This window comes from Pinus tabuliformis, chromosome 2_2 (assembly GCF_031772625.1).
Source record: "Pinus tabuliformis cultivar Carrire ecotype Pingquan chromosome 2_2, CPIR1, whole genome shotgun sequence".
Lineage (NCBI taxonomy): Eukaryota > Viridiplantae > Streptophyta > Pinopsida > Pinales > Pinaceae > Pinus > Pinus tabuliformis.
In genome coordinates, this window is record NC_142300.1 from 949,276,562 (window position 1) to 949,420,740 (window position 144,179).

At 37.0% G+C, this 144,179-nt stretch overlaps 1 protein-coding gene and 1 long non-coding RNA gene across 11 annotated transcripts; one reads left to right on the plus strand and one right to left on the minus strand.

The window, feature by feature from the left end:
* Positions 1 to 12,615: 12,615 nt before the first annotated feature.
* LOC149196335 (uncharacterized) lies at positions 12,616 to 15,177 on the plus strand. Its single transcript, XM_089405523.1, has 2 exons — positions 12,616 to 13,410; positions 13,480 to 15,177. The coding sequence occupies exons 1-2, from the start codon at positions 12,651 to 12,653 to the stop codon at positions 14,991 to 14,993; spliced, it is 2,274 nt and encodes a 757-aa protein (XP_089261649.1). The 5' UTR covers positions 12,616 to 12,650; the 3' UTR covers positions 14,994 to 15,177.
* Positions 15,178 to 15,291: 114 nt separating this feature from the next.
* Positions 15,292 to 104,083, minus strand: LOC149196336 (uncharacterized). Of its 10 annotated transcripts, none has more exons than XR_016254642.1 (4): positions 103,806 to 104,071; positions 103,601 to 103,682; positions 99,691 to 100,131; positions 99,457 to 99,595 (listed from the first exon to the last, which is right to left on the minus strand). It is a non-coding gene; the product is annotated as an uncharacterized LOC149196336 (long non-coding RNA). The 10 variants fall into 10 exon arrangements; XR_016254644.1 differs by having other exon boundaries at positions 99,457 to 99,580; positions 99,720 to 100,131; positions 103,806 to 104,068; XR_016254638.1 differs by having other exon boundaries at positions 99,720 to 100,131; positions 103,806 to 104,062.
* Between the last annotated feature and the right edge of the window lie 40,096 nt (positions 104,084 to 144,179).

The window sequence follows — 144,179 nt, forward strand, 5'->3', positions numbered from 1 at the left end:
TTTTTGCTTCACTGTTTCTTCTCTTCTTTTTCTTTTATATTTGGTTCTTTCTCTCCGTGTTCGATGTCTTCTGCCTTGTCTGTTCATGGATTTAAATCCATTCGGTCTCATGGATGTTCGATTCCCCTTCCACCTATGTCGGATCACCTACTGCAGCTTCACTTGGAGTTCCCTGTCTCGGTGCCAACATCAGGCTCACAGGAAGTGGCCACTTTTCCTCCTACAATTGCGCCAACTTGCTTCGTATCGAACTTCAGAATTCTTTATGCCATTGCTTAATCCCATGTTAAATCCGGTCTCCGCATCGAGCGCGTTCTCAGCAGTAAGATCTGGGGCCTCCAAATCCGATGCCATTCGCACATTTCGCGCGGTTGACTTGCTCGGCTGTTAGCGCATGATGGGAGGCAGTTTTCTCTCTCCTCCGCTTGCCACGCGTCGGGCACTGAGTGGAATCGCTCCGTTTTCACCAAATCTGCTTACCGCCCAAAGGTGCCCTTGATAAATACGGCTGGTTTTTGGAGCGCGGGTCCCACCATTGCCTTTAGCCTTTTTCCTCACAGTTTTTCGGGCTCTCATGCGACCGAGCGCTCGGGGCCTCTCCTTCTTGAGGGGTTTTGCCCAGTGATGCGCGATTAGCGCTAAGCACATCAAAAACTGCCTCCTTTTCCCCATCCAGGCTTCCCAGGGGCTAGTTTCGCCTCCTGCGCAGTCTCCATGGGCCTCAGTCAGCACGCTTTGACCGAGGTCCTCATTGTTCCACGTTGGCTGCTAACTGCCACAGTTTAGAGGTGTTTCTGATCGCTGCTCTTAATTCTTTGGAGTTTGTCCCAAACTGATACAGTCACAGTTCTCTGATAACTCTTCATGGATCTAATTCGGATCACGACCTTCCCACTAAAAAAGCTTTTGGACCACCAAAAGTTGGCTTTCAAGCATCGACTAAGTGAGGGTACTGTTGTCTCGCTTGTCCAATCTCAATCCACTTTGCACTGCTCGGCTTTGAACCTTTGAGCCCAATTCTGAGGTACTCAACATCTCCTTTGCGCGTTGTCCTCACCTTCTTCTCCAACACTGTGTCTTCCCGCAATTCATTAAGATATTCAGGTAGAAGGTCATCAATAGAAGGCAATTGACTCTGCTCTTTGGGATCCTCAATCATTGAAGGTTCAAACAATCTCAAGTAGTCTGCATTTATGATTGAATAGATGTGTATATAAGCTAGTAGATCGAGGCAAAAAGCATTTTCACCAATCTTCTCAAGTATTTTGAAGGGTCCATCCCTGATAGGCTTTAGCTTTTTACCTTCACCTTTCATTCTGTCATTGCTGATATACAGCCAGACTTGGCCACCAACTTGGAAACCATGCTCCATCCGATGCTTGTCATGCCTAGCCTTTTATTTGCCTTGCACTTTTCCAGTTGTTCCTATACTGCCTGGTGGATCTCTTGGATTTGTTCAATGAGCCTAGTTGCCTTGTTCACATCACTGTGTCCATCAACTGTGGTATCTTTACCAAAGACAAAATCCAAAGGAGACCTTGGTGTGAAACCAAAACAGGTCTCAAAAGGAGATCTCTGTGTGGAAGAATGTTTTGCTCTGTTGTAAGCATGCTGCACATAACACAAGTGTTTATCCCAAAGCTTAGGATGTTTGCTGCAATATCCTCTGAGTAACTAGATCACTGTCCTGTTAACTATTTCTGTCTGGCCATCGGTTTGTGGATGAAAAGCTGTGCTTTTATTTAGTTTGGTGTCCATCAGTTCCCACAGACTTGACCAAAACTTCCACACAAATCGGGTGTCTCGATCAGATATAATGGAAGTGGGTAATCCAAAATGAAACCATACATATTCAAAGAACAGTTTTGCAATTTGTTCAGCTTTAATCTATTTATTACAAGGTATCAAAATACACATCTCGCTAAACCTATCCACAATAACATATAGATAATCATGACCTTTCCTAGATTTAGGCAATCCTCCAACAAAATCCATGGAAACACTTTCCCAAGGGTGAGAAGGTACTGGTAATGGAGTGTACAAGGCTAGTTTTCTGTTGTTGGGCTTGCTTTTAGCACACATAGTACACCCTCTTACATATCAAAAAACTGTCTCATTCATTTTTGGCCAATAACAAAATCTTTGTAGTTGTGCAACTGTTTTACTTACCCCAAAATGCCCTGATATCAAAGAAGTGTGTGCTTCTCTAATTATCTTTACTCTCTCAGTTTGTGGAATGCATAGTTTCCCACAATGATATAAGAGTCGGTCCTTTACATGATCATCCAATTCTTCTACTCCTTTGCCTTGACTCAAAGTTGCATATACATCTTTAAAGTCTATATCTTGAGCATATTGTTTAATGTAGCTTTCATGTAGTATAGAATTATGCTCAAGTATAGTAGATGCATTTATAATAGGTCTAGATAACATGTCTACAACTTTGTTATGTATGCCCTTTTTATATCTGATGACTAAATAAAATTGTTGTAGAAAACCCATCCATTTGTAGTGTCTTGATTGCTACAACTTAGTTTGGGAGTGTAGATATTGAAGCGATTAATGATCATTATGTACTATTGTCTCTTTGCCCATTAAGTAGTGTTTCCACTTTTTCACACTCTGAACTAATGCATACAATTCTTTATCATATGTAGGATAGTTAACTATTGTAGGATTAAAAGTCTCAAAATGATAACATATGGGTTTACCGTGTTGTGTCAACACTGCTTCCATGGCATAGTCACTGGCATCTGTTTGGATCTCAAATGGTCTTTGCAGATCAGGCAGTGCTAGTACAAGTGTTGTACTAATCTTTTCTTTCAAGGTGTCGAAGGCTTTCTGATGTTTGCCTCCCCACTGAAACACCTTGTTCAATCTTGTCAAAGCATGTAAGGGAGCTGCAATTGAGGAAAAGTTAGAAATGAACTTCCTCCAATATTGTGCTTCTCCTAAGAAGCTTCTCACTTCTGTAGCAAACTTGGGTTTAGGCCAGTTTACAATGACTGCCACTTTAGAGGGATCTATTTTCAATTCACCACCCCCTACTATATGACCCAAATAATTTAGAGATGTTTTGCCAAATTCACATTTTGAGAGTTTAACATGAAGTTTTTCTCTTTTCAAAATATCTAATGTCTACTTAACATGCTTTCAGTGTTCTTCCCACATTTTACTAAAAATCAGAATGTCATCCAGATACACAATAACAAAATCATCAAGAAAGGGTTTGAGTACATCATTCATTAATCTCATGAAAGTAGCAGGAGCATTAGTTAAGCCAAAAGTCATAACCAGCCACTCATACAATCCCTGCTTTGTTTTAAAAACAGTCTTCCATGCATCTTGTTCTGCAACTCTGACCTGATGGTATCCCCTGTGCAAGTCCAGTTTGGTGGAATAAACAACATCTTTTAATTGATCTAAAAGATTATCTATGCGAGGAAAGGGATATCTATTTTTGATCTTTATCTTATTCAGTGCTCAGTAATCAAAGCACATTCTCCACGAGCCATCTTTCTTTCTCACCAAAACGATTGGTGTACCACATGGTGATGTGCTAGGCCTGATGAACCCCTTCTCGAGCAACCCCTACACCTACTTCTTGATTTCAGCATTCTCTAAAGCAGACAACCTGTACATTCCCATATTAGGCAATGGAGCATCTTGCTACAAAATAATATCATGTATTATTTCCTTTTTGTGTAGCAGACCTTTAGGTTCTTGAAACAATACATCATACTCTGAAAAAACATTTTCTATATCAGTTTGTTGTTTAGCATTACAGCCCTCAAATACATTGGTTTTATCAGGATTCTTTTCCTTTACAACCAGCAGTAAGAATTGTTTGCATTAATTTATCATTCTTTTCATCTGCCCTGAGTTTATGAGATTAGAATTATTCTTGAGCTTATGAGCTCTTACAAAGTATTCGATTCCATCTTTAACAAGTAGATACTTGTTCTCAACTCTATATAAAATAGCTTTTCTATCATACAAGTAAGGACTTCCTAAAACAATTCAACATATATCCAAAGGAATTATGTCTAAATCAACCTCATCTACAAATGCTGACCCAAAAGAAAACTTGAGTTTGCACTGTCTAATCACTTGTAGTTGTGCTTTATCATTCAACCATCCTAATGGGTATGGTTTCTTGTGAGGTGTAGTTGCTAATCCCAATTTCTTTACAATTGCTTCAGAAATTAGATTTACTTGTGAGCCACTATCAAACAAAGTATCAATCTTTTGATATTTGGAAACAACTCGAATATGGAAAATCTCATGTCTTTTTCTCTCATGTTCTTCATCAATAATAGATTGAGCAGAATTACTAGTAGATGCTTCAAAATTCTTACCTCTTATACCTGTGGCTGCAATGGTGGTTTCATCTCCCGATTCTGACCCCAAATCTTTATGAATAGCTGTAGTAGTCTTCTTCTTCTTGCATTCAAACTTCTTAAGTCTCAGCTCTGGATGCAAAATCCAACAATGCTCATCATCATGCCCATCCTTGATCTTGCTTGCAGTGGGTTGCGATGGTCCCCCAACTTTTGGATTTCCATTCTTTCATCTAGCTTCTAGATGAGTAGCTTTTACAGATGCCTCATCTATACTAGTGGGATTAAACATGAGGATGGTATGCCTCATGTAGCTGTGTAGACCACCAATGTACTTCAAAAGAGTCTCTAGTGGGTCTAATGAGATTCCTAGAATCAATGCTCTCTTTCTAAATTCTTGAGTGTACCCTTGCACACTCTGCCCTTTCAACTGCCGAAGAGTTTGCCAACTCATCATGGCTTGTTGCATGTAGGCCAATGGATAGAACTGCTTTTTGATTGCAAAAACAAATTCACTCCAGACAAAGATAGTCTTACCATGTCTTTTCATGTCAGCTTGGGTTCTGCCTTCCCACCAAACCAAGGCAGTGCCTCTTAGGCGTAGGCTTGCTAGTTGAATCTTACTCTTGTCTGAGTTGATGTTCTGTACTCTGCAATAAACATCAATTTGTCTAATCCAATTGTCCAACTTTTCAGCGTTTAACTCTCCATCATATATAGTCAAATCAAATTTAACATCTAGTTTGATCAAAGATGCTTTCTTGTTATGCATAGGGCTATTAGGAGGTGTGAGAAAGTTTTTCTCTTTCCCTTTTCCTTTTGAGCGGTCATGGAAGTGAGACTCATCTTCTTCTTTGTCTTTCTTAGAACCTGATGAATCTTCATCCTTATGCTTTCTAAAGTCCCTATACATTTCTTCTACCATGGACTTTATGGCTAGGAAACTTTCTATGAATTAAGGGTCTGCCCCACATAACCTTCCTCTGACATTGTCTTCAGAGGATAGACTCTCCCAATTTCAGGATTAGTTTCGACCAACTCTCCTTCTCCTAATTTGAGCTTTGATCTAGTAAGCATTCAACAGCTAAACCAACACAAGCTTGTGTAACCTTACAGCCTAAAGTTATGATACCACTTGATCTGAAAATCACCCTATGAGTGATCTCAGTTAAAGATTTATTTGAATGAAAGTATTACAAACTCATGCGCTGGTGTGTGTCTATGTTATTTAGGTAACGGATTGATTAGATTGCAAATACACAGAGACTTGAAATGGAAAACAACAGAGGAATACAGTAAGCAAATACAAGGACACAAGAAATTAATAAGGAGTTCACCCCATCCTCCAGAGCTACATCTCCGCTCCAACTCTCAGTGGTGGCCTGATTTTTGTCTTAAGCAGAGAATTACAATAAAGGAGCTCAATATGAATCTCCTGAAACAGAATTTTCTTGGCAAGGTGGTTCTTGGATTCCCCAAGCCACTAAAGTGCACAGACTCTTTTCCTTACCATCTCTTTGACCTCTTTGATCTTTAATGGAAGGAGCCCAATGTGGTGTTCAGTCATGACAGATCCTCTCGGGGATGGTTCGAATCTCTCAAACTCTCACGCTGCCTTTGGTCAGCTCGGCCCTCTGTCTTCTTGCTGCTTGTTGCTTCCTTGTTTCTTCTCTTCTTTGTCTTCTGTCTTCGGTTCTTCGTCTCCGTGTTCAGTGTCTTCTGCCTTGTCTGTTCATGGCTTTAAAGCCATTCGGTCTCATGGCTGTTCGATTCCCCTTCCACCTCCGTTGGATTGCCTACTAAAGCTTCGCTTGGAGTTCCGTGTCTCGACCCAACATCAGGCTCACAGGGAGTGGCCACTTGTCCTCCTGCAACTGCGTCAGCTTGCTTCGTCGGTTCGATTTTTCAGTTACGTCATGGAATGAGTCATCCGCCACCTTGGTGGTCAAATCGGACTTAAGAATTCTTTATGCCGCGACTTAATCCCCTGTTAAATCCGATCTCCCCATAGGGCGCATTCTCAGCTGTTAGATCTGGGGCCTCCAGATGCGACGCCATTTGCACATTTTGAGCGATTGACTTGCTTGACTGTTAACGCGCGATGGGTGGCGGTTTTCTCTCTCCTCCGCTTGCCACACGTTGGGCGCTGAGTGGAATTGCTCTGTTTTCGCCAAATCTGCTTACCGCCGAAGGGTTCCCCCGATAAATACTGTCGGTTTATGGAGCGCGGATCCCGCCTTTGCCTTTAGCCTCTTTCCTCACGGTTTTCCGGGCTCTCATGCGACCAAGGGCTCGGGGCCTCTCCTTCTTGAGGGGTTTTGCTAATCGCGCATCAAAAACTGCCTCCTTTTCCCGATCCGGGCTTCCCAAGTGCTAGTTTCGCATCCTGCGCAGTCTCCATGGGCCTCAGTTAGCGCGCTTTGACCAAAGTCCTCGTCGTTCCACGTTGGTTGCTAACTGCCATTGTTTAGAGGTGTTTCTGATCGCTGCTCTTAATTCTTTGAAGTCTGTCCCGATCTTATACAGTGATGGTTCTCTGATAACTCTTCATGGATCCAATTCAAATCAATTAAAATGACTTAAAAATAAATAAACTAAATCATATTGCTAAATAAAAATAAAACTTAATAAATTAATATATAATATTTCTAATAAATTAATCTATAATATTTATTAAATTAAGGTATAATATTTGTAATAAATTAATTTATAATATTTATTTTATATGGATTTAATTGTTTTTTAGTTATTATTTTAATTTTGTAAATATTATTGTAACATTTTAAATCTCCTCAAAATTATTATGAGATAATCAATTCATGATAATGATGTTAACATCCACTAAGATCGATGTGGTCTATTGGCCTTTAAGAAAATAAGAGATTAATTGAGACTCTTTGATATTTTATTTCTATGATTAAAAGAAAAGGGAAAGAAGCATTCCCGGGTCACTATAGTTTTGTTGACTTAACAAGTCAATAAAGTTGTAACGTGTGTTGGAAATGAGAAAAAAAATGTTTTTCATTTTGAACTCTCTTAGTATTGTAAAAGTGACAACCTCTTTCATCTGAAGGTGTTAAAAATAGAGCAACTCCGAGTTTCACTTGGGAGCTCATGAGAATTAGTTATTATTTTTACAATGTTCATTTTCTTATTAGCACTCGTCAAGACAAAAGGATACATTTAGTTAGAAAGAGTGAGGTTGATCACCTCCATATAATACCTTAGCTTCATTTTCCCCTCTAGCTCCTTATCATCCCACAACTTATCTTTAAATTTGGAAGAACAGTGTTTTTATATTATCTTTATTCTCCAAGAAGACTTCCTCCTTTAACCCCCAATGGTCAAGCCAAGACCACGCATCCTTATGCCATCCTGGCCTGACCAAGAGGTAGGGGTTCTAGCTAGAGCTAGAAGAAGTTTTGGGGAACCTCATGGCATCCATGTTGTAAAGCTTCTTCTTATACATTATATACCTAACCATGGCCATACTTTGAATCCACGCATCCTTATGCCATCCTGGCTTGACCAAGAGGTAGGGGTTCTAGCTAGAGTTAGAAGAAGTTTTGGGGAACCTTGTGGCATCCATGTTGTAAAGCTTCTTCTTATACATTAGATACCTGACCATGGCCATACTTTGAATGGGAGAAAAACTAGCTTGAATGAAGAGTTTAGGATGGGAAGTATTTCCTTTCATCTTGCGGTTGTAGGTTACAAATTATTTTTGGATCAACTCAAATTTCTTCCATGATTCTCTAGATATACTAGAACCCCAAACCTCACAAACATATAAAATAATAGGGGTGACGATAGTCTCAAAGAAAAACCATTTTTTGCTCCAAACCTCAATAACTTTTTCATCCTTCAATAATTTTTTGTCAATACCACAATTCTAGTTGAGCTAATAAATGTCAATATTTGAATATTTGTATAAAAAATCTTTCTCTAAATAATTATTATAATAGATGAAATTATCAAATTTTTAAAATCTAATATTCATATATATAAAAAGTATAATTTAATATAATAATAAATAATAGATAATAATATACCTATTTAAATTTAAATTGAAAAATGATTAATCATCGTTAGTATATTTTGAAAAATGATTAATCATCGTTAGTATATTTTGTTTGCTTTTTAAAACACACCCTTTTCTAGAAGGGCAAATTTTTTCAATTCTGTGGTGCCACGAAGACCAACGGCCAGCGTGGGCTGACGTTATACGAGTGAATTAATACCCCACACCAATACTTTTGAATCGAGTTATACATGAATTTGAATCGAGTTATACATGAATTTCTTGAATGGATTGAATTGATGGCATCGCAATTTCTTTCCATGCGATGCCCACTCCGTGACTTACACGGCTTCTTCATTACAGCCGCCGTGTACATCAACAAGAACACACAGCTCACGTGCTTTGGATGGATCTATCTTTAATTTGTTTTCCTTCTCTCGTGCGGCGAAGACCAACGGCCGCCGTGGGGGTAAGGCGATATAGGAGTGAATTGATACCACACAAATCATTTTCAGTGGAGTTGTTATTCAACCATTTCATACCACTCATTCTCCCTCCTCAACGTGACTTCTATCTATGCACACGGCTCTTCCTTTATCACAACCGCATTGTATATAAAGGTGCGTAAAAAGAATCAAAAATATATATATACTTGGCCAAAATAATATATGAAGACAACCAGTGGAGACAGTGGCAGTCCGAAACGGAGGATGGATCTTTAATTTGTTTTTCTTCTCTCGTCCGGCGAAGACCAACGGCCGCCGTGGGGGTAACGCGATATAGGAGTGAATTGATACCACACAAATCATTTTCAGTGGTGTTGTTATTCAACCATTTCATACCACTCATTCTCCCTCCTCAACGTGACTTCTACGCACACGGCTCTTCATTTATCACAACCGCATTGTATATATACAAAAGGTGTGTAAGAAGAATCATATATAGTTAGTTGGCTTGATCGTGGAGAAAATTCCAGAGTTAAACGTTGATTTTCTGGGAAGTGTAAACCACGGAAATGATGATTAACGCTATCTAAAATGATATTAATAATATATAAATTTCAATTTTAAATTGATATATACTTAATCAATCATCCCTCCGTGCTTGGTATATTTTGTTTACTTTTTAAAACTTATAAACTCGAAATATATCCTTTTCTAGAAGGCCAGATTTTTTCACTTCTCTCGGCCACGAAGACCAACACCATGGATTACAACCGGACAAGAACACACAGCTCACGTGCTTTGGAAGACTCTGTGGTCCGTTTTCCTTCTCTCGTGTCGCGAAGACCAACGGCTGCCGTGGGGATAACGCGACATAGGAGTGAATGGATACCACACAAATAATTTTCAGTGGAGTTGTCATTCAACCATTTCATACCACTCATTATCCATCCTCAACGTAACTTCTACGCACACGGCTCTTCCTTTATCACAACCGCATTGTATATAAAGGGGTGTAAGAAGAGTCAAAAATATATATATACTTGGCAAAAATAATATAATTAATTTTATACAGTGGCAGTCCGAAACGGAGGATGGATCTTTAATTTGTTTTTCTTCTCTCGTGCGGTGAAGGCCAACGGCCGCCGTGGGGGTAAGGCGATAGGAGTGAATTGATACCACACAAATCATTTTCAGTGGAGTTGGGCCAAGTAGATATTAGGAAAACAAAGGCATTTAATTCCATGTGAGTTGGAATAAGAGAGGTCAAATGAAAAAAATGGCAGAGTAAATTGGAAGGAAATTCGTATATTGACTTGGATAAATAGGACAGAGGGCCAAGTAGATATTAAGAAAACTAAGGTAATTTAGGTAATTTTTTTTAACAATTGACTTGACTTTATGATAAAAATAAAATATTAGTGATTTTTCAAATTCTAGTATGACAGAATTTGTAAAAGGACTGTTGGTGAGAGTTATAAAGTTGTGAAAAAGTTGACATAAATAAATAAAAAAGAAAATAATAAAAGTTAAAAAGTTGAGTTAATTTTAGAAAAAGGTAAAGGATATTATTCAATGTATTTATTTACCTACATCAGATTGATATATAAGACTAGAGAATTAATTTCTAAAATTTATATAAGTGTACGTATTCTAATCCTTTTAAATCTGAAATTCTAACTTCTTTTAAAAAAGATATATTTTTAATAATAAATCTATCTTAAATGTTATTTTTTTGATGTAAATAAAATATTAAAATTATTTTAAAATCTGATAATTCGGATTATAGTAAAAAGCATTTAAACAAATTAAAAAAACTATAAAATATTATATGCTTATCTTAAATATTTAACCATACATATTTAAACATGAACTAATTCATATTGTGAAATTACAAGTAAAATGTATAATTAAAACTATCGAATTTAAAAAATATAGAATTTTTTTAAAATATAGAATTTTCATGAACTAATTCACATTGTGAACTTGCAGAAAGATCTTATATATATAAATAATGTAAAATGTATGATTAAAACAATCCAATTTAAAAATATAATATTCTTAAAACATAGAATTTTTAATTTTTAGCTTAATACATGTGTTAAGTTGTATTGTACTGGTGAATTAACTTTGTGCACGTGAATTGATAATAACATACAAATAACTAGGTATGAAAATAGACTAGAAATATAAAATTTCATAAATACAGATAATTTGGAAAAAAATATCCAAATATCTAATATGATTTTTTTAAGTTAAAATTTAAAATTTAAAATAAAATTAAAAATATATAATTTTAAAATTTTAATAAATAATATATTATTATTTTAGTTTTTTTATGATAACTATTGTAGTTAAAAAGATCCGATAATATTTACAGTTTTAATTATTAATTTATTATTATTTTTATTAAAAAAATACTTAATATTTAACTTATTAAATTTTGCAAGTCTGATAAATTGAAAAATTTTAGTTACTTAAATAATTATCTTTAATTTTTTTTAAATATATAAATTAAATGATAATGATAAATAAAATTATTAAATAATAAATTTCCATATAGATTTAATTTTCATTTAATTTAACTTTAAAATTTTAAAACATCTGTATAACATTTTATTCTTTGATTTAATTTATATATTTATAAATTAAATCATAATGATTAATATAAATATTAAATGATAAATTAATTTTTATTATTTATTTAATATAGACTTAATTTTCATTTAGTTATTATTTTAAAATTAGGAAATATCTATATAACATTTTAGCCAAAGTTATTATGAAATAATTAATTAATAATATAATTAAATACATTAACATATAATAAATATTTTTAAATATAGATAATTTTCGCTTAAATTTTAAGTGAGATGTGATTAATAAACCATAGATATTTCATTTGCTTTTTAAAAGCTATGAACTCCACATAAATCCTTTTCTGGATAAGGATAAGGCTTCATTTCTTTTCAGTTCTCTTTGCGAGGAAGACCAATGGCCACCGTCACACATAATATATCCGTGACTTACACGGATTCTCCGCATCTTCACCGTGACTTAACAGGGATCCTCCATTATTATACTCAACCTCACTTTAAGTCCTTTTAAACTGCTTTGTAATCATCAATTATATATAAATACAATTATTTCATTTTATCTGGCTAAAAAGAAAAACACCAATGGCCACCGTGAGGCTAACGCTCACGCACTGCACGCACTCACCAATTATTTCATTTTAACTGCACGCACTCACCAATTTCTTTTCATTTCTGGCCCACACGAATCGTTCCGCATCTTCACCGTGACTTACACGGATTCTCCATTATCAGAACCGCCGTGTGTATATATAGAGATGCATGTACAACATACAACTCACGGATTGTGAGAGAGATTTTGGTGGTAGAGAGAGAAATGGATCTTCTGTTTGTGATATCGTTATTAGTGCTGCTTTGCATCATGGCTGCCCCTCTGCCTGCAGCAACGCATCTTCCCGATGCTGTTTCTTATAAGCACATGGCCGCTGGATTCCCGTGGCTTCCGGTGGGTCATTCTGATTCTGAACGCATGGTGGAGGAACGTGAATTCAATTTATCTTCAACGGACGCCCACGATAAAAGCGACCTCCATGCCCTCTTGTCGTTCAGAAATGCCGTGACAAAGGATCCATATGGCCTTCTGTCCAACTGGACGGCGGAAAACTCCGACAAGATGTGCTCCTGGTTCGGTATTCGCTGCAAACCAAGAACCAAAAGGGTGCTTGCCATTGACCTCTCTAGTGGAGCATTGCAAGGTACTAGTGGAGCATTGCAAGGTACAGTTTCATCCTTTGTTGGCAACCTCTCATTAATGCGCACATTCAATATTTTTCGTAATGCTTTCACTGGAGGAATTCCGGCCGAGTTTGGCAAGCTCCATAATCTGCGCACCGTGGATCTTTCTTTTAATGATTTCACTGGAGGAATTCCGGCCGAGTTTGGCAAGCTCCATAATCTGCGCGCCGTGTATCTTTCTCATAATGATTTCACTGGAGGAATTCCGGCCGAGTTTGGCCACCTTCAAGCACTACAAACACTGGATCTCAGCTACAATAAGCTCCGTGGTCATATTCCAATGGAATTGGGCTTGTTACAGCAACTGAAGTACCTGCTCCTCGGTGGCAATATGTTCAGTGGTCCTATTCCAGTCGAGTTGGGCATGCTACAGAAGCTACAGTCCCTGGATCTAGAAAGCAACTATTTCTCAGGCGGAATTCCAGTCGAGTTGGGCATGCTACAGAAGCTACAGTCCCTGGATCTAGAAAGCAACTATTTCTCAGGCGGAATTCCATGTGAATTGGGTAATTTGACACAACTTTCATATCTATCCATTTCTGGTCGTAGTATTTCCGGTTCTATTCCCTCTGAAATATTTAGACTTCCCCTCTCCACTTTGTCTCTTAGTTTTAACCTCACAGGGAGGATACCTAATTCCATTGCCAATTTGACCAAATTAACTTACCTAGAGCTTTATGAATGTGGGCTCGCTCACATATCTGAGGGCATTACCAATTTGACGAAGTTGACGTATTTACGTCTCTCTGGTAACCAACTCGCTACCATACCGGAAGGTATTGCCAATCTGGTTAACTTATCCGGCTTGGAGCTCTTTGGTAACCAACTCGTTACCATACCGGAAGGTATTGCCAATTTGGTTAACATGACGTCCTTGGATCTCTCTGGTAACCAACTCGCTACCATACCGGAAGGTATTGCCAATTTGGTTAACATAGAGTCATTAGATCTTTCTCAAAACAACCTCATTCATATAAATGAAGACATTGCCGACATTGCCAATTTATCTAAGTTGAAGACTTTAGATATTTCCGATAACCAACTTAGCCATAACATACCTAAAGGAATTTTCACTTTGAATAGTTTGACCGAACTAGACCTATCTCAAAATAAATTCACAGGTCCCATTCCTAAAACCATTGCCCGTTTAAAGAAGCTTGAATATTTAGATTTCTCAAACAACCTCCTCCAAGGGACAATTCCAAGAGCTATAGGAGAACTCCATTCCTTGTTTTTCTTAAATTTAAGTTCAAACAATTTTATTGGGAAGATTCCTAATAATATTAACAACTTAGTTTCACTTTGGCACTTAGATTTATCAGAAAACAATTTGGAGGGACCTATTCCTACTATGTGCACTTATAATTCAATTTCTTTAACTATTTTCTCGGCTCATTCTAACAATTTCTCTGAGACTCTAACCTCATCCTTTGCTAATTGCACCCAGCTTGTAATATTGAATTTAAGGAAGTGTGGATTTACAGGTGAGCTTCCTTCCACCCTTGCAAATCTGGGTAACTTGGGAGTTTTAAGCATGAGTTATAATAATCTTCATGGTAGTATTCCTCAATGGATCACAAACCTCACCAGCTTGTTTTTGTTGGATTTATCCAACAATAATTTTAATGGAACAATACCATATGATCTTGAAAGGCTCCAAGGATTCAGTGTAAATATTGGAAATGAATCTAATTGGGGAAAGTATTATTTTAATATGGAGGAATACATAAAAGGGATTGAGTATAATGTGTCACGTGTCTTGAGTACAGACATTATACTTGATTTGTCTAAGAATAATCTTACTGGAGAAATCCCTGTAAACATAGGCAACATGAAAAGTTTGAGGTTACTAAATTTCTCTGGGAACCAATTGGAAGGAAGCATACCTGCATCTTTTAGTGAGATAACTACTTTGGAGCAGTTGGACTTGTCCAAAAATAATTTGGGTGGAGCAATTCCTCAAGAACTCTCTCAGTTATCAATGCTGGCTTTTCTAGATGTTTCATCTAATAACCTTTGTGGGCCAATTCCAACAGGGACACAATTTTACACCTTTAATGAGCCTTCATTTCGAAAGAATAAGTGCTTATGTGGATATCCTCTACACATAAGATGCAATCAAAACTATACAAAAACCTCTGGTGGAGACAATGGCAGTCAAAGTAACATGAAAAGAGAATGGCTCAGCTATGTAAATGAAAAAATGTCTTTGATAGCATTAGCTATAGGAATGGGGATAGGATTTGCAGGAGTTATTGCTATGTTTATTGTTTGGGATAAAGCAAGGTATTGGGTTGTGGGTTTGCCTTCCACAAGCACAAGAAGACCCTCTTATGGCTTGTATCGATTCCCTACATAGCTCAATCAAACTTGTCCCTATACATCACTATCTTAATATATGTAATGCCACTTAATGATATGGTTTGAATGTTCTTTATCAATATACCTTGTTGTTTCAGTAAGTGTCCATGCATTATTACTTGACATAAAGTTGTTTGAATATGGATAAAATTTATTACTTGACATAAAGTTGTTTGAATATGGATAAAATTACCTACTTTTGTAGAAGAATGTAAGATACAGTTCACATAATTAAATTTCTTTCCTTTGTTGTTTATTGTTAATTATTAATATATATAAACAAAGTGAGATTGAAATAGACAATAATTTTAAGCTTACGATATATATTGTTTTAAAGTTTTTTCAGAAAGAAAGAGCTAAATTATATTATATTTAGTCGATATAATAGATACAAAATGGTACATATCATGCTGATCAGACTGCATAATCTGGGGACATGGAACACAAATACTTAAGCAGATCCGTGTAGATGAGACACATCGTGCAAGAACAGAGGGGAAGAGTCGGCAGAAAACATATATATGCAATACAAAAAGCTTGGAAAACAAAAAAGGATGAGAAAACCAGATCAGATAATCAAAAGCTTGGGAGAGAGAAGTCCTGTATGGAAAATGCTTCCCCTCCAGACTTTACCTCCAAGTACCAGCAGCCTGGATCAAGATAAAGTTATTGTTCATTATTGAAAAACTAAAGTAGATGGATCTACATTAATTTTTTATTAATAACTTACTATTTTTTTAAATGTCAAAGCCTTTTAATACAATCATTTTATAATAAAATAACAAAATTGATAATGAAAACTATGGATGATTAGTATATATAATAATTAATAAATCTCTAAATTTTAATAAATTCTCCATATTTATTAAGTGCGCTAAGAGATAAGATATGCTATATTTAATTGTTTGATATTGTTGAAAAATGTTGATTAAATTGCATCTAAATGATAAGAAAGAAAATTTCAAAACATACTAGTTTTATATGATTAAATTCAAAGATTAAATTCAAGTTATATGCTTAAATTTAGATTAATATTGATGATGTTATAAAATATGAATATTTTAATATTCAGTTAAATATTTAAAATAATTTTATTAATAAGATTTTATATATGACTTGAAAAAATTTCAATTTATTAATTTTGATTTCTTATATTTGTTAATACACACAAAATTGTTAAGTTAAAATTTTAATTAAATAAAGCTTTGATTAACAAAGGATATATGTCTATGTTTTAATTCGTTGAGTGCAACGCATATCGGATTTAATATTTGAATACATTATTATTTAATAAGTAACAGAGTATGACATTTTGATATAATATTTTTATTTAAATATAAATGTAAAAGGAAAATAAATATAAATTCTTAAAATTAATATTAATTTTGATTTCTTATATTTGTTAATCCACACAAAATTGTTAATTGGCCGTTGATTAATGATATTTAGACTAGTTGACAGTTTGAGCAAAGGGGCCCCTTGATATAGCAAAGGGGGCCTCCTTATATATTAAAGCTCCACAAAGTCCAATGAATCTTGAGACTCTTTGAGCTCTTCTGGGTTATGAAACTAGTTGAGAGTTTGAGCAAAGGGTGCCCTTTATATAGGAAACCCGCCCACGCTTGAAGGAAAACCAAACATAACTCATTCATGGAACCCGTAAAGCAACATAGAATCCAATTTTATGAGTTTAACCTAGATGTTAGAATGTTAAGGTTCAACCCAGCTTGACCCTTCCTAACGGAGGTAGCCACATTAATAGCATATGAAAAATAATGTGGTCCCGAGGGGAGCTGCCATTACACCCAACCACACGGCTGTCCAAATGAGTTAAAACTGTTATTCATATTATCCTTACTGTTTAAGCATTATGTTAGGATGTCAAGCAAATCTACAGCTTGACCCTTCTTAAGAGGTTGCCACAAAAAGACTCTCCAGAATTTATGTGGTCCTAGGGGAGCTGACATGACACCCAACCACACGGCTGTCCAAATGAGTTAAACAGTACCGGATGACATGGTGGTTTTCCATCAAGGTGTAGGAAGAGTCTAAAATGACCAAATTAGATCCTTTTTTGAGAAAAGGTATAATCTATCTACTCAAAATTGAAGGGTGCCTTAAACGATAGAATTTAGCCATTCTAGAGGTTTCCTAGACCTTGATGGAGAAAATAGCATATCAGTTTTAAAATGTTAGAATGTTAAGGATACATTACAGCTTTGACCCTTCCTAACGGAGGTTGCCACTATTACTTGAATCCGCTAAGAATGTAATGTGGTCCCGAGGGGAGCTGACATAACACCCAACCACACGGCTGTCCAAATACTTAACAAACTGAGATGGTGTTTTTCCATCAAGGTGTAGGAAGGGTCTAAAATGACCAAATTAGATCGTTTTTGTTTTAAAGGTAGAATCTATCTACTCGAAATTGAAGGGTGCATTAAACGATAGAATTTGGCCATTCTAGAAGGTCCAAATGATCTACTTCTTCAAAAAGATCATTTGATCATTCTAGAGTGGGAAGAGATGTTCTTCTAGATTTTCAATTGATTTTAGACCAGTCTAGGAGTTGGGGAAGAATATGAGCTTCAGACTTTTTGAGATCCCAAGCTTTTAAGGTTGTGACCTGAGTCGTCAACTTTTTGAGAGCCAAGGTATAATGTTATGTCCTGCCCATACCCTGCCCTTGGTCCTTCGTCCTTCTGTGGATTTAAGTTGACCTTCTGTTGCGTGGAAAGGGGTTGATCTTGAATACCCTAAAGGCTGGCGAAAAGGGTATATGCATTTTTAATAAATATAAATTCTTAAAATTAATATTAATTTTGATTTCTTATATTTGTTAATCCACACAAAATTGTTAATTCAAAATTTTAATTAAATAAAATTATTAAAATTAATGTTAATCCACACAAAATTGTTAATTTAAAATTTATTTAATTTAAAATTTTAATTAAATAAAGCTTTGATTAACAAAGGATATATGTCCATGTTTTAACTCGTTGAGTGCAATGCATATGGGATTTTATGCATGTTTTAGTTAACTTTAAATACATTGTTATTTAATAAGTAACACAGTATGACATTTTGATATAATATTTTTATTGTATTTAATCTAATCAATGAATTTACTTGCGAAATTCAACGTCAGAATATGTAATTTTATATTTTAATTTCTAAAATTTAAGAAATAAAGTTCTTATTTATTTTTAAATAAAGTTTTATAAAATCATAAAAAATAAGCATGTTCTACATACAAATACAAAATGTTCCGGGTATCATTCGACCCATTATTTTAAATTTTTCCGAACATTTTGTATTTTACTTATAAACAAAATATTAAAAGAGACATACTTTTATGGTTTAAAGAAATATGATACGAAAAGACATTGTCCTTTCAAATTTTTTATATGTTACTGTAAAGAAGCTGGAAAGTTACGAGACAATTTTTAAAAAATGTTTTATTTAATTTACTGAATGCTTATTTTTTATATATATAGTTTTCAAACAAATTGGTTTTAGGATTATTATGATTAGTTACATTTTAGTTATTTTCGGAAAAAATATTAGCCTTCAGCTTAAATCCAAGGCATGATAAAAAGGCTAAAGGGAAAGTTGGGTTTAAGAGATATCACTCCACTCAAATGCCTGAAATCCAATGCATGATAAAAAGGCTAAAGGGAAAGCTGGGTTTAAGAGATATCACTCCACTCAAATCCAGGCATGATAAAAAGGCTAAAGGGAAAGCTGGGTTTAAGAGATATCACTCCACTCTTGATCATCTGGTTACCTCTTAAGGGAATGCCAAATAATAAAATTGTAAAATTGGTCTCTTATGTTGCTTTGTTGACTTTAGAAATTTTTTTTAACATTCCTCCTAGGAAAACACTATGGAAGAGTATGGAAGAGGAGAGAAGAGATAATGGTTCCTATTGAGCTGAGGGTTGTGTCAAACCGCAGAATTGTTTTTACTTAATGCACCTTTTTTATTCATATGATGCCTTTGTTTTACCCGTTTATAAACTCTTTCTACATTCTTTAAATGCAATAACGAAGATTTGTGCTTGTGTTGTATTTTATATAAAAATACCTTCATTATATTCATTTCTAAGATGAATGCTCATTAAAATGTTGTTAATGTAGATCGTCTTGTTCTTGCATCGCATAGGGATCTTGCACCAAGTATATGTGGAGAACTTCATCACTCAAGCTTGCCACGAAAGAAATCGCTAGCTGGTAGTACAAACATGCATTTCGAATAATCTTGGATCCTTTTTGATAGTCAAAAGTAGACTTATATTTCATTGACATGTTCCTGCATTAAAGGGCAACATTCCTGCACTAGAGAGCAACATTAAAGGGCAACATTCCTGCACTAGAGAGCAACCAATTTGGAGCTTTCGTACATTGACACATTTTTGAAAATGTTGTTTGAACACCTCCACATCAGTGAAAATGCACCAAGGTCGTACATATGGATTTTTAAGTAATACTTAATGCTTCAAACCCCAAATTCGCAACAGCTTTCAAATGACCAACTTACTCCTATATTTGCGTGCAAATGAAGAAGACTATGAAAATTATGAAACATGGGTTTTTATCCCAATATAGAAAATTGAGTAACACATGGACAATTTTCCAAAATTCACCACCGTTTGTGAGATCTGAAGGGGTCTTTTGAGGCATATTTGTAGAAATTCATGTGCCGGGGATGATACATATTCTCCCCTTCACCAATTGCGATTGTGATTGCCTCATCACATCGCAACCTTGAACTTGCCGAGGGCCGATTTGAACCACCTTTTCCGCCTACCGCTGCAATATGAAATTTTGCAAGAGCCAATGTTGGGCTTCCACTTGGTGCCTCCTTATTCGCTAAAGACTTGACACATCATCCTAATCCTGCCATGTAAGCAACTCAAACCTGAACTTTGACTTTCTCTAACTTCTGCATACAAACTCAGTTTTGAGTGTCCTTCACACCGATGGATTCAAAATGACAAGCTCTTCAATATGAAGCTAAGTTTCACAAGATTCTGACAATTTGACTTTTGAACATAATTCTGAGCATCTGATCACTCCTCCCCACTGTAAGCCTTTTGGACCCCAAAAGAATCACTTTCAATTATTGAACAGATGAGGGTATTGTTCACTCACTTTCCCCACTTCAATCCATTTGGACTTTGATGGATGTGTACTTTGAAACCCACCCGAAGATAATCAATATTTCCTCTTTCAATTGTCCTTGTCCTTTTGTATCAAAGTATTCTAGAGAAAAGTCTTCAATAGATGGAATTTGAACATTCTTTCCTGAATCTTCAATCAGGAAGGGTTCATACAATCTTAATTTTTCAACTATAAAAACAGAATAGATCCTCATATATGAAGGGAAATCAAGCCTGAAAGCATTATTACCAATCTTTTCTTGAATTTTAAATGGACCATAAAGAATTGGTTTCAACTTTTTACCTTCACCTTCAAGCATTTCTTTGCTAATGTATAGCCAAAATTCATCACCTAATTGAAACTAATGATCCACACGATGCTTATGATGCCTTGCCTTATACTTGCCTTGACTGTTTTCTAGTTGTTCTTGAACTGTTTGGTGAATCAACTGAATTTCCTCAATGAGATTATTTTCCCTGTCTATCTCACTATGTCCATCTATAGCTACATCTTTCTCAAAGATGAAATCCAAAGGCGATTTAGGCAAATACCCAAGACATGCCTCAAAAGGTGGAGTTAGAGTAGAAAAGTGTTTTGCTTAGTTGTAAGCATGATGAATATAATGCAACTATTCATCCAACTTAGGATGTTTTCTGCAATATCCTCTTAGCAAATGAATGATTGTCCTGTTAACCACTTCAGTTTTCCCATCGATTTGGGGATGAAAGGATGTACTTTTCTTCAATTTGGTGTGCATGAATTTCCATAAACTTTACCAAAAAATTCCCAACAAATCAAGAATCACAATCACTTACAATAGAAGTAGGCAATCCAAAATGAACCCATACATTTTGAATAAAAAGTTGAATTGTTTATTCAACTGTAATTTGGTTTTTACAAGGCATTAACATGCACACCTTACTGAACATATCCACAACTACATACAAATAATCATGACCTTTCCTTGATAAAGGGAGACCTCCTACAAAATCCATAGAAACCCTTTCCCATGGTCTTGAAGGCACTGGAACTGGAGTGTACAATCCTAGTTTCCTATTACTAGGCTTATTGATTGCGCACAATGATAAACCTCTTATAAAAGGTGACACTTTCAAGTATATGAGGCCAATCAATATACCTCTGAAGATTTGCTATTGTTTTACTTGCACTGAAATGTCCAGCAATAAAAAAAGTGTGCGGTTCCCTTGTGACATTTACTCTCTCTACCAATGGAACACAAAGTTTTCCCAAATGATAAAACAAATTATCATGTACACGGTAGTCTAATTCCTAAACTTGGTGGCCTTGACTCAAGTTTATATATACCTCTTGAAAATAAGCATCTTGTACATATTGTTCAACATAACTTTTAGGCAAAACATAATTATTCTAGAGTAAAATGGTTATATTTGCAACCGGTCTAGAAAGCATATCTACAACTCTGTTTTATATACCTTTCTTGCACCTGATTACCAAGTGAAATTGTTGTAAGAATCCCATCCAATGAAAGTGCCTTGACTGCTGCAATTTGGTTTGAGATTGCAGATATTGCAGAAGTTGATGATCGATGTGAATAGTGGTTTCTTCTCCCATCAAATAATGCTTCCATTTATTCACGATTGAGATTTCAAATAATGCTTCCATTTCTTCACGATTAAAAATCTCAAAAGGAAATGAAATGGCCTTACCATGTTGTAAAAGCACTGCACCCATGGCATAGCCACTTGTATCTATCTGTATTTCAAAATGTTGTTTCAAATTCAACAATGCGAAAACTGGGGTTGAATTGATATTTTGTTTCAAAGCATCAAATGGTTTTTGCTGTTTGCCTCCCCACTGGAAGGCAACCTTGACGTTGGTCAATGCATGTAGTGGAGTTGTTATGGAGGAGAAATTGGCAATGAACTTCCTCCAGTACTGCGCTGCTCCTAAAAAACTCCTACTTCCGTGACTGATTTGGGTATTAGCCAATTCAAAATGACTAAAACTTTAGAGGGATCAATCTTCAGCTCACCTCCTCCAACTATGTGGGGCAAATATACTAAGGAAGTTTTCCCAAATCCACATTTATAAATATTTAGAAATAATGGTTCTTTTCTCATGATATCCAAAACTTTCCTAACATGCTTGACATGCTCTTCTCGTGATTCGCTGAATATCAAAATATCATCTAAATAGACAATTACAAACTCATCCAGAAATGATCTTAAAACATCATTCATAACTCTCATGAATGTAGTTAGAGCATTACAAAGACCGAAAGGCATAACCATCCACTCAAACAATCCTTGTTTGGTTTTAAAAGCAGTCTCCCATATGTCCTCCTCAGTGATTCTAACTTGATGATATCCACTTCTCAAGTCTAATTTAGCAAGATACTTTGAATTCCTCAACTGATCTAGCAAATCCTCTATTATGGGCAGTGGGTATTGATTCTTTATTGTGATCTTATTTAAAGCTCTATAGTCCGCACACACGCGCCAAGTTCCATATTTCTTGGGTACCAATACAATTAGTGAACCACATGGCAATGTAGAAGGACGAATTACTCCTTTATCTAACAATTCCTAGATTTTTTTTTTTTTAATTTCTGAACTTTCCTAAATTGACATTTGATACATACCAATGTTTCGGAGTGGACAATCCTGTTGTAGCTAAATTTCATTCTAGACTCTTCTCTTTGGTCGCAATGCCTTTGGTTCTTGAAACATTTCCCCAAATTGATTTACGACATCAACCAATTCAGCTTTCAACTTCACATCCAACTTGCAAAGGATTCCTTCTGCGTGTCATTCTTTTGCTTGATCATGAGGAGCTCGAGACCCTCGCTGGAATTTACCAGACATTTCATTTCACCTACACTTGCTAAAGACGGATTAAGTTTTTTGTGATGGGCTCTCACAATGTAATCCACTCCGTCTTTGAACAAATGATCTTTGTTCTCAAATCTATGGAAAACAACCTTCCTGTCATACAAATACGGACTTCCCAACACAATTCCTGAGATATCCAATGGCACAACTTCTAATTCAACTTCATCAATGACACTGGCGGTGATTGCAAATCTGAAAACACATTTCCATGTGACTTGCAAATTGGCATCCTTGGTTATCCAACCCAACAGATACGGTTTATGATGAGGCACAGTTTCGAGATTCAATTTCTTGACTAAATCAACATAAATTAAGTTGGCCTAAGATCCACTGTCAAACAACGTTTCGATTTTTGTATACTTGGAAATAACTCAGATATGGAACAACTAAATTCAGTTTTCTTCATTTGAAACGTTGCAAGAGTTATTTGCCGCGCTGGTACTTGCTACAGCTGCCTTTTTGCTTACCTCTATGCTTTCTTTTGCCACAACTTTTCCTTTGGTGACTGTGGCTGCTATTTTTGTTTCATCCCTCGAGTCTGAACCCATGTCTTATTGTGTAGCGACATTGGTCTTCTGTTTCCCTTTATTGTTGAATTTCTTCGATCGTAATTATGTATGAAACTTCCAGCGATGTGCTTCATCATGTCCTTCATTGGAACAATTCTTGCACACGGGTCTCTCCCCTTCTTTCTTAAGATAAGAATTTTTCTTCTGCTTTCCTTTAAACTTCTTCCCTTTTTCAACACTTTGAAATGGCTTCTTCTTACCTTCTTCCTATATATTTTTCCCTCTTTCTTCGAGGTGTGTATTTTTCCCTCTTTCTTCAAGGTGTGTAGCTTGAACACATACCTCATCAAGATTCCTAGGACGAAACATAAGAATGGTATGTCGAATGTAGCTATGCAACCCTCCTATGTATTTCAGCAAGGTATCTTGTGACTGTAAGTTACTCCTAACATAAGAGCTCTTTTGCTAAACTCTTGAGCATACACTTGCACATTTTGACCTTTCAATTGTTTGAAATTTTGCCAATTCATAATGGCTTTTTACATATGAGCTAAAGGTAGAACTGTGTTTTTATAACGGTAATGAAACTAGACCAAGTAATAGATCTCTTACCATGTTTCTTGATCTCATCTCAAGTCCTTGATTCCTACCATACATGTGTTTCACCCTCCATTCTCAATGAAGCGAACTAAATCTTGATTTCATCCTCTCGAAGGTTCTGAATTCTACATTACACCTCCAATTGACAAATCCAGTTATCCAGCTTCTTTGCATTAACTTCTCCATTGTACATAGGCAACTCAAATTTAAAATCAAGCTTCAAAAAAGGTGATTTAGAAACCCCTTTTGAAGAATGATGACAAGTATGAATAATGGTGGCATTTGTGGAAGAGTTTGAATATGCTTTCGAAGAAGAAGATGGTGGATATGGTGGAAGCTTGTCTCCATTCCCACAATTTCCTTTTCCTTTATCTTCTTTTCCATTACCTCCTCTTGAAGAGCCTTCTCCATTGGGAGGCTTGAAACTTTCTCCATGTAGTCTATTGTTCCTCTCTTCATAAAGGACCTTAACAATCTATGTCATATCAAACTTCATAAAGGACCTTAACAATCTATGTCATATCAAATAAATCCTTTCTGAAGGTCTTCTCGATGAACAACAAACTACATAGAGAAAGTTCCAAGCCTCCCAATGGAGAAGGCTCTTCAGGACCTTAACCATCTCTGTGATATCAAAGAAAGCCTTTCTGGAGGTCTTCTAATCTTTTGTCATGATAGGTTCTCCTCCTTGAGACATGGTCTCTGAAGGCTCAACTACAACTTGAGGTTGTACTAGTATTGGAATCTCAACTGCAACTTGATGCTGAATTGTTGTAGAAGACTTTGGGAACCTTGATCTTCTTCCCTTTGACCCAATTTCAGGACTTTCAACCAACTTTCCTTCACCTATTTTGAGATTTAACCTTGTGAGCATCACATAAACTTTCAAAAAATTAAATCCTTCCTTCAAAAAAGCAATGCTCTAATACCAAACATGATCTGAATTGGAGCATATTAGAAATGTTGTGCTAATTTCCCATTCAGAAATAAACCCAAAATGCTTATCATTTGCTTTTAAAGTGCTTAATGATTCAAAAAAAAATTGCCATTAACATATTCCCATGAGAGTTTCTTAAGTAACTGTCATAAGCAATTAAACATAAAAATCATATATTGAACAACAGCGGTATAAAAACAATGAACATCAATATACAACATACAACAAGAACATGATAAAGGAGTTCACTCCTCTTGGGCTACATCTCCTTGGTCCATATTCCAATGGCTTGGGCCTCTCTATTATGCTCAAAGTGCATCAAAAGTTTGTTTACAATGCTCAGTTTCCTCTCAAACACTGTCTCAATGAGTTCAACATACTCAAAAATGGCCATCCAGCCTCTTTTTACATCCAATTTGGATAAGAACTGAAGAAGTTATGACTTCTCCCAGTTTCTCCACTAATTGTTCCACAAAATGCTCTAAAATCGGCAGAAAACTACATTTTAGCTCTAAAATTCTCTAAACGGGAAAAAATTTCTCCGCACTGCGAGCCAAACCCTGTCTGTCGTATCGCAAATCACAATCAATGAGTTCAGGTGGGCAGAAGGTCTTTTTTTCACAGCAAAACACTTTCATACGATATAGGCAGATCCGATGGAATATTAAACTATGGCATAAAAAACCATCGCATCCGGGGTCTTATCGCTCGTCGCATTCAGTAATTGGCTATGGGCTCTTTAACACAATGATGCGATATCACGGACCAGCCAGAACATAAAACTACAACATAATGACGTACCGCATCCAGAACTCAAACTCTGCCAGTACCAAGGCCGATACCTATTCTCCCCTTCACCGATTGCGATTGCGATTGCAATTGCGATTCCCTGATCACATCGCAACCCTGAACCTGTCAGGGGCTGATTTGAAACACCTTTTCCGCCTACCATTTCGATATGCAATTTTGCGAGAGCCAATGGTGGGCTTCCACTTGGCGCCTTCTTATTCGCTGAAAACTTGCCACATCATCCTAATCCTGCCATGTAGGTAAGTCAAACCTAAAATTTGACTTGCTCTAACTTCTGCATACGAACTCGATTTTGAGTGCCATTCACACCATTGGATTCAGAAAGATGAGCTCTTCAATATGAAGCTGTGTTTGCAAAGATTCTGACACTTTCATTTCTGAGCACTTGATCACTTGAGACCAAACATATGCTCAACATTTACTCACATAGCTCGCTGCTCTATATGCCCTTTAGTACTATGTACAATGCTTTATCATAGTAAATACTCCGCAGTGCTACATCATGGTGCAACACCTATAAACTGTCAATTGACGACCTTCAATTATGTCAAGCCCCTTTTGTTTTCAACCCTCATCAAATATCCACTTATAGGACCAAGTGTTGTGACTAGAAGCTTAGCCTTAAGGCGCTAAGCCCTTTAACATCGTTCCGAGAGACTTTTCTCCTTTTTATTGCACTTTATCAGAGCTTTTCCTCTATGGGAACTTTATTCACAACCAGATGGTGAATTTCGATTGTCCTTGGACCTTTTTGTTCTAGCCTGTTTTCGCATTTCACTTCACAGGATCAAGAGCAATGACATAGTGGCATGACCTGAGGCGCTAAATCTTTCAGCATTGTGTCGGGAGCCTTTTTCCTTTTTTAAGGATTGTGCAATTGGTTGTTAGGTCTATATAATACTAGTGATTCCTCCATTACTATTTTCATTGTAACCCTTATTGTTATTATTGTGCCCTTATTGTCCCCATATTGTTATTAGTGTGCCCCATAGAAACCCACTATTGTTATTGTTGTGTCCTTATGTTATTACTGTTATGTCGGCTTGATTATATCATGACCACTTAGACTCCTATATATAGAAGGGAGGTTTCCTCATTTGTATCATCCAAGAATTATTCATTTGTGTAATGTAAACAAGGTTGCCCCCTCGAAGGGGCTGAATTCTAAGGCGTTGATCTATCTTTTCTATCCTTTTGTGAACTAGTTTCATAACATTTGGTATCAGAGCTTTGGTTTCTAGGGTTTTGCTGCTCCAAACAGGTCATCATGAAATATTTCCTATAACTTTGTTTCTGTGATGTTTCATAAGCTTAAAAAAAACCCATTTGAGCTGAAATCGTTCTCAACGTTGGGTCTGAATTTCAGAGATTGTCTCACTATATCTTCGGAGATATGATTTGAGGAAGTTAGGGTTTTTGTAGACAACTTCCAAATTAACTTCCAAACAGGTGACATGGGGAAAATAACTTTTGTTCTGAGCATCAGATTGAAATTTTGTCGGAAGTTTCAGAAAGAGGATTACCTGTAATTTTTTGTAGATCAGTTTTAGGTACTAAGGTCGAAACAATGACATGTGGAACTTCGTACAAGTTCGCTCTACTGAACTAGTCTATAATCAGGTCACCGTAGCAGATGTGGAATAACTCTTCCTTGGAGAATCAGATCTTTGATCAGACTTGCAAGGTTAGAAATATGACTCAAAGGGCAACTATAGGACGCGATTTCCGATATTCGAGATCTGTAGTTCTAAAGATACAACAGATTCAATATAGAGCTCTTACAAAGTGAAAAAAAGGTGTAGTTTTTTTTAATTTTGCATAAGGTTGGTTTGAAAAATTAGTTTGAAGGAATACAAAGGGAATAGTCAAGAATTATTAACATTAATTGATGCCCCGAAGAAAGAAAATGGAAACACCTAGTAAGCAACCTAAGAGCTCTACCATGACTTGTGAACAAGAGGAAGAAATGCAACATGATATATCAAAATTACAAGACCAAGTACAACAAATTTCACTCTCACAAAAGGTCACTGAAGCCCAGATGAATGGCATGGAAGCTAATATGAATGGTGTGAAAGTTAAGATGGATGGTGTGGAAGCTAAGGTGGATGGCATGGAATCTAAAGATGAATGGCATGTACGCTAAGATGAATGGCATGGACGCCAAGATGAATGAATTGAAGATGAATTTGAATAAGTTGCTACAAGAAATGGTTACTAATGGTGAAAATGTAGTAAAGGAAACTCATGATGAGAACAAAAGAAATGTCAATTATGATTTCATAGACTCTAATGTTGGATTGAAAACCCACCATGTTCCAAAAATCGATATGATGAAGTTTGGTGGCAAGGATCCCGGAACATGGATACTACAGATAGAACAATTTTTCGATCTCCTTAATATGCAAAACACACAAAAAGTACGTATTGCAACTTTACATATAGAACCAAATCAATTTGTATGGTATCGATGGCTTTTTTCTCGTAAACAAATTGTCACTTGGGCAATTTTTACGAGAGAAATGATATCACATTATGAGGACACAAAAAGCAACAACTTTTTTAGCCAACTGATCAATCTCAAACAAAAGGGTTCGAAGCACATTGATGACTTCCAAAAATTGAACACAAGGGTAAAAGATATTCCAGAGGAACATAAGATTGATCTGTTCATAGGGACTTTAAAGGAAAATATCCAACATCAAGTTTGCTTTTGAGAACCTGATTCATTGGATAAGGAATTCAAGTTAGCAAGAAAAATGGAAAGGAAAATTATGGCAACCAAGAAGCCTACCACTCACAACTATAAAGATGGAAGTGGTGTTGCCCCTAGCCTTAACCTAGAAGGTTGACACTACAACAATTGGAAGAAAAAAGAGCAGAAGGGCTTTGTTATAGTTGTGATATCAAATACACTAAAGTTCACAAATGTCCTATGAAGAAATTATTCCACATAGATTGCGAAAAGGAGGAGGAAAAGGAACAAGAAATGTCAAAAGAAGAGGATATACTCTAGGAACAAACCCTAGATAATGAAGAAATGAATCTGACCATATCTTGTAATGCATTGGCTAGAATTACCACACCTCAAACTATTAAGATAGGAAGACATATGAAGAAAAAAAAGGTAATAGTGACTGATTCGGAAAGTACCCATAATTTTATTCATTGTAAAATAGCGAAGGAATTGAATTGTTTCCTATATCCAGCACCAAAGTGTCAAGTGATGGTTGCAAGTGCAGGAACCACAAATTGCTATGGAAATGCCATAATATCAAGCTATCCATGGGAGAATATGTATTGAGTAGCCTAATGCTTTCCATTCCAATGGGTGGTGCTGATGTTGTACTAGGAGTCCAATGGCTACAATCCTTGGGTACAATAACTTTTAAATTTCAAGAACTTTTCATAAAATTTTGTGCAGAAGGAAAGGAAGTTGAACTAAGGGGTATTGTTGGGAAATAAGGAAAGATAATCGGCTCTAACGGTATGACATCTGGTTTTAATTAACTGAAGTAGCGTATATCATCTGGATTTTAAAAAGGAATATTTGACTTGATAATACTAATTCACCCCCCCTCTCAGTATTATTTCCAACAAAGAATTGGCAGCACATTATGAGGATACAAAAAGCAACACTTTTTTTAGCCAATTGATAAGTCTCAAACAAAAGGGTTCAATAATGGAGCACATTGAGGAGTTCCAAAAATTGAACATAAGGGTAAAAGATATTCCAGAGGAGCATAGGATTGATGTGTTCATAGGGTTTTTAAAGGATAATATCCAACATGATATTCGCCTTTGGTAACCTGATTGATTAGAGAAGGCATTCAAGTTAGCAAAAAAAATGGAAAGCAAAATTATGGCAACCAAGAAGCATACCACTCACAACTATAAAGATGGAAGTGTTGTTGCCCCTAGTCTTCCACAACCTATAAGTTTGACACCACAACAATTGGAAGAAAAAGGAGCAAAAGGGCTTTGCTACAATTGTGATAGCAAATACACTAAAGGTCACAAGTGTGCTGAGAAGAAATTATTCTACATAGATTGAGAGGAGGAAGAAAAAAAGGAGCAAGAAAGGTCAAAAGAAGATGATATACTCCAGGAACAAAGCCTAGATGAAGAACAAATAAATCCGATCATATCTTGTAATGCATTGGTGGGAATTACCACTCCTCAAACCATCAAGATAGAACGACAAATCAAAAAGAATAAAGTAATAGTGTTAATTGATTCAGGAAGCACCCACTATTTTATTCATTGTAGGGTAGCAAAAGAATTGAATTACTTCCTATATCCAACACCAGAGTGTCAAGTGATGATTGCAAATGGAGGAACAATAAATTGCTCTGGAAAGTGCCATAATATCAAGCTATCCATGGGAGAATATGTATTGACTATCCCAATGCTTTCCATTCCAATGGGAGGTGTTGATGTTGTACTAGGAGTCCAATGGCTACAATCCTTGGGTACAATAGCTTTTAATTTTCAAGAACTTTTCATCAAATTTTATACGGAAGGAAAGGAAGTTGAATTAAGGGGTATTGCAAGGAAATCAGGAAAGGTAATCAGCTCTAATGGTATGACAAAGCTTTTAAAAAAGGAGCAAAGAGGTGTAATTGCACAATTATGTTCGCTAGATGTTTCCACATCTGAATCATCTATTCCTCCAGATCTCCAAAAAGTCCTGGACAATCATTCCAAGGTATTTGAGACTCCCAAAGGTCTTCCACCTATGCGTGATCATGATCATGCTATTCATCTTATTCCAGGAAGTGTTCCTCCAAACATCAGGTCGGAAAAATATACCTATGCCCAAAAAAGTGAAATTGAATGTATGGTTGGAAAAATTATAGAGGTTGGTATAGTCAAAGTTCTTTCTCTGCTCCTGTAGTATTGGTGCACAAGAAAGATGGATCATGGCACATGTCCGTATTATAGGGAGCTCAACAAGCTCACTATTAAAAATAAATTTCCCATTCCTGTCATTGATGAATTATTGGATGAATTGAATGGATCAATTTACTTCACCAGGTTGGATCTTCGTTCAGGATATCATCAAAACAGAGTGAAGACTAGAGACATTCCAAAAACAACAATTGGAACTCATGAGGGTCATTATGAATTTTTGGCCATCCCTTTTGGCTTTACCAATGCACCTTATACATTTCAAGGTTTGATGAATTCCATTTTCAAACCCACCCTTAGAAAATTTTTGTTACTATTTTTTGATGATATACTAATCTACAACAAGTCTTGGAAGGATCATTCTCAACATGTTGACAGGGTGCTTGCACCTTATACATTTCAAGGTTTGATGAATTCCATTTTCAAACCCACCCTTAGAAAATTTGTGTTAGTATTTTTTGATGATATACTAATCTACAAGAAGTCTTGGAAGGATCATGCTCAACATGTTGACAGGGTGCTTATTGGAGGAGACAATTATATGCAAAAGCCTCCAAATGTTTCTTTGGAGTACAAGCGGTGGAATATCTGGGTCATATTGTATCTCATGAAGGTCTTAAGGTAGACCCTAGCTAAATTAAAGCCATTAAGGAATGGAAAAACGCAACCATCATAAAGCATTTTGCAATCCAACAATCTTTTCAATGATATTCAATAATTAGGGAAAAAGAATAACATAGCTAGTTGCAATATTTCCACACATTAGACATTATTACATGAAAAAATTTCAACAAAAGAACTTCCGAGATAGAAAGAGATATATGTGAATTTCTAGGGTTGACAGGGTATTATCGCAAGTTTGTTAAGAATTATGGAAGAATAGCAGCACCTTTAACAACATTATTGAAGAAATATGCATTTCCATGGACTCCAGAAGCAACAAAGGCCTTCGAACATCTTAAAGAGCCAATGTGCCAATCACTGGTCTTAGCTACGCTGAGTTTCACAAAAACCTCTATTGTGGAATGTGATGCTTCAGGAAATGGAAATGGTATTGTTTAAATGGAAGATCAAAGACCCATTATTTTCGAAAGTCGTCTAATCAAAGCAAAGTATTTACACAAAGCTATTTATGAGAAGGAAATGTCGGAAATACTACATGCACTTAAGAAATGGTGACCCTACCTAATGGGAAGACGCTTCAAGGTAAAACGGATCATGATAGTCTTAAATAATTTTTAGAAAAAAGATTATCCTCTGAAGAGCAACAAAAATGGGTCACAAAAATGTTGGGTTATGACTTTGAAATCATCTACAAAAAAGCGAAGCAAAATGTTGTGGCAGATGCACTCTCAAGAAAGGACGAGGATGTAGAAGCGTTGTTGTGCGCCATTTCTATTATCCAACCAGATTGGATAAACGAAGCATGCAATGAATGGAAGAATGACAAAAAAGTGTGGGCACTCATTCAAAAGTTACAACAAGGTCCCAGTACATATGATACATTTCACTGAAAAAATGATTCATTATCGTACAAAGATATGTTATACCTATGTAAGCATTCCCAACTCAAACAAAATATTCTTATGGAATTACACACTTCTCCATTGGGAGGGCACTCAGGATTTTTAAAAACTTACCACAGTGTTAAGAAGGAATTTTTTTGGGATGACCTTAAATCGGATATTCAAAAGTTTGTGGTGGAATGTTTGGTTTTCCAACAAAATAAAGTTGAAACAATTAAGACCCCAGGTCTATTACAACCTTTATCAATTCCAAGCCAACACTGGGAGGAGGTTTCAATGGATTTTATCACAAGTTTACCCAAGTCTGGAGGAAAGAGTGTCATCATGGTGGTAGTTGACAAACTTACCAAGTATGCACACTTTAGTGCATTATCGCATCCATTTAAAGCCAGTACAGTTTCTACTGCATTTATGGAAACAATTCAAAAGCTACATGGAAACCCAAAGATTATTCCAGGCGACAGAGATCCTATTTTCAATGGAAATTTTTGGACAAAATTATTTTCTTGCCTCGGTACTCAGTTAGCTCATAGCTCATCTTATCATCCTCAATCTGACGGGAAAAGTTAGATAGTAAACAAATGTTTGTAAGGATATCTTCGTTGCTTTTTATCTGATAAACAGACACAATGGGTCGAATGGTTTCCTCTGGCTAAATGGTGGTATAACACTTCCTTCCATACTGCAACAAAAATGACCCTATTTATGGCACTTTATGGATATCATCCACCATCCATTACGTTGTATTTAAGAGAAAATTCTAAGGTTTAAGCAATGGAACATCACATTGAGCATCAACAACAAGTTCTCCAACTCTTAAAGGATAACCTCACGTTAGCGCAAAATAGAATGAAACAACAGGTAGATAAACATCGCAGCGAAAGAAGTTTTGATGTAGGTGACTAGGTATTCCTACGGCTACAACCATATAAACAAATGTCCCTCAAGCAAGCTAAGAAGGATAATAAATTAACACCATATTATTGTGCCCCTATTGTCCCCATATTGTTATTAGTGTGCCCCATAGAAACCCACTATTGTCATTGTTGTGCCCTTATGTTATTACTGTTATGTCGGCTTGATTATATTGCGACCCCTTAGACTCCTATATAGAAGGGAGGTTTAGTCATTTGTATCATCCAAGAGTTGTTCATCTGTGTAATGTAAAAGAGGTTGCCCTCTCGAAGAGGCTGAATTCTAAGGAGTTGATCTATCGTTTCTATCCTTTTGTGATCTGGTTTCATAACATTGGTTTTGTGTTTATGCAGAATCAAGCGCTTAACATTATTGGAGCCTCCTTATCGAGGATTTCCATGTGTTTCCTATATGCCAGTAACAAGTCGTCGATCGTCGATGTGACATCATCATTTCCACATGACATCTCCTAAGTGGTGACACGTGTCACCACGATATACCCAATTACGCCACGTCAAAAAACCAAAACTGCTAGCCATGTGTCCCTCTGTACCATCACGTCATGTTGATGTTAGCAACCACTTATCCCTTATCGGAACCAATCAGATCCTGTGAATTGTCCACATAAGAGCTCATCTGACACTGTTATTTGTCCTTATCGGACCCAACCGGATGCCTCCATGTGACTTTCCTAGAGGAGAGAGAAAGAGGCCTCGCCTACCCTAGTTTTTCAGTGAATTCCATTTTAAATTCCTTTTTGGTCTTCCTGATGATTTAACAAAGAATGCATTGTCCTGTCTTATTAAACTCAATTAGAATTTGCTGATCGATTGTTTCCTAATGTTGGTCACCTATGAAACTAACAAATGTCGATCATTGATATGGCCTTGTCCTCTGACATGGGGATCACAAGTCACTAATCGAAGAATTGCCTTAGTTATTGTGCCGCACCTTGAATCCTCCAATTTTTGATATGTCAAGACCTTCCTCATGCGACATCGCTAATCGCTAATCAGAGATTTCCATTCGTTGTGTGCTTCTCCTTAGAACCTCTGAAGTCTGACTTGTGAGTCTTACGATGCTTCGATCTTTGATTTGCGGGAGTTCCGATATTCGAGACCTCCGATCTCTGATCTTCAACCCTGCTTAAGGCTTTAATCACCCTGAACTTTAGTAGGCCATATAGTTTGAACCACAAGCCCATTTATGGAATTTCGCATACCGTTGGAAAGCTCTTCTAGAGAAATTTTGAATGGAAGGTGTCTAATTAGCCATTGAGTCCATATGTTACCTAAAAATATGGCTCCAAACTCACTTCCAATATTTTGCTCCTAAAATCTCCAGAAAACTAGGAATCACACCCACAATGTGTCCTTAGCATGAGGCCTGCACCTCCTATGGACTTCCATCCTAGGCCATCACTGTAATAATCATTTGATATCTTCTCTAATAAGATTGCTACTATGCTACTATGATTATTCTCTACATGTAGCCTGCAACTACCAAGATATTCCTCATGAACCATCACTACCAACATCTGCTGCAACAAGCAACCAAGCTTGTCTGGTTGACATCAATGCCAACACTCCTACCAACTATTAGGAAAGCCAAATGCCCAACAAAACTCCTCAAGATGATTGTTGACATCAATTCCAACACACTTGCAACTGCCTTCTCAAGGCTAGTGGCCATGCACACAATGCCAACTGTCCAAAAATCTCCCCCTTTGGCATTGGAAACACACCATCCCTTTCTCCAAGTGATGGCCAAACCTCGAGCTGCTTCCACACATCTCATGGAATGAGACACCAATGACCTTCTTGACATAAAAAATTATACACAATTTCCCCCCCTCTTTAACATCAATGGTAAGGGGCTACTAGTTTCCTCTCTCCACATGATCTCACCGATTGTGAAGCCTAGAGTCTCGCTGTTGAGATGTGCATCATGCCTCACAGACCTCTCTTCCACGGTTGTTGCTTGTACTACTCCATACACTGGGAAAATGTGATATGCTCCCCTTGAACATACACTACCTCTAATTTTTCCTTCTAGTGTTGGACAAATCATGGCTACAGGTTGAGCACTTTGTCCACTAAGGCATCTTTTATATCAAAAATATTGATACCCATCAAATAGTGCATGGTATTGATGCCGCTACAAATACCAAGTTATAATGATGTATTTTGGCTAACCCTTCTTCGTTATTGTTGATGCTTCTGAGGCTGTGGTCACTTTTCTTTAGCATCTCCACTTCTCCCCTTGAGATAATTTTCATACTATGTGGACTACTTCAAATCTCATACCAATTTCATCAAAAGAAAAAATACAAGTGGAACATTGTACCATGAAAACTCTGTTATTTCCTATCTAGAAAATAAATATCCATTTGCACACATGGTTACTCAACATGATCCCATCAGAACCAATTGACATAGCTATACCAATTGAGGGTTAAGGGACATTTAAAATCATACACCAAGTGTGTTTCTTGAACACTAGACTGCTAATCATAATCAAAGTTACAACTTAAATAAAATAAGAGTATTTCACCAAATATGAAAACCTTTTATTTGCTCAAAAATCTTCCTTTCTGAGGTTGTCCATTGTTGCCTGCTACTGCTTATCAAACAAGCTCCCCCTGACCCAATGTTCCCGGATATCCTTTAAATCTATCTCGCGTTTTCTAGGGGACTGATATTGTGGACCTGACAAGACCGTGAGCTTCCTGTCATTCCATACTTCCATTGTGGCCCTTATTCTTCCCGCAAAAAAATATATTTTTGTGTACTCCTTATGTTTCCTGCACTCCACCTTCATCAATCAGATGTGCCATACTATTCATCTTCTTTGCCTCTTTCATCTGACTTAATCAGCCTCCCTTCTCTTCCTTCACTAAAGAGAAACACAGCGTCTACTCCCCCTGAGAAGATCATCCCCTTACTTCTCTAGACCTTTAAAGGTCTAGACTTGACAAAAACATTCCCATCTTTCTTGTTCTTTACCCCTGTTTGGGTCTTCCCTTAGCTGCACATGGATAGAGGAAATATTTCTCTCAGCTCCACTTTCTACACCCAAACCCTATTGAAGCCTTTCTTCGTTTTAGAGGGTTCTGCCACAAAATTTGGAGGACCATTATTCTGATTTCTTCCTCTTTTCATCTTGCTCTTTTGACGCAGAGCACTAAAGACAAGTTTATATTTTTCCCCTTGATTCTTTCTCCTTGTCTTCAAACCCCAAGCTGCTACATTTTCATGCATATGCTGAGAATCATTCTGTTTCTTCTCGTTTCTGCAGCCATTTCTCTTGAGCCCAAATTTTCCTCTATCGTAGCATTTGATTTTGTCTAAGAATGGGGTGGAGGAGTTACTCATTTCGACAACTCTTATGTCAAAACTCCTCTCGCGGCCATCTTTCCATATTCTAGCATTATCATGCATCCTTGGGTTGCTGCGACCCAACACATTTTGTTTCCTTGCATACCATGTACATTCTATGGCTTTATGTCCAAACTTATTGCAAGAAAAACAAAACGGTGAAAAGTATTTTGATGAGAAAATTTACACTGTATATGAAGGTTCTCTTGATGAGGAGGAGCGGTCCTCTGCTGGCTCTTCTCGTGCCTTTCATAATAGAAAGCATTGCTATCATGCCCTCTTACTTGCAGTTTCCTTTCCCTCTTCTACTACATTCCTTTCTTCTCTTGCTACTACTGTTGTCCAACAACCTTTATATTATTGTTGTTGGAACCCTCGAGCTTATGATACTGAGACAACTCTTTGTTTGACGTCTCGAGGTCATATCTCAATAAGACTACCTCAATTTGTAGTCTTTTGCAAAAAGCTTCCTTTATACTCAGCTGACGGGTTTACCTCCCGGTCTGTTAGCTAACGTCTTCCTGTTGAGCAATTAGTTCAACTATTGCTTTTCTCAACTTCTTATTCTCAAGCTCATAAACTTCCAGTTTCTCCTCTTGCTTGATATTTTCCTCTGATAAGTCCTTGATCTCTTTTAGAGCATATTCAACCTCTTTATAGAAAATATCATTTCATTTAGATCCTCCTCTTCTCTATCAGAGGTGATAGATGAATTATCGTTGTGATCTAATCCCATCTCTGTGTCCATGGAGTCTTCCATAGGTCTATGGGTTATTCCTTCTTCATATGAGGATCCCTTATTTTCTATTTCTACTAAAATGGGTCTATCTTCATTACATCTACTAGATGCATGGTTGTCTCTATCTTAAAGTGATTCACATGAACATCTAGATAATGAATGACCTACTTCTTTACATTTATCAAAAGGCCATATCATACCTTCTGCGCAACATGGTCTCTCTTCTAAGACATATTCATAACCACTAAGAGTGTGATGAGTAGAAAATTCTCCAAGTTTTGATTCATTGCTTGAGCAAAAATGCTCCTCAAACCCTTCTTGAGCCACATGGCTATCTCCACCATACAGACATTGCAATTTGTTCAACACTTCCTTTGATGACTCACAATGCCTTACTTCATCATCATCTGACTTAGCTAGCCCTTTCAGAATGACCTCCTTGGATTTTTCGTCCTTTTCTTCATTTAATATGGAGAGCCATATATCACCATCCAAGGAAATCAAGTAGGCTTCCATTCTAACCCTCCATATTTCGTACCAATTCTCATGGCTTGATCAATCTAAGAATGGAACTTATTCTGCTGCTAATCAAACATCATTAGCCATTGTTTCCCTTTGATCTACCTTCTAGCGATTAAGCTATTTTGAAGGAACCTGGCTCTGATACCAATTGCTGGAAAAAAAATGTTAATACTAAGAAGGGGGTGAATCAGTATTATGGCTAATTTTAACTTCTTTATGCCAATTTACTTTTCCTTTTTAACTTCGCATTCATCCATATTTCAACAACAATATATAATGTGGTAGAAACATTAACTCAACACACTAGCATACAAACCATAAGCATCATACACATTAGACACATGATTTTCATCTGGAAATCCTTCTGGGAAAAAACCACAATGGTTTTTGTTGTTATTGATAAAAATAAGAGCTCCTACTCTATTAAATCAATCTTTTTTGTTAGCACCCACTCACAGGAAGCACCAAATCCCTTTCATTGTTCGGTAGCACCAACTAGCAAGAATCACCAACTCTCTCTATTCGTAGACACATGTCGAGATTACCAGAAGAACCATGTGAGGCACCAACCTCATGGGTTTGTTGCAAGTACCGATTTATAGCTCCTTGGAAGTAAGAAAGTCCGAATTTGTAGGAGGCACCGACCCCCAAGCCTTCTCAAGCTCCACTAGAGATGGAAGCACCAACTTATTGTATTGTATGCACCAACCCACATTCAAATAAGAACTGGTTGTTCAAGTCTCCTTGATAACATCTTTTGTTCTCAGCCCACTCTGCTACACTTTTCACCTCTTTACAGCAATCTTCAGCAGCGTTCTGATTTTCTTAACATCAATAGTCACTCAGCTCTTGCCCTCTCCGTTCTCCACAACACACAGTTTTCTCTCAGCCTTTCTTCACACAACACAGGCTCAACTCTCTTCCTTTTTCTCACAACATCTGATAAGCTACTTCAGCCTTTCACCCAACACACAGGCAACTCACAACCTTTCATACAAAACACAACCTACTCTTTCCTTTCACACACAACTCGCTTCTCTTGAGGTCTCTTTTTCTTATGCTTAGGCAATCTCAACATTTAGACACAGAATTGGCTCCTACATAGCCTCTCACATCAATGCACTCAAACAAATCACATCAATGCACTCACACATATCACTTTTCTCTAAATCTCTCACACAACAATGCTTCATTTCCCTTTTCTCATAAGAGCACCTAAGTTTTGTTCATCTGCCATTCACACAATCAATGTTACCACCCTATCAATATTGCCACATTCTTGATGCTTCCACACTGTCCTCATTCATCACTATGCATTGTGCTTAGGCATAGCCTCTCCATGTTGTTGTTGCCTCTGCAACTGGTTAGTCCACTTGCATACTAAACGTAGGCATAGTTCTCTCTGTCTACAACTCTTCCATCACTAAGACTCTCCATGCGCTTCAACACTCAGAGAGCTTGACAACACCCTACCATGGCTTCTTTGTACTTCAGGCATGGGCATTCTGTGGACCATTGTCCTTGTTTCCTTATATCAAACATATTTGACAATCAACCTTCATTCCTAAGACCAAAAATATACTCAGCATTTACTCACACAACTTGCTGCTCTGTACGCCCTTCAATACTCTGTACTATGCTTTATCGGAGGAAATAGTTCGTAGTGCTACATTGTGGTGCAACACCAAGAAACTACTGGTCTCTGACCTTTGATTATGTCAAGCCCCTTTTATTTTCAACCCTCATAAAACATCCACTTATGAGACCAAGTGTTGTGACTTGAAGATTAGCCTAAAGGCACTAAGCCCTTTAGCATTATACCAGGGAACTTTAATCCTTTATATTGCACTTTATCGAAGCTTTTCCTCTATCGAAACTTTATTCACCAAAAAACAACGAATTCTAATTGTCCTTGTACTTTTTTGTTCTGGCACCTTTCCGCACTTCACTTCATAGGACCAAGTGTAGTGACAAAGTGCCATGACCTAAGGCCCTAAGTATATCAACGTTGTTCCGGGAGCCTTTTTCCTTTGTTAACCACTATGCCATTGGTTTTCTGTTTATTCCACAATCAAGAAGTTAACATTATTGAAGCCTTCTATCGAGGATTTCCACCTGTTGCTTATATGCCAACAACAATAAACAATCGATCGTTGATTGTCATTTTGATGTTTATCATTTCCACATGGCGTCTCTTGAGTGGTGACACGTGTCACCAGGATATCGCCCATTAGGCCAAGTCAAAACACCAAAATAACCTGCCACATGTCCCTCCTTACCGTAATGTCATGCTAACATCATCGGCCACATGTCCCTCCTTACCGTCCCATCATGTTGACATCAACAGCCACGTGTCCCTTATCGGAACTAATCAAATCCTGCCACTTGTTCACATCGGAGCTCATCTGATACTTTCATATGTCCTTATCGGACCCAACCATATGCCTCCATGTGTCCCTCCTGGGGAAGAGAGAAAGATACCTTGCATGCCCTATTATTTTAGTGAATTCCTCTGTAAATTTCTTTTTGGCCTTCCCAACGATTTAGAAAACAATACATTGTCCCAATTTATTTAACTCAATCAGTGCTCGTTGATTGGAGCTTTCCTAATGCTTGTCACCTATGAAACTGTCAAACTTCGATTGCCGATATGGACTTGTCATCCATGAATCGCTAATCGGTGAATTGCCTAAACCAAGTACTCCTAATCATTCTTCGGAGAGCTCACGTCATTTGTGTAGAAGCAATGGCAGAATTACTAGGAAATTCCCAATTATAATGCTATTAGGTTCTTTTCTCTTTGTAATTATCTTTTGGAAAGTCGACACAAAGTTGTATGTACTTAAATTTAACTTTGTATGGCATATTAGTACCCAAAACATTATGTTTGAATAGAAAAATCAGCGAATTGTGTCATCTTGTCATTTTGTACAATATACAATCTTCTTAGAAACTAACAACCAAATCACTGTATATCAAGGACAACAAAAAAGATCTCTTTATCGTCATTGGGGCTTTGTATGGATCAATTATATTCTTAGGAGTCAACAACTATTCAAATGTGTCGCTTGCAGTTTTAGTAGAGAGAATTGTGTTCTAAAGAGAAAGGGTTGCAGGAATGTAGTACGCATTACCCTATCCTCTATTTTAGGTTTGTCCTCTATCATTGTTTCATTTTATTCTAGACATTCAAAGTATCCATGTGCCAAATATTGGGCAAGCATACTATGGGCCTATAGGATTGCCCATCATAAAATAAACTTTGGAGTTCAAATCCTTCGATCAGTGTGCCCACATCTGATCAGTGTGCCCACATCTTCTCACTAGCTCGTATTAGTATTATCCGATGCTAAGGGCACAGTTGGGCTTTGTGGAAGGGATTTTTCCTGATTTGGGAATGTCTTGAAAGGTGCTACTTGAATTCCACTATGTTAACACCATTAATCTAAAATATGGAAACTATACAATTCTCTTTCTATTTATATGTTTTTTTTTGTCACTTATTCCAATATTATAATTGGATAGGGTTCTTGTTCACATATGTAATATTCAATGATTACTTTAATATGTGATTGAGCTTCCTTACATATCATTGAGACAATGGTGATTTGTGAATTTACCTTTTCTAATTAGTTTGATAGAAACCCTACCATACTTTTCTCCAATATGCAATATAACAAAACTAGTGATTTGTGAATTTACCTTTTCTAATTAGTTTGATAGAAACCCTACCATACTTTTCTCCAATATGCAATATAACAAAACTATTGGATGAACTTACCAAAGAAATTTCATATTCTTCCAAAGAGGATTTTTTTTTTGGCGACCAAAGACAAAAAAAAAATATGTCAATAGACAATTGTGAGTTGCATATTTATCTACATTGATTATAGATGACAAGTCATTTCTAGAAGGTTTTCTTATTTCTTGTGCACTAGATTTTACAAGCATCTCTTGAAATTTGCATTTCCCTACTATCCTTAACCATTACTAAACCATTTTAAAGAACAATTTTGACTTGCAAATAAAGCTATAGAATAGTAACTCACTATGATTTCTATTACCTAGATCAATGCTACCCTCACATTCTCATGACCTAATGAATGCATTCACACTACATTCTATGCTACATTTCTAAGCTTTTCTTGCATTATGAGCATGTAATGTTATCACCATCGATGATTAAATCACATTTCACTATAGATTTTCATCAAATAAGTTATGTACTAAGTCCTAATGCAAAAACCCAAATTAGGAACTTCACGTAGCCAAGCATGGCTTTCAACTAAATGCTTTATTGTTGCAATGAGCTTTAAGGCCTTGCGATAATACCCAATCTTAACAAATAAGTTGAAATGCTTTATTGTTGCAATGAGCTTTAAGGCCTTGCGATAATACCCAATCTCTTAACAAATAAGTTGAAATGCTTTATTGTTGCAATGAGCTTAAGGCCTTGCGATAATACCCAATCTTAACAAATAATCAACGAAATTCACAAAGCCAAACCCTGTCCACAAATTTTGTCAAATAGTTGGTAGATACCATCCATTCTCCCACCATTAGTCAAATTTTATCAATGAATTAAACTAATAAATGTGAGCATTTAAACAATACAGGTGACCGCCCATAAATTTTCTGCTTGGGCATTGATTTAACATCCTTGTCAATCATGGATGCTTTTAGGTGAAAATAGGATGCATCTCCACTACACATTGCATGTCATGTTATTCCTTTATATTTGGAAAGACATACAATAATTTGTGCAATTAGGAAAAGATACCCATGTCATTGTTTGCTATTATATGATGCAAACATTTGGAAGAGTGAGGGAACAACTTATAATATAAATCCACCGATTAAAGCATATGATGAACCATTATCATGTTATAATAATATTGGCCATTTCATGATCCCAATTAATTTTTTGGAATGAGTAAGCTATTTATTGAGCACTTTATGTACCTATTCCTGACTTTACTAAGCTTAATTTTCTCTTAAAGGTAGCACCTATTTTATATAGCTACATTCATTAGGTGAGAAATTAATAATTAGGCACAACTATCCCATAGGGTATATCTGATTATCTAGTAGTTGTTTGGATTAGCAAGGTTTGTCTTTTAACTAAGACAAACATTATAAGAATCTATTAGTTTTAAATTGTTATAATTTTGTTTAATGTAGTATATAATTATAACATGAGGTTATAATTAATATAAAATAGAGTTATACAATAATAATGAATATATATAAAAAAATGTTGTGTGATAAGGTTAAAATGTCTGTAATTTTATATATGTTTTAAGTAAAGAAGTAGGAAAATGAAGAATTAAAAGCTAAAAAGTAAAAATTATGTTAGTTTATTGAAATAAGGTAGAAGAATAAGCACATCTTGGCCATTGGTAAATTAGAAGTTATTGTTAGATTTGAATTGCAAAATTCTCAGATAAAAATAGACTTGATTTCTATACTTAATCTAATCACTTCCACAAATTATCAAATTATCCATACTCATAATTAAAGAAATACATAATAATAATAATAACAACATCCACTTATAATCATTAAAACTTATAATCATATCTTAATTGTATTTTAACATTAAAAATTAACCATTATCACATCTTAATGAGTATAACCTTGATATTTATATGAAACTAGGTTTTTTTGAAAATTCGTTGCTCATGAATATGATGGTATCATTGACGCTTTTCATCACAATTTTCTTTTCTAATGAACATGAAGTTATATTATTTAATTCGTTTAAAATAATAATAAAATTAACAGTTGCGCAGGTGTGCTACCCTCTAATGTTGTTGATGGTGCTGCTCTCTGCGATGTCGCTGCCATTTCATTGTTGATATCCTTCTCTATGAACAACTTGGTGTATTTATAGATATGCAAGCTCATATACACTCGCTCAACCACATCTCCAGCTGCGCCCTCAACAGTGTCATTTGACCCTGCTCTCTTAGAGGCCATCGTACCTATAATGCTGAGAGGCAAATGAACACCTATGCTACCTGGAGACATTACAACACTAATGGCAAGCAATATGTCAGTTGAAAACCAAAAATAAACTAATGACTGACATGCAACATACCTGTGTAAGTAACTATGAAGATTGCACAATTTCCAACGGGGGGCTAGGAGACTGATTGTGAAAATTGCGTGAGGTACACTCTGAGCTATCACGAGGCTGATTGATTGTTGGAGCTACACAACGCAGTCCAGCCTAGCTTGCTGAGGACTAAAACTGTGTAATGCGCAATTTCAGTCAGCAATGAAATGCAAACCAGCAAACTGCATTGCGCAGTTTCTAGGGCCAGCAAGGCACTATCTTCCAAATTGCGCAATGCAACCCTGAAGGCAGAGGCTTCACTTCCAAAAATGCAGATTGCTAGCCGAGCAAGGCAAGGTCCGAGCCAAGGCAGCCCAGACCCGCCGGCGGGCGACTGAAAACATGAGAAGTATCAATGCATGGCGAAACTGAGTGCAAACAAGAATGAATGATCATGCATGCAAATAGTCAGTGCAGGATTCAAAAAATGGGAAAACAAGCATTCGTGTGAAGCGAGTCATCGCGACGACGACTATAAGCGCAGAAACAGTGTCATGCATACGAAAACAATGAGATGCAAAGGAAAACTGAAACAGTGCTTCTACAAGCTAACATACATCAAGACAAAAACAAGCGTTCATTGAGACCAAGCATACAACCCTCACACATGCCGAAATACAAAAAGTGCCATAAAAGCAGCAAAAGACATGAAAAGCAGACTCACCCAGAATAGTTGAGTCAAACGTGCCAAAGACTCCCAGATGTGATATGGGATGTTAGAGATCCAAGATCGATGTGAAGAATAAGCTCTAAAGCATCGAATAAATGAGTTTTGATCAGATCAAGGTTATCATGCACATGCCACAAATCTAGGAAAAAGAGACACTTGCGAGGAGGTCTCTACAATGGCTTTTGTGTGTAACCTCCAACTGCTAAAAATGGATCCCTAAAATCTAGGGATGCTCTTTGCTTTTCACTTTTTTTCTTTTTTACGAAAAGCAGCCCATGCATGAAAATCATGATTGCTCAATCCTGGAAGGAATCGGTCAGCCTGAAAGGACATGCTATAGTTTGCAAGGCTGGGGATGAGATTTGCGAAATCTCTTGGCTAAGCTAGACTAGTTGTCCCTGATGCACTGCACAATTTCATGAATGAAGCCATGGCTGTCAGCCAAAGCTGCGCAATTCCTAAGCAGAAGCCTAGTGTCGAACTAAATTGCGCATTTTCCAGAGGGAAAGCTGCCTAGTTGAACTACACATTTCTGAAGCCCAGCAGGATTGCACAATTTCTGAAGGGAAGGCTACTTCCCCTCCAAAATTGAAAATTTTCAAGGGGAGCATCTCAGCCAAAAAATAGACTAAGTCTAGAATGACTGCCTGTAGTGGGAGACAAACAAGTTGACATGCACAGGCTGGTAGGCCATTGAAATTTAGCTGAAGCCCATGTACTTGGACAATGCAAAGACATGCTGCTAAGGATGGTTCATAGGGTGGCTCGACAACGAAGCTAAGAAAAAATTTTGGAGGGTAGTTGTAGCTGCTACAACACTTAGCAACACATTGGTAGAACTCCAATTCTCTGAGTGGACCTTGTTTCGTGAAAAGCAAGTCTAACTCCTCCAAATGTATTGTTTGATTCTTGGATCATCTTGATTCCCACACTAGCTTGATTGAAAGATGTAGCCCTTGCCATGCTCTTGGTCGGTCAGCACACATTCCAAGCCAAGTCAACACAGTCTTTTTGATTGGGGATGAGTGGCACATTGGTACACAAGCAATATAACAGTCAGTGCTTAAGTTTCATCTTTGGTGTTGCTCCACTACCAAGTCACGCAGGAACACAAGCATCACTCTGCAGCTAGTGAGACCAGTCAATACCCCGATGGAGTTACTTGCATCACCTCTCTCTACAAGAAGCCTTTCTCTTCTTTCACCTTATTCATTTTCCATTTTTCAAAATTTTTCATATTTTCATTTTTTTCATTTTTTTCAAAAATTGTGCATAACACTTATTCATTTCAGAGGCACAAACTTAGTGAGAGAAGAAGAGGTTGTTCCTTAAGAGAAGTATTTTTGCATATACCTCTGACATACTTGTTAAGGTTTTTCCCCTCACCTTACTCTACTTGTTTGATATGACAATGGTCAACCCAAAAACAACTGACTAGAGTAGGTGATACTAGTTAGCGTGCAAGCGTTGTGTTTTCATCAAGATTCACTTTGAACAGAACATATTTTCCATTGGTGTATCATGGACTGAAGACAGGAAGCTCTTCATATATAGACAGGATGATAGATAACCAAGTATTGATAATTGCACAAGTCCTCTTGTACTTTACCCGACTTGTTTCAAGAGTCGCACATAGTTCATGCAAAACCAACCTACGAACGTAAACAAGCAAACAAATAAAAGAGTGAAAAGCAGAAGCAAAATGCGAAAGAAAAGCGAATAAGCAAACAAGCAAGCAAGAAAAAAGACAAACACAAGAGAAATCAAACATGCACGCAAGCAAACCAATACGAAGCAAACACTACTCCTACTCCTAAGCTAATGGTGCACTGGTTTGCTCACGTGAAGTGATACTTCCAATGTAGCCACCGGCTCATTGGTCGACCCATGTTGGTCAAGGCGTGGTTCACGAATAGAACAGTCACGCGAACCAACTAACATGAAAGATATAATGATGAATACAAACACACTCTAAGTTTAAATGCATCCACAGAAAAAGAAATCATTGAAAGCACATAACATGCACTCTTTGGACTTTTCATGGAGTGGTGCTACACTATGTGTAGATGTTAAGCATACACATTCTCTTGACTGCAACATCAAAGCAAACGTCAGAATGGTACACCACTTACGTCGTGCAAGTGTGTTTTCTTTGTAATATTCCTCCAATGTAAGAGCAATGGGATCATGTGATTCGATTCGAGGAAGCAAAATCTAGGTGTTTGGTTGATCTTCAATGCGAAGCAAAGAGTGATGAAGAGTCTTGCGTGTTTCAACAATTTCCTAACCGGAAGTGAAACCAACCTCAGGACAGCGAGGGCTTGACATAACCATCAGCTCGGGTTGAAGTGGCTCGATAGCCTTAGGGGTTTCGACTTCATCAATAGGTAGATCTTCGGAGACTAGTGGTTTAGATAGATTAACATTGAGTGAATCAACATCGTGATCAAATGAAGTATTTCGGATGATCGTTGACACGCTCATGATTTTATTAATCATGCAGAGGGGTAGATGAGAAGCAAGGATGTTCACCCTCTGCGTTTTCAAGAATGATAGATGACAGATTGGACAGATTTTCAGAGGAAGATGTGTCCTCTCTGCAAAGTAATAACATACTGGCATCCGATGTGTCCTATGAACGATCAGAAGTAGAGACATCCACAAATGAGTTTTCACAGGGGAAATCAACAGTGGGAGAATCACAAGGGATGTTAGGATAGAGTGGGTGAGGCACGGGTGTAAGGGGGTCGTCCTTCACTATTGGTTCTTCTTTAGATTCCCGCACACACTCATCATGAATGATAGCGTGGGTTGGCTGCACAACACCAACTCCATCAACAAATTTATCCTTGTTCGCAACTAGTACGGAGTCTGGAACGAAAGAACACAAGACAATACAATTTGGAGGATCTGTAGAACACGACGATGGAGGTTGTTGGAACGAATCCACGTGACAACCAGCAGGCTTGCAAGATAAATATGTGTTGATATCAAGAGTAGGTGGGGTGCAAGAATGTGACAGTTCAACAGATGTGTGTGCATGTTCTCCCACATCACTATGTGGTGGTGGAGCTGTTTGATGAGGTGAAGGTGGACAATCACTTGTGACAAAAACTATGACTGCCTAACATTACACAGCTCCATCAGCAAACTATGTTGAGCGAGATTCAAATGATTTCAAGAATTGCGTATTTTCGGATATGTAAAGAAGATACTTGAATCTTCCATCGAGAAATTCCAATCAATTTCATCTTCGGGAAATTGGTATGCAAGATTAGAAAAGCGTGTGTGAAACTGTTCAACAGATTCATTAGGTACTTTCAGCAATTTTAGAATTTCTTTATTGAGTGACTTACGGTTAAAATTATTGAAAGCACAGTCTATCTCCGCGACCAGATAAGAAAGAGACTGAATATATATTTCATGCACTGTGGCACACCAATGCGTTGGGTGCCCTTTAAGCATGTAGGCGAACAACGCACAGGTCATGTAATCTTCAAAGATTTCATGTCTTTCACATGAGCCTACAATGCTGGCCGCGTGCCTAACTAAGGCTACTTGGACTCCACCATCGTATGTTTTATGTGACAAGTTATCCCAAAGATCTTCCGAGACTTGAAAGTCGTTTCCATAAGACATACACTCCAGAAGAGAGACTTTGTAGTTAGTCATGATAAATATGTAGATATTCAAAACATATGCGATGACTCAGCTTGTCATCTGGTCCTCCTTCTAGCACCGGAATGTTTATGGCGCTGGACCCGCCAACATGTCAGGGTATCTTTCTCATAATAAGTCCCGACTGGACCTCATGCCGTTTGGTGTAGGAGTCCCAGTAGTGGGGTAGTACAGTTTTTCCTTCACCACGATTGCGCGTAGAGGTAAGTAAGATGTCCTTGTTGGTAGCAAGGGTTTGACCAACACAGCAATCCAATGAAGGTGCATGAAGGGTTCTAACACAGGGAAAGGGGAATGAGTGCACCCCTTAAAAACTTGTGGAAACATGAAGCTTGAAAGGTAACACACGAGCAAAGATACATCAAAAGTTGGAAAGAAAGTTAACCAAATATTGAAAGTGATGATTAAACCAACAACACATCTCAGTAAGATTCATACAAATATATATAGAAGAATCCATATATATGCATAAGCAAACAACTACATATATCATTAGAGTAACCAAGACATTTGAACTACAACAACAACATATGCATGAAACGTGTTGGCTCTGTTATATTAAGAAAGTGAAAGTTCCAATCATACAAAAAACCATGACCAACCACTAGTTCCGACAACAGAATCTTACAGTCACTGCTGCCTCCTCCTCCAAAAAGATATACTTGCTCTACATTGTGGAGAAGTCAAGGCGCGTTACAATACACTCCAAGATTTCTCTAAGTTACACCTATAGGAAGCTCAGCTCCCAAAATCCTGTACAATGAGTTATGAGGTTCTATAAATAGCAAAGGGTGGGGTGACCCTTGACATTCCCCTTTGTGACTCTTCACCTACCCTCATGACTCTTCAACTGCTACATGACTATTACATTCGACTATCAACACTTGGTCCTTCACTTTTACAACATGTTACATTACAATCTGCACATGTACCCATGTGAGACAAAATAGGCTTGAACAAGCCATGCAAGACATCAATGAGACTCGGACAACTATGGGAAGACCAACTTTTCGACATCCTCACGATGATCGACAGTGGAGAACCGATGCCAAGCTTGGTAGTATGTGATGGTGTCCGCTTACTTTGTGCTGACATCCTTCTGGAAGCGAACTCTTGCCTCCGTTGCATACGGGTACACTGCTTTGGCTCCTCTGTCCAACTCATCTGATAAAATGCACGTCATAGCCTTGACTGCAACCGGACCAGCAATATATTGATGCATAGTGTCTGCGTTGATCTCCAAGTGTGCGTTGGGGGCTATGCACATCAACTCATCAAAGTACATGTCCGGGTCCATTCAGACTTTCTTCTTTGTCTTCACCTCGGTGAATGTGCCAATAAATGGGATCACGTGCCTCCACACAATGACATCCATGCTCTTGAACACCCGTGCATGTGATCGACAAGACTGCTCACCCTATCTACTCTATGCTAGTTGTTGGGATGGGTTTATAACCTGTATGGGCACAGTTTCATCAATCTGTGCCTATTATGCCTCCTATTGTACCTGTTCCTACTGTGCTTCCTTCTCTCCTCTGTGCAGCTCCTATTCTTCCCTGAGTTACCGCTTCAACTCCTGCAACTCCTCTTCTGTTTCCTCCAACCTCTATTTCTCTCTTTGCCTTTGCGCGATCCTCTTGTCGCATTATTGCTTCTGCTTTGGACTTGCAAATTTTCTTTGCCTTTACACTCTCAGCAACATTCCACTTGCCTTGGTCGTGCGCATGTGCGCTACCCTCTGATGTTGCTAATGGTGGTTCCCTCTGCAATGTCATTTCCATTTCATTCTTGATATCCTTGTCTATGAACCACTTGGTTTCTTCATTCATATTCAAGCTCATAAACACTCACGCAACTACATCTCCAGTTGTGCTCTCAACAGTGTCCTTTGACCCTGCTCTCATGCAGGACATTGTACATTTACTACTGAGAGGTAAACGAACACTTGTGATACCTAGGGGCATAGAAATACTAATGGCAAGCAATTTGTCAATTGACAACCAAAACAAATTTAAGGACTAACTGTGAAGATTGCACAATTTCCCCCAGGAGGCTAGGAGACTGATTGCCAAAACTGCACAAGGCAAAGTCCAGGTTATCAGGACGTTGACTGATTGTTGAAATTACGCAATGCATAGTCCAACCCAGCCTGTTGATGATTGAAACTGCGCAATGTGCAGTTTCAGTCAGCAATGACATGCAAACCAGCAAACTACATTGCATTGTTTATGGGGCTAGCAAGGCACTGCCTCCCTGAATTGCGCAATGCAAGCCCAGAGGCCAGTACTAGGCCAGGTTTTCATATTTTGTAGAGGGAAGGCAGAGCCTTCACTTCCAGAAATGTGGAATGCTAGTAGGGCAAGGCAAGGTCAGGGCCAAGGCAACCTAAACCTACTGATGGACGACTGAAAACATGAGAAGTGTGAATGCATGGAAAAATTTAGTACAAGCAAGAGTGAATGATCATGCATGCAAACAATGAGTGTAGGATCGATAAAATAGGATAAAAAGCATGTGTGTGAAGTGAGTTGCCACAATGACACCCGTTAATGTAAAAACAGTGTCATGCATCCGACAATGATCAGATGGAAAGGAAAACTGAAACAGTGCTTCTACAAGGTAACATACATCGAAACAATAGCAAGCGTTCATTGAAACCAAGAAGGCAACACTCACACAAGTTGAAATACAAAAAGCATTAGAAAAGCAGCAAAAGACATGAAAAGCAGACTTACCCGAAAACGCTGAGTCGAACCTGCCGAGGACTCCTATATGTGATGTTGAATGCCAAAGCTCGAAGATTTATGTGAGGAATAATTTCTGCAACGTCGAATAAATGTGTTTTGATAAGATTGAGGTTATGACACGCGTGCCACAAATCTAGGAAAAAGCGACACTTGGGGGGAGGTTTCTAAAATGGCTTTTGCATGTAACCTCCAGTTGGTAAAAATGGATCCCTAAAATATAGAGATTCTCTTTTCTTTTTGCTTTTTTTCTTTTTAGGTAAAAGTACCCCATGCATTCAAATCGTGATCGCTCAGTCCTGGAGCGAACCACCTGTCAACCTGAAAACACATGCAACATTTTGCAAGCCTGAGGATGAGATTTGCACAATTTATGGGCTGAGCTATACTATTTTTCCCTCATGCGTTTCGCAATTTATGGATTGATCCCGTGGATGTCAGCCAGAAATACGCAATTCATAAGTTGAAGCCCAGTGTCAAGATGAACTACGCATTTTCCAGAGGGAAGGTTACCTGGCTGAACTGCGCATTTCTAGAGCCCAATAGGCAACCCAACAAGATTGCACAATTTCTGGAGGGAAGGCTAGTTTCCCTCCAAAATTGTGCAATTTTCAAGGGGAGCATCTCACCCAGAAAATTGATTAAGTCCGGAATGAGAGCCTGCAGTGGGAGGCAAACAAGTTGACATGCACAGGTTGGTAGGCCATGTTGGAAATAACACTGAGAGTGGGGTGAATCAGTATTATCAGATCAATAATTTTATTTCCCAAACAAATTTATATACGTTACTTCAGCGAAGTGAACTAGCATATACATGCGACTGTGATTAAGGAAACCAATGGTATATCCAGAGAACTTGTGATTTAGACAATTTATCATGTGTTGAGCTTAAACCAATATATCAAAGATTTATTAGACAATGCAGTGAAAGCATAATAAAGCATCACACATAAGCAACACACATGAACACCAAGATGTAAGGTGGAAACCCAATGTGGATAAAAACCACTTACTACAGTTGTCTCTGACTTATTTTAATAATAAGAAGATTCGTTTACAATCTTGTACTGGTGCAGACTTCTACATTACGCAGGCTTCTACCTGCAAAAGGTTACAACCTTCTCTCATTCTCCAACTTCTACTAGAAGGGAGCTACAACCCCCCAGCTCTTTTACTAGCCAATATGTTTACTAGTACATAGTTGGTAGCCTACAAAAAAACTCCACTCTTCCACCAGGGACCACATTTCATGAATTTTCAGACTGGATACTCCTAGATCACAACACCACAATCTGAAGGCCATGTTTCATCAAATTTTCACACTGGACCCATGAACACTTTTAAACTTAAACTGCATCAACCAATATTCAGTTAATCTAAACAATCAGATCACTGATACCATAAACACTGTGCTGAACCCAGAACCCTGCATCATCATTCAGAACCAGTTGTAACCTTAAAAATCATACATTAGAGTGTATATGCTGCTTGGATAAAACCAAACTATGTGTATACACTACTTCCGTTAATTGAATCTGCGTATAGCTTCAAAACTACTGCAAACATAAACTTTTGAATCAAGTCTGTACCAACTATCAATAATCTAAGTATCTACTGTCAACTTTCAAATCTTTACACAGGCAGGGACCGAGATCACTTCTTCTCACTTATAAAGTCAATCAATCAAATGCGAGCCTCCTTATGCATTCAGTTTTACATTCAGATCTAAGTAGACTTCATTGACAAACAGCAGTAAAACAACAGAATTTTATCAGATAGATCAGTGAGATCTGAAAAAAGTAGCTTTTCTTTTGTATACACTACTTGAAAGAACTGAACCAGCGCGGATACACTTGTTGGCCGAGACGAACCTGTGTACAAATCTGCAAATATTGACTTAGAACTTTGCTACAATTCCAGACTTCAAACAAAACCAGATCTTGATAGATAACGAATAAAATAGGCACAAAACATCAAATCTAGTCTCAACCAATATCAAATTATTCAAGAATAAGTCATTTCACATCTCATGATCCTGACCCAACATTGAACTCAAGGTGCACATAAATATTTCAGATCTAGTCCAAAACATAACCATGCAACATAAAATATACTTCAGATAAAAGTATTCCTTAGAATCTTATTGCTTGCACTCTTGGCCTAATGAGCTTCTCCTCCTTATATATTCTCAGGCCTTTCTCAATACCTTGGACCAAAACCACTTAGGACCAAATACCTAATAAGGTCAATACGTTGGACCAAATACCTCGGATCAAAATACCTTAGACGAAATACCTCTGACCAAAATTTTGGTTTTCCAACATGTACACAGTTTTCCTCCTATGAAAGTGCGTGTATACGTTATACACTCCTTTTTTCTGTTAACCCACGTGTATATGCTTCTTAGAGAAAGTGAACATGCGTATACCTCTCTTTCTTCATTATTTGGAGTGTGATATGTAATCCTTTGTTGTTAACCGGCTGCACTGTAAACTGTCATCTGAGTGAGTTGCCATCAAGGACAACACCTGTATCATAATGCCAACAATCTCCCCCTTTGGACTTGATGGCAACAACAACACCAAGTCACTCTCCACCTTTATCATCAAGAGCAAAGTGCAGACCAAGATATTCTTCCCTTTTGATATACATTATGATGTCCATGCTCCCCAGGAGTATACGCTGAATTTTTTGATTAAGCTCCCCCTATGGTGAGATGTACTAAACCGTCCATGCGAGGTCCATGTTGCCCGTGAGCACATATAGAAACTGCAAAAATAACATGACTTTATAACTCAACTAGGTGAGTATGACCTTCCTATCACCAATGACTCGTACATACATCAATCTCCCAACCAAGTGGTAATACACCAGATTTGACTCATCCACGAACCAAGTGGGGATATTAATTACATTATTTGTCCAAGAGGACTCATTCAAATGTATGAGAAGACATATCACACCCTAGACTTTTACATGACTTGAGCAACAAATGGTATAAATTTTTGAAGCCATAGCTAAACTCAGCAGCCATAATGCCAATAATGAAGAATGCACATTACGGCTAATGCTCCCCCTGAACCTATGCTTCCTGTGCATTGTAAACAAGTCGATAAAAGTTCATGAACAAAGCATATCGATAGACTGTAGTCATCAACATCAAACAAAGCACCCATATCAGAGCCTGCCTCACAGATTTTCCTGTCTAAAAAACATATATGCTCCTTGACCCACAAAAACCCACATGTGTAAGCGACTATATTTCATGAAACACCTGTATAATAGCCTTTCTCTGAAAAAAAAAAAATAAAAAAAAATGGATTTAACAACAGGATGATGCAACAACTACTCCCAGCGTTTGTTAGAGATATTCAAATGTTTCTTTGGGCAGTTGTTTAGTGAATATATCAGCAACAAGAATAAATCATGCTCCAAATTGACCTTTTGTTCAAGCACTTGTTCACGTAGAAAATGGTACTTGATGGGTATGTGGTTGGTCTTGGAGTGTGCATGACTCTATTCGACGGCACTTGTATTATCACATAGAATGGAGATGGGTAGAGTACATGTGATCTGAATGTCTTGCAAGGTTTGCATCATCCAAAGTATTTGTGTGCAGCAAGATGCAACATCCACATATTCTACTTCAGTTGTAGATAAAGCAATTAAACTTTGTTTCTTGTTGAACCAAGACACTAACCTGGAACCCATATAAAATGCACCACCACTAGTGCTTTTTCTATCATCAACACTTCCAACCCAAACTGCATCTGTATATGCATGAAGAGAGATTTGCATCTCTAGGATACCATAAACCAAAGTCCTAAGTTCCTCAAAGATTTTTGAAAATTCTTTTGACTGCCTCAAGGTGTGATTCCTTTGGATTTGCTTGGAATCTTCCAACTATTCCTACTGCATGCATGATGTCAGGTCAGGTACCTGTTAGATAAAGCACACTGCCAATCATGGATCTGTAAGTTGGTTGATGTACTGTTGCCGATTCATCATTTGAGCTGACACTGCATCTTGTTACCGTTGGGGTACATACAGATTGGAATCTTCCATTCCATACCTTTTCAAAATCTGTTTGAAATATTTGGTTTGTGAAAGAAAAATACCATCTTTATTTTGTTGAGCTTGTAGACCAAGAAAATAGGTAAGTTCACCAAGCAAGGACATTTCACATTTTTGCTGCATTACTAAAGCAAAATTCCAACTCATGGATTCTTCATTGCTACCAAAAATGATATCATCAGCATAGACAATAATAATTAGAAATTTATCAGTTTCAATATTTGTATATAGATTGTTATCTGCTAAACCTTTTGTAAAACCTTGTTGGTGCAGATATTTGTCAAGGCGGTAATACCAGGCCCTTGGAGCCCCTATTTCAAACCATGGAGAGACTTTTCAAGTCTGCATACGAGTTTTGCATCATTTCCAAGAATGAATCCTTCTGTTTGTTCAATATAAACTACTTCTTCTAAATCTCCATTAAGGAAGGTTGATTTTACATGCATTTGGTATACTTCGAATTTTTGAAAGCTAGAAAGAGCAAGATACATCCTTATGGCTTGTCTGGCAATTGGTGCAAAAGTTTCTTCAAATTCTATACCTTCTTGTTGAGCATGCCCTTTACAAACAAGTCTGGCCTTGTTTCTAATGACTTCTCCATTTTCATTCAGCTTGTTTTTTAATATCCATTTAGTTCCTATAATATTTTTATGATGAGGTCTAGGAACTAATTCCCAAGTATCATTTTTTTTAATTTTCTCAAGTTCTTCATCCATGGCCTTGACCCAAAATTCATCTTTGCATGCTTCATTTACATTTTGAGGTTTGGTGGAGGATAGTTATGCTAGATAGCTTGAGGTCCCTGTAATAGTTCTTCTTGTATGTACACCTACCTCTTTTTCCCCTAAAATTTGAGTTTCTGGATGATTTTTCTGAACATCCCTGGACGGAGTCTTTTCTTCTACCAATATCTCTTCTTTTGGTGCTTCATTGGTTTCTTCTTCAATATGATTTTGATTTCATGTGGGAAAATAATTCCCATCTTCTTTATTGTCTTAATCTTCTGTTGATTTTATCTGTTTTGGATTTTTGCATGATTCATCAACTACAACATCAATGGTTTCAACAATTTTTCCAAGTCCTTTATTATAGCATTTATATCCTTTACTTCTAGAAGAATAACCAAGAAGAATACCTTCATCTACTCTAGGTTCAAACACCAAGTTTTTCATCAGTCCTTTTGATAAAACATTTGCTTTCAAAAACTTTAAATTATTTTCCAATAGGAGTCTTACCATACCAAAGTTCATGTGGAGTTTGAGTGCTATTTACCCAAACATTTTCTTTGTTGGGAATAGTTACAACAGCGAATGCAGCTTCACTCTAGAAGGTTGGAGTAGTTCCCAATTCATCTGGCATAGCTCGAGCCATTTGCTGAACTGTTCACACCATTTTGGTGAGGATTCCTTGCAGTGGAAAGTTTCCTTTTTATTCCACGTTTTTCACAAAAGTCAAAGAATTCATCCGATGTAAATTCCCCTCCTCGATCAGATCTGAGGCATTTGATTTTGCGATCTGATTAATTTTCAACCAAAGCTTTGAAGGCTTGGAACTTTTCAAATGCTTCATCTTTATGCTTTAGAAGACCTATCCAACACATTCTGGAAAAATCATCAAGGAACAAAATAAAGTATTCTTCCCCACGAGGTGAATTTTTCCGTGACGGTCCACATAAATCAGTATGGACAAGTTCAAGAGGCTTACTAGCTGACCCTTCTTTTTCCATGAAGTGAAGTTTGAACTCTGGTTTGCTTAAGGATTTGACATGGTTTGCATATTGTATTTTCTGGGATGCTGATATCTGGAAGGTCACGAACAACCTTGAGTCTGCATGCTTTTCTTATTTGAGAAAAGCTTAGATGTCCTAATCTTCTATGCCACAACCAGTTTTCATCATTTTTGCTTAGATATCATTGTTGTTGTCCTCCCTTGAGTATGTATAAGTTGTTTGGAGTTCTTCTTCCTTTGATCACGATCTCACATGTATCAAGCTCACGAACCACACATCTGTTTGATCGAAACACCACTTCATTTCCTTGATCACACATTTGACTGACACTCAACAGGTTATGCTTTAAACCGTCTACATACATAACATTTCCAACTTTAACCTTTTCTTTCAAGAAAACAAAACCTTTACCTTTTATGACAACAAGAGTGTCATTTCCAAATGAGACATTCTTTCCTTTTTCTAAAGGCATTATCTATGTGAATTTTTTCTTTGTCACTTGTCATGTGTTTGGAGCATCCACTGTCAATGTACCATTGATTTTCTTGTCCTTCAGCATACAAGGCTATACCACATCTTTCTGTTTGAGATTCTTTCTTTCTCCATATCTTGGGATTTAATGACATTTGTTCCTTTTGAGATGTTCGCTGAAATTTGCTCGTGCTTTCAGATTCTTCATGACCAAAGATGTTACAGATTGAGCATTCTATTTCATTTTCTAGAGGAGAAAAGTTATTATAGGAACTTCTCTTGATCCCTGTTACATTGAATTGATTTCATGCTGCTCTAGTCATGATGGTTTTGTAAGCAACGCATTGAGCATCTTTGTGCCCAAAATTATGACATGAAAAACATTGCCCATTAAACAAGTTCTCGCGATTATCGAATCTATTAACCTGGTGATTGTAGTTTCTATTCATATTCATCTTTGGAGCAAATTGAGTATGAGTTGTCTAAAGTTGGTTGTGGCTTCTATTCATTCTTGGAGTAAATTGAGTATGATTTACCTGGTGATCAACTTTATGCCTTTGCTAGCGATTGTCATATTGTTCACTGGTCTTTGCTGCATCAAGATATCTTTTGGAGGAGTTTGACTACTTTTGTGATTGAGATGCTTCTTCAGTATATTCAAGACCTGTCTTTATCAGAGGAGAACGTTGAACTTTCATAATTTCATTTAAAGTTTCTGATCCTTTAGCAAATCTAAGATTGAGAGATTTCGTTTTCTCAAGATCCTTTCTTAAACCCACAATTTCACATTCTTGTTTTTCATTGTGTTTTTCCTTTTCAGCAAGTTGGTATGTCAAGGTATCCATAATCATATTCTTTTATTTTAAAGAGATTTTGAGTTTAGAGATTTCTTCATGAAGGTCTTCCTCTTCTAAAGCATCCCAAAAATTATCACTGTCAAAAGCCATGAGAAGTCTATACTCATCACTATTAGATAAACCATCACTATCCTCTTCTAAACTATCCCAAAAATCATTGCTATCATAAGCCATGAGAAGTTTGTAATCTTGTCTAGTTTCATCTTCATCACTATTAGATAAACCATCACTATCTTCATGAGTATAGTAACTCCTCTTATTCACAACTTGCTTTCTATTCCCTTTTGCATATTCCTTTCTTTCTCATATTTATCTTTATGAGGACATTTGGTAGCATAATGATCGACTGCCACAAGCAAAGCATTTTAAGGGTAGCTTACCTCTAAACCTTCCATAACCTCGTTGAAGCTTCTTGACAAAGTTTACCTCATCTTATTCTTCTGAAATATGTCCTGATTCATTGTGTTCTTCCTTTCATTTTGCTGGAGATTTAAATGAGGCTTCTCTCATATCGGATAGTCCTCCTTTTCTCATCTCAAAGGCAGTTAAGATTCCGTGAAGCCGTGTCATAGTGATATTCTGCAAACCCTGTTTTTCTTCTATAGCAGGCACTTTTGATTCAAATCTAATAGACAAGGATCTCAAAAATTTCTCAACTAAGGTAACTTCCTTTATTTCTTTAGCCAAATTCTTCATACAATTAACAACTTCATCTATACGTAAGAAGTAACTAGTTATACTTTCATCACTATGCATCTTAAGAGTTTCATACTGAATTAGCATTGGTTTCATATTGCTTTTTACATGCCGCATCTGTAGGAATTGTTGTTGGAAATGTATATCCTCCTTCCACAATTTCCCAAACATCTGTTCCAAGCGATTAAAGATAGGTTGTGGTTCTTATTTTCCAATAAACAAAGTTGCTCCCAACGAAGATTGGCAGTGTGATGGATCCCATGCATTCTTGATTATTCATGTTGATGGATCTCCTTTCAAGCGATCAAGCTTCTTCTGAAGGACCTGCTCTGATACCAATTGTTGGAAATAATACTAAGAGGGGGGTGAATTAGTATTATCAGATCAATAATTTTATTTCCCAAACAGATTTATATACGCTACTTCAGTGAAGTGAACTAGTCTCAACCAATATCAGATCATTCAAGAACAAGTCATTTCACATCTCATGACCCTGACCCAACATTGAACTCAAGGTGCACATAAATATTTCAGATCTAGTCCCAAACATAACCCTGCAACATAAAATATACTTCAGATAGAAGTATTCCTTACAATATTATTGCTTATTGCTTGCACTCTTGGCCTAATGACCTTTTCCTCCTTATATACTCTTAGGCCTTTCCCAATACCTTGGACCAAAACCACTTAGGACCAATACATTGGACCAAATACCTAGGGTCAATACCTTGGACCAAATACCTCGAACCAAAATACCTCGGACCAAATACCTCTGACCAAAATTTTGGTTTTCCAACGTGTACACACTTTTCCTTCGATGAAAATGCGTGTATACGTTATACGCTCCTTTTTTTCTTATAACCTGCGTGTATACACTTCTTGGACAAAGTGAACATGCGTATACCTCTCTTTCTTCATTGTTTGGAGTCTGATCTGTAATCCTTTGTTGTTACCCTGTTGCACTTTGAACTGTCATCTGAGTGAGTTGCCATCAAGGGCAACCCCTGTATCATGATGCCAATACGCCACTAAAACTCAGCTGAAGCCTATGTACTTGGACAGTGTAAGACATGCGACTAAGGATGGTTGGTAGGGACGCTCCAAAATGAACCTAGGGAAAAATTTTGGAGGGTGGTTGTAGCCGCTACAACACCTTCATTGACCTTTTGCATAAACATCAATGATTTCTCTTTTCTATAAGGATTATGACAGTCCTCCTTATTTTATGGAAGGACTTTCGAATATCTAACCGGTTTACAAATCCCCTAGCAATCAGGAAATCATTTAACCAAATCCGATTATAAAATTGAAAGATACTTACTTGGTGTGTGAAGAGGAGATCTTCACCTTGATGCATATTTTTCTTGAGTTGCCCATCATTAGTGTCCTTTCAGCGCTACTTCCTTGAAGGCCTTCTATCACAATGACATCAGTGGTCTTGACGTCACCGAGACTGCTGCACGACATTCATAACTCATTTTTTATATATTTTTAACTTCAACATATTATTGATATGTTAGTGATACTATGATCTGATCCGAGCACCATGCTATTGAGATCATAATCATATACATAATTCAAGACTACGATAATCATATTGGTATGACACTGCACAGTGATCTCTGTGTGCATTGTGTGGAGAGGAAATGCACTGAGATCCCAAACTTGTCAATGAATAACAGCACTGAACTATGGGTGGAAATGTATAGATAGATTGTCTCATCATCGAAACTCCCTTGATGTAATAATTATACTGAGACAGTGAAGTAATCATGGATTGTAAGAGGTACTCCTTTGATTACTTCTGCAATATATATATGCCTGAGACTATATTTTATGGCATGGACAAAGTTCAGTGATCAAGAAGTGAGCCTCACTGACATACATCATCAAACTGAACAAGTGCTAATTATGACTATTGTTGACCTTCCTGTCATATACTTGCTCTTTTAATTGTTTCAACCTGCTTTGATATCCTTGAAGACAGATCCTTGTGTGTCTCTTTTGTTGCCCTTCTTTTGACTTTATCACCTTAGCTCTAATATCATGTTGAATAATCTAGGGAAAGTGGGATTAATGTGATTCTTCTAGACTTGATAACAATTTGTGAAGTGCTATTTTGATTTATCCTAGCTTGATCTTCTTCTTATTATTGGTGTGTGTGTTTGCTTCATCAAGGTGCTACCAAAACAAAGAGACAAGAACAAAAGATATTTGGCTTTCTTCCAGGGCCAAAAACTCTCCCTTTCGGAGAGGAAAAACCGCACGAAATTCTTGTTATGGATATTCAATTGAAGAACACCAAGACCATGACCATTGACCTACTAGGCCACTCCAAGATAAAGTCACCAATCCTCTTTTTTAACACTTCATTACTGCACCAAAGGCCATCACTATTGCATCACTTCATTACTGCAGCAACATCGTTTTTGTCCCTTGACCAAAGCCTTCACCAAATAGATCTTCCATATTGAGATATGTATTGGAAAGTTTCCCTTTCATCCATCGAGATCATGATCGTCTTCTTGTATCCTTTACCGAGATCACGACCATATTAGGGTCATGACTACACCTTGACCGAGGATGTAACTATGTATGTACAACAATCATCCTTATCTACAACTATGGGAGTATGTGAGAGTGTACAATAGTCATACTCATCCGAAAAGCCAGAGGGATCCTTCTCCTAAATCAAAACGACGTCCTGCACCTTTTCCAAGACATCTGTAACCTTAAACTTGACCGAGATTTCAAAGAGGAGTGCGAGGATATTCTTGTCCAAATGTGAGGGTGAAGGCTCCTATATATAGTGGTTTGTCCCTATATTTGAGCCGACATGTCCAACAAAAGTGTTGTGTCTCCTTTGTGATTCAACCTGTCATTTATATTTATCTTGAGGGCAATATGACTTCCTTTCTTCATCATTTCGCTGAAAGACATGTTCATGCTTGTCTTTGTAGGATTGTGCTTGTCTTGGAGGGACTTTTAGATGAGTGTATATATTTACACATATGCTCATGAAGATCACTGTACATGTCTTTGACTCTTAGACTTTCCTAGACCTATGGAATGAGCAAGAAACGCATTCTTATAATTTACAAAAAAATAATATTTCTTTTTCTTGAAAGTACAAAGATCAATGTTAAATTTGTAAATATCGAACCTAGTTACACTTTCTTCAACACTTGACTCGCTGAGTTTGAAATATATTTCAACCAATTACATTTACTACATTAACTAAGTACGCTATAAGGGTTAAAGTCAAATTGGTCTGGCGTAATGACGTTGGAAAGATGGAGCTATCAGAAAATGAATGGTCTATGAATTAGCATGCATTGACATGGTATAATGGACATTAATAATCATTATCTGCATTAATTACACTGAATCGTGGAGCCCCTAGAGTTGTAGTGATAAAACCTCATAAAAATGTATGGACATGTGTAATTATACATCATATGCTATGGCATGGTGTGATGCACTAAGCCACCAATAATTGGCTTAGTGACTTGTTCTTAAGAATTGCCCACTTGTTCTCCATCTTCAACGTGACTGTACATTTATAAGTACAAGCTGTGTATATATAGAGATGCATGTAGAGCGCACAACTCACATGTTGTTAGAGAGATTTTAGTGGCAGAGAGAGAAATGGATCAATATCATTATTTATCAAGAAAATTTTAGTGAACGCTAACTATCATCATCAATTTTATTTTTTTATTAAAAGAACTTAAAACAAATAAATTAAATCATATTGCTAAATAAATATAACAAGTAATAAATTAATCTATAATATTTATTCCATGGGGATTTAATTATTTTTTTAGTGATTATCTTAATTTTGTAAATATCTTTATAACATTTTAAAGTCTATGAAATTACTATGAGATAATTAATCTATGAAGATGATAATGATGTTAATGATTAACATCCCACCAAGATCAATGTCATCTATCAAACCTTAAGAAAGTAAGAGATTAATTCAGACTCCATATTTTACTTCTATGATAAGAAAAGGGAAATAAACATTCCTAGGCCACTATAATTATGTTGACTTAAGAAGTCAAGAAAGTTGGTAGTGTGGCAAATGTTTTGGTAATGAGAAGGGATGTTAGTAAGAGTTGAGCAATACAAGAAAAAATGTTTTCATCTTTCTTAGTATTGTAAAAATGACAGATTCTTTTGTCCTAAGGTGTTTTGGGAATAGACCAACTCCCAGTTTCAGTTGGGGGGTCATGAGAATTAGTTCTTATCTTCACAATGTTCATTTCTTATTAACATTGCTCAAGAAAACAGCATAATTTTGGTTAACAAGAGTGGTTTGATCACCTCCTTGTAATACCTTAGCTTCATTCTCCCCTCTATCTCCTTATAGTCACACAACTTACCTTTAAATTTGGAATAATAATATTTTTATCTTTATTCTCCAAGATTAGCTCCTCCTTTATCCCCCAATGGTTGAGCCAAGACTAGGCATCCTTTTGCCATCCTCCCTTGACCTAGAGGTGCAGATTCTAGCTAGAGCTAGAAGTAGTTTTGGGGAAAGTCCTGGCATCCATTTGTAAAGCTTCTTCTTATACATTATATACCTAACCATGGACATGCTTTTAATGCGGAGATACGGGCTTCAATCAAGAGGATAGGATATGAAGTATTTCCTTTCATATTGAGGTTGTAGGTTATAAATTATTTTTGGATTAACTAGAGTTTCCGCCATGATTCTCTAGATATAATAGAACCACAAACCTCACAACCATATAATACAATAGGGTTGACGAGAGTCTCAAAGAGGAACCAGTTGTTGCTCCAAACCCAAAGATAAGTCAACTTACAATTGTTTTCAAGCTAATAATAAAATTTTCATCCTTCAATCATCCTTTTGTCAATGCTACAATTCCAGTTGAGCTAATAAATGTCAATACTTGAATATTTGTATGAAGAAACTTTCCCCAAATAATTATTATCATAGATGAAATGATCATAATTAATTTTTTTAGATTTAATTATCATCTATTTAATATTAAGTATATAATATAATTTAATATAGTAATAAATAATATACAATAATATACATATTTAAATTTTAAATTGAAATATGATTAATCAACCATCCTTGCTTGGTATATTTTGCTTGTTTTTTAAAACTTATAAACACGACATATACCCTTTTCTAAAAGGCCAACGGACACTTATTTTTTCACCTCTCTCATGCCATGAAGACCAAACACCACCATGGGGCTCACGTTATACAAGTGAATGGATAGAACACCAATAATTTTGAATGGAGTTATACAACAATTTATTTAGATGCGATACCACACTAATGGATGCCTACTCCTCCTCCATCCTCAATGTGACTTACATGACTTCTTCATTACAGCTGCCATGTATATAGACAAGAACACACAGCTCGTGCTTTGGAAGACTCTGTGGTTGGAAACAAAGAGGATGGATATTTAATTTGTTTTCCTTCTCTCGTGCCAGGAAGACCAATGACCGTTGTGGGGTTAACGTGATATAAAAGTGAAGTAATACCACACAAATCATTTTCAATGAGTTGTTATTCAACCATTTATTTCCATTTCATGCCACATCAATCGATGCCCACTCGTTCTCCATCCTCAACGTGACTTCTATACACACACGACTCTTCCTTGATCAAAATGTAATGTGTTTATAGAGATCCATGTAGAACACAAAACTCAAAGGTGGTAACCTTTTTGCACATTTCACATTTAAATATAAACTCCACATATACCTCTTGATACCAATGCTACATAGGAGTGAATTGATACCAAACTATTCATTTTCATTTGATTTGTGTCCATCATGTCCATGTGGTAACGGTATATTGCATATAGTTCCAGCACATGGTTGTGTGTGGATCTTGGTCTAAGGGTAGGTCACGACTCAACTATTGTTTCTTTATCCAACGTATAGTTTCGTTGCTCAAACTAATTAGAGATGAGATTCACGTGGCCCACTCTCCAGTTCTTCCTGTGGATGTTTCAGTCTGTCTGTATACGCCTGACTTCAGGAATTGATGGAGAAATAGTAGACGTTGGACCCTAACTCCTTGCGGTCGTCTGTTGACATAAATTTTTCTAACTAACTCCTTATTTTGTTGGTTTCTTATGCAATTTCGTTGGCAAGTATTCAGGGTTGGAGCAACCCTCGGAAGTGTCTTACTTATGAGTCTAGATTATGTTTGGGTTGACCTCCAGATTTTGAGAAAACCCATTATTTGATTTGCAGGTGTAGAAAAATGGTTCATGCCTCTAGTAAGGGAAGGAATAGTCGGGGAGGTTGCAGCCATGGGAAAAAGAGGAAAGCATCACCTTACCAAGCCAGTGAACCTAGCTCATTTGGGGGGATTGTAAATCGACCTGTCGAATTATCCACGAAGCTGCTCAGGCATATCATTTGGGCAGTTTGAACCCATTCAAGCAGCTTAGAGAAGATTGGGAAGAGGAGAATAAATAGACAGAGGAAAGTTTTGAAAGTAGTTTGGATGAGTGGAATTTTTTTATTCCTTACCCTGGTCATACCCTCAAATGATCTACTCAATACAAGAAAACGGTCCACTTATATTGGATGATGAAGATCCTTCTGGATAAAGCCTTGGAGCAGTTTCCACCAAACATTCATATATCTTCCCATGGGCACTTGGATTATATTAAAGAGTTTCGAAAGATCCAATTTCAATTGTAGTAGCAAAATGGACGCCTCAACCGCATTGAGAAACACATCCCATGCATTCCCCACACGAAGCTGCGAGGTTCCACTATGAAGGACCCTACCCCTATTGATTCAACTGATGATAAGTAGAGTGACAATGCACCCCTAGTTTTAGTTTTGTATGAAGAAGTTTCAAATTTCTAGGCATATTAGCAGTTATGTTTATAGGTGTCTTGCTAGTATGAAGAACAAAGGCTCTCAAACATATACAGTGTGACTAGCAAGACTTGTTATTTTTTTGTTTTTGGATGGCTTATTTTGCTATTAAGTGGCTAGCACACCCGGTTTCCCTTAGGGCAGGTTGAGACCACCTAACCTTCAGACATGTGTATCTAACCTTCGTTTTTAATAAAAAAATTGATGGAAAGGTCCTACAAAATTTCTGAAACAAAATAAATCTATACCTAAATATAAAAGTGATCTCATAATCACACGGAAATCCTTCTTCTTCGAATTCTTTAGCTGTAGCAATAGATATTGTGAATATTATTTTATGTTGTGAGAAATGCATGACTCTTCATAATAATTCAAAACCTTTTTAAAATTCTTCACTTATGTGTATATAAATAATCTATATATAAATATAAAAGTGATCTCATGTTGGGATGGGGTCCCATAGGTTAGTTTGGGGTTAAGATAACCAAAATTTTGATATAATTTTGTAAATAATGTAAAGTCTCCGCGATTTGTGGATGCGGAGCGTGTAGATGAATCGAAGTCATAGGGGCTTAGCCCCTTGTCTTATGTAAAGTATGAGTCAATTTTGAGATTCACCCATGGTCCGTGAACCATTGCTTTGTATGAAAAAGACTATAAATAGGTGTGTCTTAGAGAGTCGAAGGCAATAGAGACGACGAGTAAGTGATAGGAAGGAGAAGCAGGTAAGAGAGGAGAAGAAAGGCTTTACAGCCGAGCACATGGAGGCCTAGGTAGAGTTTGCAACTGAGTGCACAGACCCCTGCAGCTGTGTGCTCAAGGCAGTTTTGAGTCTGTAATCCTGAATTGTAGATCAATAAAGACAATTTTCTGAAGAATTCTTGCACATTTATCTTTATCTCTGTTAATGTTATATGTTTTCAATGAATGATGTTTTTTATGGAATATTGATTAAATGTTGCGCGATTCTCTTGAATACGTGTCAATGATGTACGCAATGAATGTCTAGGTACTTTCACGAAGACTCTGATGAATTCTCTTATGTTGACTAATAACTTGAGTAAATCTGTGCGAACACTAGTATAGGACTACTCTCTGATGTGCATAAGTAGGCAACTTGACTGATAAAGGTCCGCAAAGACTCATCGTAGACCTTCGTGAAGGTCTGAAGGCTATTTTAACGAAGTTGCGGCAATGTGCCTTAAGAGGTTATCGATCTGCGGGAAGGCAAATTTGACGTGTTGAAAGACATCACACTAGTCTTTGGATACAAAAACTTGGTTCTTGCATCCCCCATACTTCTTCACGTGAGACTACAGTGTGCGCTATGTGGGTTCTTGCCGATAGGGCCAATAGTGTAGGGTTTTGTTAGTTGGCGCAACTAACTCTAAACCTGGGTCAGGACCCCCTAAGCCAACAAATGGATCCATTGAAGGGACTCGGATCTGTTTGAAGGAGATGTGTGATGTCACATCATTGGAATCTAACCAAGAAAGAGATTGAGAAGTGGTTGGATCGAAAGATTCACGAGTTTGCAGCGCAAGAAAACAGGACTCTGCACCTGTCGAAGGAAGAGTGGTTGAACGGGTATCTGTATACGAAGATACACAAGATCTTCTTTTGCACCTTCCCCATTGAACTATATCAATGGTTAGCTAAATTGATAACTAGCCAAGGAAGGTGGAAGCTCGATAATACTATAGTGTGGACTACAGAATTAGTGCGACGGTTAGAAGCCTCTAAAAACAAGATCACACGCGTTGTCGATCACTGGCTTGATCGAATTATAGGAGGATTTGTTACAGAATTTGCAGTTGATACCTTAGTCAGCTATAGCAAAGTGCAGCGAAGATTTTTCAAAGGACCGCGACGTAAGTACTTAATATCATTGAATACTTGGATTAAAATGTTGTTATGTGAAAAACAGGTGATTCCATTACCTTGATGTTCGTAGCTACGCGGAGTGGATGACTCTTTAAAAACCGTGAAGGATCAAGAACTGAGTATAGTCCATTGATTGGACCTCCTTTAACTAACGACGAAGGGGCGGAACGGACTCCGCTGCGAAGCACTGTTTAGCTAATCACTCAGGGGATTCCTCGAGAAAATCATCCTTCCACTCCATCTCCACCCTCGCCTCCACTGCATACACCTTCACCCACGCCTCCACCTCCACCATTCAACATGGTGAACATGATGAAGCTATCGATTTTCAAGGGCATAAGGAGTGAATATACAAAGTAGTTTTGGTTTGTTGCGAATGTTGTATGGACAATGCAACAAATTACTTATGACAATATAAAGAAGGCATAATTGGTTACCTCTCTACAGGATAATGCGCTAACCTAGTATATTAAGTATTGTTCCAATAATCCACTTGCAATGCTAGCAAAGACTAAGGCAGCGTTAAACAAGGAGTTTAGTAAGCCTAAATCTGACTCACAATCTGTAATTGGATTCAAAGAAATCGTGATGAGGGTCGATGAGACGCCTTGGGAATTAGATAAAAGGTTGAAGTGTCAGAATCGAGAAGCTAACATGCATCGCAGAGATAGTCAGCATAGCGAGTGGTTTATAGCTTCGCTTCTACCCCATCTGAGAATCTCTGTCACAACAGAAGATACGAACATAGGCAAAATCGTTGGAAATCACGATGAGGTTGCATGCATCCTATTCGGCATGTGACCTTGGGGATTGTTGGGTCCCTATAATACTAGTGATTACCCCATTACTATTGTAGTTATACCCCTTATTAATATTGTTGTGCTCCTATTACCCCCATATTGTTACTATTGTGCCCCATAGAATCCCTCTATTATTATTTTTGTGGCTTTATATTATTATTGTTAGGTCGGCTGGATTATATTATGACTCCTTAGACTCCTATATATAGAAAGGAGGTTTTGTCATTTGAATCATCCAAGAATTGTTCATTTATGTAATGTAAAGGAGGTTGCCCCCTCGAAGAGGCTAAATTCTAAGGCGTTGATCTATCTTTTCTATCTTCTCTTGAGTTGGTTTCATAACATTTGGTATCATAGCTTTGGATTCTAGGGTTTCGCTGCTCCAAACAGGTCATCGTGGCATTTTCGCTATAACTTTTTTCTGTGACGTTTCAGAAGTCACAAAAAAAACCCATTTGAGAAGACATCGCGTTGAACCTCGGGTCCGAATTTCAGAGCTTTTCGAGCTACATTTTCGGAGTTATGATCTGAGGAAGTTGGTATTTTTGCAGACTCCTGAATTACATTCCAAACAGGTGACCTGGGGAAACTCGTCATAACTTTCTCTCTGGGGATCAGATTGAAATTTCGTAAGAAGGTACAGAAAGAGGACGGACTGTAGTTTCTTGTATGCCTTTTTCAGATCCAAAGGTTGAAAAAGTGACTCGTGGCACGTCGTACAAGTTCGCTCTACTAAGCTAGTCTATAATCAAGTCACTGTGGAAGATTTCACATAACTCTTCCTTGGAGAATCCAATTTGGGTCAGACTTGTGGCATTGGAAAGAGGACACGGAGGGCTACTACAGCTCACGAATTTAGAACTAGAGGATTGGAAGGTACAAAGATACATCAGAGGCAATATCGAGCTCCTACAAAGTTAAAAAAGGTGTGTAGATTTTCTTAAATTTTTGCTTAAGCTTGGTTTGAAAATTTATTTTGAAGGAATTCAAAGGGAATAGTAGAGCATTATTATCGGTAACTAATGCCCCGAAAGAAAATGCAAACACCTAGTAAGGAACCTGAAAGCTCTAGCATGACTCACGAAGAAGAGGAGGAAATGCAACATGATATATCAAAATTACAAGACCAAGTGCAACAACTATCCCTTACACAAAAAGGAACAGAATCTAAGATGGATGGTTTAAAGAAAGGAATAGAAGCTAAGATGGACTGTTTAAAGAAAGGCGTAGAAGCTAAGATGGTTGACGTGGAAGCTAAGATGGATGATTTGAAGATAGATTTGAAGACAGACATGGAGGAATTGAAGATAAATGTGAATAAGTTGCTACAAGAAATGGGCACTAAGGGTGAAAGGGTACTAAAGGAAACTCATGTTGAGAATAAAAAAATACTAATCATGATTCCATAGATGCTAATGTTGGATCGAAGACTCACCATATTCCAAAAATCGATATGAGGAAGTTTGATGGCAAGGATCCTGCCACATGGATATTACAGATGGAGCAATTCTTCGATCTCAATAATGTGCAAAACACACAAAAGGTACGTATGGAAACTTTATATTTGGAACCAAATCAATTTTTATGGTATCAATGGCTTTGCTCTCGTAAACAATTTATCACTTGGGCAATTTTTACGGAAGAATTGGTAGCACATTATGAGGATACAAAAAGCAACACTTTTTTTAGCCAATTGACAAGTCTCAAACAAAAGGGTTCAATAATGGAGCACATTGAGGAGTTCCAAAAATTGAACATAAGGGTAAAAGATATTCCAGAGGAGCATAGGATTGATGTGTTCATAGGGTCTTTAAAAGATAATATCCAACATGATGTTCGCCTTTGGGAACCTGATTCATTAGAGAAGGCATTCAGGTTAGCAAGAAAAATGAAAAGCAAAATTATGGCAACCAAGAAGCATACCACTCACAACTATAAAGACGGAAGTGTTGTTGCCCCTAGTCTTCCACAACCTATAAGGTTGACACCACAACAATTGGAAGAAAAAAGAGCAAAAGGGCTTTGTTACATTTGTGATAGCAAATACACTAAAGGTCATAAGTGTGCTGAGAAGAAATTATTCTACATAGATTGTGAAGAGGAAGAAGAGGAAGAAGAAAAGGAGCAAGAAAGGTCAAAAGAAGAGGATATACTCCCGGAACAAAGCTTAGATGAAGAAAAAATAAATCCGACCATATCTTGTAATGCATTGACGAGAATTACCACTCCTCAAACCATCAAGATAGAAGCACAAATCAAGAAGAAAAAGGTAATAGTTTTGATTGATTCAGGAAGCACCCACAATTTTATTCATTGTAAGGTAGCAAAAGAATTGAATTGCTTCCTATATCCAACACCAGAGTGTCAAGTGATGATTGTAAATGGAGGAACAATAAATTGCTCTGGAAAGTGCCATAATATCAAGCTATCCATGGGAGAATATGTATTGACTAGCCCAATGCTTTCTATTCCAATGAGAGGTGCTGATGTTGTACTAGGAGTCCAATGGCTACAATCCCTGGGTACAATAGCCTTTAATTTTCAAGAACTTTTCATGAAATTTTCTGCAGAAGGAAAGGAAGTGGAATTAAGGGGTATTGCAGGGAAACCAGGAAAGATAATTAGCTCTAATGGTATGACAAAGCTTCTGAAAAAGAAGCAAAGAGGTGTAATTGCACAATTATGCTCGCTAGATGTTTCCACATCGGAATCATCTATTTCTCCATATATCCAAAAAGTCTTGGACAATCATTCCGAGGTATTTGAGACTCCCAAAGGTCTCCCACCGGTGCGTGATCATGATCATGCTATTCATCTGATTCCAAGAAGTGTTCCTCCAAACATCAGGCCGTACAGATATCCCTATGTCCAAAAGAGTGAAATTGAACGTATGGTTGCAGAAATGCTCGAGGCTAGTATAATTCAACCGAGTCAAAGTTCTTTTTCTGCTCCAGTAGTATTGGTGCACAAGAAGGATGGATCATGGCGCATGTGTCCGAATTATAGGGAGCTCAACAAGCTCACTATTAAAGATGAATTATTGGATGAATTGTACGGATCAATTTACTTCACCAAGTTGGATCTTCGTTCAGGGTATCATCAAATCAGAATGAAGATTGAAGACATTCCAAAAACAACATTTAGAACTCATGAGGGTCATTATGAATTTTTTGTCATGCCTTTTGGCCTTACCAATGCACCTTCAACATTTCAAGGTTTGATGAATTCAATTTTTAAACCATTCCTTAGAAAATTTGTGTTAGTATTTTTTGATGATATACTAATCTACAACAAGTCTTGGAAGGATCATGTTGAACATGTTGATAGGGTGCTACAACTATTGAAAGAGAAACAATTATATGCAAAAAGATCCAAATGTTTCTTTGGAGTCCAGGAAGTGGAATATTTGGGTCATATTGTATCTCATGAAGGAGTTAAGGTAGACCCTAGCAAAATTAAAGCCATTAAGGAATGGAAAATCCCCACATCCATAAAGCATCTATGAGGAATTCTCGGGTTGACAGGGTATTATCGCAAGTTTGTTAAGAATTATGGGAGAATAGCAGCACCTCTAACAACATTATTGAAGAAAGATGCATTTTCATGGACTCCGGAAGCAACAAAGGCCTTTGAACATCTTAAAGAGGCAATGTTCCAAGCACCGGTCTTAGCTACAAATTATGTTACATGAGGGCGGCCAATACCCCTGAAACCTGAAACCTGAAGCCCCTGCAGGGTCGAACATGGGGGTTGCACTATGGTGTGCTATTTGTCAAGTTGTTGGACAACATACGACGGACAATTGTCATTTACTTCAAAAATTCATCTAGACACCCCAGCAATTATTCTATAAATTTTGCAAATCTGCGGGCCACGATGAGTGCCACTGTCGAAGCTATGAGCTGATGATGGAAAGGACGCCTACATACTAGATGTATGTAGAAACTCAACCTCCATATCAAGGCAAGTGAGGAGCACACAGAGGATATCAAGGTCGAGGGCAGCGCTACAAGGGAGGAGTACCTGGTAGAGGAGATTATCTGCTACAACTACAGACAACCGGGGAACTATGCGCGAGAGTGCTAGAATCAAATGCGCCCATCATGTCAATACTATAGCCAGTTTGACCATGCTATAGAAGAATGCCCATTGTTGATAGCTAAGATGTAGGAGAAGAAAGCTCAGCCTCAACAACCTACGCAGAACTTACAGATGATGATAGTTGAGCTCCACGAGGAGGTTCAAAGCGTGAATATAGTGTTGAGAAGTGGAATAATGAAGCAATGATAACGGTAAACATCCTGAAGAGGACAGATGGGTCCGCAAGGCCCGAGAGAAAGAAGTCGGCTTTGATTTGGATCACGCTAAGGAAACATTTATGGAAGCCAAGAAGAGCTTCGTTGAGGCCTACGTTGAGGCCTCCACCTCACGAAGCCAGGACAAGGTGCAAGAAACCAACACGCCTACAGAGGTTGATGCCTTTGTACTCACTATGTTTTTGGAGACCTACATAAAAGTGTTGCAATGAAAACAAAGTCGTGGAAGGATAAATAAATGCGCCAGCAAAGAGAAAGTCCCTGATGGACATCGACTGGTCAGAAAAATTTGCAAACATCAGGCACAAACAAGGCGCGAGATGAGGCTCACCACGTAGATAGGTGATTATGACATGGACCAGGTCATTTTGGATCTAGGGCCCGAGGTGAACGTATTACCGAAACAAACATGGGAAAGAATGGGGAGACCTGCGCTCCAGTGATCTTTGATTCAACTCAGAATGGTGAACCAACAAAAAATCATCCCCATGGGACGATTATATGGAGTAACAATTGATATTGAAGGTGCGAGTGCAGTAGCAGACTTTGAAGTTATATAAATAGTTGATGACAGTAATCCTTGCCCTGCGCTCTTGGGAATTGATTAGGTTGTTGATATGAATGGGGTAAATAATTTGAAGAAGAGGACAATATTATTTGAAAAAAAGTCGCTACGGGTTATAGTGCCACTGGATCCTATAGATGGGGCACGCTATAATGAACCAATCCACGATTACGACGAAAGTGATGATGAACTGGATCAAATCTACAAAATAAGGGCGCGAGATGAGGATTGGATCAATCTGACAACAGATGGGAGGATTACATGGGATCGGGAGAGTTCCTGCACCTCTCATTCAGACGAAGAGTTTAAGCATTGGTAGAATCGCTTGCATGAAGTATCTACACTACGATGCAATATGATGACGAAGTCGCTACGTTGTGTTTCATTGGAGGTAAGAAAGTTACCCTATTATGATGGTTTAACTGATGTAGATCTATTTTTGGATAAATTTGAGCACGAAATCCTTGAGGATCGCCGCTTCCAAACATTAGAGTTGGCACTGTAAGTGACGCCTACACGACGGTGGGGAACACATAAGGATAACTTTGCTAGATGGCAAGATTAAAGAATAATGATGAAGTTGTGATTTGGGCATATTAACACCAGAATGACTGAGAAATATAATGGAAGGGACGATCCACGCGATCACCTAGCGAAATGGAATAAAGCATGGAGAACAGAACTGTAGCGGTAATGGGTACCCATATTTTTCCATATTTTAGATATTATTCCCATGAACTAGTATCTAGAAATGGAGCTCCGCCATGGCACCGTGGAATAAGATGTGTTGAAAGAAGGGCTCTTATTGAACTTCATCTTTGAAGATGGCTTCCAAAGAATTGATGAAGTGGGCAAGACATTAAGGTGGTTATCTTTTGAACGCCGACGAAACCTATGGAATGGACCCAACCAGAATAGAGCACCTAGCTACACCATGCGATGGAATGCTACAATGTAACCACTGAAGAGAAAGATGAAGATCAAAGAAACATTAATATTCCAGAGTCAGAAGGGCATCGCAAAGTCAAAGGCCCACAAATAGAAAACTTAGACATCTCCGCGTCGTTGAAGACAAAGCAAGTAAGCATTGGCACTGAAGCAGAACCAAAGTTCGCGAAGATTGTAGATTATTGGGACGATGCTACCATGGATGAAGTTGTTGAGTTACTCCACGAATACAAGTATCTCTTCTGCACTAAGTTTTCAGATTTGAAGAGTATTGTTGGTGATGTGGGTATTATGAGGATCACTCAAACGCGAAGCCTATTAAACAAAGGTCGTATCACCTTAATCCTAAATACAAGGAAAAGGTTCACCAAGAGTTGGAGGCAAGTATCATAGAATCAGTTGAAGAATCTGATTGGGTGAGCCCAATGGTGGTTCAAGAGAAGAAAAAGAAGGTGACATAAGGATTTGTGTAGATCTACAGAAGCTTAATGATGCGTGTGTTCACTACCCATTCCAAACAATGTTTATAGATGAAGTATTAGATAATGTTGGAGGGTAGGAGGCTTATTCCTTTTACTGGCAGGTTTTCTGGTTATCATCAAATCAAGATCACGCCAGAGGATAGGAGCAAAACGACCTTCGCAATGGAGTGGGGTTGTTTTCAATACACTTTGATGTCTTTTGGGCTTAAGAATGCACTTGCGATATTTCCCTGCATAGTCATAGTAGCGTTCAAGGAGTTCATTAATAAGTTCCTGGAAGTATACTTTAATGAGTGGACGGTGTTTGGATTAGAGAAGAACCATGTACCAAGATTGCGCCTGATGTTGGATACGTGTCGTAGATACCAGATCGCGCTGAATTTGAAAAAATGCATATTTTGTGTTCCTTTTGGAATCTTGATGGGTCATGTGGTGTACAAACAAGGATTGATAGTGGACCCTACAAATATTGCAATAATTGTGAATATGGAGGCCCCTCGGAACGTTAAGTAGCTTCGCGCGACGCTGGGACATACAAGACACTATAGAAAAATTATCAAAGCTTATGCTCATATTATTGCGCCCATTCAAAAACTACTAAAGGAGGATGTAGCATTCTTTTGGGACAAAAAATGCCAATACAACTTAGATGTGTTGAAAGAAAAAATGCTCACAACGCCAATCTTGGTATTCCATGATTGGAAAAAGGAGTTTCACGTACATGTGGGTGCCCCTTGCATTATGTTGGGTGCAGTACTAACACAAGCATGGGAAGGAGAAATGGACCATACTATAGCCTTCGCAAGTAGGAATGTATAGAAGGCCTAGAAAAAGTATTCAACGACTGAGCACGAAGGATTGGCTATGGTGTACGCGTTGCAAAAGTTCAAGCATTATGTGTGACGAGGGCACTTCAAGATGTACACAAGTCATTCTGCCTTGAAATAATTGGTCAACAACCCATGTGGGGGGGGTAAGATTCGCAGATGGTTGTTATTATTTCAAGAGTATGACTTTGAAGTCATTGTGAAGCCGGGAAGGTTAAATGCGGGATCTGACCATCTGTCACAGATCAAAACAGGGGAGGAACCTAATAATTTGGAGGAATGGTTGCCAGATGCGCAACTCTTCACGGTGCGTGTAGCAAATGACCACTTTGTAGACATTATTCACTTCTTGACTATGGGGTTGGCACCGGAAGGATATACAGGCGAGCAAAAGAAGGAAATGGTAGTGCACATGGCCAATTTTTCAATCATTGCAAGACATTTGTATAAATTGGGGGCTGATGAAATATTGCGAAGATATGTGCCGCACATTGAGCGGGACAGAATTCTTGTTGAAGCTCATGCGAGCACTGCGGGAGGCCATTACGCAGACAAGGCAACTGCTCAGAAGATTTTGCATGCAAGTCTATGGTGGCCAACTCTGCACAAGGATTCCAACGAGTATCGTAAGGCATGCGATGCATGTCAATGAACTGGAAGACCCTTGCGAAGGGATGAGTTACCACTAAATCCTCAGGTGTCCCTGCAGCCATTTGAGAAGTGCGCAATTGATTTTGTTGGGCCAATTCAGCCCCCAGGAAAGAAAACAGGTGCGTGCTATATTATCCCTATGACGAAATATCTAACCAGATGGGCAGAAGCACAATCGGTTAAAGATTGTACATGAGCTACAGCAAAAAAGTTCTTGTTTGAGTCTTAACCAGATTTGGCTACCCGAAAGTGTTGATGAGTGACAGGGGTACACACTTTCTGAACAAAACGATCAACACGTTGATTGAAGAATTCCATGTCTACCACTAGAAGAGTACTCCATATCACCCTCAGGCCAAGGAAATAGGGGAAGCCTTTAATAGGATTTTGGAGAACATTCTAACGAAGATCTGCTATGCGCAGCAGAATGACTAGGATGTGCGCGTACCTGCAATACTATGGGCTTATAGGACTAGTTGTAAGAAGCTGATAGGGAAAATGTCGTTCAAACTACTATATGGGGTCGAAACCGTGATGCTAATGGAGTACATTGTGCATGTCTACACATAGAAGCTCTCATGGGTATGGCAGATCATGAGGCCTTGGAGGAACGGCTCGCGCAACTGATAGAGCTCGAAGAAGATCGATTTTTGGCGGGCTTCCATTAAAAATTACAAAAGGAACACGAAAAAGCATGGCATGATTACCACATCAAGCTTCGCACATTCAAGGTAAATGATCTTGTCCTGTTATATGATAGTAAATGCACTAAATTTCTGCATAAATTCAAGATGCATTGGTTAGGACCATATGTTATCAAAGAAATTACAGATGGAGGCGCAGTTCAACTTGTGAAGCTGAATGGGGAACCCTTCCTGAGAAGAGTGGATGGGAGCAAGTTGAAGTTGTATACAGACGATCCTGCACAATGACTATATGGCAACAAGATCGTCTTAGTGCTCCAGGAAGTTGCAAGGAGGCGCGGGACTATAAACTACACTACCCCGCTTGGAGGACAATGCAGCGAGCAAGTTGCGCAGAGTGACGAAGATGCAACCTATGAAGCACCGCTAAGGAAGTTGTGCCATGAGAGAAGGTATCGTGCAACACAGAAGGAAACTGACTGTTGAAGTTATTGTTCATGACTTAACGATGAGAAGACAGTTAAGTGGAGCGAGGTAGCAACATTTAAGGCAAAAATCTTTGAATATCTTCCACCAAAACAACATTTATTATCAAAAATTGGGTGGAACGATGGGATTGGAATTCAAAACTCCCTATAAATTACGCGTGCCGTTCCAACAGAGAACACTTTGCGCTCTCAAAATTGTTAGTGAATTTCGCTATCTATCGCCTACGAGTCAAGCGTTTTGGGAAGAATTCATGTCACAAACAAACATTTCTTATAAAGCCCGCTAGTTGTTTCTGGAGAAAATCACTGCCACCAACCCCACTGAAGCCCTGAGTTCAGAAGTAGCTGTGTCCGACACACGAGGACTAGAGGTGTGAAGTGTATAGGCTACGCTTGTGATGCTCACGGTGCCGAGGTCACCCAGGCCGAAACAGACCATGGAAAAATACAAACAACCTGCCATGAAAAAGAAGCAACATGTAGCAAAGGAAAAGCAAAAAAATCCAGTGTTGGGGCGCACATCCCTTAAGAAGCATACTGAGACACAGAACCAGAAGAAATATAAGATGCCAGCGAAAGTAGTAGACCTAGAGGCGAAAGAAGCCTAGGGAACAGATGACATTAACAAGGCTCCCTAAGTATATCCCTTCACGGAAGGGAAAAGCAAAGGTCACAAAGGAACCAAATGTCGAGAAGTTTACAATATCCAAGCCCCTGCTACCTGAGCAGGTCCCTATTGAAGGCCCTCGGCTCACAAGGGTCCCGCTGTTGAAAATGTAGGATTAGGACCTCGCAAACCACGCTAAGTTTCCACACTTGGCAAAAAACAAGTATATGCGGAGGGTCTACTATGAAGAAACAAGCATTCCAACACTGGAAGCGGAGGAATGGGTCCGCAGTGTCGAGCAATCAGGGTTACTCAATCTTCTATGGGTGCCACATTACCACCGCACCCCTATTAATATGATATGTGTGCGCTAGCTTCTCACACTAGTGCACGATGGATGTTTGTTGCTAGGGGGCCTATCCTCATTATAGACATGCTAATTCACAGAATCATGCGACTGCCTTAAAAAGGCCTGAACCCAGCTAAAGAGTTTGGCGGAAAGACGGGGGAGAAAGACCTTGCAAAAAGGATGAAGAGGGATTACAGCCTCCTCAAGAAGTCGTGAGGTTATTCCATTATTTCCATAACATGCCCACCAGTTCAATTGCATGCCCACATTTTGGTAGGGAAGGTGATAAGAAAATGTCGCGCGGACGAAGTTCCGACACCCATAGTTTCCCTTGCTACGCAGTGCGCGAAGGGCATGCAATTTAATTGGGCACGGTACCTCTGTTAGGAGTTCCTAGCAAACTGCCACAAGGCTCAGGATGAAACCAAGCCATTCCACTCTGCTTAGTTGTTTTTGTTAATTATGCTCGTTTCATGGATATTTCCGAAGGAGAGACAATTTCCTCTGCTCAAGAAAGGATTACCGGAGGTAACAATTCACTTCCTTATGGTCTAAAAAGGATGCCTACGCGGTATTCAAGGCCGACTTCCATAGAATCTATATCCAAGTGCGGAGGGATCCAGAGCAAAAATGGCATCAGTTGCCATATTTGGTGACATAAACGGGCATACATCAAGTTGTAGTGAAATGGCCTACAGAGTGACACACCCCGTCAAACTTAGATGTTGGAGCAAGCACGAGGGCGGAAAGTTCAACTGCGCAAAAATGAAAGGAGGTAGCTGGGAAAGCTGCACATAACCTAGCAAAGAAGAAAGAGGAGGAAGTTACAGAAAAGGCTCGCATAAAGCCAAAACACGCTGACAAGGAGTAGACAAAAAAAGTACAAAACGAGTCACAAAAAGGTGACAAGTCACCCTCGCCGGAGACGGAGAAAGAAGAACTTTCAGGACAAGGCAGCAGAGGTGATGAGGGGCAGAGCACCCCTTTCATTTTGAAAAGACGTGGCACGGAGCAACAAGAAGGAACATGAAAGAAACAGAAATCCGATAGAACATGAGTTGATCCCATGGTATTAACAGAAGGCGATCTTGACAAGATCTGTGATAAAATTTAAGACACCGCAACAAAAGTGTTACAGCAGTTCTAGCAGCAATACATGCAGACATTAGGGGGTGTTCAAAAGGATCTGCGAGAGCTGCAACTCCAAGCAACTAGAATCCACAAGGATGTTGGGGAGACAAGCAGCACGCAAGCTAGTTTGGCGTGATGATAGAATACAGTCGCGGAGATGTCCCGACCGCAGGATGTGAGAGTCTTCCCTTTGCCTGAAGGGCCAGTCCGAGCCGACATAGATGAACAACGCGGACTGCTTCACAAAGTCACAAAAATGGGATTGAACCTTGCTGTGCTATCACTTGAATCTTTGAATAAGTTACTACATGGAGTCGCAAATGAGCTTAGGATCAGAGAGCAACAAGCACTCTCTGCTGTCAGTGAAATCAATGTCAATAATCATCAACTGTTCGTCGAAAAGAGGTAGGCTCATAAGGAAAATGAGGCGTTACAGGCGCATAGTTCGTGTATGGAGTCAGCAACAACAGAAGCATGTAAGACAGTGCCTAAACTTCACATCCCAAAGGATGCCCAACCAAAAGCCAAGATGAAAAAACTAGCCGCTAGTGTGCATGAAGAAAAGTCGAGGTTGGATGCCACAGTCACTAGTTGTGCGGCATTGTTTGAGCAGGCTATGGAGCTAGTGACCTCTCTGTATGAGGATCCAAACCTACAAACATTGAGTTCAGAAGTAAGGGAGTTGCAGCACTGATATAACGAGGTCAGGGCCACTGCACACTCCTTAGCACCAACACAGTGCCTTGCCATCTTACAAGAAGGAAAACAGCAGCTGACACAGGTGGAGGAAGCGTAGAAGAATGAGGCCTTTCTAAAGTACAGGTTGCAGCCTTGGTTGGAGGAGGCTTATTAGATCACGACTACCATTCAGGATAAGCGTAAGAAACTACAACAGACACAACAAATGATGAGGTTGGCAATAGAGGGACCAGCCACTAAAAGATTAGTCAAGGAAGTTTGACAAGAAGAGACACAAAGCGTTGCTGAAGTTGTAGTAATCTAGATGGAGTTGGGGGTTATTTATAGTAAGATCGTCGCGTCAAAAGAGTGACTGAAGGGAGTGTCACGTTATTTGTGTTGGGGGCATGTTGGGATGGGGTCCCCTGGGTTAGTTTGGGGTTAAGTTAACCCAAAATTTGATACAATTTTGTAGATAATGTAAATTCTCCGCGATTTGTGGATGTAGAGTGCATAGATGAATAAGAGTCATAGGGCTTAGCCCCTTAGCCCCTTGTCTTATGTAAAGTTTTAGTCAATTTTAAGATTAACCCATGGTTGGTGGGCCATGGAATTGTATGAAAAAGACTATAAATAGGTGTGTCTTAGAGAGTCTAAGGAAATAGAGACAAGGAGCAAGTGATGGGAAGGAGAAGCGGGTAAGAGAGGAGAAAAAAGGCTCTGCAGTTGAGTGCACAAAGGCCTAGGTAGAGTCAGCAACTGAGGGCGCGGATCCCTGCAACTGTGTGCACATTTTGAGTCTGTAATCCTGAATTGAAGGTCAATAAAGACAATTTTCCAAAGAATTCTTGCATTTTTCTGTTTATCTCTGTTAATGTTATATGTTCTCAATGAATGACGTGTTTTATGGAATTTTGATTGAATATTACACAATTCTCTTGAATAAGTGTCAATGATGTACGCAATGCATGTCTAAGTACTTTCGTGAAGACTCTGATGAATTTTGTTATGTTTACTAATAACTTTAAGTAAATTTGTGTGAACACTAGTATAAGACTACTCTCTAATGCGCGTAGGTAGGCAATTTAACTAATAAAGGTCCACAAGCACTGATCATAGACCTTCGCGAAGGTCTGAAGGCTATTTTAACAGAGTTGCAACAACGTGCCATAAGAGATTATCGATCTGCACGAAAGAAGATCTGAGGTGCTGAAAGATATCACACTAGTCTATGGATGCATAAACTTGGTTCTTGCACTGCCCCATACTACTTCAGGTGAGATTGCGGCTTGCACTATGTGTGTTGCTGCCAAAAGGGCCAATAGTGTAGGGTTTTGTTGCTTGGCGCAACTAACTCCAAACTTGGGTTAGGATCCCTAAAGCTAACATTTCACATAAATGTTATAAAAGTCGACCAAATCTCAATAATATGATTATTCTAAAAAGCAATCTCATTATCAATAGGAATTACAAAAATCTAAAATCTAACATGAAAATTCCTCTAGAAATAACTAACTTTCTTTAATTAAATCAAAAAAAAAAATTCTACATTTTCACTATAATCTATATATAAATATAAAATTGATTTCATCTTCACATTAAAAAAAGCCTAAAAATAATCACATGAAAATCCTTGTGGAAACAAAAAATAACTCTTTTTGATTAAATCAAACTTTCATTTTTATCATTTTTCACTATGTCAATATATAAAATATAAAATTGATTTCATTTTTACATAAAAAGCTTTCTTCTTGACTTTCCATCGCTTTAGTCATATAAATATTATAAACCTTTTATAGTAGAAAGAAGATATAAGTTTTTATTTATAAATTAAACTTTTTCTAATATTTTTCACTTAGATTTTAATGTATGAATTATATAAACTCAGCATTAACTAATCAAATTTTTGGAAAAAATAATTTAAAAATTTATTAAAATTTTTAAATGCTAACTTGTCTATAATGTTTTTTTTAATATGTACGAAAGAATTTAAAGCGTGCAACAAGGGTTAAAAAATAAAAATAAGATAGAAATGATTGGGAAATAAATTGTATAATTTATCTTATGTATAATTAAAAAAATAATATAAAATATATATATATATATATATGAATTCAAAAAATTTCAAAACAGTAATTTTTTGTTTTATATATATAACCAATTTTTAAAAAAAATCATTAACATTTAAATTTATATTATTTTTTTAATCAAGGAGAAAATATATATATATATATATATATATATTAATTTTGTCTCGATTTAATTTGTATTTGGTTATTATTTTAAATTTTTTAAATAATTTAGATAATTTATAATATAAATGAATATAACAATTTGCACTCAAGTTTTAACATATTATTAATAAACAAAAACTATATAGTAGCTAGTACCTACTATTTAACTTAAATATAATTTAATTAAACTAAAAATAATAATGACAAAAATTTCATCACAAAAATAAAATAATTGATAAAATATTATATTGCTAAATTTTATCACAAGAAATTTTAAAATATGACATGTACATTTATATTTATTTATATATATAATATATCGTTTTCAATTGAAAATATGGAGAAAAATAAAAATTATATAACAATAAAAAAATTATAAATTAAAAAGTTAAAACTAAAATTAAAAGGGAAATAAAACTAAAAACAAAAGATTATTACCTAAGAGAATTAAGAGTTATAAAGAGTGTATAATAATATCTCAGTCAATCATCTTCTAAATAAATAAACTTAAATAATAATAATAAATAAAATAACTGAATTCCGCACTATAAATAAATAACAAACTTTTGATAAAAACAAACTAATAAACAATCAAAACCAAATTAACTAAATAATACCATAAATATAATATCCATCCACACATGATATATTTTGTTTTGTGACTCCATTGCGTTTTTTCTCTACTCTGGTGGCCCTTTCGTTTTCTCGTAAACCTCTACTGATAAAGACTCATTTTTTCCCTTCTCCTGTGCCACGAAGACCAACAACCACCGTGAAGATAATGCTATATAGAGTTGAATTGATACGACACAAACAATTTTGAATGGAGTTACCCAATAATTTTGAAGGAAATTTTAGTGAAGGTAAGTACCATCGTCATTTTTTTCTCTATTAATGATCTGAGAATCACCCTATGAGTGATCTCAGTTAAAGATTTATTTCAATGAAGGTATTATAGACTCATGTGCTAGTGAGTGTCTATGTTATTTAGGCAACGGATCGATCAGATTCCAAATACACAGGCACTTGAAATGGAAAATAGCAGAGAAATATAGTAAGCAAATACAAGAACACAAGAAATTAATAAGGAGTTCACCCTATCCTCCAGGGCTACATCTCTGGTCCAGATCTCAGTGGTGGCCTGATTTTATTGTGTCTTAAGCAAAGAATTACAATGAAGGAGCTCAATATGAGTCTCCTGAAACAGAATTTGCTTGGCAGGGTGGTTCTTGGATTCCCCAAGCCACTAGAGTGCACAGACTCTTTTCCTTACCAGCTTTTTGACCTCTTTGATCTTTAATGGAAGGAGCCCAATGCGTGCTCAGTCCTGACAGATCCTCTAAGGGATGGCTCGAATCTCTCAAGCTCTTTGGTTCTCGACGCTGCCTTTGGTCAGCTCTGCCCTATGTCTTCTTGCTGCTTGTTGCTTCACTGTTTCTTCTCTTCTCTGCTTTCTGTCTTCAGTTCTTCCTCTCCGTGTTCGGTGTCTTCTGCCTTGTCTATTCATGGCTTTAAAGCCATTCGGTCTCATGGTTGTTCGATTCACCTTCCACCTCCGTCGGATCGCCTGCTACAGCTTCGCTTGGAGTTCCCTGTCTCAGGGCCAACATCAGGCTCACAGGAAGTGGCCACTTGTCCTCCTGCAATTGCGCCAGCTTGCTTCATATCAAACTTCAGAATTCTTTATGTCGCGGCTTAATCCCCTATTAAATCCTATCTCCCCATCGGGCGCGTTCTCAGTGGTTAGATTTGGAGCCTCCAGATCCGACACCATTCGCACATTTCGCACAATTGACTTGCTTGACTATTAGCGCGCGATGCGAGGCATTTTTCTCTCTCCTCCGCTTGCCATGCATAGAGCGCTGAGTGGAATCGCTCCATTTTCACCAAGTCTGCTTACCGCCCAAGGGCGCCCCTGATAAATACCACCAATTTTTGGAGCGCGGACTTGCCTTTGCCTTTTTCCTCACGATTTTTCGGGGTCTCATGCGACCAAGCGCTGGGGGCCTCTCCTTCTTGAGGGGTTTTGCCCAGCGATGCACGATTAGCACTAAGCACATCAAAAACTGCCTCATTTTCTCGATCCGGGCTTCCCAGGGGCTAGTTTAGCGTCCTGCGCAGTCTCCATGGGCCTCAGTCAGCGCGCTTTGACTGAGGTCCTCGTCGTTCCACGCTGGCTACTAACTGCCACAGTTTAGAGGTGTTTGTGATCGCTGCTCTTAATTCTTTAAACTCTGTCCCAATCTAATACAATCATGGTTCTCTGATAACTCTTCATGGATCCAATTCAGATCACGACCTTCCCACTGAAAAAGCTTTTGGTCCACCAAAAGTTGGTTTTCAAGCATCGACTAAGTGAAGGTACTGTTGTCTCACTTGTCCAATCTTAATCCACTTTGCACTGCTCGGCTTTGAACTTTTGAGCCCAATTTTGAGGTACTCAACATCTCCTCTGCGCGTTGTCCTCACCTTCCTGTCCAGCACTGTGTCTTCCTGCAATTCATTAAGATATTCAGGTAGTAGGTCATCAATAAAAAGCAATTGACTCTGCTCTTTGGGATCCTCAATCATTGAAGGTTCAAACAATCTCAAGTAGTCTGCATTTACGACTGAATAGACGTGCATGCAAGCTGGTAGATCAAGGCAAAAAGCATTTTCACCAATCTTGTCAAGTATTTTGAAGGGTTCATACCTGATAGGCTTTAGCTTTTTACTTTCTCCTTGCATTCTGTCCTGGCTGATATATAGCCAAACCTGGTCACCGACTTGGAAACTATGCTCCATCTGATGCTTGTCATGCCTAGCCTTGTATTTGGCTTGGCTCTTTTCCAGTTGTTCCTGTACTGCCTGGTGGATCTCTTGGATTTTTCCAATGAACCTAGTTGCCTTGTTCACATCACTGTATCCATCAACTATGGTATCTTTACCAAAGACAAAATCCAAAGGAGACCTTAGTGTGAAACCAAAACAGGTCTCAAAAGGAGATCTTTGTGTGGAAGAATGTTTTTCTCTGTTGTAAGCATGCTGCACATAACACAAGTGTTCATACCAAAGCTTAATATGTTTGCTACAATATCCTCTGAGTAGCTGGATCACTGTCCTGTTAACTACTTCTATCTGGCCATCAATTTGTGGATTAAAAGCTGTGCTTTTATTTAGTTTGGTGTCCATCAGTTCCCACAAACTTGACCAAAACTTCCACACAAATCGGGTGTCTCGATCAAATATAATGGAAGTGGGTAATACAAAATGAACCCATACATGTTCAGACAGTTTTGCAATTTGCTCAGCTTTAATCTGTTTATTACAAGGTATCAAAACACACATCTTGTTGAACCTATCCACAACAACACATAGATAATCATGACCTTCCCTAATCCATGGAAACACTTTCCCAAGGGTGAGAAGGTACTAGTAATGGAGTGCACAAGCCTAGTTTTATGTCGCTGGGCTTGCTTTTAGCACACATAGTACACCCTCTTACATATCTAGAAACTGTCTCATTCATTTTTGGCCAATAAAAAAATCTTTGCAGCTGTGAAACTGTTTTACTTACCCCAAAGTGCCCTGATATCAAAGTGCCCTGATATCAAAGAAGTGTGTGCTTCTCTAATTATCTTTACTCTCTCAGTTTGTGGAATGCAAAGTTGCCCACAATGATATAAGAGTTGGTCCTTTACATGATAATCCAATTCTTCTACTCTTGCCTTGACTCAAAGTTGCATATACATCTTTAATGTCTATATCTTGAGCATATTGTTCAATGTAGCTTTCATGTAGTACAAAATTATGCTTAAGTTTAGTAGATGCATTTATAATGGGTCTAGATAACATGTCTGCAACTTTGTTATGTATGCCCTTTTTATATCTGATGACTAAATGAAATTGTTGTAGAAAACCCATCCATCTGTAGTGTCTTGATTGCTGCAACTTAGTTTGGGAATGTAGATATTGAAGTGGTTAATGATCAATATGTATTACTGTCTCTTTGCCCATTAAGTAATGTTTCCACTTTTTCACACTCTGAACTAATACATACAATTCTTTATCATATGTAGGATAGTTAACTACTACAGGATAAAAAGTCTCAAAATGATAACATATGGGTTTACCATGTTGTATCAACACTGCTTCCATGGCATACATGTTTGGATCTCAAATGGTCTTTGCAAATCAGGGAGTGCTAGTACAGGTTTCGTACTAATCTTTTCTTTCAAGGTGTCGAAGACTTTATGATGTTTGCCTCCCCACTGAAACACCTTGTTCAATTCTGTCAAAGCATGTAAGGGAGCTGCAATTGAGAAAAATTTAGAAATGAACTTCCTCCAATATTGTGCTGCTCCTAGGAAGCTTCTCACTTCTGTAGCAAATTTGGGTTTAGGCCAGTTTACAATGACTGCCACTTTAGAGGAATCTATTTTCAATTCACCACCCCCTACCATATGACCCAAATAATTTAGAGATGTTTTGCAAAATTCACATTTTGAGAGTTTAACATTAAGTTTTTCTCTTTTCAAAACATCTAATGTCTGCTTAACATGCTCAAGTGTTCTTCCCACATTTTACAAAAAATCAGAATGTTATCCAGATACATAATAAAAAAATCATCAAGAAAGGGTTTGAGTACATCATTCATTAATCTCATGAAATTAGTAGGAGCATTAGTTAAGCCAAAAGGCATAACCAACCACTCATACAATCCCTGCTTTGTTTTGAAAGCAATCTTCCATGCATCTTGTTCTACAACTCTGACCTGATGGTATCCCCTGTGCAAGTCCAGCTTGGTGAAATAAACGTAGTCTTTTAATTGATCTAAAAGATCATCTATGCGAGGAAGGAGATAACAATTTTTTATCGTTATCTTATTCAGTGCTCAGTAGTCAATGCACATTCTCCACGAGCCATTTTTCTTTCTCACCAAAACAATTGGTGACCCACATGGTGATATGTTAGGCTTGATGAACCCCTTCTCGAGCAACTCCTGCACCTACTTCTTGATTTCAGCATTCTCTAAAGCAGACAACCTGTACATTCCAATATTAGGCAATGGAGCATCTTGCTGCAAAATAATATCATGTACTATTTCCTTTGTGTGGCAGACCTTTAGGTTCTTGAAACAAGACATCATACTCTGAAACAACCTTTTCTATATCAGCTTGCTATTTAGCATTACAACCCTCAAATACATTGGTTTTATCAGGTTTCTTTTCCTTTACAACCAGCAGTAAGAATTGTTTGCATGAATTTATCATTCTTTTCATCTGCCCTGAGTTTATGAGAGTATAATTATTCTTGAGCTTATGAGCTCTTACAAAGTATTAAATTCCATCTTTAACAAGTAGATACTTGTTCTCAACTCTATAGAAAATAGCTTTTCTATCATACAAGTAAGGACTTCCTAAAACAATTCCACATATATCCAAAGGAATTATGTCTAACTCAACCTCATCTACAAATGCTGACCCAAAAGAAAACTTGAGTTTGCACTGTCTAGTCACTTGTAGTTGTGCTTTATCATTCAACCATCCTAATGGGTATGGTTTCTTGTGAGGTGTAGTTGCTAATCCCAATTTCTTTACAATTTCTTTAGAAATTAGATTTACTTGTGAGCCACTATCAAACAAAGTATCAATCTTTTGATATTTGGAAACAACTCAAATATGGAAAAGCTCATCTCTTTTTCTCTCATGTTCTTCATCAATAATAGATTGAGCATAATTACTAGTAGATGCTTCAGAATTCTTACCTCTTATACATGTGGCTGCAATGGTTGTTTCATCTCCCGATTCTGACCCCAAATCTTTCTGAACACCTGCATCAGTCTTCTTCTTCTTGCCCTCAAAATTTTTAGGTCTCAGCTCTGGATGCAAAATCCAACAATGCTCATCTTCATGCCCATCCTTTTTACAATGAGTGCATGAAGCTTTGTTTTTCTATGCAATGTTAGCCTTCCTTGCTTTCTTTTCTCATTACTCTTGCTTGCAGTGGGTTGGGATGGTCCCCCAACTTCTGGATTTCCATTCTTTTCCTCTAGCTTCTAGATGAGTAACTTGTACAGATACCTCATCTATACAAGTGGGATTAAACATGGAGGATGGTATGCCTCATGTAGCTGTGTAGACCACCGATGTACGTCAAAAGTGTCTCTGGTGGGTCTAATGAGATTCCTAGAATCAATGCTCTCTTTCTAAATTCTTGAGTGTACCCTTTCACACTTTGCCCTTTAAACTGCCGAAGAGTTTGCCAACTCGTCATGGCTTTTTGCATGTAGGCCAATGGATAAAACTGTGTTTTGATTGCAGAAACAAATTCACTCCAAACAAAGATAGTCTTACCATGTCTTTTCATGTCAGCTTGGGTTCTGCCTTCCCACCAAACCAAGTCAATGCCTCCTAGGCGTAGGCTTGCCAGCTAAATCTTACTCGTTTGAGTTGATGTTCTGTACTCTGCAATAAACATCAATTTGTCTAATCCAATTATCCAACTTTTCAGCGTTTAACTTTCCATCATATATAGGAAAATCAAATTTAGCATCTAGTTTGATCAAAGATGCTTTCTTGTTATGCACAGGGCTATTAGGAGGTGTGAGAAAGTTTTCCTCTTTCCCTTTTCCTTTTGCGCGGTCATGGAAGTGAGACTCATCTTCTTCTTTGTCTTGCTTAGAACCTAATGAAACTTCATCCTTATGCTTTCTAAAGTCGCTATACATTTCTTCTACCATGGACTTTATGGCTAGGAAACTTTCTATGAATTGAGGGTCTAGCCCCACAGAACCTTCTTATGACATTGTCTTCCGAGGATAGACTCTCCCAATTTCAGGATTAGTTTCGACCAACTCTCCTCCTCCTAATTTGAGCTTTGATCTAGTGAGCATTCAACAGCTAAACCAACACAAGCTTGTCTAACCTTACAGCCTAAAGCTCTGATACCACTTATCTGAAAATCACCCTATGAGTGATCTCAGTTAAAGATTAATTTGAATGAAGGTATTACAAACTCATGCGCTGGTGTGTGTCTATGTTATTTAGGTAACGGATCAATCAGATTGCAAATACACATACACTTGAAATGGAAAACAACAGAGAAATAGAGTAAGCAAATACAATGACACAAGAAATTAATAAGGAGTTCACCCTATCCTCCAGGGCTACATCTCCGGTCCAGCTCTTGGTGGTGGCCTAATTTTATTGTGTCTTAAGCAGATAATTACAATGAAGGAGCTCAATATGAGTCTCCTGAAACACAATTTGCTTGGCAAGGTGGTTCTTGGGTTCCCCAAGCCACTAGAGTGCACAGACTCTTTTCCTTACCAGCTCTTTGACCTCTCTGATCTTTAATGGAAGGAGCCCATGTGGTGCTCAGTCCTAACAGATCCTCTCAGGGATGGCTCGAATCTCTCAAGCTCTCTGGTGCTCGACGCTGCCTTTGGTCAGCTCGGCCCTCTGTCTTCTTGCTACTTGTTGCTTCATTGTTTCTTCTCTTCTCTGTCTTCTGTCTTCGATTCTTCCTCTACGTGTTCAGTGTCTTCTGCCTTGTTTGTTCATGGCTTTAAAGCCATTCGGTCTCATGGCTGTTCGATTCCCCTTCCACCTCAGTCAAATCACCTGCTACAGCTTCGCTTGGAGTTCCCTGTCTCGGCACCAACATCAGGCTTACAGGGAGTGACCACTTGTCCTCCTACCACTGTGCCAGCTTGCTTCGTCGGTTCAGTTTTTTAGTTACGTCGTGGAATGAGTCATCCGCCACCTTGGCAGTCAAATCGAACTTCAAAATTCTTTATGCTGCGGCTTAATCCCCTATTAAATCCGGTCTCCCCATAGAGCGCATTCTCAGCCGTTAGATATGGGTCCTCCAGATTCGACGCCATTCGCACATTTTGGGCGGTTGACTTGCTTGACTATTAGCGCGCGATGGGCGGCGGTTTTCTCTTTCCTTCGCTTGGCACGCGTCAGGCGCCAAGTGGAATCGCTCCGTTTTCGCCAAATCTACTTACCGCCCATGGATGCCCTCGATAAATACTGTCGATTTTTGGAGCATGGGTCCCGCCTTTGCCTTTAGCCTTTTTCCTCACGGTTTTCCGATATCTCATGCGACCAAGCGCTCGAGGCCTCTCCTTCTATAGGGGTTTTGCTAATCAAGCATCAGAAACTGCCTCCTTTTCATGATCCGAGCTTCCCAAGGGCTAGTCTCACCTCCTGCGCAATCTCCATGGGCCTCAGTCAACACGCTTTGACCGAAGTTCTCGTCGTTCCATGATGGCTACTAACTGCCACTGTTTAGAGGTGTTTCTGATCGCTGCTCTTAATTCTTTGAACTCTGTCCCGATCCGATACAGTCATGGTTCTCTGATAACTCTTCATGGATCCAATTCAAATCAATTAAAATGACTTAAAAATAAATAAATTAAATCATATTGATAAATAAAAATAAAACTTAATAAATTAATATATAATATTTGTAATAAATTAATCTATAATATTTATTAAATTAAGGTATAATATTTGTAATAAATTAATTTATAATATTTATTTTATATGGATTTAATTGTTTTGTAGTTATTATTTTAATTTTGTAAATATTATTGTAACATTTTAAATCTCCTCAAAATTATTATGAGATAATTAATTCATGATAATGATGTTAACATCCCACTAAGATCATTGAACTTTGAACTTTAAGAAAATAAGAGATTAATTGAGACTCTTTGATATTTTATTTCTATGATAAAAGAAAAGGGAAAGAAGCATTCCTAGGTCACTATAGTTTCGTTGACTTAACAAGTCAATAAAGTTGTAAAGTGTGTTGGAAATGAGAAAAAAAATGTTTTTCATCTTGAACTCTTAGTATTGTGAAAGTGACAACCTCTTTCATCCAAAGGCGTTAAAAATAGAGCAACTTCGAGTTTCACTTGGGAGCTCATGAGAATTAGTTATTATTTTTACAATGTTCATTTTCTTATTAGCACTCGTCAAGACAAAATGATACATTTAGTTAGAAAGAGTGAGGTTGTTCACCTCCTTATAATACCTTAGCTTCATTTTCCCCTCTAGCTCCTTATCATCCCACAACTTATCTTTAAATTTGGAGGAATAGTAATTTTATATTATCTATTCTCTAAGAAGATCTCCTCCTTTATCCCCCAATGCTCAAGCCAAGACCACGAATCCTTATGCCATCCTTGCTTGACCAAGAGGTAGGGGTTCTAGCTAGAGCTAGAAGAAGTTTTGGGGAACCAAATGGAATCCATGTTGTAAAGCTTCTTCTTATACATTATATACCTAACCATGGCCATACTTTGAATCCACGCATCCTTATGCCATCCTGGCTTGACCAAGAGGTAGGGGTTCTAGCTAGAGTTAGAAGAAGTTTTGGGGAACCTCGTGGCATCCATGTTGTAAAGCTTCTTCTTATACATTAGATACCTAACCATGGCCATACTTTGAATGGGTGAAAAACTATCTTGACTCAAGAGTTTAGGATGGGAAGTATTTCCTTTCATCTTGAGATTGTAGGTTACAAATTATTTTTGGATCAACTCAAATTTCTTCCATGATTCTCTAGATATATTAGAACCCCAAACCTCACAAACATATAAAATAATAGGGGTGACAATAGTCTCAAAGAAAAACCATTTTTTGCTCCAAACCTCATAATAAATTTTTCATCCTTCAATAATTTTTTGTCAATACTACAATTCTAGTTGAGCTAATAAATGTCAATATTTGAATATTTGTATAAAAAATCTTTCTCTAAATAATTATTATAATAGATGAAATTATCAATTTTTTAAAATCTAATATTCCTATATATAAAAAGTATAATTTAATATAATAATAAATAATAGGTAATAATATACCTATTTAAATTTAAATTGAAAAATGATTAATCATCGTTAGTATATTTTGTTTGCTTTTTAAAACTTATAAACTAGACACACACCCTTTTCTAGAAGGGCAGATTTTTTCACTTCTCTGGTGCCACGAAGACCAACGGCCAACGTGGGGCTGAGGTTATAGGAGTGAATTAATACCCCACGCCAATAATTTTGAATGGAATTATACATCAATTTCTTGAATGGATTGAATTGATGGCATCGCAATTTCTTTCCATGCGATGCCCACTCCGTCTCCATCCTCAACGTGACTTACAAGAACACCCCGTCGTGTACATCAACAAGAACACGCAGCTCACGTGCTTTGGATGGATCTTTAATTTGTTTTCCTTCTCTCGTGCGACATAGACCAACTGCCGCCGTGGGGGTATTCAACCATTTCATACTACTCATTCTCCATCCTCAACGTGACTTCCATCTATGCACACGGCTCTTCCTTTATCACAATCGCATTGTATATAAAGGTGTGTAAGAGGCATTAAATATATATATAGTTGGGATACAATAATATAATTAATTTTATTTAAAATAATATAATTTATTTATTTAAAATAAAAATTAAAAGAAAACAAATAAACTAAAAATAAAATTAAAACAAAAGAAGAAAGAACAATAGAAACAAAACATCAATAGAACAAAAATAAGAAAATTAAATTAAAAAATGCAAAAATAAATACAAAAACAAAAAAAATAAATAAATAATTAATATAAACAAAAGCATATAATTTCAAAACATTTTGGAATAATAAATGTTTGGTTTTTTTATTTTTAATGTAAAATATATATTTTTAGAAATTAATACAAAAATATGAAATCAAATACTGATATTTAAACTTATATCACTAACGTTGAAATTTAAATTATTTTTTTATTAAAGAGAAAATAATAATTTATATATGTGTTATATTATTTTTATTAAAGAGAAAATAATAATTTATATATATATGTTCGACTAATGTTTAATTCTCGTTTGCTTATTATTTCAAACTTTTACAATAACTCCTCCGTAATTTTTTATGATATAAATGGACATAACAATTTTCACTTCAATTTGAAGTTTAATATATCATTAAGCATCCGAGCAAAGGATATTTTATTTTGCTTTTTAAATCTTATAAACTCCTCATATATCCTTTTCTTTTACTTTTACGTTGCAGGAAGACCGCTGCATTTTTTCCTGAGAAACACACTAACTCCATATATATCCTTTTCTTTTAACTTGCAGAAAGACCAACGACCATTGTGAGGATAACGTTAAATGTGAGTGAATTGATAATACCACACAAATTATTTTGTTCAACACTTTCTTTCGATTTGACACCACACCATTCGATGCCGACTCCTCCATCTTCAACATGATCTCTACCCTTATCAAGACTACCCTGTATATATATAGAGATGCATGTGGAACAAACAACTCACTGGTTGTTAAGGAGAGATTTTAGTGGGAGAGAGAAATGGATGTTCAACTTGTGATATTATTATTATTGCTTCTCTACATCATGGCTGCCCCTCTGTCGACAACAACAGCTATTAATTTCCATGGGGAAGATGATGCTGGTTCATATGAGGACATGGCTGGATTCCCTTGGGTCATTCTAAATCTGAACGCATATTTGTGGAGGAATGTGAATTCAATGTATCTTCAATGTACGCCCACCATAAAAGTGACCTCCATGCTCTCTTGTCATTTAAAAATGACATTACAAAGGATTCATCTAGCATGCTCTCCAACTAGACAGTGGAAAACTCTGACAACATGTGCTCATGGTTCGGTATTCGCTGCATAGCAAACACCAAAAGAGTGGTTGCCATTGACCTCTCTAATGTAGTATCTGATGCAGCATTCCGAGGTAAACTTTCCTCGTCTATTGGCAACCTCTCATTATTGAGCACATTGATTCGTTTAGGTAATGCTTTTACTGGAGGAATTTTCGCAAATTTTGGCCACCTCAAAGCACTGCAAACACTGGACCTCAGGGGCAATATGCTCAACGGTCCTATTCTAGTGGAGTTGGGCCTGCTACAGAAGCTAGAGGACATAGAACTCAGAGAGAATATGCTCAACGGTACTATTCCAGTCGAGTTGAGCATGCTCCAAGAACTAGAGTACCTTGACCTCAGTCTCAATACTCTGAGCGGTCCTATTCCAGTCGAGTTGGGCATGCTACAGAAGGTAGAGCACCTGAACCTCGGAAGCAATATGTTGATCCGCGGTCCTATTCTAGTGGCATTGGGCCTTCTACAGAAACTAAAGAACATGCACCTCGAATTCAATATGTTCAGCGGTCCTATTCCAATCGAGTTGGGCATGCTACAAAAGCTAGAGGACTTGGAACTCCAAGAAAATATGCTCCACAGTCCTATTCTAGTTGAATTGGGCATGCTACAGAAACTAGAGCCACTGCACCTCGGAGGCAATATGCTCAGCGATCCTATTCCAGTCGAGTTGAGCATGCTCCAGGAACTAGAATACCTTGACCTCAGTGTCAATACTCTCAACCATCCTATTCCAGTCGAGTTGGGCCTGCTCAAGAAGCTAGAGCACCTGGACCTCGAAGGCAATACTCTCAGCCATAGTTGCGGGGGAGCGCCCCCCCCTCGAACCCACTCCCGAATCACGCTCCTGGCGGGAGCGGCTCCGGAGCGTGCTTCCGAAATCCGGGAGAGATTTTCGGGAGCACGCTCCCTTGAAAAAATTTGCCATCTTCGGGAGCGTATAGGGGAGCGGTTGCTCCGTCGCTCCAGGAGCGATTTTTTAAGCTCGAGAGCGATTGGGGAGCAATCGCTTCCGATTGCTCCCGAGCATTAAAAAATCACTCCGGGAGCGATTCGCGCGGCGCTGGGAGTGGTTAGGCGAAAAAAAATTACGCGGACGTACAACCAAAAAAAAAAAATTGTTTTAAAAGCCCAAAGGGCATAAAAAAATTTCATTATCAAACCATTGAGCAAGAGCTTGGGAAAGAGCAAGGGCAAAGGACCAAGGAGCAAGTGCTGAGGAGCGAGGAGCAAGCCTGCAGAGGTAAGTAGCTTAGTAATTTAGTGAGTCTAGTTAGTTTAATTTAGTTAGGTAGTAATTTAGTTAATTTAATTTAGTTTATTGAAATTTAAAAATTATGAATTTGAATTAAATTAATAAATTGAATTAATTAATCCCAATAAATTAAATTAATTTGCAGATTCTGGGCATTTTCCTCTTCCTGGTCCCTTTTATGGCTATTGTGGTGCTGGAGAGTAGGAAACGGAGGGGCCAAACTTAAGAGGGGGATGAAGAAGCTGGAGAAAGTCAAATTGGTGAAAACCCCGGTGAGAAGGAGCTGGAGGAGGGTGAACATGACCCTCAAAAAACTAAACAAGACCAAACTCCATTGTGGACATATGTTAACAAGGCTAAAACAGGGAGAGGGGGTGGAACCACTAAATTTCATTGCCCCAATTGCAACACTGATTACACAGGTTCATACACCCGTGCTAGAAGACACCTCTGCGGGAAAAGGCCATGGGATGGAGACAAACGAATAGGAACCAAAACTTGTACAACGGTGTCAGCACCGGATAGAGCCAAATACATAAGGGAAGATGAGGAAGCCCAATACAGATCAAAAAAATCAAGGGGTTTCTTTGAACCAAGCTCACAATCACAAAGAACTCCTTCAGCATCCTCCCAATGCAGTGGATATGGAGGCACAGGGTCATCATCTTTAAGGCGTAGAACCATATCAGGTTTCCTTGATGAGGGGTGTAATAATGATGTGGATTCAAAGGTTTACAGGTTTCTCTATGCATGTGGGATACCATTCAATGTTCTTGCTCACCTTATTGGCACGAAATGGTTTCTGCCATAAATGATGTCCCTAAAGGATACAAGAGCCCTGGGTATGACAAGGCAAGAATCGTTGGCCTTGATCATGAAAAAGCAAAAATATCACATTCTTTGAATAGAATGACAAGTTATTGGACTGACCATGGGGTGTCCATTGTATCTAATGGATGGACAAATGTAAAAGGCAAGCCATTAATAAGTGTTCTTGTTGTGTCTGTTAGTGGTCCCATCTTTCTAGCTGCACATGATTACTCAGACAAGTTCAAGACCGCCATCAACATTGCAGAAGCATTACTCGAAACAATTGAGCGTATTGGCCCATACAATGTCATCCAAGTCATCACTGATAATGCTCCTAATTGTAAGGCAGCGAGAGCAATTATTGAGGATAAATACCCCAACATATTTTGGTCTGGATGTTTGGTTCACACATTGAACCTTCTGTTGCATGATATTGTCAAGAACAAAAATGAACAATACCAATGGATTGGTGATTTGTACAAGAAAGGCAAACAAATGATAAAATTTATTACAAATCATAGCAATACCCATGGCCTTTTCCGCAGTCACTCGAGATTGGAGTTGTTGAAGATTGCGAAGACCAGATTTGGTAGCTATTACCTCACCTTCAGGCGCCTTTTGAAGGTAAGAGAGGCATTAGCTAGCATGGTATCAAGTCCACATTGGCAGGTATTAAAGGAAAGGGCTACAAATGTAGCTGACATGGCAGGTTTTGAAATGGTGGAGGAGGTCGCTCTTGATGGGCAGTTTTGGACATGTGTGAGGCAGGTATTGGATTTCACCAAGCCAATTTATCACATGATTCGGTTTGCAGATACAGACAAACCAGTGATTGGCGAGGTGTATGAGCAAATGGATACCATGTTGGGGGAAATAAAAGACATTGTTCATAATAGAGATCCCAACTTGTACAAACTAATTCATGATTGTGTGTGTGAACGGTGGAATAGGCTTAATCTTCCACTACATTGCTTGGCGTATATCCTTACGCCAAAATACTACTCTACATCTTGGTTGGGCCAACCTGCAGCAGGGGGTGGGGTTAGGACCAAACCCCATTTAGATCCAAAAGTAACTAAAGGATATTTGGAAGCATTACAAAAGTTGGTACCTGACAGGGAGGAATGTGCCGCTGTGCGCTTTGAAATAGGCAGATACTTCAGTGGCACTGGTTTGTATGGTAACTTCCATGCAATGGACGACAGAGATAGATTTGATACTCTCACATGGTGGGAAACATATGACGGGCATGGAATTTTTCCAAAATTGGCAAAAAAGTTCTTTCACAGGTTGTAAATACTTCTTCTGCAGGCTACATACATAATGTGAAAAGAAACAGACTCGATGAAAACCGAGCAGAAAGCTTGGTTTATGTGCACTACAACTTGAGGTTATTGAGTCATTATTGTGATCGGGCTTATGAGGATCCCACGTATAAAATTTGGGACAATCACCCAGAGGATGACAATTTGGAGGATGGCATTGTACATATTGAAGAACTAGAAGAGGAACTTGTAAGGGATGAAGATGAAGCAGCTGCAGTAGCCATGCCACCTCCACCTCCATCTCCACCATCCAGTGGCAGTGCTCGAGGTCCGAGTCTTGTTCCTTTGCTGTCGCCACCTCCATCTACACCCTCACGTGGAGGTTCTAGTTTTGGTCGTCAGTCTGTGCGGGAGACTCCTAGAAGACCACCACGACCTGCTTATACCCCTGGAGACTCTCATGGCAAGGGCCACATGTAGATTTACAGTTTACTTGTCTTTTTTAGTTTCTATTAGACTTTAGTTTTCATAACTGTTGAGTTTTAAGTCCTTGACTCTTGACTCTTGACTCTTTCATATCATAATGATATTTTTTGTAAACAATATATCACTGGGACAATGAAAATTTGAAGTTTGAAGTTGGGCCTTGGCAATTATAACTCACTGGTAATGATTGTGAATTATGAATATGATGCTTCGTGAAAGACTAAAGTTGTTTCATTTCATTTCATTATTCATGTTTCATTTTATAAATTTATAACATTTCATATCATGTTAATAGTTAGAAGTTAGGACTTAGAAATATCTTAGATATTACTTCTTGTAATGGTTAAACTTAGCTTACAAGTACAACTTTGGTGATCAATGATGATAAATGTTATTCAATTTTCAATTTTGAAAGCTTGAAGTTGAAACTTTAAGATTGAATTTGATGAATAATGATTCAAGAGACTCAATATGTTGCAGTTGTAATATGTATTTTACTAACTTCTGGACATGGTTGATGACCATTATAATTTCTAGATGATTGATGTGATATGGTTCAATGATCAATCTATGTTTTTTTATGTTTTTTATGTCTAATTCATCATTCTACATGTTTTTGTTGACATATCTGTATCAAAAATTAAAAAATATACATATTTTTAAAAAATCTCTCCCGAATTCGCTCCCAAACAGGGAGCTTTTGAAAATGGTTACTCCCGCTCCCAAGCAACATGGCTCTCAGCGGTCCTATTCCAGTCCAATTGAGCCTGCTCCAGAAGCTAGATTCCATGTATCTGGATGACAACAGCTTGTGAGGCAGAATTCAATTTGAATTGGGAAATTTGACACAACTTTCAGATCTATCCATTTCTGATTGTAGTATTTCCGGTTCTATTCCCTCTGAAATATTTAGACTTCCCCTCTCCACTCTATCTCTTAGTTTTAACCTCACGGGGAGAATACCTAATTCCATTGCCAATTTTACCAAATTAACTGACTTACAGCTTTCTGAATGTGGACTCACTCACATATGTGAGGTCATTACCAATTTGACCTAGTTGACGTACTTGGATCTCTTTTGTAACCAACTCACTACCATACTGAAAGGTATTGCCAATTTGGTTAACTTAGTGAGATTAGATCTTTCTCAAAACCATATTATTGAGTTTTCGGAAACACAACAAAATAAATATTCCATCATATAATTGTCTTGGAAGACCAAAGAATGCCAAACCAAGAATCATAAATATATTAATAACAGAATCAAAGCTCGAAGCAAGCAAGTGTTATTTCACTCGTGTGCCAAAACATTCAATACAATGGCAAACTATTAAACATTTATAAATGAAACCCTCAGATGATACAAGATGAAAACAGCAAGAGAACTGCATTGTCCCAAATAGTAGCAAACTCTAAGATAGAAGCGAGGTCGTAGCCTCATAGTACAAGATATATACAACCTAGGGGAAAAACCCCTTAAAGCCCTAACATTTAAAAGACCAAAACACTGTCAAACTAGCGGACACCATAATAATAGCAGAAGGCCGAGGCCAAACCTACGCTCTAAGCCTTCCACTTTTAGCCAAAGAACACCCAACCGGAGTATGATCTTACCCAGATGTGGATGAAGACCCACGTTGAAGAAGCGCCTTCCCACTGGGTAAGGCCAAGAGCCACATTTCTGCAACCAAACAACCTGCGTGGTAAATGCAGTCACAAGAAAATCGATTAGAGGGTCTGGCGAGGTAAATATCGCATACAACTAAGAATGTTAAGGAAGAAGAGAATAACCTGTTACAAAAAAGAAACAAACTAATTACCTATAGATAATTATCCATTGCCAGACTCTAAGGTAGAAACGGTAAAGACTTCTTCAGCGTTGAACTGGGCATCCATATGTTCGAAGCTACTGAAGGAAAGCCCCTACCTGAGCAAGCTCCGCAGGGGAGCGACATAGCGGATGAGGTCAATCCCATAGCAATTCGGAGAAGAGGGAAGCCCGAGAAGAACTCCACCGTCGGATCACGAGGAACGAGCTGCTCCGTTGATGAGGAGGGGTTTCCAAGTGGAGCAAGTGAGGACAGACGGCTTGCCCGGGCCACATACAAGATGGGCAGGAAGAATTACTATCAACCTTATCAAACATGTCATGCCATGTGATGACAACGACAAGGAAAACACAAATCGATATTGGAAATCAAGCCGCGTGGTATTCAACCATAAAATCAAACCCTCTAACATTAAGACAGGTATTAATGACATTAGAACAACAATATTAAACTTAAATTCTAGACCTGCATATATATCTAAAAGAGCACTGTAGATGAGTTATTAATTACAGTAATTTCTTTTAATGTGACTATATATTAGAAAAAAAAAGTTAGGTGGAGTCATTACAAGTGGTATCAGAGCCGAGTTACAAAAATGCGGCCTCTAAAAGCAAATTGCAAAAGACTGAAGGTCTTGTGAACAAGCTAGGGGGGAGATTTGGTCTCGAAAGACAATCTCATGGTTGGGTGGTTGACTAGCTACAACTAGAGGTGACCTCTTCCTGTGAAGTTACTTGAATGAATTTTTCTAAAAATTCTTAGCTAGTATATCAATTTTTATAGAAGAACTCAGTTACATTTAACTATAGAGTTTGATTCAACGTGAGGGTTTTAGAGGAAGAAACAACTGTCAAGGTGGGATTATCCCATTGTGAATTCTGGTGGTGTTAATTGTAAAAAAAACACAGTACTGTCATCTTTATAGGACCTGGTAAAATTGACAGTTAGCTTTGAAAGAAAATAATATTATAATTTCTGTATTGACAGTTAATGAAAGGAAATGATATTCTAATTCTGTATTGACAGATTACTTGAAAGAAAATGATATTACAAATCTCTATTGATTTTAAAAGAAAAAAAAAGACATTTCAGTTCTGTATCGTTAATTCGCCTTAAAAAGGAAATAATTTTACAGTTTAGTCTGACAGACAATATATATATAGAAATGTTGTTACAGCTCTCTTTAGGAACAGGTAGAATGACAGATATTCTCAGTGGAAAGAAAGTTAAAAGTAGTTCTGTAAAATGCTAAATTAAATAGGACTACAGTGACAGAGCGTGTTAATGACCGCCTGGCTAAACCATACAAGAATCGAAGAAAAGAAGACGGTTGAATGCTAAAGAATGACAGGACCCTGTTCTGGAATTTCTAAATAATAAACCCACTGTAACCCAAAGAAATATTTCGTGCATTCTGAAAAAGAGTTGAAAATAAACAACAGATTTGCATGCATGTCAAAAAAAGAAACAAATTAATTGCAAAAGAATAGAACTAAGGAGTAGCCGTCAACGAGCATAGATCATACATAAGGCTCAGGGGTTCGAACCCTGAAGGGACTCGGATTTTTCAGAGACTGATAAACCTCTTCGGAACTCTACACGTCGAACCAGAAGATTGCTGAGGGATGAAACCCTCTGCTGATAACTCTTCATAATTCGGCGTATCAAGGGCGGCCATTTACAATGGAATTAGCTTCCGAAGAGTGATATAAGACTAACCCTGGTAATAAATTAACAAATTCCTCCAGCCGTCAAGTGGAAGGACTAAGACCCTAAATGGCGGTCACCATAGAACCTTGTTTCTGATATAATAAATTTACAATGGAATTAGCTTCGAAGAGTGATATAAGCCTAATCCTGGTAATAAATTAACAAATTCCTTCAGCCGTTAAGTGGAAGGACTAAGACCCTAAATGGCGGTCACCATAGAACCTTGTTTCTGATATATTAAAATTAAATAGATGGTAACAGAAAACACGCGGGTCCAAAACCATATTATCGAGTTTACGGAAACACAAGCAAATAAATATTCCATCATATAATTCTCTTGGAAGACCAAAGAATGCCAAACCCAGAATCATAAATATATTAATAATGGAATCAAAGCTCGAAGCAACCAAGTGTTATTTCAGTCGTGTGCCAGAACATTCAATACAATGGCAAACTATTAAACATTTATAAATGAAAACCTCAAATAATACAAGATGAAAACAGCAAGAGAACTACACTGTACTGAATAGTAGCAAACTCTGAGATAGAAGCGAGGTCGTAGCCTCATAGTACAAGATATATACAACCTAGGGGGAAAACCCCTTAAAGCCTGTTGGTATCATCCCAAGACCCCTTTTTCCTTCCCAAAAACATATCATTTATCCATTCATTTCCATCATATATCCCTCAAAATCCTTGAAAATTGATTATTAATAAGTTTATAGTTATTAAATTGCATAGAAATTGATTTAGGGGTTTTATGTTGAAGAATTAGAAGTTTTTGATGAAATGATTATAGGAAGTACCCACATCCTGTAATGAGCTTATCGTTTGACATGTGGCGCAGCAGATGAGCTAGAACGAAAAGCATGGGCGAAAAGCAGAATGTCCAAGCATGGACAAACACCTATCTCCCAGCCGAATCGAACCTCCTATGTACGCGGTCAACTCAAGTCAAAGCAGGACACTCTGACAGACAAAAGCAGCAACAGCAGCTCGTTCCATTTTCATTTTAGTTTTTGTTCTTTTTGAAAACACTTAGCATGGAAACATTTTGAAAAGGCTTATGTAATAAAAGCGGCAACAGCTGAATGTACATTCATTGTAGCAATGACATGGCTGTGCAGACGCATATGTAAATACAGTCAGGTTAATGTTTGGATAGTTTAATCGTTGAATCGTTTTCAGAACAGAGTTTTAAGTTTAATACAAAGACCTATTCACAGTCACGACGTGTATACCTCTTGCATTGATTTGGTAGCTGATCGATTATAGCCAGTGTACCCTTAGGACGCGGACGGGCCCTGCGTTCAATCGGTACTCTGTCCATTTATTTCATTTACGTTCCGATTATCATATGTTTGCACAGTGTTTATATTGGATTTCGATTTCAATAGATTTCGTATGGTTTACATAATAGTCACAGTTACATAGCTTTCGATTTCCATAGCATATGGTTTGCTTAACAGTTACATAGCTTTCGATTCCCATAGCTTTTGATTTCCATTGCATGTATATGGTGTGCGCTTATGAATGATTTGCGTTTATGGTTATGTTGAACAGTCATCACTGAGATCTGGAAGTGAGTCTTGTAAGGGATTCGATCCCTGTGTGGCTTGTAGAAACACCATCATAAACTCTGTTTCTATTTCATAATTCATTTATGATTTCTATATAGTTTGATATAGTGTAAATATCATTGAATGTTGTGTGTTTATTGAACAAGGGTTTTCTGGGCAATATCTCTGTAAGGAGATTAAAATCATTGTTACAGTCATACACAGTACTTAGGTTCAGGGTTTAATTTGATAGATGTATCTCATGACAGGCATTGTAATCAAGTATATCAATAGGGTAATCTGAGTGTTTGAATGATAGGCTACATATTCCAGTCTTCCGTAAAGAAGCCTTGTACCCTACATCACAATCACTTGGCCAGAGATCCTTTATGTCTACATATTTTAAACCACGCCTCTAAGCTTACGCACCTCGGTCGATATTAAATATAGAGTCTAGACTAGTACCCTAGCTGGAACCACTACAAAGCCCTAACGTTTAAAAGACCACAATGCCGTCAAACTAGCGCAGAAGGCTGAGGCCAAACCTACGCTCTAAGTCTTCCACTTTCAGCCAAAGAACACCCAACCGGAGTATGATCTTACCCGGATGTGGATGAAGACCCACGTTGAAGAAGTGCCTTCCCGCTGGGTAAGGTTGAGAGCCACAATTCTGCAACCAAACAACCTGCGTGGTAAATGCAGTCACAAGAAAATCGATTAGAGGGTCTGGCGAGGTAAATATTGCATACAGCTAAAGAATGTTAAGGAAGAAAAGAATAACCTGTTACAAAAAAAACAAACTAATTACCTGTAGATAACAATCCACTGCTGGACTTCATCAGCGTTGAACTGAGCATCCGTATGTTCTAAGCTACTGAATGAAAGCCTTATCCGAGCAGGCTCCGCTGGGGAGCGGCATAGCGAATGAGGTCAATCCCATAGCAATCCGGAGAAGAGGGAAGCCTGAGAAGAGCTCCACCGTTGGATTGCGAGGAACGAGCTGCTCCGTTGATAAGGCGGGGTATCCAAGTGGAGCAGGTGAGGACGGATGGCCTGACCGAGCCACGTACAGGATGGGCAGGAAGAACTAATATCAACCGTATCAGAAATGTCATGCCATGTGATGACAGCGACAAGGAAAACACAAATCGGTATTGGAAATCAAGCCACGTGGTATGCAACCATAAAATCGAACCCTCTGACATTAAGCCGGGTATTAATGACATTGGAACAGCAGTAATTTCTTAATTACAGTAATTTCTTTTAATGTGACTGTATATTAATTACAGTAATTTCTTTTAATGTGACTGTATATTAGAATTTTTTTTAGGTGGCGTTGTTATAATTATGCAAATGATTTGATGTAAAGTTTTTTATTATGTAATATTGGAGAATTTAAGTGATAGGGGAGGCAATTGGGATATTTTGACAAGATCTAATTCTACTATTTTATGACATCCCAACTTGAAAAGAAATCACTTTGTTTTTTAGAATTTCTATTGTAACAGGTAGTTCAGCGACCATCCATTCACATATTTTAGGGAGTAAGTGGAGATTTTATTATTTTAGAATAAGTATCGAAAATTTGAATTTAATTATCAATAATAAGTAGATGGGTGATAGAGATTTGAAACTTTATTGGAATATTCTAAAATATTTTAATAGTCACAAATAAAAGATTGAGATTTATCTCAAAAATAGTTATGTTTTTTTCATCATTTTAATTAAATTGATTAATTAAAAAAACGTTATATGAAACTTTCTTAATTGATGTGTATAAGTAATGACATATATAAAATTTATGAGTTATGAATGTTTAAATTCTTTGTTGGTCTGGCACACGAGATTCGGACTATTTGGTGGTTTACATAAATATGTATTATTCTTATCAAAGAAATGATTTTCTATTTTATGAATGTTATTATTTTAATATATTTTGAAGATGTGATAAATGTTAATTAATAGAGTTTTTAAACAAGCCTAGATCCATCTAACCACAAATCTATCATTCCTAGAAAGGGATTAAATCCATCTAGATACAAACCTTTCCTCAAGTTATTAATCCAAAGTTATTAAATCTAATAATATTAACACTAGCAATTGCACAATATGTTACAAAAGAAACGTCTTAAGTCTGTAGCATAGGAAAGAGTATATGTTAGGCTATTTAATTGAATATTTAAATTATAAATTTGAATTATTTTATTTAAAAAGAAATTTTAAGTTGGGAGAATTGTTTGGATAAGGAATCTAGTTTTTTATAGCCTAAGGTGAAAGTAGATAGTATATAGAGTATATCCATTTAAGGAAACAACAAACTGACTATATAACCAACCATATAATCGATGTAGAAATTATGTTGAGTTACAGTGAAATATTTATGAATGTAATAAAGACTGCCTGTAATGAAAATTGATATCATTGTGAAAGTTATCTACAATTCAAAATGTTTGGAATTCCAACAGTGAAAATTGTTGGCCATCATATGTTGGAGCCCTAAAAGAAAGTGCATTAGCCTAATGGATTGTTGATTGGTGAAACTGATCCCATTCCTTGGATTACAAGTAGACAAGAAAGAATGTTGTGGATTGGGGTTGTTGTAGGTTGAGAATTGATTATGAATAGAGGAACTGGACTATATGAAGAGAGTTTAACTCAACCATAGTTAAATCAAATTGGTGGATTTATAATTTTAGCTTAAAGGACAACCTTTATTACAATGAGAGTTGCTGCAACAAGGAGCCTATGGTTGGGTGGAGTGTCCCTTTTTCACAATTAGTTAGTAGATAAGCCCTACAAATATAAGTGTTCGTAACTTGTGATTATGTGCCATGGATTATATTACATTCCAGTTTGTTCAATTCTATTTGCAAGTTTAAGTCTGCATTTTAAATTTGATTTATGATGACCAAATGGTTTAATTATATTACATAAGAAACTTATCTAAATTTCTCTCATACCCTTATATCAAATAATATTAATCTAGAGTAAAGTATATGGGCATATGGAACGAACATCATGGATTTGCACGCTTGGAGAAAGACAAACATCGATGAAAGTAATCATTGTTGGCTTAAGACTTAAGTCGAACACTATCCTTGTTTGTACAAATATTTGGTCAAGCTTAACTTTAAAATTTTGGATTACCATGGGTATTTTATATCTAGATCTACAAGTTAATAGTTCGCTAAGCATGCACATGGTATTTTTTCATAATATATTGGTATTTTATATCTAGATCTACAAGTTGACAGTTCGCTAAGCATGCACATGGTACTTTTTTAGAATCTAGACTCCAATCTAACTCTTGGCATTTAGGGACTCTACCACAAACATTGATTGCATTTAATGGTCATGTTCATCCTATTGATCCTTCTTGGCATATGTTTGAATTGGGATACCACCCTAAAGCAAACCTCAATGGTGTTTCTAAAGCTATTATTTTTGCCTAGGAATGCTCAATTGCAAAGGATTGTTAGGCATGTATTTGCATTACTTAGTTATAAAAAATAATGAAGCAACATCGACCCATTGTTTTAGCTTAGATTCATAGTTTTAGCTTAAGGGTTGGCCTCTATTACAATAAGAGTTGTTGCAACAAGGAGTTTATGTTTGGTTGGAGTGTTTCTTTTTCACAGTCAATTAGTATATTCATCCTAGAAATGTAAGTGTTCATAACTTGTGATTATGTGTCATGGATTATATTACATTTCAGTTTCTTCAATTATGTTTGCAAGTTTAAGTTTGAATTTTAAATTTATGACTTATGATGACAAAATGGTTTAATTATATTGTATAAGCAACTTATCTGAATTTCTCTCATCCCCTTATATCAAAGAATTTTGATCTAGAGCAATGTGCATGCGCATATGGAATGAATGTCCTTGATTTTCAAGCTTGGAGAAAGAAAAACATCCATGAAAGTTATCATTATTGGCTTAAGAAGTAAGTCGAATGTTATCCTTTTTTGTTCAAATATTTGATCAACCTTAGCTTAAAAAGTTTGGATTACCATTGGTATTTTATATCTAGATCTACAAGTTAACAGTTCGCTAAGCATGAACATGGTATTTTTGCAGAATCTATCATTATTGGCTTAAATAAGTAAGTTGAATGTTATCCTTGTTTGTTCAAATATTTGATCAAGCTTAGCTTATAAATTTTGGATTACCATTGGTATTTTATATCTAGATCTACAAGTTAACAATTCACTAAGCATGCACGGAATCTAACTTCAAATCCACCACTTTGGAATTTAGGGACTCTACCACCAACATTGATTGCATTCAATGGTCATGTCCATCCTATTGATCCTTCTTGGAATATGTTGGGATTGGGATAGCACCCTCAAACAAATGTCATTAATGTTTGTAAAGATCTTGTTTTTGTCTGGGAATACTCAACTGCAAATGATTGTTAGGCATGCATTTGCATTACTTAGTTATAAAAAATAATGAAGCAACATCGACCCATTGTTTTAGTATGGATTCATAGTTTTTGCTTAGGGGCTGGCCTCTATTACAATGAGAGTTGGCGCAATAGCGATCCTATTGGTGGGTGGATTGTCCCTTTTTCATAATCAATTAGTAGATAGTTCCTAGGAATGTAATTGTTCATAACTTGTGATTATGTGTTATGGATTATATTACATTCTAGTTTGTTCAATTCTATTTGAAAGTTTAAGTCTACATTTTAAATTTATGATTTATGATGATGGAATTGCTTAATTATATTGTATAAGAAACTTGTCTAAATTTCTCTCATCCCCTTATATCAAGTAAGTTTTATCTAGAGAAATGTGCATGGGAATATGGAATGAGCATCCTTGATTTGCAAGTCTGGAGAAATACAAACATCCATGAAAGCTATCATTATTGGCTTAAGAAGTAAGCTAAATGTTATACTTGTTTTTTCAGGTATAACATAGTAAAGCCTTGTGTGATAAATAGTTGAGATCTGAGAGTTGCATTATAAAGAAATCCAAAATATTGATATTTTTTCAAGAAGAGGTATTTGAGTAAAGTGATGCAATTGAACATTCAAGAGGCTAGAAACCTACCAGCTTCACGGAAAAATGATTAATCAGGACTCAAGTGAATATATGTTTCACAGAGAAAAAATTTGAACTGAAAGGAATTAAAATTGTGAGCTGTCTCACTTTACTTATCAAAGTAATGATGGTATTGTGAATTTGTTTGTTTTTTGTCATGATAGTTGCAACTAAGAAGTATATGAAACCAAGAAGACACATTTCTACATGACTGTTATGAAAGATTTTCCTTAAACATGACACAACGAAATCTAAGTACGGTAAAAGTTAAACATTCATACAAACAACATGATACCACACATCGATAATACAAAGTTACAAACTGATGGGCAACGCTAATACTAGATACTGAGATATATTAACAGTATAGTGTATATTGCATTCTCTTAAACTGAAATAAGAACTATGATCAATGATCACTAATTATAATAACCCAGATTTGAGTTTTGGATGGTTTTTATTATTTAAGAGATCAGGATGATGGGATACCTTCGAGAAATCACTATCATCCTAAGTATAAATGGTCAACAATCATTTTAATCTAAAAAATTGTAGGTGTAGGATTATGATAATTCAGAGTTCACAATGAAATCACTTGCAATCAAAAGTTATATCATATGATGACATGTCAAACATCTTGAGAGCTATGCCATGTTAGAAACATACAGATATAAGACTATAATTGGCAACTTCAGCAATAGTAACTGAGTTCAATGGATGGTACTTGAAAGTGGTCAGAGTGTCTATTTTTCATATGTTCAAAGTATGAAGCCGCACCCTAAATTTAAATGCTTGTGTTGTAGGTGCAATATGAATAGAATCTGAGTGGTACAAATACATAACATGTTAATCAATTGTATGGGGTCCTAGCCTATCAACAAAATGATATCATTATTGCCATGTGTATTTCTTCGTGTATGGACTCTGGAGTACAATGAATTTCATTATAACAGATTGAGGAAGAACATGTCTATTGAGTGAAAGAAGTCTACTATTATAGATGCATCATGTGCATTTTCAAAAGAAGAAACATATGATACATAATTCTGCAAATCAAAGACTAACAAAATCCTACACTGCTTGCTGCTACACACTTGCCCAATTTTGAGATTAAACTTTTCATTCAAACAGTAGAAGGTAGTCAACATACACATGGATTTGAAACACACAAGCAATTAGAAAATACCCAACCCATGTCAAACAAGTTCGATGAAAATGCTAGGAAACAAATTAAGCATAAAGCACTTAGTGCCTGTAACAGAGGTATATGAATAAAGAAACAGGAAAAATATCACTTTCTTATGTGATCAAGAATTCTTGCATGCAATTTTTATCAAAAATGGGGCACTGAATGCAACTGATTTGATAATTAAGTAGCATATAACAAAAGATAACTGTCCAACTGTAACACAAGTTTTTGAGATAGCTTTCAAAAGAAAAATGCAAAACTACAGACATGGTAGGTTTAACATAGAACAAAATATTTAACAAAAGCATTTCTGACCACATATAAGAATGTCGACTCCAAAGGGAGATGACAAAGAAAAAGAGAAACAAGCAAAAATTGTTTTCTTACCTAATCAAGAATGCCTGCAAGCAAATTTTACCAGAAACAGGGCATTGAATGCAACAAATTTGATAATACAATAGCTTATAACATAAGACAATTGCCCAGCCGTATAAAAATATCTCAAGACAACTTTTAAAAGAAAATTGCAAAAGTACATACATGGTAGGGCTAAAACAAATGAACCCAATACCTATAACAAAAGAAATTTCCCAGACATATATAAGAACACAAACTTCCAAAGGGAGATGGCACACATCGCCTGCTAAAATTTAAGAAAAGTTCAAGTCGCAACTAACAAAAGTCAGTTGTTGGACTATTTAAAGTACAATGCAAATCAAATAAAGAATGAAATCCACAACCAGTCAATATGCCATGCTCAAGATACATTGAAAGTAGTAAATAAGTACCATAAATAAGGCCCATAAAACCTGCCAAAAAAAACTATTATGAATTCAGTATGGGGGGTTACAAGATTATGAAACAGCATTGCTGAAACTAATCTTGAAGATTACTAAATTATTCTCTCTTCCTTTAGCAATGCATCATTTATTACATAAGACATTAAAATTTGGGATGGTAGGCTTTTATACTAACTTATCATCTTTTCTTTGTTGCACTTTTCTTGGACTTCTTCGAAGGGTACCAGTTACCATGTGTTATCGTTGACCTTAGTGGATGTTCAAGATGATAAACTGTATTACATTAAATCCCTCTGCTCTGCTTTTCCCTTCTTACAATTACAAGGCATTTCCTTTGTCATGTCATACATGACTTGTATGAATACACAATGAAAAAAGGTCATGTATTAAACAGAGACCATCTACAAAAATAAAATATTGCATCTCCTAATAGTGCAAAAACAACTCGCCTTATTCCTCATGCATTATATTCATTAAAAGCAACAAGAGAGAAAGTTGCATCACGTCAATTGTTGCATCATTTGTCCCCTCTTCCTTTTCTAATAAATAAATCTGTAAACAGTTTATCATAAATGAGTGCAAACATCCATTGTAATTGCATCTATTAAGTAGGCAATGATATAAGTATGCACCTTACAGTCTGCTCTACCTAGTGACAGAGAAATGGCTTTGTCAATTCCTCTCGAAGCTCTAGTTACAACAGCCACTGGGGCTTCAACCTTTTTAGGAGTTTCAGCAGTTGCTTGTTCAATTGATGCAACTTGAGCCTTGACACCTGCATGCCAACATAATAAGGCCCAAAGTTCACTTCTTGTAAAAGCCTTCATGACAAAACAATAATTATTTGTATCCTTGTTTGTTATTTCTTGGGTTAGAGTATGAATGGCTATCACACACACACACTCTTTCTCTCTCTCACACAGACACACATAACCATTAGTTATTTTATTTCTTTTCCTTAATATATGAGATAGAGAGTAATTTGTCGTCAGGCAAGGACAGAATAGACAACAATAAGTTAAGCAGAGTTGTTTAAGCAAAAGTAAAACAATTGACATTCATGGAGAGACACAACTAAGTCAATCCCCTAAAACTATATTTAAGGCTAATAATAGCAAGTTGTGGTGTTTCCAAGGCAAATTCAAGGTGGTCATCAAAGGACCACAAAGACAAATCTGTCTATGCAAAAATATATTGTAGGATTTGACCCAATAAACTGCATGTAGATGCACCAAATGCAAACTATCTGGTCTCGTCCCGTTTCAACATAATTAAAAGATAAATAGATTCGTTTAGGTACAGTGATTGAATAAACAAAGAAACTTCAAGACAATCAATAATTGCTGCCTTCTCCCATTTTATCTTATTGTAATCTTATCTTATCTCCTAAACAAAAAAGTTAAGGAAAAAGCCAATCTACAATAAAGTAGTTGACATACAAATTACCATTTTAATTTGTCAATGCTTGTATATATTAGGCAATTCCACACATAACATAGATTGCCCTACACTGATGACCAAATATTCAAAGGAATATAAAAACTTTAAGCATGGACAACCAAAAAAGAGGAAATGTGGAACCAAAGCTCTAATAATCCATTAGAATCCCTCGTAAATAAGGAGTGGTTACATGTTCCAAACAATTCTGAGCTCCATTGTATTTACAGCTCACAAAAACATCACAACAGTTAATTTTTCAGGCCAGGCGAGACAAAATTGGATATGTTATAAACTAATGTTCTCCAAACAACATTACATCTACATTATCAAAAACATTAGGCTAGTTAAGCCTTCTCCCAAATTCTAAGGTTATTTGAAAAGTCAACAGAAGGAAAAATGGGACATGAGAACATAAGTTAATAGACTTTCGTGTACTTATGTAAGGATAAAGAGACTACAAATCTTTACTGATGCATCTTGAAAAATGGAAAGCATATATTATTAAAAAAATAAACTGCAATGAATCAGGTCAAGCATCTTCAAGGACAATCCATTAAGATCTTCAATGATAAGCATAGGTTCTTTGGAGGGCAGAGTAATTCAGAGAAACAAGTGAAGCTAAAAATCAAAGCAGTGATTAGAGAGATTGTAGAAGACATGAACATATCAAAGGTATGTGGCACATGGAGAAGGCAGAAAGGGATCTCATCAAAAACAAGAGCTTGGAAAGTTGTTTTCAATCTATGCTTAAGGGTCGAAAAAATCTGGTTCTCATAAACCAGAAAGGATTTCATTTGAAACCACCCAGCAAAATCGAGTAAAATTAAAATTTGACAAAGCACCAAAGGGGAAAGTCGGAGAGTGGAGAAAATTCCTAAAGGAGGAGAGGAGGGACACATATTTTTTGTCAATGCCTGAGTAAAAATTTTAAAAATGTGGTAAAGACAAGTCACAAAAGGCCTCCTCATGGGTCTGAAGTTAGGCATTGAAAGAAGATATCAGAAGCTAATAGTGAAAGGAGATATGAAATTCCTCTACGAAGCTGTGTCACCTCATTCAATGAAGACATGATTCTAGAAGAGCATCCTCATAGGCTGGTTGAGATACCCCTTGTTTACAAATGGTCTAACAACGATGCTTAGCTTCTTGAGCAACAAGAGTTGTTCCAGAATCTCTAAACAAATTTTGGTTGAAATTTGAACTCATTGAAAGAATTAATAGCTTAATCATTATGTTGGACAAGGACCTGCCCGCCAGCCCCCGCCCCCCCCCCCCTCTCCTTAAAAAAAAACCAGTTACCCATTGTTCTGGCATTTCAGGTACTTGGGGAGCCCTAGTAAATGTACACAAACTGCTGAGAACTTCATCAGGGACTCGGGGACTTGCTAGTCATTTCAGGGATGCTCTGGGCAAATTTCATGGATATTTCAGGCATGTAGCTTTAGTTTTGAGTCTTGAAAATGGACATGAATAATTAAATACCATTATCATTTTCTCCATCAATATCTTTTCGTATTACACTGAATCTAAATCTGTTGTACAAATTGCAGCTTAAAAGATGGGTTTAGTATGATGGATTTGTATTTGGATCCTACAACTAGCATATTGTAAATGACCAGAAAATATGCCTATAAAAGGGTAAACACATAGAATAGATAGACTCTTCTTTTATGAACTGGCTAAGAGTTTTACAATTCTGGAAGTGATTAGATCATAGGATCCATATATTTGGGGATTCTACTTGTCTTTTGTGCACTATGGGCATGGCAAAGTTTATAAATTCTGTTAGAACCAATGCCATTTCTAGGCCTAAGCCATGTCAAATTCATGACAACGCAGAGATGTCTATGATTTCCCCAAGACTAATGATTCTGGGGAAGATGGATTCATTTGGATTCATTTTGGGTACTCCAGAATATAAAAAAATGATGAAAAAAGCTCATTAAATATACCTTCTGTGGAATTCTAGAACCTAAAACTTTGTTTCAAATAATTGAACCCCATCGATATTTTTAGATGCTGTCAAATTCTATAAATTCTGTTAAGGGAAATGAGCAAGGACAAAAAATTTTGAAACATTTATAAAGTGTAATGTAGCATGGGATTTTGTAGTTCCTAGAAAATGCCTAAGCCCTTTCAACTATCAGGGGTAGGTGGGTATAGGAATATTGTCATTACTATATGCATCAAAAAACATTTTGATCAACAACGGAAATATGGTGAAGGGAGCAGATTTCAAAGAATGAATCAGTGTTTTCATTGGCATTTTCGAGGAACATAGATGGAATAGAGTGGACACTTGCAAGGATCTTCCTTATTAGCTTAAATTGGTTAATTAATAATTTAAAGGGGTTACCATTGGAATGATAAGTATAGTGATTGCAACGGATCTGCTTTACTGACATAAAAAGGAAGATACCAAAATGGAGTGGAGCTGAACATCAAAAGTTTGGAAATATAACAGATTGCTAGCAAGAAATTCACTGCAATGGATTTCATTATATTCAATTTATTGCAAAATGCTAGAACTGTTTCCTCAAGACTGTGGAAACTGCCATAGTATTGAATAATACTTCCCTCGTGCTTCCAGAGCATCATTTCATGTAATGATGCTTATACAAAATATAAATTAATCTATCACAGCTTTATCAATTGTTGTACAACTGGAAGTTGGAAAACCATGGACTAGATAAAATACAAGCCTTCAACCATGACCATCACTTCCATGATGTGTTTTACAACAAAAAATATTTGTATAGATAAACATTGTGTGCTTGGCAAAAGACCACATTGTGTGCTTGGATGAGAATTGCATGTTTGGAAAAAGACCACATTGTGTGCTTGGCTGAGAATTTATGTCTTCCACATTGAGGTTCAATGCATGGAAAATCTTGGTTGGAAGCAGAACTATAGAACAACTTGAAAAAGAAGAGCATCCACGTTAAAATTTTGAAAATTAATCAACACCATCATTATCCTAGCAGACCATAAACTATATGTGACCAGGAACTTCAACACGCATATATACACGAGCACACAAGATCTAAATAAACACTTTCACCGAACACACAACTAAAAGATAACAACCAACGTTGATTTGGGCAATAGGACAGTTAACACTTTATCGCAGGCATAAAAGGACAGAACAATGTTCAGTGAACATCAACAAATCATGAAGAGGGCATGTTCAAAATAACACAACAATCTATTACGCTATCATATACTATTCCATGAAGGCAAACTCAACTTGATAAAGTCATGAAAATCCAACGAGATATCTGATTAGAGGCAAGGAATCAAAAATTCAACAACAAAAAACGCAATGATAAGGTTCAAACCTCATTGGCCTTTAACCATCTAACCATAAATTTATAAAGATGTAAAATATAAAGATCTATAAATCTAATAAACACCGAACCATGAACATAGGTATGAGAACATAGTAACTACATGTTTAAGTATAAAAATCAAACATGTTGCATGAACATAAATAAGTAAAGAGATTATATTTGACAGCCAACATGATGGATAGGGAAAAAATAACAACATGAGCAATGAACCCATATGATGGTCTTTCTCCTCAACCATGAACAAGCATAAAAAGGCACGTAAAGCCCATGACTTTGGCATAGGAAATACAATTAACACCTTAGTGGGGCAAAGGTGTTGACGACTGAACTTTGTTTCAATGAGAAATGCATGGGAAGAAACATAAGCACTCACAATGATCACATTTGGCAATCCTAGTTTTTCAGTGACCATGAACAGATTATGAAAAAGGTATTTTCATAACAACATAACAATAGGAAAAAATAAATATACTTATGATATGAAAAAGGGCAACCCACCTGACGAGGCCATGAAAACCCAACTTATCTATTCTTTGTGCATACCTCATTGATTCCCACTAGAGTTGAAGTCCTTCCATAAATGATCAGTCATGGTAGAAGATGATGCTTCTCCACTTATTCTATAGTTACCTAGAAAAGTGTCAAACATTATCGCAAAGAAATTTGCTAGAGCATCAAGGTATATGTGCACACACAATGAAAGAGTGTCAAATCTACCTGGCATAGCAGGTAAAGTTGGATGGTCTTGCATCTCTCTTTGGTCTTGGGTTATCGCCATGGTTGGGGATTGTTGCATTGCTATAAAAATAAACATACCACATGTTAAAGAATGGTGATGATTAAATACTTAAATCTAAAACCATGACTCTATTCAACACATGAAACTAACCTAAAACCATAGACATGGCGTTATTTGATCGATGACATCCTCGCTTATTGAGGTATGGAACTCAAATGGTTCATATTCTGATGGATCAACATTTAAATCAATTTCCAAACCATTGTTTTTTCTGTTGCTTCTTCTTTTCTTTGTGGGGCTAAGGAAACTCTTCTTCCTCTTCAAATATGGATCAAAATAACCCAATCCAGGTGTGAAGTCAAAATCAGTAATGTGCAAATTATTGGCTTCATCCAACATTTTTTTAAGCATACCAGTCAACTGGATTGTGTTCGTCAAAGTAGTAGGAGGGTTATCTAAAATGAGATGTGTATAGCTAAACAACTCCTCCCTTTCCAAATGAAGTGCCTCGGCATCTGCATCAACAATATTTGTGGCCATAAGAGTAGCATCGACATCTACATCATGGTTTTGAGGCTCTATATTGATCTTAGGTGGGTCATTGCATATGTTATCCTTTGCATGCTGATAAAGCAACGGATTTGAATTATCTGAGTGGAAATACAACCAATTAACCTTTATGGCATGCTTGCAAATGTTTCCACAGATAAACCATGGACATTCACACGTTATAAAATCCGTATGATACCAGGTGACAAGGCATTTTTTACCTCGATCTGTCTCACTTCTCACCCAATAAGCACTGGTTATGCTCTCATGAGGACAACAATTAGTATCCAGAATTTTTCTTTCTCATTCCACTGATGATTCTAGCTGGCCTTCTCTCTTGTAGTTGTTTAGAAATCCTTCTTCTTTTAAGATTTCCTTGAACCAATAACAAGGTTCAACTGTTGTTAGTAGCATATGCAATAACCAATCCATCCTCCAGGCACATTTTTTCCTTCTATCAGATAGAAATGTTGTTTTTAGGTAACAATGGTATGACTCAACAACATTATTGGTCTCCTGATTTGCATGAGGAAACTCTCGACAACCTTTCACCCACATGCCTAATTGCAAATAGAACGATGTCAGTCTCATTATATTACAAATATAGAAGAAAAAAATGCATATAATACGAAAAAAATGTTTAATTACGAATCTTATCTCCAGTGACCCAATTCTTGTTGAAATAGTCTAAGAACGTCTCTTCATCTGCAAATTTGATAAAAAATTGATTGATTGCATCTTCCAGTTCATAATTGAGAGTGCATTTCATGATGAAACCTAACTCACTGAACATCTCATTGGCTTTTATGGAACTAGTGGCCAACCGATTGACATTTTTTAACCAAGCCCTCTGTACATGCCAAACGCATAAGATCACATCACAACCTGTGATCCTCCTGCTATATTCAATGCATTTTAGTGTGTTATTTTTAGAAAACAATGCAAGTTTGTTATGTCATGACAATGTTAAAGTTACCTCAAGGCACTGATTTCAGCCAGTGCATCATCAACCATGAAAGCATTGACTTTCCAATCAGGGTGGGTTTGGAAACACTTGCGAATGAGTTGCTCCAGCCATATTGCAATATCATCTGATGTGTTTTGTGATGCCATGACCCATGCACCAGGCATCCTGCTTTGTTGTTCATCAAATGCCACGAGTGTATACAACTGATACTGTCATTTTCAACATTACATAAAGTCAAATACAAGTTATTAATCATTCTAAATGTATACAACTTAAATAAATATATTCAATCAATGATTGGCATTTGACTTACCCCATATTTATTTGTGTTAAATGTTGAAGCCATGGCTATTAAGCTATTGTGCGATAGCTTGACCATTGTCTCCAACATCCACTTTGTTTGAATCCCTATTATAAAAGGGACCTCCACACCATTTGGCTTTTGGTAAAAGAAAAAATCTTCCCGATGCTTTTGATACCAAAGGTTTACACTCATTTCATCCTTTTTGTGAAGTTGATAATTTCCCTTCGCCAACCTATTATAGATGTTTACAATATCTTTCCTGCATAAGAAGAAATATCTATCTCGAGTTGCCACATCGATGTCCACATGTCTCTTAATGTGGGTTCTATACACTACATCAACAGGGATTCCCAAAAAGAAACAACTCTCTACATATGCAACAACGTCCCTTGAAAGCTTTTGTCTATGCAAGGTCCTGGTCTCACTTGAAGTGTCACATTGACCATGACAAGCCCAACCTTCCCCATCTTCAGGTTCGTACATATTGAAAGTTAATATTGTTCTATCAAGAATTTCATGTATAACTTTCACAATAAAGTGGCATTGGCAACCCCTCTTCTGCACAAATGAGGTCCTTTGTTTAATTGGAAGATTTCCTCTTTTGTCCCCTGGGCCAAATGAACAATGATAACTACACCAAAAATTTAAAATTTTAGTACATAGAAAGAAAGATAACCGTGGTTTCAAAAGATCTAAACAATACATATTTTAAATACTCACATCTCATATTGCAATGCAGCGGTAGCTCTTTCTTTTGGTTCTTTTTTTGTTTTTCGTATGAATTTACATGGAGCAATAGGATTTTCTTCCTCTCCTTTGATAAAGTCAGCAACTCGTCATAATGGGATTACAACAACTCGATCAATACTATTGTTTTTTCTATTTATTTCCATCCAAACCAAGTCTTTACTAGAGAATGTCATTTTGCCTTTGAGGTCTTGCACCTCAAGATCCATGATATATTGCCATTTGCTTTGCTTGCCCATTTTGAACTGATCTGGTCAAACAATATGCAAGGACATCAGAACTGAACTTTCAATCTTATTAATTTTTATGGGTTGAATAATTGAATTAGATCTGGAATTTTTACATGAGCTAGAACACAATTTCTATGGCTACCTAGGAATATTTGTAGTCTTACATGGAATTTCTCTGGCCTTGCATAAGATTTGAAGTTAAAATGAGACATACCAGGTTCAGAAGAGCCAAATTTGCAATGGCAACCACATAAATCCAACATGGAGAGATGATTTTAGATATGAACGATAATATTTTAGTTTTCTTCAGCATTCTAGCATTTAACCTTTTATGAAACAGTGGGTATTATTTCCCCTTTACTTATTGTTTACCTATTGTTTTATTCTTTCCACTTTACTTATTGTTTACTAGTATGGTTCATTTGTGTCTAATTTCCATGTTCTTGTGTACGGATGTAGACATCATCATCATCACCATGTGCTAATATTTATTGGTACCATTATAATTATCTCACTTTGACTTCTTGCATCCATCATGCTTCACTATGTGCCATGGTTGAAAGTCCCTGGGGTGATCTATTAAGTCCATAATATATTACGGGTATGGAAGATCAATCATCATAGTAATATCCCTGCTAATCACATGGACCACCTAGCTAGTCGAAATTGATGTGTGTCTATTGCAATTGATTTTTTTCCACAAAGTTCATATAGGGTCAACCCACACGTGTGCCAAAAATTGATATATGATTGCATTTGTTACTCCCGTTTGCTGCATAACAGGTAGCATGAAATTCCAGCTAGGTTAAGTGTTCAGTGCTAGTAAGGCATCAAAGAGTCATCCTGTGCCCATGGTTATATAGTGGAGTGTCTAGTCATGTTAAGCTACTTGCCGGTTTGATTTATTAGTTATGAAAACATGGTGTTTGACCTATGGAAGGTGGTCTCCTCAAGAAGATTGGATTCTAGCAGTCAATCATTTTGCTTTCCTTGATGATGCAAGGTTCTACATTGTGTAGACAATATATTAGCTTAATGAATATACTCCCTGGGGTTGATTCTGTACAATATGTTGCATGCTAACCAATTTTACAAGATTGTCAAATTTGTCCACTGCTCAGTGAGTTCACTCAACTCAACTCCAAAACAAGCCAAGTCTTCTCATTTTAGCAAAACTCAGTTAAATCTTGTCAAAGTCACCAGAACTCAACAAGTTTGACTGATCTTACGCAATTTGCTCAGCAAGTTTGACTATGTTCAACCAACATTTACCTATTTTAAGTTGTTTTTGAGTTTTAGAATTTCCTGAAATTCACCTCAATTGTGGATGTATTGAAAATGTATTGTTCCTCGTCAATAAAATTCTAGGCAATCCCTTCCACGTCCACTGGTATTATGGTACTCTTATGTGAAGAAGGTAACTCATGTTAGCCTTGAGTTTTCACAATTCAATTATGTTGAACATAATCTTCCGGGATTTCTTCCCTATAAATAAAATTGTAAATAAATAAAGTAGGAGAATGCAAACATGAAGGGACCCTTTGAAAATGAAACAAAGGGTTGCACCATTATATATCTCTGATTGCACATTAATGAAAATACCATCATGGAGTTACCTATTCTGGCCTGACAGATTCAAACTCTTGCTCTTTGGCTTTGCCTAGTCGTTTCCCTAGTCTAGGTCATGTGACTGATGGTAACCCCCAAAATGTGTTGTGCTCTAGGTCTGCAGTAAAAATCTTCTAATAATATTGTTTTCCAGGTAGTGGCAATAAATCAAACTACAAGAATCACTAGATATTTGATAAACCATGTTTGGCCGCACCTATGTGAAAGTGACAACTATGAAAAGAAGCCTTCCTATTAGGAAATAAAGCTATAGCCAATGCATAGGAAACAAAAGACTTGCTCAAATATTTTGGTAGAATATTTTGTCTACTTTTAATCGTATCCATCAAGTAGGGCATTATCCTCCTCAATAGTTTTTGGATTTGATAAAAGAAACCATGCAATTTACAATATTTTCAAAACTGATCTAGTCCGGCCTCATCCCTGCCCTCAGCATTCGGACAAAATAACCAAGTGCCTTCTCCCCGTCCCCAATGTTTGCATATCCTGCTTCATTGATTTGCTTACATAAAAGTGATAGTTCGATAGTGCGATGGATTTTCCTTGACCCATGGAAACGATAGGTTATATATAATAAAACACACATATGATAAGATTTTTCGAATCAACAGACCAGACCAATCGACATGGCTTTAGATCTTGCTTGAAGGGAGAGCATTGTAAATCATCAAGTTACCTAATTCCAAATGTTAGTTTTAGACCCCTGACGGATCATTTGCCTACGAACCCCTCCACACAATTAATTATTGAATTAGTTTTTAGCTTCTGGGGTTCAGTGATTTTATTGCAGCGCTGTTATGTCGAACAATTTGGTACCTTAGTGTGATAATGTTCATCATCATCACCAACAGGACCAACATCAGGGCATGGGAGCCTGCGTTGAGGTTGGACAGTGTGCTAGGAGAAATTGAAGGGCTTAGAAGGGACAAAATCATTTTAATGATGGAAGTCGTGAAGCTGAGACAACAACAACAATCCACTAGGAATTAAGAAAAAGAGTAAGACCCTGTTCCTCGATCATACATGCACACAACGAAAAAGGGCAGAAAAATGAACCAGATGAATGAACCTACCTCTGTTTGTCGCCTGGTGATGGGGAGCTTGGTTTGCTGCCTGTTTGTCGCCTGGTGATGGGGAGCTTGGTTTGCTGCCTGTCTGTCGCCTGGTGATGAGTCAATGGTGGTGAGCTGCAGAGCGCGGGATAGAGTTTCTGCGCGGAGGCAATTGGTGAGCTGCAGAGCGGGGATGGAGTTTCTACGGGAGTCGAGCTGGTGAGGGGAGCTGCAGAGCCAGGATGGAGTTTCTGCGAGAGTCGAGCTAGTGAGGGGAGCTGCAGAATCCGCGGTTTGGTCCAAATTCAAAAGGAAAGGATCATAGAATCTGGCGGACTTCGAAAATCTGTCAGACGAGATTCCATCGGCAATTAATGTGGAAGGGTGGTGAAGGATGGCAGAGCTGGCGAAGGGTGGCAGATGGCGGAGGAATTGCCAATGGCCGGAGCCGAACATTTTTCCGGGTGGCGACAGAAACCGGGTAATTCCTCCGCCTTGTTAGACTACTCCATTTCTTTGCATGTGATGCCCAATTTCTTCATTACAACCACCATGTATGGATGGATTACCCACACCAATAATTTTGAATGGAGTTATTCACCAATTTCTTTGCATGCGATGCCCGATTTCTTCATTTCTGCCGTCGTGTACTGATGGATTACCCACACCAATAATTTTGAATGGAGTTATTCACCAATTTCTTTGCATGTGATGCCCAATTTCTTCATTACCGCCACCGTGTATGGATGGATTACCCACACCAATAATTTTGAATGGATTCATTCACCAATTTCCTTGCATGCGATGCCTAATTTCTTCATTACAGCCGCCATGTACGGATGGATTACCCAAACCAATAATTTTGAATGGAGTTATTCACCAATTTTTTTGCATATGAATCGCGATGCCCAATTTCTTCGGAGTCGTCTACCGAGACGGAGGAATTTTAATTATAAACGCATATTGGTGGAGGAATGTGAATTCAATGTATCTTAAATGGACGCCTGCCATAAAAGTGACCTCCATGCTCTCTTGTCATTCAGAAATGCTATCACACACGATCCTGACATGATCCTGACGGTTTTCTATCCAATTGGATGGCGGAAAACTCCAATAACATGTGCTCACGGTTCAGTATTTGTTGTAGAGAAAACACCAAAAGAGTGGTGGCCATTGACCTCTCTCCCTCTGATGGAGCATTGCGAGGTAAATTTTCCCCGTCTATCGGCAATCTCTCATTATTGAACACATTGATTCTCTCCGTTAATGCTTTCAGTGGAGGAATTCCGGCCGAGTTTGGTCATCTTAAAGCACTACAAACACTGGACCTCACCAACAATATACTCAGCAGTCCTATTCCAGTTGAGTTGGGCATGCTACAAAAGCTAGAGCACTTGTACCTCAGCCTCAATATGCTCAGCAATCCTATTCCTGTCGAGTTGGGCCTGCTCCAGAAGTTAAAGTACCTTGACCTCAACGCCAATTCGATCAATGGTTCTATTCCAATGGACTTGGGCTTGCTACAAAAAGTAGAGTACCTTGGCTTCAGCAGCAATACGCTCAGCGGTCCTATTCCTATCGAGTTGGGCCTGCTCCAGAATTTAAAGTACCTTGACCTCAGCGACAATTCGATCAATGGTTCTATTCCAATGGAGTTGGATTTGCTACACAAAGTAGAGTACCTTGGCTTCAACAGCAATACGCTCAGCGGTCCTATTCCAGTCCAGTTCGGCATGCTACAGAAGCTAGAGCACCTGCACGTCGAAGACAATATGCTCAGCGGTCCTATTCCTGTCGAGTTGGGCCTGCTCCAGAAACTAGAGGAGCTTGACCTCAGCAGCAATACGCTCAGCGCTCCTATTCCAGTCCAGTTGGGCTTGCTACAGAAACTAGCATACCTTGACCTCAGCTCCAATACGCTCCGCGGTCCTATTCCAGTGGAGTTGGGCCTGCTACAGAAGCTAGAGTCCCTGTATCTGGACGGCAACAGCTTGTCAGGCAGAATTCCATGTGAATTGGGTAATTTGACACAACTTTCAGATCTATCCATTTCTGGTCGTAGTATTTCAGGTTCTATTCCCTCTGAAATATTTAGACTTCCCCTCTCTACTCTGTCTCTTAGTTTTAACCTCACAGGGAGGATACCTAATTACATTGCTAATTTGACCAAATTAACTGCCTTACAGCTTTATGAATGTGGGCTCACTCACATACCTGAGGGCATTAGCAATTTGACCTGGTTGACTGACTTAGATTTCTCTAGTAACAAACTCACTACCATACCGGAAGGTATTGCCAATTTGGTTAAGTTAGAGTACTTAGATCTTTTTAAAAACAACATCACTCACTTAAATGAAAACATTGCCGCTTTATCTCAGTTGACAGAATTAAATCTCTTTGACAATAATCTGAGCAGTAACATATTTAAAACTATTTTCAATTTTACTAATCTGTCATACCTAGATTTGTCTCAAAATAAACTCATAGGTCACATTCCTAAAACCCTTGTCAATTTAAAGAAGCTTATATACTTAAAATTATCAAACAACAATCTTGAAGGGACAATTCCCAGAGCTATAGGAGACCTTCATTCTTTGAATGAATTATATTTAAATTCAAACAATTTCACCGGGAAGATTCCTAATAATATTAATAATTTGGTTTCGCTTAATGCATTATATTTATCAGAAAACAATTTGGAGGGACCTATTCCTAGTATCTGCATCTATAACTCCACTTCTTTAAATATTTTCTCCGCTCATTCTAACAATTTTTATGGGACTCTAACCTCATCATTTGCAAATTGCACCCAGCTTATAATATTGGATTTAAAGAATTATGGATTTAGAGGTGAGCTTCCTTCAACCCTGGCAAATTTGAGTAAATTGGGATTTTTAAGTCTTAGTTATAATAATTTTCAAGGTATTATTCCCCAATGGATCACAAATTTTACCAACTTCTTTTTTTTGCATTTATCGGACAATGATTTTAATGGAAGCATACCATATGATCTTGAAAGACTGCAAGGTTTTGAAATACATCAATTTTATTTCTTTGAGCTTTATTTCCAAACCAAAGAATACATAAAAGGGATTGAGTATAATATGTCATATATCTTGATTACAAATGTTATATCTGATTTGTTTAGGAATAATCTTTCTAGAGAAATCCCCAAAAGCATAGGGAACATGAGAAGCTTGGGATTACTAAATTTCTTTGGGAACCAATTGGAAGGAAAAATACCAGCGTCTTTTAGTGAGATACCTACTTTGGAGGAGTTGGACTTTACATGGAAAATCAACCAGGGGTTGCTACATCACCACAAATAGGATAAGGGAAAATCTTATCACAAGAACTCCTTACTAACACTCAAATCATAAAAGTAGACATCTCAAACAGTCTGCATATCCTTATCACTCAAACCAAAAACATGTGATTTATGTTCTAAAGAATATTTGTGTCACCATAATTTAATCTTATGACAACAATTCATCCCAAGTTTCTAGTAATTGCAAGATTCCATAGTAGATTAACTTAGAATGGTTAGATCATTTCACAGTACTAAAACTAGAAATTGCCCCAAAAGGTGCAAAGAGAGGCCGATAGAAATGTTAAATTGAAAGAATTGTATTTTGGTTCAAAATAATAAATATTATAAGGTGACGTAAAATCTGTGCACAGATGTCAAGCAGGACTATACCCAGAGGTCGAGTAGGAAACCATGCTAGATGTCTCAATGAGAATGAAAGTGTTGACGACAGTGGCTTGCCTATAATGCGTCTAGGCTCTCCCATTGATTTGTGAACATTCTATCTTACTTGCAATAGTGCACGGTATCGCTCTTATACTTGTCATTTGAATTACTTGCTCATTGAACTTGGATATTGTTCTATCTTTTTGAGCATCTCTTCAAAGTACAAGTTTCATTTATCTTGCAAGTTCTATCTCACTGCTCATATTTCAATATTGTGTTATATCTTGCACTAACGCTTGTCTTGCAGCATTGCCATCCTTGTAGCTTGGAGTATCATCTTCTGCAAGTATTATAATTTTATTTGAGCATTATATAAAGGCACTGGTCTCTCACATTTTACTTTTTTGAATGGCATATTGATTTAATCGAAATCTATCAAGTTACACTGAGTGGTAATTTCTTTGTCCTTGATCTCCTAGAACTTGTTGTTTTCGACAAGTTTTCTTTTCATAATCATCTTTAAGGACTACCCCCATAGCTTGCCTAGGAGAGAGTTTAAACGGAAAGAGTTGGGAATAGGTGACAGCCCCTTCTTTGAGCGTTGCGCCTTAAAGACTATACCTTGTGGGGTTGAAAACCTTTCCCACACTTAGGTGTAAATCTTAGGTGACAACAAGGACTACATCCATAGAAGCACCAGAGATTGAGTACATCATAGCAAGGAGAAATGTAGATATGAATACTTGACAATACAACATAAGGTAGTTCTACATCCTAGTCATGAATACTTGACAATACAACATAAGGTAGTTCTACATCCTAGTCATGCCAAGTACAAGAATTTGATTCTCCATTAAGATCCTAACAAAGGAGCTTGTGATTTCAGTAAGGAACTTGTGACCACAATATTTGATAGCAGTAGCCAACTAAATATCACCTTAGAAGATAGTGAAAAGGCACAACTTACCTACAATTGCACACCCTATATGCTACACTTTGGGTTGGATTAGAAGAACAAGGACTTACACATCCAATGCAAGTGTAATGTAAAGTTTGTTGATTATGTTGATAAAGTGGGGTTTTGATACTGGTCGTTTGGATGTATGGTGTGATTTCTGGCAAAACTGTACCCTTAATTTTTAGCAATTGTCCCAAAAGGTACAAAGAAACGCCGATAGGATTATTAAATTGGAATTGTTGAATTTTTCTAGAAGAGTTAATTGGTTTGTGGAAAACCTTGTTTTCTTGCACTGGATCATTGTGCAATTACTTTTCTTTAGATGTTTTGTTTATATCTATATTACAAGGAGCACATTGAATGTCTTATTTCATTTTAGAGTAAGTTAATTACCCAAAATCAAGAGGTTAAGTTAATTACTCAAAATCAAGAAACCTCTATAGATGGCCAATCATATACAAAGCTTGCTAGTGACCAAGGCAATAACCACCATGACTATCCCCTACCAATATATTTAATTGAAAACCATAATTGTATATTGCATTTAGAAAGTCAAAACATAATATTAGAAAACATGTTGATACATTGCTATTAAAAAGTTAATTCCATTAGAAACCATGATATTATTATTATACTTTATAAAGAATAATATACATATATAGAATGATACTACATCTTGAAGGAGTGAAATTCACCAAAGCCCACCATCTTGAGGGAGTGCAATTCCCATGCCCATCATGTTTCTCTTCACACCTTCATACACTACCTTCAACAGGGCATGAAATTTTGCACAACTTAGCCCCCACGCCCACCCGACACCTTGCTTCTCTTGTGCAAAAATAAAATAACTCAAGGTCAATTAAGGTCTAAAAAATCTGAGTGAGCTACCTATATTCAGGCGAGTAAGGCCCTCTCTTTGACTGAGCAGAGCTCACAACCATGACCTTACCTGAGCTCAGGTAAGACGTGAAGGTCCGGAACCTTCCTCGACCAGAAGGAACGAATCACAAAATTGAAGGGAAAAAAAACCTGCCTATGATATGTTGCAAGAATCCATGCAAATTATGAGAATAGTTTGATGTTCATTAAAATTTATTTACATCACAAAGGGTATTAGGAAAACTTTGAATACCTAGTTTAATTATTATATATATATATATATATATATATATATATATATATATATATATATAATCCCTGAACATAATTTCAGGAAATAGCATACAAAATCCATCCCTAGACAATAAACTACAGAAACTTTAAACAACAAAGTACCACGAAATTAACTTATTGCTTGCACCTGCATATGAGCTTGCATGCACACGCAAAAACACCTATTTGAATTCCTCTGCATTCACCATAATGTGATCGGCTGCTGTGGGCAAATCCTCGTCCAGAAATATATCCCAATGCCCATCCCATCTGATGAAAAACTCAGTATCTGTGAAACACTGCACCCTGTGCACATCAGGCGCAGGAGTATAGAGATATCCCCGGGGCCCAAATCGAAGCACTGATTCTTAGTGAAACATTCTTGTGTTCCTCCACATGTATTTGCCGGAAACATTCCAATGCTTCGCCATGAAAACCATTATGCACAAGTCCAGCAATCATAGCTGTCCATGTGACCACATCTCGATGGCGCATTTCCTCAAACACTTGGTTTGCATCCTCCACAGAATGGCACCTGCAATACATATCCAAAAGCACACCTCCCACAAAGACATCAAGCTCATAACCGGTCTTGATAACCTGCCCATGAATCTCCATCCCCTGTTGTAGGTCCATTAAGCTTCTGCATGCCTTCATGATGATTGAGAACGTAAAATTATCGAGCTTCGTGCCAGATAACTTCATCTGATTATAAATCTCCATAGCCTCGGTTTCAGAGAACCCATTCTTAACATAAGCTCTGAGCAGAGAATTCCACATAAACATAGTCCGCTTAGAGGCTTCATCGAATGCCGCCCGCGCATCGACAATGCTTCCACAGGCAGAATAAAGATAAACAAGCTTGGCAGCCAAGTAGGGATTCTGATGAGCCCCTGTGATTCTCATGTGGGCGTGGACCTGCTTGCCTTCTTCCAATAATTTCTGGACAGTGCAGCAATCCAGGAGTATATGGTAGATTTGGGTATCCACAGGGATTTCTCTACTGAAGTCCATCGAGTGCAGAATGCGAAGAGCTTCATCAACCAGCCTTTCTCTGCACAAAAGAAGAGTGCTTGCCAAAAGCTAGGGAAGAAGAACAGCAACAACAATTGGCAGGGAAAAAGCGGTAAAAATATCTTCAATAGTGACATAAAAGAATGGGAAAAAGTAGTAAGGCAACTCAACTGATATTTGGAAAAAGCAATCACACTTCAAATCAACAGTTAAAAGTGTGTCACCTAATCCAACAGAGCAGAGTAAAACTTCAAAGCAGTTAAAAGTGTTGATGATTGTTGATCCATACCCTTAAAAATTGATATCCATTGCCATGCATTGATGACATAATAGATAAACTTCAAGGAGCTAAGAATTTTGGTAAGATTAATTCAATTTCACTTGTAAATAACGTGATTAGGGAAATTAGTTGTACAACAAATAACCAGTAATATAAAAGGAGATCTGCCTCATTGTATCCAATGGCCCCATTTGATATAAAGATCATATTTTACATCTCGCATGCATTGTGTATTTGGTCTTTCATATTGACAAACAATACCAAGAAGAAAGAGAAGAACCAAAGATCATCCTTAGTCGGTTAAAAACAAATATTGGTATGTTAACAAAAATGATGACCCATCTAATGACAAAGAAAGAGGAATGCTCAGTAAATTTCAAGAAAGAAGGAAATTCTCATCAAGAGGATACTAATGGTAAACAGCCTGAAACCTTCTGAATTTGAGGACTTCCTCGTTATCTTCCACCATGCTTTAAGGTGAGACAGCTATATGCAATCTTTGAAGTAGCAAAGGAGACCCTCGATAGTATCATGGGAGACATTCAAAATGTTGTTGAAGGATCAGTTCTATGATATTGGATATCAAGAAGATCCATTTAATTGTGATATTTTCACAAACACAAGAAAAATTGTTCAGGACTACACCACTGAATATAAGAAATCAACAATCTTGCTAAATCTCAAAGTAGAATTTCCTCAAACGTTGATAAAAAATTGAGGAGAACTACATGGCTACATCAAAAAGGAATTTACCCCATTTGAAGTAAAGAACCTCAATGATGCTGGTAAGAAGGCTCTATTTATTGAGTACAAGAAAAGAAAACCAGCAGTAAGTGGGGAAATGGAAAACCAAGGAAAGGTACCTAACATCAAAAATCTCCTAAGCAAACGAACAGAAATAGGACTTTCACCACTGCTCAGTGACTCAAAAGACAACACCAGGAATCACTGCAATCATTGCAGTGTTGATTTATGGGCACACTGAGAAATAATGCTGGAAATTACACCTAAAATTGTATCCTACAATTTGGAAGAAAACATCTACGAGAATGTTGGGGGACAAAACTAGAAAGTTTCCAGAAGAGAATATAGCTTATATGAGTGCAGAAACCACCAACTAAAGAGGACACATTATTTAATCCATTGTCACATATTAAAGGCATATGTCACCTTTTGAGGTGTTTTGGGATAAGGACACAATGTTGAGGTCTTCTCTACAGATTTAGAGGCTAGCTCTTTCCTTATGGAGATGACAAGTGGCATTGTGGGCCTATTTTATTCACTCAAAGTGAAAAAAGGAGGATACCAGGGTCTTTTCTAATGAAATATTATTTTATTAATCACGTTTTTATTTGAATGTTATAAATAGAAAAGAGGATTCACTTGCTAAAGTCACGGTCGGAGTTGTGGCAGTTCCTCTACAAGCTTAGTTGAAAAACATTTGGGAGAATGCAATTAAGGGGCAAATTCAATGTGAGCTTTTCGCTCTATGTTTCTCTTTTATCGATGACTAGGTTTTTTGCAAGGATTGCCATTGTTTTTCCAACTGATATAAGCTTTGAAGAAGGTCAGTCTTGCTCCAATAATAGGACATTAGGGTTTAGGTTTTGCTAATGGCAAATATCTTAAATACTGGCAATAATTCTAGACCTTGCTTTAGCATATCACAACACTTGCACTTTCAACGATTATATCAGATCCGGTTTAATATTGCTAAAATAGGAATGGATGTTCTTACTTTGAGACGAATTACAAGGAGTGGGCCAAATGACTTCATTCAAAATTTTCAGTCGACAGTTTAATGGTTGGAATATTTTCTTAAGGCTATACTATTTAAGGGCAGATTCAGTTTAAGGCAGAATCAAGAGAGTAATACTTCACTTAGAATTATTTGTATAGCATTTTAGATTTTATTTTTTTTTCATTCATTTGCAATCACTATTTCTTATGATAACACTGATATATGCCATTCTTTGAAATATTATCTCATTGCTTATATTGTGATCATACACACGTACTAAGACAACGTTTCAAATTGATAACCACAACTGCTTACAACCTAACACTTTGATAAGCGCTATTTGAGCGTGTCAATACCCACTGGTTCTAGAGATATTGGATATGACTCAAATTCGCTGCATTTTTGTGAATAAGATCACTCTCTTAAGGAGTAATACGTGAAGCAAAAATGATTTATCACAAAATCTGAATAACATTATGCTTATGGCCTTCAGTTGCAATTTTTGAATGGTATTTAAAATTGGACTTTATGGATTACTTGTTGCAATTTCCATACGTGAATGGTCTCTATCTAAACAGGGGTTTTAGATTCAGCATTACCTTGTGACTCGAATAAATCTAATTTTGTAACAAATTAATCATCACTTGGGATGCTTCACACTTGTTCTCAACATTAATCTACATTTTGTAATCATTTAAGCATCAATTTGGGATTACTTCACACTTGTTCTCAACATTAATCTACTTGTTTGTAACCATTTAAGCATTCAATTCGGGGTATTTCACACTTGATCTCAACATTAGTAATAGCATAAAAAGGATAATGTGACATTCACTTCTCCTTTTGGGATTAATTCAACAATTTACTTGCAAATTCTCACATCTTTGATGAATGAATCGATTTGATTGAGTTAAGCATAAGAGTAGTCAATTCATGCTAGTATTTTCCAATTTCTCTCCCAACAATCTAAGTTTAAATTGATCATGCGGATTCCCCCTGGGATAGGCAGTCTCCTTGGTCGGGCAAGGCCACCAAGGTGACAGTGAGTGGCTTGCCTATTATGCGTCTAGGCTCTCCCATTGAGGTTAGGACTTTTCCTCCTAGGTGATAATTTGAGTGGTAACAGTGAGTTTGGGTGATATTTATGAGTTAAACTTTAAAGAATAAGTCGGGATTGATTCAGATTCAGCTGATTAGACTCTGTTTCCTCTTAAAACATAGTCAGACTCCCGACTCCACTTGGACTGCAAAGAGTCTGATAACACTGCCAAGAAGCTTCATATGGCATAAATTGCAGAGCAGTAAAGGCATTAGTGGACTGAGAAGAAAATGTCATACAGATCAACTTCGTTAATAATTTACTTAGTCCATCTATATTTAAGAATCACATCTATAATAATTGAAAAGCCACTGACCTTGAAGAAGAGGGGATGGTTGAGGTTCTGTTCCTCCATCTATTTGAGGACTGCAAGCCAATCTACTCTTTTGGGCTTCATTATTCTCACCCACTTCATGATTAATTCAGATGGATCATCCTATTCTGATAAACAAATTATATGTTTCATCAAGGCCTTGCTCCTTCCAGACAACTTTGGAGGCAGAGCTTCTATGAGCCTTTTTTGCGCCTTATCCAATCCATTGTCGTCTACATCAGCCCACCTCAATCCCTTTCCCTTTACTTGCTGGTTGTATTTATCTCCCCCAACATAAGAATCTGATTCGTCCTCTGCATCTTCAACCTCAACTTCATAATACTTTTCTTCTTCAGTTGTTGCTGTTGTTGTCGTTAATGGGTGTCTGGGGCAACAAGGTCGGAGTGCAAAGAATCGAGAATGTAATATTCTGGGAGGCCCTCCAATAGACCATTGTGAAGAAACAATGACCTTGCATTGAGAAAAATCTTCATTTATTCTTTTTCTTCTTGTGCTGGAGAAGATGATGGAAGGCAAGGAAGAATGTGGCGGGTGTGTAAGAACTCGTTTGGGACAAAATGTGTGTGTTTGAGGAAAAAAATTTGCTTCCATTAATACAGTGATGTACATGAAACAAGCAGTTTATTTGTGCCACATTGAGACATAAACCTTGCACCAAGAAAAATGAAATTGTGCCGCCTAGCGTTGCACTTACAACCCACTGTTCTAACTCTAACTTCCTGGAAAATTTTCTTCGGAACTTCGATGCTCCTCTCTTATCCGTGTAATTCCCTGCTAGCCCCAGTAAATTACCCAATCCTGAGCTCTATTTTCTTTTCAAATACATGGTTCCATGGTCAGAAGACCATGTGCCGGCTTCAAGGTCGAAAGTTGTTACCGAACTTCTTTCCTTTCAGAACAGCAGGGAATGGGATTGGGATACCAGACCTTGTACACTCAATACACCTCGTCATGACAGTCTTGACGAGAGGACTGAGATTCTTATCCACCACGGATCTTTTTGTTTCGACGAAACGCCCGCGATCCCGATGGACTGGTCCTGCAAATCGCACTCCCCTCCTTGGTCACAGATTGGACAATCCAGCGGATGATTCATCAACAGAAACTCCATCACCCCTTCCCTTTCCTTTTTCGCCATCAGAGTATCAGTCTTTATCCTCATGCCTGACATTTAAACCCCAAAATTAACATCCTTCAAATTCATATCCTCTGTCAGCATTTAACAACTTGGGGATTGGAGGAAACCAAAGGGAAAAGGGCGAAAGCAATAAATTACCAGGAAGCGCAGGCATCGCGCAAGATGCCACGGGCTTGGGACTCTTCTCGACCTCGACGAGACACATACGACAATTTTCGGCAATAGAGAGGCGGGAATGATAGCAGAAGCGAGGGATATCGACCCCCGCTAGGCGCCCATAACAAAAATGCCTACCATTCCGCCTGAAGGATGAAGACCATAACAGAAATGCTTATCATTTTGCTGAAGGACGAGAACCATAACAAAAATGCCTACCATTGCGTCTGAAGGATGAAGACCATGACGAGTAATTGAAGGAGACCATGACGAATATCTTGAAAATGCGCACAGATGTCAGTGGAAAGCAGAGCTTGTTCTCCGAAATTGTTGAGAATAAACAGAAATTGCACGACACATATGAACAATTTCCCACTGAATGCCCGCTGAATGTGGACGCCAGGTGTCAACATCAGAAACAAAAGGACAACGACGCCAGGTGTCAACATCAGAAACAAAAGGACGACGAAAGTCTCTCTTAAAGGAAGGCCTATAGGCCTAACTAATTATATACCACACTTAGAAATTCATATCATCTTGTATCGTTTAAGATGTTAGCTCAAAGAATTAAGAAAGATGAGAAGACATTACAAGATAGGAAAAGATATCAAGCATTTCCATCAATAAGCTTTGAGGACAAAGCTTTTCTAAAGGGGAAGGAAATTTTATCAATATAAAATATATTTAATAAATAATAAATAATTAGTATATCAAAGATACATGTCTTAAAGGTAAAGCCCATTCATGAAAGGGCACCTGTCTAGGTATATAAGTGGGTCCTCATTTGTAACCATATCATCTCATATCTCTTATACATTCTGCTATATAGATATATTATTTATCCTATTATAGATATTTACATATTTTAGATATTTTGAACATTCTGCTACATATATGAGCCATGTTTGATACAATCTCTTTTTCTTGAACACTTTACATTACTTCGAAGAATATTAGGTGTTTGTGACTGTGTGTAAGTTATAGGTATTAGAGGTAGGATTGGGAACTTCAGTGACTTAAGTGGAATATCCATCAACCATCAGTGGTCAAGGTTAGTACAACCATTATTGGTCAAGATCACTACCACCATCAACAAAGAAAGGTGTGTTTCCATTCCTTTGCTTTTCCATTTTAAGTGTGTGATGGGATCAAGGGATTTATCTATAGGAAACAATAGGAAGTGGTCTATCAGTTCATTTGTATATATTTTGGGTAGATCTGTAGAATTATTCGCTTGGCCATAGAATAAATTCCTATTAACAAGACCGTATAACACTAAGAGATCTATCATCATCAACAAATATTTGTTTGGTGTTATGATTATTGAAAGAAAAAAAAATGACATTATCCTTCTCCATTGATCTAGCTTAATTTTCAGTCTCAAAATTTTTCTGTTGAGTTCTACAAATTTTCCTAATAAAAATCCCTTTCATAAGTAGTGAACCATATAATTAAATATGTCTTACTCCTAATTTGGTTTATCTCATGATTATTTCTCCGTCTTACTAATAAGTTCACATCTTTTTCACTCAAAGTAATATATAAAATTTCATGATTAATGAACTACCGTAAAAGTTAATTCATGACACGATTACTCTTCGAGCCTGGTCATTTTATATCCACTAACCCCTTGACCCAAATGTATTATTATCGAGATATATATAACAAAGCCTCTAAGAAAAAGGTTACTTTGCCAATGAGAAAGTATAGTTTATGCGGTTCCTTAGTATTAAATCATTATGTATCGTAATTCATTTTATACACATGGACATCCATATCTTCTAAATAATGTCCCACTCCTCTAAATTATTTAAAGGACCCTTCTTCATTTCATGCCATATCATGAGGATCGAAGGTCATTAAATTTCATATCCATTCAAGCCACATGTAACAGAATCAATAAAATTTTAATGCTCAAGTAATTCAAAACGCGGTCTTGTTATATATTGTTATAGTTGAAAATTGAATCATGATACCTATATATGAATAAAAAATCCTCTAAAGTGTTTAGAGGACATTTTGTTGTGCATGGTATATTCTGAAGATAAAGACCGTAAATACCTTGGCATATGCTAAAGAGTTTTTATATGCTTAATAATATTGCTTCTAATATAGTTTTTTATAATTTTTATTATAATATATAAATATAAAATAGTATAATATAATAATAAAATAGCTAAATTTATATGTATACTTTATGTAATAATATTATGATAAATTAGTTAAAATTATGTGTATACTCTATTTAGTAATATGATTATAATGTTAATATGATAAGTTCGCAACTTCAAGTTTTGCATATCTTCCTTACCACATTAATATCCTAAACATAAACTCTACTTGACTATGTGGCATGCTCAACATTGTTCTGTCCCTGACTCTAATGAAAGCTCTAGGCATATCAAAATTCAAGAAAAGCACTTTAATTATAGTAGTCGTACAAGGTGGTCCTGAGGTACAAAATTTAATTAGAAAAAGGTGGTCTTAAAGTAGGAAATTTAAAACCAAATTAAAGTATATGGTTTTTATAGGAGTCTTCAAACTTAATTTAGTGTATTTTCTTAATGGAACTTTGGATTACATAGAAGGTTAAACCACTGTACATTATAGTTTTGTTGACATTATTTTAGTTTGTTTGATTTTAAGAGTAATTATAAAATGATTTAAGGGTTTTATTAATTTTATGATTTTAAGTCTTTTAAAATTACTTTCAAATTATTATGATTATTTTGTTCTAATATCTTGTTTTCCAATTTTACCTCTTTTTATTTTAGTTTCGGTTTTAGGTTTCGACATGCATTTATATAGTCTTCTATTTTTCCGAATCTTCAGATTTTTTTTACTTTAATTTAGCTTTATTTAAACTAAGTAGAAGGTACTCACTACTATGTAACTTGTTCGTAATATCCATTGATTTCAAACTCACATGACCCTCTAATTTGTTGAACTCACGTCTTGCATCTCTTTCTGTATTGAAGCGAGTTAGATTTTGTCGAGTATAGATTGATATCCATAGAGCTAGATATTCAAAATGCAATTTTATAGTGAATCATTCCTTGTCCTCGACAATGATATCAATTTAAGTAGAGTTGTATTAGGAGAATTTGATGCATTAGTTTAATTGGGTTACATGTGTACGCAAGTGCACTAACTAGCCTAATTCAACTGGTGCTTTAAACATTATTTAAATTTGACTAGATCAACAAATTTATATGTGGTTGTACTACATACAAAAAATTATCTACACAAATCCTTCTTGATATCACAACTCTATCTTTGAAGGAAGGCTCTTCTTTGGAGAAAATATAGATTGAGATTATTTGTATTATAGGTGTAGCGCATTGCGTGCCATACATGAAGATATGAGACAACATTTATATGGTCATTTTGATTCCATCCAATATATGAATTCCCATTACCTGAATTCATGTGAGGATGATAGAAAGTAGATGGAAAATTGAAAAGTGACATGCACTCACTCACCTCTACTTGTTTCAAAAAATGGAACTCTTTGTAAATGGGCAGGGTGTCATAAACAAAATTCTACTTCATATTATGGATATCCAACCACACACACACACACACACACACACATCTAAATTAAAAAGTATATATATTGAAGATATGAAAGGTTGTGACAAAATGATTGAAACATTCAATATTAAATATGAACATGTTGGTACTTGTTTATGTGATGAAAATAAATCAATATTGTTGGTAACTTCCACCATATGACAAAAATATGAGGACTTCTGAACGTAAATTTTTGTGGGAGAGATGATCATTTACAACAAATGAGTGAAAACAAACGCATATTTTTCTTGTGCTTACAATAATCATCCCACACTATTGAATATGTGTCACATATACAAATATAACAATGGACATCCAAATTGATACTATAAAAACATTTATAAATAGAAGGCTTCTCAGAGTTGTTGAGAATGTGAGACGATATTTAAATGACATCATGACAAGATACAACCTCAAGTAGTGTAGCACTAATTTTAAAAGCCACAAATATTATCTTAATTGAATGAAGGAATAGTCACCCCATTTTTATAGGTGTGTGATTCTCATGGAATATATATGCAACGACAACAAAAAAATCGCACAAGTGAGACTACATAACCCTTAATGTAAGGGCATTCTTAGTTATCGATATTAGTGGGAATTTAGTTTGAAAATAAAGAGGAATAATAAATTATCTCTCTTGATTTAAAGGCTATATGATAATGACAAGTGGGTCATGCTCATATGATATGTCATGTGGAGAGTTAGCTAATTTCACAACCGTTTCACTTAATGAACCTCTAACATATCACATGTGTTCATGGCATACTAAACAATACCCTTAACTTGACTACATATTGGAAAATACCTACAAAAATCACATTATTTAACTCCCTACAAATATGGACCAATACACCTTCCCAATTTAAGAAACCCCTACTTTCACTAGATATTGTAAGTATCCATTTTTTCATTAACTTTGAGCCCCATTTTTTATACATGCCAATATCAAAACTCTTTACCCCCTATTATATGATAAATATATTATGTCATTTTTCCTCAATATGTGTCCCGCAATATGAACATACGTGGTATGGTATTGGTCCCTCAATGAAGTCTCCGTCACTAATTTTAATTAAAATGGTCTTAAGGGTAAAATTTATTTAAACTAACTTTAGTTGTAGGTTTACATTTTATAAAAGGTATAAAAATGGAAATAGGGAACTAAATTTTGGGTAAATACAAAGGCATAAATGGAAGAAATTTTACATATGGAGAGGAGATTGCACTAAGGGGAGCCAAAATGATGAATTAATAAAATATTGAAGACCATCCAATGGATTTTCCTCTCACAATATTGATTAAGTCAAACTTCTTTTATTGTGAATGTAAAAAGATTTCTTTTGTGAAATCTAAACCTTTTTCTCTCTTGCCATGCAATTGTACAACTCTATAAATAATCTAAATTAGTCATTGATTTAATAATTCTCCTACCATGATCTCATATTGATGTTTTATTAACTACTTTAACCTGTCACTAATTTGTTGCAATGAGATATACATTATTTCCTCGGTATAGTTAAAGTTTTTGTTAGGGTTTGATTAGTGTATCTTCCTAAAAAATTGAGGTTGGTTGAACATTTATTATCACTGATCTATTTTAGTGGACACATATGTCATAAATTGAATCTTATAGGGTTTGTAATTATTTTGTCACTTATTTAATTGACATGGTGCATTCACTATGTTCATGCATATAATGAATTACTTCATAAAAATTTAGTATGATTTCTACTTATTAAGTTGATGGGGGAATACCAAATTTATTTTAATTATTAATATATTTTTCCTTCTTTGTGTTGTTGAAAACCAACACTATTGATTTGGCATATCCTTCTTCTAAATATTTTTTGTATTAACCTTGAAGTATCTCTGCTATGGAATTGAAGGCACCTATCGGAGGTGCTTTTGTTCGTATGTATTAATTCAAGTGTATGCTCATCCATAACCTATTTTAACTCTTCAAATTTTAATTTATCAACCAATTTAAACCTATAAATATACAGGCTTAAACAAATTATTCTGAAAAAAAAATTAGAATAATTACAATTACTAACACACTAAAGGTTAACCCTTTTGGCCGAGGAGGCAACTTGGGACCTAAAGTAGGGAAGTTTTGTAAATTTACATAAGAACCCTTTCCATTGATCCTTAATAAGATAAACCTGAGGGAAAAAAAACATATCATAAGATGGTCCAAAATCACTAACTCACTCGTTATAAGAACAAACATATGTTGCATTGAAACAGAATCTGGAAGCAAAAATAACATGTCCATGAGTAGAATTCTTAGAAGGGGAACCATGATAGATGTTGAACCTTTTCATTGTTCCTTACAATAATTCCATCTATTTAAAACATAAAACTCTAGACAAGAATGTTTCCCACAATAATTGCAATGTCATTTTGGTCCTTTATCGCAATTAGGAGAAGATGTTTGTTGAGAAGATTTGTGTTATGTAACCAGCTCATAAAAAAGAATAAACTATAGATCAACGACTTTAAAAATAACCTGTTATAATGGGAAACCTCCTTTACATCACATGAAAGGACAATTCCTGGATGATTCAAATGACAAAACTTCCTCTCTGTACATAGGAGTCTAAGGGGTCACAATATGATAAGAGCCTACATAACAATAATAATGTAAGAGCACAACAATAACAATAGTGGGATTTTGTGGGGCACAATAAAAACAATATGGGGACTACATGGGCACAACAATAACAATAAGTGGGCAACACTAGCAATAACAATAAGGGGATACATTAGTATTATAGAGACCTAAGATGCCCCTTTCATTCAAAAAAGTGGTTTCCTCAATGCTTGAGTAGTTCTGGATGCTTTTGTATAAAATTCTCATCGTCCCATGTGGAATCTTTAGTCGGTAAGTTCTTCCACTTGATGAGATACTTTGAAATTGATCGAATTCATAGCTTTCAAGTTCTTGTTTCCGTAACTTCTTCAGGTTCCAATATGATTTTTTGTTCCTCGTCAAGTTCTAGCAATATTGTTTGAACTGGGAGCTTGTCACCTATAACCTTCTTTAAGCATGAAACATGGAAAACTAAGTGCACTCGGGAATATTCAAGAAGCTCCAATTTGTATGCCATAGTACCAATCTTTTGCAACACCTTGTAAGGACCATAGTACTTGGTGATAATTTATTATCTTTCTTATCTTGCTTGAGGGACATTTTTTTGTATATTTTTAGCTATAAAAATACCTAGTTGACTACATCAAAACTTCTTTCACTCCAATGTTGATCTACCTGTTGTTTCATTCGATTCCGCGCCAAAGTGAGGTTATCCTTTAAGAGTTGGAGAACTTGTTGTTGATGCTTGATGTGAACTTCCACTGCTTGAACCTTAGAATTTTCTCTTAAATATGATGTGATGGACTGTGGATGATATCCATAAAGTGCCATAAATGGGGTCATTTTTTCTACAATATGGACAGAAGTGTTATACCACCATTTAGACAGAGGTAACCACTTGACCCATTGCGTTTTCTTATAAGATAAAAAGTAGCGAGGATATCCTTCCACACATTTTTTCACTATCTCAATTTTCCCATTAGATTGAGGATCATAAGATGAGCTATGAGCTAATTGAGTACCCAGGCAAAAAAAAAAATATGTCTAAAAATTTCCAGTGAAAAAAGGATCTCTGTCGCTTACAATCATTTTTGGGTTTCCATGTATCTTTTAAATTGTTTCCATAAATGCAGTAGCAACTATATTGACTTTAAATGGATGTTATAGTGCACAAAAGTGTGCATAATTGGTAAGTCTACAAACTACCACCATGATGACACTCTTTCCTTCGAACTTGGGTAAACCTGTGACAAAATCCATTGAAACCTCCTCCCAATATTGACTTGAAATGGATAAAGGTTGTAACCAACTCGAGGTCTTAATTGTCTCAACTTTATTTTTTTGGAAAACTAAACATTCTGCCACAAACTTGTGAATATTAGATTTAAGGCCATCTCAAAAAAATTCTTTCTTGACCCCGTGGTAATTTTTTAAAAATCTTGAGTGCCCTCCTACGAGAGAGGTGTGCAATTACAAAAGAATATTTTGTTTTAGTTTGGAATTCTTACAAATATATAAGTGATCTTTGTACCATAATGAATCATTTTCCCAGTTAAATGTACCAGTTGTACTGGGATCGTGCTACAACTTTTGAATGAGGGTTCACACTGTTTTGTCATTATTCCATATATCCCTTGCTTTGGTTATCTAATAGGGTTGGATAATAGAATTGGAACAAAGAAATTCTTCCACGTCCTCATCCTTTCTTGAGAGTGCATCTGCAACAACATTTTGCTTCCCTTTTTGTAGATTATTTCAAAGTCATAACCCAACATTTTTGCGACCCATTTTTGTTGATATTCTGAAGATAATATTTGTTTAAAAAAGTATTTAAGACTTTCATGATTTTTTTTTACCTTGAAGTGTGTCCCCATTAGGTAAGTTCACCATTTCTTTAGTGCATGTATTATTTCCAACATTTCCTTCTCATAAATAGGTTTGCGTAAATACTTTATTTAGATTGGATGACTTTCAAATGCAACGGGTCTTCCTTCTTGCATTAAAACAACACATTTCCTCTTTAAGATGTTCAAAGGCCTTAGTTTCTTATGGAGCCCAATAAAATGCATCTTTGTTCAATAATGTTGTTATAGGTCCTTCTATTCTCCTATATTTCTTAACAAACTTGCAATAATACCCTGTAAACATGAGAAATCCTCATAGATGCTTTATCGTTGTGGGGATTTTCCATTCCTTAATGGATTTAATTTTGTTATGATATACCTTAACACCCTCATGAGATACAATATGACCTAGATATTCCACCTCCTACACTCCAAAGAAACATTTGGAGGTTTTTGCATATAATTATTTCTCCTCCAATAGTTTAAGCACCCTGTCAACATGTTAAAAATGATCCTTTCAAGACTTGTTGTAGATTAGTTTATCATCAAAAAATACTAATGTAAATTGTCTAAGGAAGGGTTTGAAAATGGAATTCATCAAACCTTGAAATGTAGAAGGTGCATTGGTAAGGCCAAAAGGCATGACCAAAAAATCACAATGACTCTCATGAGTTCTAAACGTTGTTTTCAGAGTGTCTTCAGTTTTCATTCTAATTTGATGATATCCTGAATGAAGATCCAACTTGGTGAAGTAAATTTCTCCATGTAATTCATACAATAATTCATCAATGACACAAATGGGAAATTTATCTTTAATAGCGAGCTTGTTGATCTCCCTATAATCTAGACACATGCGTCATGATCCATCCTTCTTTTGTACCAAAACTACTGGAGCTGAAAAAGAACTTTGACTAGGTTGAATTATACCGGCCTCTAGCATTTCTATAGCCATATGTTTAATTTCACTCTTTTGGGCATAAGGATATCTATAAGGCCTGATGTTTGGAGGAACATTTCCTGGAATGTAATGAATAGCATGATCATGATCATGAATAGGTGGGAGGCCTTTGGGAGTCTCAAATACCTTGGAATGATTGTCCAAGATTTTTTGTTGATTTGGATAAATAGATGATTTCAATGTTTGAACCTCTACTGAGCATAATTGTGCAATTATGCCCCATTTTTATTTATTCAGAAGTTTTTTCATGCCATTATAGCTAATTATTTTTCTTGGTTTCCTTGTGATACCCCTTAATTCAACTTCCTTTCCTTCCCAAAAAAATTTCAAGAAAATTTCTTGAAAATTAAAAGCTATCCTACCCAAAGATTGTAACCATTGGAATCATAGTAAAACATTAGCACCACCCATTAGAATGGATAGAATTGGACTATTCAATACATATTCCCCCATGATTAGCTTGATATTATGGCACTTTCTAGAGAAATTTGTAGTTTCTCCATTTGAAAACATCACTTGACACTCTAGTGTTGGGTATAGGAAGAAATTCAATTCCCTGGCTATCTTACAATGAATAAAATTATGGTTACTACCCAAATCAATCAACACTATTACCTTTTCTTCTTGATATGTCCTTCTATATTGAGAGTTTGAGGAGTGGTAATTCCTGCCAATGCATTACAAGATATGGTCAGATTCATTTCTTCTTTCTCTAGGGTTGGTTCCTGGTGTATATCCTCTTATTTTTTTATTTTATCGTTCCTTTTCTTCCTCCTCTTCACAATCTATGTAAAATAATTTCTTCTCAGCACACTTATGACCCTTAGTGTATTTTCTATCACAACTATAGCAAAGCCCTTTTTCTCTCTTTTTTCCAATTGTTGTAGTGTCAAGTTTGTAGGTTGTGGAAGGCTAATGCACTATATGTGCTAGAATCCTTTAATTATTGAAATTGAAATGCATATGATTTAATTCATTATTGAGATTAATCCTATGAAATGTGAGCACATTCTTATGAAAATGATGTCTACGAAATAAAACTCAAAAAGAAAACAATCAAACTCTTAATCTAGACAATCAATCTCACACTTACAAAAAAATAATAAGACTCAATTCATGAAACTCTTCAAATTCTGTTGATATCTATCACTCTATCTTGTAAGAAACTTGAATCAATACAACACACTCTTTGCATGAACAAATCAAAACCTTGCTTGAAAAGAATCACACTCACTTGAATTTATAAATCAACTATGAATACAAACTGTAAATAAATCCTTTGTTTTATAAAACTGAATCCTATTCTAAATGCAAAATCTTATCAATTTCACTGCTACTAGATTTAATCCATATGCTGAATTTATCATTCAAATCCCGTTGCAAAATCTAAGATCAGTATAAAGAATTCATTTTAACAAATGCATCTACTTAATCAAAAACAACTAATGAATTGAGTTAAGCAAAAATTCTAATGAAGAAAATAACAAATAAATTAAAAAACCTGACTGCTTGAGGGGGCCCTCCACAAGCGGATGGTTGCGAATCAAAATTAACACTCAGCCACACATTTGAAATAAAAGGTCTTCTTATAGATTAAAAACAAAGTCTTGTAATTCATTGTAAGCTTATAAAAATTACCACCCCTTTTGATATGCTATGGAGTCTTTTATAAAGCCCGTATCATAAGTGTTCAAAGCTTAAACTTTGATGAAAAAATACGAATATTAAACATAAGAAAAATTATCACGAGATCTACTCACAATTTTCTATTTGACAAAGAAAATCGTGAGGCACGCATGTCGTTTCTCACTCGCCTGATTTAACTAACAGATTTGGCTTTCCCTTTTCCTTTGTGAATGGAAGCTCCTTCTGCTGATCTAGTTCATGTAGATAGGAGGAAATCCTTGAACACATCTTTATCCATATTCTTGTATATTTCTCACTCTAGCTGGTGCTCCAGAACCTACCAAACCATGATCTTAGCTACGGAATTAGATATTAGTTGTAGAATCACCCTGTTTCAGTTGCTAAAACACATATTAGATTAACAATAAGGAACATTATGAATTTATGAAATACGAGACAAATATATACATACCATGCTATTATTCTTGTTATCTAATGCCAGTGGAGTGATTATGGTGGTCAAAATCAAGTGAAATAAGTGAAAAAGGTGTCAAAATGAAACAACTATGAGGCTCAACATTCCCCCACACAGAGGTCATTGCATGTCCTCATGCAAAAATTCAAAACTGATATTTTTTCTAGCACTACACTCTCTCAGAAACTTGGGCCAGAACATCCAAGTTTGTTCTTTTTACCTTCTTTCTTGCAACTGTCATTCTGGGCTTCTTCATCAAAATCCTACATTTTAAACTCATGACCTTTCTTTTGAGAAATTTATTTATTCCTTTAATTTCTTGTTCTTTTCATACCATAAACCTAGATGCAACATAATGTTATCATTTTTGGTTCTTTGAATTTCATTTTTCACCTTTAATGTCTCATGTTCTTTCTTTATATGTCTATTCAGTGTCTCCAACTCAAAGACTTCTTGTTTCAGAGTTTTCACAATTGGAGGTTCTTGTGGACTGTTAGA

What these genes read in the sequence shown, in the direction of transcription:
- LOC149196335 (XM_089405523.1), top strand. Translation starts at nt 12,651, where the DNA reads ATGCGCACATTCAATATTTTTCGTAATGCTTTCACTGGAGGAATTCCG. An exon ending in ACTCGCTACCATACCGGAAG is followed by an intron (nt 13,411 to 13,479) that starts GTATTGCCAATC and finishes CCATACCGGAAG; the next exon opens with GTATTGCCAATTTGGTTAAC.